General features: G+C 40.6%; 2 protein-coding genes and 1 long non-coding RNA gene across 9 annotated transcripts; all 3 read right to left on the bottom strand.

Annotated features, from left to right (window-relative positions):
* Window positions 1-54,467: 54,467 nt before the first annotated feature.
* On the bottom strand, window positions 54,468-58,969 carry LOC107202697. The gene is made up of 3 exons (XR_002001606.2): window positions 58,789-58,969; window positions 56,853-56,902; window positions 54,468-54,611 (listed from the first exon to the last, which is right to left on the bottom strand). It is a non-coding gene; the product is annotated as an uncharacterized LOC107202697 (long non-coding RNA).
* Window positions 58,970-68,028: 9,059 nt separating this feature from the next.
* Window positions 68,029-96,379, bottom strand: CENPC (centromere protein C). 5 transcript variants are annotated; one of them, XM_015625436.3, is made up of 20 exons: window positions 96,260-96,379; window positions 94,925-94,971; window positions 93,674-93,735; window positions 93,253-93,350; window positions 92,127-92,217; window positions 91,804-92,023; window positions 90,722-90,925; window positions 90,166-90,545; window positions 88,654-89,503; window positions 88,061-88,099; window positions 86,774-86,844; window positions 85,666-85,734; window positions 83,822-83,926; window positions 83,068-83,166; window positions 80,388-80,486; window positions 79,960-80,114; window positions 79,446-79,536; window positions 77,930-77,999; window positions 71,516-71,591; window positions 68,029-68,393 (listed from the first exon to the last, which is right to left on the bottom strand). In XM_015625436.3, exons 1-19 carry the CDS (start codon window positions 96,272-96,274, stop codon window positions 71,525-71,527), a joined length of 2,832 nt encoding a protein of 943 aa, XP_015480922.1. In that variant the 5' UTR covers window positions 96,275-96,379; the 3' UTR covers window positions 68,029-68,393; window positions 71,516-71,524. The 5 variants fall into 5 exon arrangements, 4 of the variants coding, with proteins under 4 accessions (XP_015480922.1, XP_015480923.1, XP_015480924.1 ...); XR_001521159.3 differs by lacking the exons at window positions 71,516-71,591; window positions 77,930-77,999 and adding an exon at window positions 77,669-77,866; XM_015625437.3 differs by lacking the exon at window positions 71,516-71,591.
* Window positions 96,380-99,432: 3,053 nt separating this feature from the next.
* On the bottom strand, window positions 99,433-127,590 carry UBA6 (ubiquitin like modifier activating enzyme 6). Of its 3 annotated transcripts, XR_004496919.1 has the most exons (35): window positions 127,484-127,590; window positions 127,074-127,196; window positions 124,802-124,864; window positions 123,815-123,909; window positions 122,956-122,984; window positions 122,071-122,165; window positions 121,468-121,579; window positions 120,292-120,372; window positions 119,611-119,733; window positions 117,736-117,859; window positions 116,376-116,479; window positions 115,885-115,947; window positions 115,342-115,418; window positions 114,632-114,698; window positions 114,077-114,220; window positions 113,343-113,410; window positions 112,999-113,077; window positions 112,728-112,808; window positions 112,282-112,359; window positions 110,844-111,025; window positions 110,382-110,487; window positions 109,565-109,654; window positions 109,375-109,455; window positions 108,683-108,811; window positions 107,805-107,856; window positions 107,634-107,697; window positions 106,651-106,720; window positions 105,943-106,014; window positions 105,346-105,463; window positions 104,178-104,371; window positions 103,274-103,403; window positions 102,933-103,060; window positions 102,063-102,150; window positions 101,594-101,688; window positions 99,433-100,328 (listed from the first exon to the last, which is right to left on the bottom strand). XR_004496919.1 is itself a non-coding variant. In XM_015625434.3 (34 exons), exons 3-34 carry the CDS (start codon window positions 124,840-124,842, stop codon window positions 100,193-100,195), a joined length of 3,066 nt encoding a protein of 1,021 aa, XP_015480920.1. In that variant the 5' UTR covers window positions 124,843-124,864; window positions 127,074-127,196; window positions 127,484-127,589; the 3' UTR covers window positions 99,433-100,192. The 3 variants fall into 3 exon arrangements, 2 of the variants coding, with proteins under 2 accessions (XP_015480920.1, XP_033369486.1); XM_015625434.3 differs by lacking the exon at window positions 103,274-103,403 and having other exon boundaries at window positions 127,484-127,589; XM_033513595.1 differs by lacking the exons at window positions 103,274-103,403; window positions 108,683-108,811 and having other exon boundaries at window positions 127,484-127,589.
* Between the last annotated feature and the right edge of the window lie 1,690 nt (window positions 127,591-129,280).

Genomic DNA, 129,280 nt, shown 5'->3' with positions numbered 1-129,280 from the left:
AAATACAGCTTCTTCCATGGGGGACCAGTGAGATGAACTGGGTCAGTGTCATGTCTGATGGATGCAAAGTCAGGTAAAGAAGTGAATGGATAGGAACTGGGATAGGGAGATCTTCCTGATGGGAAAACCACCATGACACCAACTCAGTCACCTCACAGACGGTTGTCCCTGATCTGAAAACCTTTCTGATGGGCTTTCTTCTCAAATTTGTTCATGCTGGGCATAACTCAAAGGACCTTGTGGTAAGTCACTCTCAGCTGGGGTCTCCACCTGCACAGTCATACAAACAGACTCACCTGTAGAGAGGAGGAACAGCTCATGGCAGAACTAAGGAAAGGGCCAAAATGGATGTGTGTGTTTTGAAACCTCATTAATCCAGGGCATTTTATGACAGTGTAATTAGCACTAGAGGCTAAGAGGAGTGGCAAAATACATTTATCTCAACAAAGGTGGATAAAACCTCTAATTCTCACCTGAATTATGGTTTTCAAAACCCTCTCTAAAGAGACAGATGTTATGCCAGGCCTTGCAATTATAGATTTCATTCTTCTTGAAAATAACAAATAGCTAATTAGTTATGGGTACCTCTTGCATAACAAACAATTTTATTGCAGGGAGAAGTTTTGATAACAAACAATTTCTTTGCTCTGAGGCTAACCCTTTGCCCCTCTGGGTGCATTTCCAAATGCACAGTGATCACAAATCACAGCTGTGGCAGGGGTAAAGTCAGTGCAAAGCTGTCATTTGTTGAGAATATATTGTATATGAGAACCAGGGAGCACCTGCAGAAACTGATGCAGAATTTGATTAAAACAGTAAACAAAGCAGGTCCCTAAAGGGATTAGACAAATTCACAGACAACATGTGAATCATGCACTCTGAGAATCATAGAGGAATGAGGTCTTACCAATATGCAGGGATACCACCTTAAATATGTCTCTTGAAGGATCTCTATTCTCCTCCCCCATAAACACACACATGCACAAAGTCATGGCTACCAGCAGCTAATGACAGATTTGTTAATTAACAGCATGAGGCAAAGCCAAGGTTGATGTTCTAATAAACAGGTCATTAACTTTGGTAATGACCAATTTGGGAAGATGATTGCTCTTACAAACTGTATTCCATGGCTTATGAAATGCAGCAGTGCAGGTCTGAAATACATCTGGCAGTCAAGACGTTTAACAGAGCAGTTGGTCTGAAGCACTAGCCATTCCCTGGGAAGTTATCATCTCCATTTTTCACCAGACACATCACATCACCAGGAATCAGACAAGATGTATTTCAAGCTACAGCAATTCAAATCCATACAGACGTAAAAATGAAATAAAAACCAGCTTTGAGACAACTGGCCATCTCTGCCAAGGTTGCTTGGAAAAGGTACTTGGGCTTTGTGACTGCTTTTGTCCTGCCTAGCTTTTTGAGTCTGCTATGCTGCCATTTAATTCAGACTTTTCACTCTATTTTTCTATGAGGCTAAAGGATCTGCCTGTCTAAGGGACTTGGCTACTCCAAGGAGAGAAGTCTTCGTCTGCAGCCTGTCACTGTCAGGAATTTGTTTCCTCCCTGCAGAGGAAGGCAGGGTAGTAATGTATGTAAGGACTGGGATGAATAGTCAAGTTACCTGCAACAGCCGCAGGGGAATGGGTTTGAAACATTAACCTGATTTCCCATGACACAAAAGAAAAGAAAGCACCTGCAGCTTCACCACACTGCAAAGCAAGGCCCAAAAGAGACCTATTTAGAATGTCTCAAGATCAGTGAACTACAGTGAACTACTTCTGTTTTGAAACAGAAGTAGGCTGAGATCATGTTGCAAAAAATTCCTCTGTTCACAGGACCTGGGCCATTTTTTAGTGTTATTAGAATGGGGATCAGGAGCAAAGGAAGCTGACAGTAATGTGTGTCATGAGCCAGAGGACCCATTAGTAGCACCTTGGGGCCTTTTGGGGGATAATTAAAGATCCTAAAGAACAGCCACTTAATATCACAGCACTTAGTATTTACTAGAGAGTTAGTAAGCAGATACCAGAGGAAAGAAATTACTCTTTCTATAGTTTACCATCAAATTATTAACAAAAATAACTTCAAAATTTTGGGTGATGAAGTTTGGTGAATAGGAATGTCAGTGTGAGTTAGACTCTTGCAAACAGGAGTAGGATGGAAATGGATGGTGTTAGGGGAGAAGAGTTCACAGAGAATCCTTACTTCAGAAAAGACAAAGCACTTGAAAACCTTTTAGGGAATTAGTCCTGACAGTGGCTGAAATTAGCCTGTGGATCTTGGGTCTAGACTTGTGACACAGAGATAAGCAATATATACACATGGCCTTAAAAATTCTGCAACTGGTAGTGCTGTCTATAGTAATGCTGTTAAAACATGACATTTAAAAGGCTAAAGAAAAGCAAATTTTTCCAAAAGAGATAAAACTGAGCTAAAAGGAAATCTGCTTGTGATACACAGAAGTGGCATTTGCTTGTGGCACGTGCTTTAGACTGAAAGTGAAACTGCTGTGCTTTACCAGTGAGAATATAGGTTGTGTATTTTTCTTTTGTCATATTGCCCTCTTGCACTTCAGTCTGGCTATGCAGTGCCTTTAAGGTGAAATCTATTTTGGAAGAGTTTATATAAGTAAAATTTAGCAGGACAGGAACAACCCCACCATCAAGCAGGGATCACTCAGTCTCCCTGATGGACAGCCATGTAATCATGAGCAATTCCAAGAGCTGTGCCACAATTCCTCCAGCTCTTGCAGCCTTGTACTGTAATTTGAGTGTACAAGGACTGTTTCCTGCTGAATATTCCTATGGAATGAAAATACAAATATAATCACTGATTCAGCCTTCTCACAGAAGCTCAGCATCATGAAAAGCTATACTATACTGTAGGCAGCTATATGGATTTGGACTGGAGGACCAAAAGTACCCAAGAAGATTTTTAGGATTGCTCTCATACCTGAAAAGAAGGACCCCAAAATGCTATATCATTTTAATTAATAAAATTCAAAATATGGACTTCTGACTTTCAAGGAAATCCAACTGATTTTGCATCAAATTTTTTACAAATACTTTGTTCCTTGAAGTACTTTAAATGGGCTTTAAATGGTATTTTCTCGTTCTGTAAATATAACATCACTCTGGAAGCAAAAGATATTGATAAATTGACATGCATAAAAATGACAACAGAAGTGTTTTTGTAAACAGACCCCTTCTGTAATTTGTGATACAAAAGAATGTGGGAACCGACACAGATGAAGACTAAAGGGACAGAGGCTGACAATATCCATCCATCGATACAGCACTGAAAAGTCATTTTGAGTGCAGATGGGAATTTAGCAACAGAAGACAAATGATCCCATAAGGCAGACAAGAGTGTTACTGAAAATAAAAGTTAGAGATGACAAAGCACCTGCTATCACCTGATGTAGCAATCAGAGCCAACACATTCCAATTGTCCATCCTAAAAAATGGGCTTTATCACTAAAGAAGGTCTCAATTCATTATTTCTTCATTGATGTTATGTCAAATATGTAGGTCACATCATCAGCCTGCTATCTAAGAGTGAGAAAAAACTAGAGAACTCGGTTAAGGACACAGAATGAATAAAATTTACAGGGGTGAGGGAATTATTTTTTAAAGTCACGATCAAGTAGAAATGAAATCCAGCAAGAAGAAAAAACTGAGGAAACACTCCCTCTTTTCATTGTTACATTTCTGACTATATAAATTGTCCTAATATTTCAAAGTGACTGGCATGTTTAGGTCTTTTCATCTTAGTGGGCTGAACTTGAGAGACTAATATATAGGCCAAGCCTTTCTACAGTGCCCCAAACTGAGGCTGAGATAGCTGAAGCTGGGCATATTCAGAATAAAATAAGAGATGCAGCATTTAAGAGAGAAGTGGCTCTCCCTTGGAGGACACCTGCTGAAGGAGATCGTAGCTTCAACTGCTTTTGAGTGGATGGTGGGGGTTTTTGACATACAGACCTTTCTATTCTTACAGCCTTTGATTTTGCTCCACAGGAATCCTTTCTTGTCATTGAACCAGGGAATGACTAACTGTAGAAGTTTAGCATTATCAAGGCCAGACTAGGACCAGAATTTTCTTACTCCATAAAAGGCAATGCTAGATGGAATAAGATGAATAGTCCAGTATCTTGTACGCCCCACAAAGCTCTGAGCAGTGGCTTATCTCTGTCCATATAGAAATTTATATCGATTTCACTGGGAAGAGATTTAAGACAACACCATTCCCCAGCTCTCATGACTCACGCAATATTTGTTGTCTTTCTTAAAACACTGGCTCCTGCACTCATGTGATCACAGAGGAATCTCAAATGCAATCAACACTATGGGCTATGCAGAAAAGCTTGAAAAATCAGTGCACTCAAAGGAAAGGGAAGTCAGCAGAAGGAGAAACACACATGATTTAAGGAGCTTTTAACCCTCAGATATCCTCTCTCCTTGTAATCACCATTCCTACAACTTACATAAAATAGTGTAGGTCAGTTTGGCTAGTCTGGGAAGGGAGACAGGTGAACAGAGGGACATTTGCATTGGTACCTGACACCTGGACTCCATCTGCAATACAAAGAAACCTGTAGCCAAATGAAACAGCAGGGAAAAAGGAGCAGGATTTACACTGCTTTATTTGGAGGAGTAACAAAAAGTGTACTCTAGTTTCCACCCAGACTTGAAAAAGGTACATTTGGCTCAGAAATTGAGTTGAGGCTCCCACTGGTAAGCTGTGCAATTCACTCAAAGATATTCTTAGCAAAGATAACAGGGAAGGAGCCAACACTATTAAACACAAGCAGGGAGTGCAGACAACAAACAAGAGCACGCCACAAGGTTGCATCCGTTCTTCGGAAACAGGATACTAGGAGAGTGATTTGCAGCTCTGACAGATGCACAATACAGCATTTGGCTCTGCGATTGTATCTGTGGTCATTGGAAGAAACAATTTGATTGCATCTGGGGGAATTGGGATTTTGAAAAAGGGAATTAATCTTCAAAGGATTCAATGACCTTTGCTAACTTCTGAAAAAGAAAAGAACTCATACGGATTTTTATATTCAATGTGCATTAGTTGCTCATTCTCTCTGAGGTGATTTGCTTTAATTTTTTTTTCAGTTTTATTTGCATAAAACACGGTCTGCATGAAAAGACAAGCCAGCAAGCTTTGTATATGTTCATACAATAAAGGATTTTTCTGTAATATTTTTGGTAGATGTGATGGTGTTTTTTTCACCATTCGCAGTCTGCCATCATCTTTGTTCCAGAGAAACAATTTATTTTCAAACATAGCTGCACAGAGTCCTCTCGGACACGACCTGTTTCCCAGCCTTCCACTGCTGTTAAAGCCAAATCACATTTATATTTAACAGCTTAATTTTCCAAATTGGTTTTATCGGTGACCCTGTTGGCCCGTGAAGGCAGCGCCGGGGGGAGCTGTGACCTGAGCTGTGTGCCCGGCTGCAACGCTGACCTGCTGCCTGACACAACAGGGCATCCCTCTGCCTCTTTCTCCTCTAAGCTTCTGCCGATTTAAGATGGTAATTCCCTCAGAACAGAAACTACCTTTTGCTGAAGGGCACACAATGGAACTGCTTTGTGCCCAACACAGAAACAAGATGGCCAACAGTGGAGGGAGCTTAAGGCACAGGTGAGCTAACAAGTCTGCAGGAGAAAGGCACAAGCTACCTGCAAAGGACAGGCTACAGCAAGTACCTTGTCTCTTCCATGGCTGGCATGACTCTCTCATCCTGACTACTCTCACAGTTTTTCTCATACAAGGAACCATAGCTCATTTTCTGCTCCTTGGCTGTCTGATATCCAGGTTATTTTGCCTTATTATCCTAAGAGTCACCAACTGCACTTTCCTTCCATTCCTGCAGCTTTCCATCCTGGCCTAGCTCCAGGTATGTTAAGAATATCTCAGGCTTGTGAATAGTTTTCTGGGGTTTTTTTTTATTTTTTTATTTAAGCCAGAGAAGAATAAAAAGTTGTGAGAGGAAAAAAAGAATAAATTGAAATTGTGAAAAGGGGCATCTTTAAAACATTATCCCATGACAAACAGGTTGAGATCTTTTTCTCTCATAACAGTGAAGAAAGTTCACATCTTCCTTGAAGAGGCTCAGGATTAAAATACAAATAACTTTTGAGATGGAGTTCAAAACAGTAGGGCAAGTGCTCCTTCATGAAGCAGCAATGGCTAGGACATTAGGACATGCAAAATACTAGGACAGTATCTGTGGTCCTGTGTATAGATATGGAGAGATGGACCCATCGATGAACCAGTCAGTGGCACACAGAAACCACTCCTGTGACACCAATAAGCATGTGCCCATGCTCAAAAGAGATATATCCAACACAGCAATTTAGAGAAGTGCTAATGAGGTCTCAATTTCCAGGTTATGCTTGGATGTCAGTCTTGAATTGACAAAAGCACTGCCATGGAAGGGAAATATTTTAATTTCATGTGTGCCAGAATCCTGTCAGTTTTCAGACATCTCTATTTCTCCTCTCACAAACCCTCTTAAAATTTATCCCCTGGGAATATTTCTCAACTGCATAGTGCCAACCAGGAACCAGGAAGAACAAACTGACTAAAAAACATGCAGACCTTTAAAGACAGGAGAAAATTATTCTTGCTTGAAAGGAGATTGTGGCACTAAAAAAAATAATGTGGCTTATCTGTGCAGAAGGAGTCAGTCTGCCAATCTTTTCTCACCCTGATCAGCGGCTAATTGCAGAAATGCTGACGATCTCTGTGGCAGTGAGCACTCAAAGATCAATAGTTGCCTCAGTCTGTCAAGCCAGTTATTCCATTGCAGACTGTGGAATTACTCCTGCCCTTATTCTTCTTTGCAGCTGTAGTTTCAGAGCTACTAGCACCCCTTTGGGGTGAGACAGGAGCAAAGGCTTCTGGCAGCAGGATGAGAATAAAAGAACAAAGGCCAGAGGCAAATTATAGGGACTTTGCCTGTACGCATGCACAGTAAAACATGACCCTACTATATTGTGTTCTCATCAAGATAGCTGTAAGCCCTAAACATCTGGGATATACAGGGCATAGGGAAGGACAGATAGGGGACACAGGGAGTGGGGCATTCAGGGAGTGTTTGAGAGAAGTCAGGATGGACAGACATGCCAGATGAGCTGGTGGGATGGCTACAGTAGGACAGAGTGCAACAGCAAGAATATGCCATGTGATGTATGACATATGACATGTAACATGCGATAGGGCTGTCTGAAGGAGGGATCTGTGAGCTGGGACTGCTTTTGTGGTTTTCACATAAAAGGGGGTTGGGCAAAACTAGAAGGGTTCACTTTGCTTTGAACTAAATAACCTGCCCAATATAATATACAATTAGAAAGAGTGCTAAAGTTGCAAATGCAGCTGGAATTTTTAATGCAAATAAGTATAACAAAAAGCAATTCTTTTTGGTGATTCCCCCCCCCTCCCCAGAAATAGAAACAAAAAGCAAAGGAAATTAATACAGAAAACTTCTGTTTTGTTTAAAAGAAAAATGGACATTTTGACATGTCTTTTTTCAAAGGCATTCAAAAAAATTTTTCTTCATTACAGAAGAATTCCAAAGCTGACCTGTTTGTCCTTCAGACTGTCCCATCTGCTGCTTTAATAGCTTTCTAATATATTCTCTACATAATCAATATTTACATTTCAGTAGCAACTAGCAGCTTCAACAGACACCACAGGCCCCATAGTGTTAAAGTGAAAGGGAGCTGTTCCTCTCTAGTCAGATAAGAAAGACAGATTGAGGAAAGGGAAACAGGTAATAGAAATTATTTACACAAGGTGATTCATCAGATCAGACACAAACTTGGGATTAAAGATGAAGCCCCTAGTTCTGATGGGGAGCTTTCAGGACTCTAAACACAGCTATCCAAGACCAAAGTTTCTCCCAAGGTCAAAGCTTCCTCCAAGTCCACTGACTTCTTGTTTATTTCTGATTCCAGCCTTAAACTCTTAATTCAGAATGGAAAAGTGGGTACTGTTTACATCACTATGCAGTTTTAGGAAGGTCACTAAATTTATCCCTGTCTTTGCCTTCATAGTTAGAAATTACACGCACACACAAAAAAAAATACAGGAATGTTGGGAGCCCTTAATCCACTGTTGACCTCCATGAGGGGAAACACATGAGACTGGCAGACTGATATGGACAGAATTGCAATGAACTTCAGACATTCACAGTACCAACAGCTGCAGATGGACTAAGGTCCATCTTCTTTCACAGTCAAGAAAACAAAACCAGCTACTTTTAGGATATAATTCATCTGAAATATTAAGGGAACTAACTTGAGGTGAGATCATCTGAGAATAAACAGCAGGATTGATTAGAAAAGCATTTGCTAGACTGATGTGTGGGTATGTACATGGGTATGTGGCTTCGCCTCAAAAACTTCTTTTTTTGATTGATTGCTATATGTGGATAATGCACAGCAATCTACAAGTCATCCTTAGGCCTCTGGGGGTCTCTGCCCTTGATGGGGTCATGTAAAGAGGTGCTGAGCTTTCCACCTCTGTTCTGTGTTGGCTGCTACTGTAATAAAGCCATTGAAGCCCTCTTGGGGTGCAGGAAAGCCAAAGAAAAGCATTTGTGCACTTTAGCAAGGTGGGAGATGGTTGAGGTCCAAGCCCAGTTGATCAATAGATTGAGCAAAGCCTGGATGCTTGATGGAAACACTGAACCAGTATTACTTCTGTCAAGATAAGTTATTAGTTGGTTCAATGGCAACAAAAACTTTAAGACATCATGAATCAATACCTTGGTAATTGTTACATTAATTACTGTCTGTCATCATCTTCTAAAGTCCTTTCTGGAGTTCATATTTTATGAAAGTTATCTATCTGCCTTGCTGGAAGCCTGTAGGCAATATTCTCCATTATTAAAGTCACAAATGAGGGAGCAACCCTCCCTTTGAATAAAAGCACTCTTATAGTTTCCAAGAGAACTTTGTTTTCCATGGGATTTTTTTTTTTTAAGTTTCACAATGTGGTGACCAAAAAGATGGGGTGGGAGATAAACTATCAGGGTTTGATATCTGTAGGTGAAGAAAAAAAGAGCCACTGCACATTTGTGAAAAAAGGTCAAGGACTCCCAGGAAATATATATTACAGAGAGGTCAGAGGGCAGGTTGGACTCTGGCCCAGAGGACCCTCTGCACTGCAACACCCCACCATAGCACTGAAAGGGAAGTGCAGACCAGCACTCAATATCATTATGTCCTAGTCAAGGTCAGATTACTATGAGGGTTTTGATTAATGCATAAAACGCAATCAAATTAGCTGAGTCGGCACGCGGCTCTGATGTTCGTTAAAGAAGCTGCCATGCTCATTAGATGGAAGCAAGCCACCTAAAAGGTCAAAGATAATTCTGAAAGCCCTCCTAAGACTCAGGGTGGCAAAGCAGGGTGAACCTGGCATGACAAAGAAAGAGACAGATGCCTCAGCACTCGAGCACTTCTGCTGGACTCTGTCACCACAGTCTTCAATATGCAGCACTCATCAGTGGCATTTATCTCACTGCCAGCCCTTAAAAAGGGATTCTGTCTTCACCAGGTGGAGACCTCAGCATCACTAATTTGCTCAAGAATACTTAGGCTACGACTGAGCTCAGAGCTAAACCCAGCTAACAAAATATAATTTGAGCAAATATAATTTGAAATGCTTGCAAAAGTAAAAAATCCTCATATTCTTGTTGTCCTCCACTTTAAAAGTAAAAACAAGCAGGTTATCAGCAGAGCCCCTTTGTTTTTAGCTTGACTACACATTACACTTAGGCACAGCTGTAATTATGGCCAGAGCAGATTAAGAAATTAGTCAAAACTGCTGTAAGTACTAAACTCACACAGACAGGTGGGAAATCATATTTTGCAGGATTTTCATTAAGCGTTGATCAGCAGACACCAGGCTTGGAATAATAAGCTGTAAGGAACAAATGGATATTGTAAGGTTTTTACTTGAACAAAGGCAAGAAAATTGCTAAATTAATGCTGACCTTTGTAAAATAATAAAGCCACAAAACCATAGAAAAAGACTATAGCAGTAATGTTTAATGACCACTGAGAACACTTCGCCCTGTTGTATTCAAGAGTAAGATATATTATGACAGTAAGGATGAAGGGATTTGCCAGCCAGGCTCTCCATATGGACCTGTGTTACCTGTGTCTGAAAATGCTGGGGTTTTAGCAAGCACCTGCCCTATTCTGACGCCAATGTCACCACTTTTGAGTATTTTGGTCAAAAGGGGCCAGGCACTCCAATGTCTTCTTAAATGTTTAAACGTCATGTGAAAAAATAAATTTGATGTAAATCCTAAAAAAAAGGGGAATAACCTAGGCAATGGGGAGACAGATGTGCAGGAATTCCGTACTTAAATCATATTTATCTGGTCTATCTGGTGACAGTTTATTATGTGAAAATTAAGTTATGCCAGTTCTGAGTTTATAGAGCCAAATGATACTGTTTGAGGGACACAAGAAGTCATTTTGAAGCAGTATATTGAAACACACTAATCTAAAAGACTAGAGCCAGTATACTCTGAAGTCACCTGTATTTCAAAACTAAGTTTTACGATGCCATTGAAATGCTTCCCTTTTCCTTTCATCTTACTCTCAATCCCCAGTGGAATACAATATGCACTCACATAAACTTCTCCAGCCATGATATGAAGTTGGGTTAAAACATTCCCACAAGCTCACTGCAGAGGCAGGAATGTGCTGCAATCCACAGGCTTAAACCCTAAAAGAAATTTGGCTGTGGCAAAATTAACACAAAGCTGAAACTTTCTCTGTCCTTAATAAAATCACTGAGCTCAAACTTTTCCCACTTTATCTATTTGAACAAAACATTAAACAAAGAAATGTAGGTTATTAAACAAGAAACTGTCCCTGCTCGTATTTCAGTTTGCAGTGGCTAAGGAGGATGGGTTTAATATTACAGCTTCCAGTGCTTCATACACATTTCTATTGCACCTCCACATGAACATTGCAGGGGGAGGGGGACCATGGGCCTCATTTTGCTATTAAAATGCTAATAATCTGGAAGTCTTTTTCTGATTCATCCAGTCCTCCTAAGATTGCTTTGCTTAAATTGGAAACATAGCCAAATAATGTCACCAGCTGAGCCATTCACAAAAAAAAATAGCTCTGTGGCTCTAGAAGCCTGTCGCTTTACACGGTGACAAGTCACATATCCCTTTTTCCAAAGCAGCCTTGTGTGCATGAACGTGCGTGACTGCAGGCATATATATATTTCATATAAATATATACATATGTATATATATTTCAGAAAAGAGACAGTATCAGGAAGAATAAGATTATAGTTTTGTGGGCAAAAATCAGAGTTCTTCCTACCCTTTGTTCACCATAGCAACTCTCTCTCTCTCTCACACACACATGGGCAGACCAAAAAGAAAAAGAAAAGCTCCCACACAATTTTCAAGCAAGCCTTCTCCAACAACAAAAGCAAAGCTTTTATCTTTTAGATGGGATAAAATGCCATTCTAGCAGTTATTGCATAGACATGCATGAACTTGTCAAAGCAAGTACACATTTTCATTCCCCTGCCTAGAAATTTAGCACAGCCTGATAGGAAATGCCTGGCTACTTCCAACACTAACATTTCTGTGTCTTATAACAGTTGTCCTGCTAACAGCTTCCTGCTTCCTAACTTCCTAGGACAGTGACAGCTTCCTACTTACTTAGCACAGCACTACATGTGCATTCATACGTATACAGAGAGATGTGTTACTTACCAATTCATGCTACAGTTTTCCAGCAACACTAAAGCTGAGGCAGAGGGTAACAGGAAAGGTTATTATGTTTTACTAACCATGACACATGTTTTGGCAGTACTTAAAGAGCCCACATGGTAGCATCAGGATCACACTTTGCAAGATGCTGTACAAACACACATAGGACATACGTATACATTTCCAGTCCTTCTTGAATACCCCAGAGCCCGAGGATATGAGCAATTCCTGCCAAGGTCACATGAAAAAAATCCGCTGGCATCATCAAGCCCAAATTAAGCAAAAAATGTCTGCGGTTTACAAACAGGTCACAGCAACACAGGGAGGTTAAAGGACCTGCTCCTGGACACGCAAAAAGTTGCTTTCAGAGAAGCTTGAACATAAATCTCCAAAGTCCCCCTTGACGTCTTATATGCGACCTATTTGCCCTCAGACAGGAGCATACATTGCTCTGTCTGCTACTTTTCTTTGTGTCTCTTTTTTCCTTTTTCTAGAGAGAGCACCTCCATTCTCTGAAATTTGCTACTAGTGTTATGTAAAAAAATAATGTAACATTCACCTTCAATCAAAGCTTGATATCAGAGACATTCTTTCGTAACAGCTACACCTGTAATATTTTGAGTACCTGCAGACAGCTATAGCTAGGCTATGAGTGAAGTTATAACACAACTTCTTCTGTAGAAGGGATCTGACTTGCCATAGCTTTAAACTGAAGCTCCACTGACTTTTGGATAACTGAGTGTGCCAGTCATCAAATAAAGTCATTAAGAAAAGTCACATCTAAATGGCCTTCCGGGACAAAAAAAAAAAAAAAAAATGGATGTAATTTGGTTTCCCCCTTGTGTCACCTCCTTCCAGCCTATTTTCAGTGTGTGCATCTGGTGGCCCAAGGAGATTTCAACAGTGAGGATGGAGAGAAAGCGAGGTGACACTGAGCACATCTCATCACTTTAAAAAAACCAGCTTTTTCTGCAACCAGGGAGGTTGAGGTTGTGGGAGAGACGTAGATCCCTACTTAATGAGCCTCTTGTCACCACAAGAAGAGCACTGACAGCTCACTGCTGTGCAGCAGGTTACAAGGGGGCTTTGTAGAGGCAGTACTGCTAAAGTACTTCCCTATTTTATCTCACCTACTGTGGGCATCTTTGAGCTGCTGATCTACCTGTTATTTCTCCCTCACACATTAAGTGTGCCAGCTTGCCAAGCAAGGCAAGTCGCTCTTACAGACTGGAGAATATTGCCTTCCTGCTGCTGTCCTAGCACTCAGTAGAGCCTGCATTTGCAGAGGAATGATTGATGACAATAGAAACACATTTTCTTTGGGTTTCAAGGTCACGAGACAAGTCTAGCTGGCATGCAAATAGCATTTCTATTTTGATGCACACACAGTGCTGGCCTCTGCAGCTGCAGCTCTGTGACCCTAAATTCCTAAACTGTGCATGCAGTGGGATCTCAAGCACATCTATCCAAATTGCATTTCCACACTGGGCTGCAGATAGACCCTCAGAGAGGGAATCAGCTGATGTTCCTCTCCACTAGCTGCACGCTGAATTTTTAGTTTTCTCTCCTAAAAGAGTGCTTAGAATTTTTATTCCCACACTCCCCCCTATCTTTGATTCAACATTAAATTGCCATGGATGTTACCTCTTGCACTTTTTGAAAATGCATCTCTGCTCATTAGAAGGCTGAAGGGGACTGGTAAATAAGAGACATTGCCACCACACCAGAAAAAGTGCTGCTGTACTCAATACCCTCATATGTGTCACTTGTTTGCACGTTGTCATTCATGCTCTTGCTTGTACAGCACAGTGATTGAGCATTTCCTCTAAGTAAATGTGTGCATACCCTCTTTACTGAGTCGTACACAGATGCACAAGGTCTCCTGGAAGACGTAAATTCATTTTCCTGTCTTTTTAGCAGAGTGGCTGATTTCAGTGTCATTAGCTGATCCACATTGAAACTTCCTTTCAGAGCAATTCATTGAGGCAAATGTCCAGGAAGGTGAAACTAATGTTACTCATTCCCATCTAGGCTGAACCAGTTCATTTACTCAAGTCAGACATATTAAGAGCAGTAGTCTACTTCATAGCCAAGATTTTCAGAAAGAGGTGGCCAAGGGGCACTCAGCAAAATCAGCATTGATTTTTCAGCTTGGAACACACCCAGATCTCATGAGGCCAGAATAAAATAAATACAGGAATCAGGCCTAAAAATTGTTAAAGGGAATAGTAATGTTAAAGGGAATACAGGTCGGTCAAAATTAGTTTGGGCAGGTGAGAGGAAATGGGTTAGTAAGGTATAAAAGGCTGAAATAATTAACCTCACTTAACATGGGTTTTTGAGGGCAAAAGACCCTGTCAAGTCAATGTAATACTAATTTTGGAAAAGTCCTAAGGTTGCTGCCACAAAGATTGCATCCTGCTCTGACTTCTGTGCTTGGGACCATGAGGAACTTCAATCATTAATGTTTGGAACCAGATGAACAGATTGAATGGATTTAAAAGTAATTGGTTGACAAGTCGTGATTTTGGGGAAAATCTCCAGCAGACAGGAAGATGCTGCTCATGGATATGCATACTCACTTGCAATTCTTAGATACCCAGAAGACAGGAGCAAAGTTTCAATGAGAAACTTCCTCCTGCTTTTGTCTCCAGCCAGGCTGGAGTGTCATCTTGTGCAACTAAACCTGTCAGCCTGAAACATCCAGCTTGCTTTCTCTGCCAAAGAGGTTATAGTAAACTTGAAAACAACTGGAACATCTCCAGACCACTGCTGTCCCAGCAGACCTCCCTCTGCTATTAATTTCTGACTATTCTTAATAATTTATCTCTCTGTCTTGGGTTTGATTAATACTAATTGACTATCAAAAATGCAGCCAAGTGCCCAGTGCTCTCTATGTCGTCCTTAACGGAAACAGGATGTATAAAAAAAAAATTATTTCAATGTGCTCCAGCCATGCCTCCACCTAAAACATCTATCTCTCACAGTCCTTTCTCCATGGGGTGGGCAGGGTCACTGTAGTCAGGATGCCAGGACCAGAGCATGGCAGATACTGGCAGCCATGCATACCTGCAAACTGAATTCATAGTGAGATGCAATGTTTGTGTGCCTTATTCTCGAGCCTCTCATTGCTCAGCACCCTCAGTGCTCCCACAGTGACTTGGCCTTTGCCACTGCTTAGTTATTTTCCACAGCTGCCATCAATAAACAGTGATGTAAGGTCTCTAAAGTGCCCTGAAGGTTCTGCTTTTGGTCAAATTCAACTGGGCACAGTTGAAATTGCCATATCTATGAAAAAGGCTATTTTTTTTGCTGCAAACAGCTGGAACAAGTACAATTGAATTTATATAAGGACTGGGTTTGTTTCTGAGCTGATGACTCATGTTCTTGTCTATTTCTGATTAAATATTATCCTTGTAAATGGCATACACATTTTTTTCGTATTTAATTGTCATGGCTGAAGGGATTTAATCTATGCACCAATTCAATAAAACATTATCATCGGCCAGCCACACGAAATGCAATCAGAGTGCCATTGCACGCATGGCTATGAGACATAGATGTGTACTCTTGCTTTCAGGGGAAGGCATTGAAGATGGGAGTTGTTTCACTCAAAGAGAAAAAAAGCAACCAAAAAAAAAAAATCAAACTGATGCTGCATTCACAGAGCCAGATGTCTTAAACACAAACAAAAGTCACAAGCAGTGAAGGAGCGATCCCAGTACACTGTGATATTTAATTGATGCAATTTTGATGTTCAAAAAATCAGCGGGCAATTCCCACATATACGTGTTCACCAACAGGAGGAAAAGCAGCTGGGGTGCTAATGGCATTATCCCAATCCTTCTGAAGGCAATGAAAGTTATTTTCAGGCCCATCTCTGGGAATTGCCTCATGTCAAAAAACAAAGGTTTGGAGGTGCTCAGGGCTGGATTTTTTGGCTGTTTAATTCACACCAGTTAGACCAGGTATCCAAAATAGCTCAGCTCAGGAGCTAATGTGATTCTGACAGATTTTTTTCAAGTGCCTCTCTATTGGTATGCAACATGCTAGGAGGTGCTGAAGATTTGGCAATGGTTTGTTGTTGAAGCCCATTAGGTTTAGAAGTTATGCCGTTATGATTCCTTGCAGGAAGGGCAGTTTCTTCAGCTATGGCATCTGTTCAAGTCCCTGAGCAGGTTTTGAGCTGACCAGGTGCTTGTACTCAGGAATCCCACTGCCCAGCTGACTGCCTGGGGGCACATCAGCATATCTGCAACATGGGCTATAAATAAGTTGCCCACAGCCCATAGGAAAACCTCCCACCACTCATTTATAGCGTATGTGGGAAACTGCAAGCTGATAGAAAGAAGACAGGCCATTGCCTCTGTATGAAAACAAGTGAGAGTACATTCCTCCCAAAAACATCTAGTGTCCAAATGAAATCAGATTGCTCAGACTCCCTTGTGGAGGGGCCCAGGATTTGCAATTGCAATGCATCAGGAGATAATGGTAAGTTAATATAGAACAATGGTAATGAACAATAAAGGATGCTTTATATAGTTTTATAATCATCATACGGCACCATTATTCCCAAATGCACATATAAATCTGCCAAAGGAGGCAGCTCTACAGCACAGACACTTTTATATGTATTAAAAAAATGGGATAAAAGTCATATCAATCCTTGGCAGAGCTAATTTAGCATCACACAACATTTTTCATAATACCAGTATCATTAAACTAGATGCCCACTGCACCATCAGCTGGTGGCAGTTTATTGCAGGCTGAAGACAATGGCACACTGTCCAGACAGGAGCTTTCCAGGCAAGAATAAAGTACTTCTAGATTGAAGTAGGGAACCCAGAATTTCCCTCTGTACCATGGAGCCTGTTGAAGAAAACTAATGGAGGTTCAGACATTACAGAGATTTTCAGTGTGATCTGCATAAAGTCGTCATAAATCCAGACAACTCTTAAGTAATGTACTATAAGCTGGGATGCAGCTCCAGTGACAAAAGGAGATGATACTGCAAATGGACTGGTTCCCACCTAGTGAAGTGCTTGTGATACAATCCAGCACAGATAGCAGGACACGTGCTTGGAGTAAGTCAAACCTGGAATGTTTTTCCCAGTCCAAGTCTTCAGAAATTATAGCACCATTGCTCAATATCCTTGAGCTGAGGGCTTGAGTTTCCCAAATTAGGCTGCAGAGAGGTGACTGAAAATTTATTTGCCTACTTCAGAAAAACTGGACTCTTAGGTTAATCGCAGAACCACAAAGGTCTGGGATATTTAGGCTTTTGCATGACTTAGTATTTTACATTTCTTTGTTTCACATACGCCACAGTATCATCTATATGGAAAGTACTGAATCAATTTTCCCTCATGCACATCTGAAGTGAAGGTGTGTATAGCATAAACGGAGTGTACTGACTCAAAGCGTGGCATCAAACTTGCAAATGTTGCTGTGGATTTTACCTTTCCAAGTTACACCCTTCCTGGCTGTCAGTGCAATCACAACCATTAATCAACTTCTGCAGGCTCCCAGCTGAACCCCCAGTTCCAGCTTTCCAGAGAGGTTCCTATTTATTTTTCAGGATTGTTTGCAAATATTGTTGTCTGTTGCTTAAACACACAGGTTTGTCTGACTAAATATTTTCACTCCTTGGTTTGTGACCTAAGAGAGAAATCTGAGGCTATTTTAAGCAATGCTTTAATAGTTGTATGTATTCAGTGAGCTGAGCAATCTTCAGAAGAGCGACAGAAATACAGAACTGGAAGAAACCAAGCCCAGCTTTAAAAATGGCAAACAAAAAACAAAGTCCCTGCTAGTATTGCTGCAGGCAATCCAAAAGGCATGTCTGAGCTGCTTCTAATCATATCAGCCCTACTCCCCAGCAGGAGGTGAGGGAGGAAGCGTGACACTAAACTGACAAACATACCTTTTATTTCACGTCAGTCAGACTACCATGCTGAGAGACGTGATTCAGTCTTTTCTTAGGAAAACTCACTCTGGCCTATTGGGAGCATCATTTTAGCAATCAATCAGTACAATCCCAATTAGACAGAAGTCAAAGCCCGCTACAAGCCCCTCAACAGGAATTGGATCCCACACTGCAGCCTGCAAACACACCTTCCTCTAACATCACTGTCCCTCCTGGCAATGTATCCTGCTCCAGAGCTGCCTACCCCTGTGTGCTGCTTTGCCAAGCAATGTGTCCCACAGCACAAGTGGGAAGGATGTGGCCTCAGTGTTGCCTGGAGTAAAAAAGAGACTATGGAGAAGGAGCACAGACCTGTGCACTCCCGACAGACTGCCTACGGTAAGTGGTTATACGCAATTGTGAATACATCAAAAATAATTTTAATTTAAAACAGAAACATTTGCAGCGGCTCAGCAAGTGAGGGCATGCATGAGCCAAATGGCCCAAGTCCAGATTAAGAGAGACTGCATGTTGCATGGAGATGTCTGAGCTTCCATGGCACCCTGCAGCTGGGAAGGACACTTTCCAGTAAGAGACACCTTGCTGTGACTTTTAATCACTGCGTACATGAACTGCTTCACTTGTACATGACAAAAGGGCTCTGTGTAAAGACAGACTAAGTTGACTGCTTGATCATTTAATTGCCCTTGTTTAATTATTACAGTTTAAATCACAGAGGTATTGATTTCTCAGAAAGACCCTCCAGACCTTTCACTGGGCTCTACCTCAAAGTGAACTAGAAGGTGTTGGGGAATGAAGTCTGCAATATAAATTATTGAAAGCAATGTATCATCCATGGACTACATTAAACAAGAATGTAGGTAGAACATGAATATAAGCCATAGCAATACCAGTGAAGAGGACAAGCTGTCAACCCTTGATATTCCTAGGAGTAAATTTCAGGGGGTTTCTTCAATGGCCCAATTCCAAATGTCAGAATCTCAATTTTTTGTTAAAAATAAAAATCTTAGGACTCTGGGAATGAAAAATGTAACAAGATGCCATCAAAATCCAAATGCATATAAAAAAAAAAGAAGAAGAATTAAAATAAGACATATAAGACCTCCAAAGACAAAGAAAATTATTCTGAAAAACAAAGATTGCTATGTCAAAGCTATGATTTTTCACTCCATTTCTGAGCTCTTGAGATCAGCAGGGTAAGAACATAATTGTAAAGGAAACCCAGTACCTTCCAAGTTCATCATTTGCTAAAGGAGCTAAAGTCCAAACAAATTTAGCAGAATGGATGAGAAGAGGCAAAATTTTGAGAACACAGCAGTGAAATGGTAATAAATCCTTTCTTTGTGTTATTTTGTAAAGATTCTTAGTACCATTAAAAATAACTTTATTTCACCAAAGGTCTCAGTGACAGAATTATTGCATGCCAACCTAAATTACAGCCTGTCAACAGAAGCAAAAGCCTTAAGACAGGAAAAGAACATTATTGCAACCTGTGGCAGCGGGAAGTAGCCAAGATGGTTTAATACGAAAACGTAGGTGGTACCCTGCACCCTTCTAGTAAAAATCAATGGGACTGAAGTTTAGTGATCTACCCAGAAAGCAGCATAAATGGCAACACTTACCAGCACTGTGGTTTCTAATAAATGCTGCTAACACCACGGATGGCAGGTCTTCAGCACACACAGTCCAGCAGAGCTTTGAAGCCCTTGTGAGGGATACAACAGGAATAGGATTGTGCAAGGCCATGGTGCAAGGCTTAAACGTTTCATTCACAGTTATGCAGTTTTTGAAAGTACTAACTCTCAGCAGAGAGCCAGTTCTCCTTAGGGCAAAGTAATATTTGAAAATGCTAAATTAATGACACCTGAGAGTTTAAAAATAGGGAGAAAGATTTTTGAAAACCAGGCAGTTTTGGGTTTGCAGTTGTTGGGTTTTCCTGTGCTTTCTTGTCTCCCCATTTTGAGACAAGAAGCTCCGAGTTTTTCTGCTTAATGTGGAAACAGTGTATATTGGAGCATATTTCCTTCAGCATAACTCATTCTCTGCATAACTCTGTAACATTTCAGCTCTTTGGATCTGCAGACCCACAACTGAGGAGTAAGCAGGGATATTTATGCAAGGTCATAGGCCCATATAATGGAAATGGATTTTATGGTTCCCCAGATTGCCACACATTTGTGGGGAAAATCACTTTTACCTTGATCTGAACTAACTCCCAGATGACTTCAAGCAGGAACTAAGAGACTCCTAAATGTTTTGTGGATTAGAGTTTTTCCCACCTCTATAAAACAGGTTCCTGTCAGTTTGGCAGGGTGGGAGGATCAAATACAAGTGGAACAGGGAACTGTATGATGCCTTGGAGCAAATCAGTCTCTGCTACATCTGTTACTACTAACCCTGATAGCCCAAGCTAGCCCAAAATTTTAACTCATGTCACAGGGAAAATTAATCAGCTTGAGTTTGATGTTGCACATGGAACAACCACAGTGCTCAGAAGCTGTAATAAGCTCAGTAATTAACCCTTACTTTTCTGTTCTGAGCTAGGTATGCAAGGCAAGCAAGTAGGCAGTGAAGACATAGTGTCCATGATGGGACAAGGATAGGACCAACAGGATAGACCTGTTGCCTAAAGAGAATCATCAGGGGAAGTAGAAAGAAGGAGACCTATTATGGAGTTAAGTCTCTCTCAAACTTTAAAATTTCAGTATATACTCCTCTTATTTAAATTCCTGCTGTAAACAATGCTTTCAGAGCATTTGGAGTAATTGTATCAAGACAGAAATTCCTCATAAGTAGAAACTGCTGTTGCAAAGGTTAAAAAATCAGGGGGGCTGGTTATACTGACATTTAAACCAGTGTGCATTTTGAAGTGATGTATTTTTCCATAGACATTTGAGTATGGACAGAGTGCAAAATACTCACAACATACCTGTCCACGAGCTGACACCTTTCAGCTCTCCTTGCTTCAGGCAGCAAGTTGTGAACAAGCTATTCAAAGAGCTCTGCCACTTGTCTTCCCGTACTTTTTTCCGGGTGTCTAAGCTTCTTCCATCATTACAGGTGGGAAATGATTGCATCCATGATAATTAGAATCCATTTGTTGTTATTATTACTATCAATTGCTATAATCAACACAAATCGGAAGCTTTCCTTCCTGGTGCTCCGCTGCAGCTTGGCTAAGGAAACGTGCAACACTCAGCACCTCATGCAGCAACTCAACAACAAACCCAGTCTGTTAGGGCCCCTGGCACAATATTCTACTGCTGACCTGCTCACAGACATGTAACAGGTACCTAGGGCTAAAGTTGAGCAGTGCTTAAAACACTGCTGTTGTTTTAGGTCTCTCCACACCAGACAATTTCAAGTGATCCATATATAATCAATGTAAAAAACTTGGAGATACGCAAGGAGCTACGCTTTTGGTTTCATCTTGGTGATATGAAAAGGAAGCCTGTGGCATAAAAGAAATGACCAAGGAAATTACGTTCAGGAAGAATAAAAGTTGTTTGAAGCAAAGATTTAGTTGTATTTGGAGAATGAAAAATAAACTGAAAAAGTTGGATTAGGAGAACCATGACAGATATATGCGTATACACAGATGTCAGGGGCTGGATACGTCTATTCTCATATTTATTTGCAATGGTTGTCTTCAATAGAAATAAAAGAATGCAGTCCAGTCCATGAAACTGGAACAGATTTTGCAGAAATTAGATGAAAAGGACTAGAAAACATAAATAGGTACTCATTTAAGATGACAAACCATCCAACAGATAAAGAAGATTCAATAAAATCATGCAAATAATTAACAGGAGAGTGAAACAATATAGATATGCATTTTATCTATATTCTAATATATAATATTGTATTCTATATCTGCATATTTATAGAGCTGAAATAGAGATAAATGAGAGCCAAACTTCACTAGGGTATTCTATGTATAAAGCTAGATCCTAAAAGATTCATAACTACTCTGTCCTTAGAAAATAAACAGCAATGTTAACAGAAATATTTGAGGCCTGCAACATTCCTCCTGCATCCTTCTCCTTTAGCTCCTGAAAACAAGGATTTCTTTTATGGGACTTCAGCCACAATAGTAATGAAATGACTAAGAATCAAGAAAGAGCCATTAGGAAAGCCATTTAAATTTTTTTAATTCAATCTTTTGGCACTTCACTGTCCCCACTCAAATTTCTTTCATCCATCCATAATTTTAAGACTTGTCCACATAATGTGTCTCACGTTTGGACCCTGACAGACTGAGGGACATGCCTGAAAGCAAAGCATCAGTGGTGCAGGTGGCCCTTTGTAGGTAGCGACAGCTGTGTCTTGACTGCTAATTTCAATTTTACAGCCTGCAACTAAATCCCAGAACAGTCCTGTTTTCTTTTCTCTTTAGTAAGAAGGAAAACCACACATGCTACCACTAGAAGCAAGCCAGGCAGTGCAGAGTGTGCAGCGGGTACCTGGCAGTGAGGCAACTGAGCTATCACACGGGAGACAACTTGCATGCTCTTTTGGAGTGAGTGAGGATTGTGCCAAGCCCTAATGTTCCATACAAAGGAAATGAAATCACTCAACATATTTTAGAGCTCAGGGAAAAATGTTGCTTCATTTTTCCTCAAATGAGGTGTTTAGCTCTGTTAACTGGACATTTTTAGATTTATTACCATGTGAAGTCCAAGGGAGCGACCAGTTTAACTCTCAATACAGACAAAACACTCTTTGGAAAGACAGAAAGAAGTGCAGACAGGAATTTTTAAAAATAAATTAACAACTCCAATAGACTTGAGCCAGTAAGGCACATTAGGAGAATGCAATTGTCTTGGTAGTTCAAAGGGAGACACTAGATTAGAAAACATCATTCCAGTTTAGAAACCTACATATAGTCATGTATAGAAAGGCTAATGTATGGAGAAAAGAATAATGCTACACTCCTGCATCTTCCCTGAGAGTAAGCAAAAGCATTTGGGGCCTGATGCAATTTGGAGTTCCACATGGTGTTTTCAAAGGTTGCTTGGGTTCTGTATTTAATAAGATTTAAATCCCCAAGAGCACTGCCATTCCTTAGCTGTGCTAGGATTGGTTATGTTCTGAATGCTTCAAGTTCAGAGTCCAATATCAATAACTCCTGCTGAGCAGCCCCTTACACCACCATGTCTATGAATTTCACTGTAATCATTGCCAGAGTAATATCTAATACCCAAAACTGTATCCTGCATGCCTCCTCATCCATTTGAAGGTCAAGGAAAGAAGAAAAAGAGAGTTTACTACAATCATAGAATCATTAGGGGTAAAAAATACCTCTAATATCGAGTCCAGCCACTAACTCAGCACTGCAGTGGTCATCACTAAACCAACCCCCAAAGTTCCACATCTGCATGTCTTTTAAATAACTCCAGAGATGGTGATTCCACGGCTTCCCTGGGTAGTCTGCTCCAATGCCTGACCAGCCTTTCCTTGAAGAAATTTTTCCTAATATCCAATCTAAACTTACACAGGTGGAACTTGAGGTAATGTCCTCTCATCTTGTTACTTTTTACCTGAGAGAAGATACTGACCCCTACCTGTCTACATCCTCTTTTCAGGTGGTTGTGGAAAGCATTAAGGACACTCCTTTTCTCCAACCCCAGTTCCCTCAGCCAATCCTCATAGGACTTTTGCCTGAAATGCTTCACCAGCTCTGTTGCTCTTCTCTGGACACACTCCAGCACCTCAATGTCTTTCTTGAAGTGAGCAGCCCAGAACTAAACACAGGGTTTGAGGTATAGCCTCACCAGTGTATACAGGGAGACAATCACTGCTCTGATCCTGCTGGCCACACCATTTTTGATACAAGCCAGGATACAATTGGCAATGGGACACTGCTGGCTCATGTTTAGATGGCAGTCGACTGCCACCTCCAAGTCCTTTTCCACCAGGCAGCTTTCCAGCCACTATTTCCTTAGCCTGTAGCAATGCCTGGGGTTGTTGTGACCCAAGTGCAGGATGCAGCACTTTGCCTTGCTGAACCTCATACAACTGGTCTCAGCCCATGGATCCAGCATGTCCAGATCCCTCTGCAGAGCCTTGCTACACTCCAGCAGATCAATACTCCCAACCAACCTGGTGTTGTCTGCAAACTGACTGAGAATGTGCTCAATCCCCTTGTCTCAATCACTGATAAAGATTTTAAGTAGGACTAACCCCCAAAATGAGCCTGGGGAACCCATCCATTCACCAACACCCTCTGGGCCCAGCCACCCAGCCAGTTTCTTCACCCAGTGAACAATGTACCTTTCCAAGCCATACCAGACAGCTTCTCCAGAAGAATGTTGGGGGAAACAGTACAGCAAAGGCTGTACTGAAGTGTAGATAGACAAAATTCATAGCTTTTCCTTCATCCACCAAGAGGGTAGCTTTGCCATAGAAGCAGATCAAGTTGGTCAAGCAGGACCTGCCTTTCCTAAATCCACCCTGGCTGGGCCTCATCCCCTGATTGTCCTATACATGCTGTGTGATGGCGCTCAAGATGATTTTCTCCATAATACCAATACATAATGTAATAGCTCTTAAATGAAGTTAAGTAAAGTGTCCCATAATACACCTTTACTATCCCCTATAGCATCAGCGATTGCTGTCAAGCCCCTCTGTTACCACAGTAACAATGGGATACATTAGGGGACTAATGCTGTATAAAAAAATGAAACAAGCTGTAGCTGAAGATTAGAATGTGGAGGGGCTGATTTAATGCTTAAGGGCACAAAAGAAGTTTCTGTACTGCTGGGCAGGCAAGACAGCACAAAGAACAATCTCAATCCCACTTACCCAGTGGATCTGGAAGCCAATTTCTGCCTTAAGAACCAATAATCAGCAGCAAAAGTCTCCAGTGCTTTGCAGCCCAGTGATACAAAACCCACAGCAGCTCTTGTGCTAATGCAGAGCATCAATGTGTTCTGTGCTTACTGGGCTAATATTTATTTGTGCATAAACAGATGCCAGGTCTGAAATGTTCATGGCGTGGCATATAATTCAAGAAGCAACAGGAATGACTCTGCTTTTATGAATGGCTGTAAAATCCTGCTGTCATGGGACTCGGGTCCCACACCTGAAGTGTGTGAAGCTTTGCACCCCCTGAAGTGTTTTGCAAAAGGCTCAGAGAGCAGATGCTGAGCTGCTAACCAACACAAAAAGCAAATAACACCAATCATGGGGAGGGGGCAAACAGGACTAATGAAACCTACGAATGTGCTTGATGGTTTCCACAGCCAGGGCATCCTTCTGAGTGACAAATAATTCATCTTTTCCCAGCTCCTACTGCCTAAAGATCAGTCTCTTGGTGGCTTTCAGTAAAACCTACATAAACCAAAGTATTTTGAAACAGGAAAGCAGATGTGATGGGGCCTGCCTCTGCCTGTGACAGGGACACAGGGGTTAATTATGATTGATGGCATATCACTCTTCATAAAGCACCCACTTGCCACATCAGGTGTTTTTACTGTCATTTATGGAGGGATGCTGGAGATGCCAGCAAGCAATGTCTGGGGTCAAGGAGAAAGGGACACCAGTATGAAACAGCCAATTAGGTTTCCCCTGCTTGCCAGGAGGAGGAAATAGAAATAAACATTAAGCAAAAATCACAGAGTGAAATTTTTTGTTGTGTTTTCATTCTGCCTGTGGTCTCACAGCACTGCTCTTATTGAGGAAGACCAAGATGAGGAGGTGGCTGCCAGGTTAAACTGTAGCTCATCATGGATGAAGCTGGGAGAGGTACAAAAGCCACGTGTCTCTTGCAGGCTGCTGGGGAACACACAACTACAACCACTGCTGTAAAAACATTTCAGACATCACTTTGCCACACAATTAACATTGCTTCTCCAGAGGCTGCATGCTACTCATCTGCTTCCTAATGCATCTTTGTAAGGGAAAATTCTAGGAAGTTCAAGTATATGGGAATTACTGTGAAAATACACTTGGGCCCTTGGGATTTTGGTCACTTCTATCCAGTAATGGATATGTGTGGCATATGCACACACATGCAGAGAAACATAGATTCCCTGTGTTCAAGTGTTGGCTTGTTTAAGGTGTAAGAAAGGCCTGGACTTAGTATTTCACAAAACAAAGAAAACAAGACTCAAGCTTCTCATGGTTAAAATATGCTCACTGCCACATGGTGTGCTTTATCTGTCTTCTTTTGCATATCAATTCCTTCTATAGAAGCTTTCATACAAGACACATCTAAGACACTGACATGAGCTAGTGCTGCTGTGCTGGAGCCTGCTAAATGTGATAATATGAGCAAGAAGTGAGGTGGAGAGCCAGGGAGGGAGGATGAGGCGCTGTTCGCTTAAACTATTCATGGCTGTATAGCACTTCTGAAGTGGGTATGACTTCATATATGACAGCTGTAGCCATCATCTTCTGTGAATAACAGAAATGGATCAATGTTAAATTAACTATTGTCCTGCACTTTATCTATTTTATTGGCTAGACCAACTTATTGTATTTTAATGAAAACTCAAGATAATAAAGCTCATAAATTCATGAATGGAATAAGATCTGCTGAGCCTCGTATTGAACGAGCTGCGTAATTTCATGTGTGGGATTATTTATCCTCCTGTTCAAGTAATCTTTTTTTCTTTCTGCTATTTAAACTAATAAGAGACATTTCAGGGAAGGAACACGGTAAAAAGGAGGAGTCCTAAATTTGTTTGCCTGGGGCTCTGAGCTCAGTTCCAGAAGCAGCTTTCAGACAGTCCAGAAAGCTTTTGCACACTATTTTGAAGTTTTTTGCCTGCCATTAAGGATAAACAAAATGCAGATGGAGAGCACCTTTCACTGTCTCCTACATGTCCTCAAATTGAATTAACCAGCTCGCCGTACCAAATTCCATGTTCATCAGTAAGTGTGTGCAGAGCTGCTAAGGAGACAGGTTTGAGAGTGTCAGATTTGTGCCTTTGCACATACCCTGGGTCCTCAGAGGAGGTAGATCCTCAGTGTTCACCCAGATGAGAGGGAGGTTCTGGGGAGTGCTTGATGCCTATGCTGCAGGGAAACAGGGTGGTGCTGGATGGGTCCTGTCCCAAAGTGTGGCTTGTCCAACTAACTTCAAGACTTTTTATCCTAAGCTCACAGCTCTGACATTTCTTCACAGAGAAACAATCAGTTTTGAAACAAGGGATCATTTTCAGCAGATCATCTGTGTGTGTGTGTGTGTGTGCACATGTGTGTGTGTAAAAATAAACAACTTCCACATTAGTTGCAGAGAAGTGAACAAATGAATTACCTGCTGTTTTCAGCCAGTCATGAATAATTCAAATTCCCTTGTGTCGGTGGATCTAATTAGTAATCATCCAAACTATTCTTAAATTATCTAGTTTGGAGTTACTTGCATAGCAACGACATTCATTTCCGATAGTATTATTAATCCATTTGCCAGTGTGAGATTGCCAGGGCAGAGGCAGTGGGAAGCCATACCATCAGTTAATGTTATTAATGTTTCTTTAACAATTAACCTATCCGGTGTTCAGGGACAAACAGCATATGTCATGTAGAGATATTTTTAAAGCTCTGTGGATATGAGCCATACGTCCTGCTGATTTGGCCACCTTGAAACGCAAGGAACTGTCATTAGCGAAGGCTTGACCCTGAATGTGCAAATTGCATAGGAGCCAAGAGAAAATATGAAATAATAGAGTTACCAAGATACCTTAGAAACAGCTGAGGTGTGACACACTCCAAAAAGTGACTTTGCAAATGCAAGGCTCATTGGAGCGCTTATCACTGTTTCCCACTTAAGTAATAAAGATTCGTAATTTGTTTTCCGTGTTGTTAATTTTAAGATTCCAAATTGCAACCCCATCTTTTAAGCCCACACAAAAGGTCCTTTCCTACTTCGCCTATCCTGTGAGTCTACAATCAATTCTTTTGAAAAGGAAAATGACAGTTTAGTGTACCTCAAAAGATGGCACAGCTGAGAGGGGTCAGGAAGCTGTATATTTTTATTTAGTATAATTCAGTATATGATGAGTGCATCAAGAGCTTTCCCTGTCCACCAGGTATTCATAGTAAAACACCTGCTCCAGGATTGATCAGTAACTGTACAAGGTCAGGATGAGACCTTTGTTCAAGACAAATAATACCACAACTATTGCTGTGGGATTTTCATACCTTCATACTTAGAAACATGTGGCCCTGGTGCTTCTTAGAGGTGGGATTCTGGGTTAGAGGAAGCTTAAATCACATGAAAACATGTTCCCAAAATTGATTATTTTTAAAAGGCCCTTTAAATTTACTGATCCAACATCTCCTTTTAATATCCTACTGGAGAGGCAGTGCCAGCTTGCAAAAAGGTAACGGTTTGTTCCACACAAGCAGCGTATGGGTCCCTGGGTATCTGATTGTCTCAACCCAATTCCCTGGATAAACCAATTAAATAGCAGGAGGGCTGTGCTCAGCTCCCAGCCCTACTGCTGTCCAGAGTGCAGCATGGGCACCTAAAGAAGCCACTCTGATACATTGCTGCCACAGCTGCAAATAGAAGCAACTCTCTCCTACCCATTCAATACTTTCTATGTAATGTTAAAGGCACTTAGCTCATTTACAAAATCTTGCTTTCTCAGTCGCTTTGGAGGGAAAATTATATTTGCAAGCTTACTACAAAAAAAAACTTTTAAACCCACTAAAACCTAGTATTCAAAAGGCAAAGGAGAATTTAATTTCTACCAGCCCAGGAAAATCCAAGAGGCCTGTCTTTATTTAGAATTGTTTTCTGATTAGCACAATATGTTGTGCTAGAGCTGGCCATGCGGGAAAGTTCTGGATTATAAAATAGTATGGGAGAGAGCACAACACATTCTTTATTAAATAAAAAAGTAAACACACTGATGCCACCAAAGGAAAAGAATGAAGCTGTAAACATATTTCCCAGACTTCAGCTAACAGCAGGAGTTTACAGTTTTTCTGCAGTGGCCAAGTATAATAAAATTGATCTGTTGACTATACAGATCCATAAAATAGTTTACATAGAGTTATATTATTGCCAGTTGGATCAGAAGCAAAATTATTCTGAAGGAAAGTGGCCTTACAGCATCCTTTTTCCATTACACGTCATGACAACTGCACGGTAAATGAGGTCCAGGTTTCCTCAGAATTTGGCACTTGGGGTCATTCTGCATTTAAACAGTGATCAAGGACCAAGTATAGGAAGATGGGTGAGCTGAAAAGGACTGAAAAATCTTTAGACATTTTTCTCCTCACAGTAAATGTAGATTGTAGCCCTTCTGTGGGCATTGCATTTGTCCTGGCAGAGGAAACTGGTTTGTAGAGCACTTTGTTTTGAAGACAAGTGGGATTTTTATTTATTTATTTTTTTGACAGGAGGGGCAATGGGAGATGCTCTCTCCTAACCCCGGGCAGACAAAAGGGCAGAGCATTGCAGGTGGAAACAGCTAAATCCACCATCAGGACCAGTGTTCAAAGCTAGCAGTGGTATTTAGCCTCCAAGTCTTTGTCCTCAGTCTGAACCAAATATTATCTTCAGAACTGAGTCCCTCAGACAAACCCCACCAGATCAGGCTTCCAGCATTGTTACTTCTTGTCATCAATTCACATCTACTATTTGGGACAAATTAATTAAATCCCAAAGAGAAATCTTTAAAAAGTCTCAGTTAAAATCTCATTAGCATCCGAACTTTGATGATATAGGGTTCATAATCTTGATCCAGGAATCAAGATCTGTGGATTGAAATCCAACTGAGAGGGAAATCAAGGAGCCTTTCTTATAAAATCTGGGTAAAAGGGATGTTGGGCACAAAAAAGGAGGGCTGCCTTCTCTCAGGACTACAAATTCACCCCTACAATGGATCCTATCTCCATTGCACAGGTAAGGTTAAAAGACCTACAGAAGGCAAATGCAAGACAAGAAACTCAACCCAAAGCTCCAAAGTGGCTGGCTAATGCCCTAACCACTGGAGCAGCCAACACATTACCGCACACCTCTTTTCCCCAGCATTAGTCTCAGTGTGACTAAAGAAAATCAGTGTATAAAATATGCAAAAACGTAATTCATTATTTCACAACGCAGTGTACACAAAATCCTCCCCAACGCACCAGCATTTAGTTTGAAATATGCCAAGGTTAATAGCCATAATGTAAAATCGTTATCTGCAGCAGAGTATTAATTAGAGGCCTCATGCACAATGCATTAACAATTTGCATGCAAAGAGCATTGCAGTGCTTCTCCACAGGAGGCTGGGAGCACGTTATAGCCCTCAGAGAGCTGAAAGACTTCAGGGAAAGCCTCACCCTGAGCTCTCTTGAAGCCCAAAGTAGGGCTCTAGACCAGTGCCAGACACTTCTCTCCTGCCCTTTGCAGTTTTTCTGGTCATCACTGTATTTCTGGCCAGACAAAATTAATTCATTTGCACTCCTCTTGGTGCAGGGGAGCCCTGCAGGCACCAGGGGTGTATCTCAGCATGGGCCACCACAGGCAGCTCTCTTCCAAATTGTGCCAGACACCTCCCTGATATGAAACTGTTTTGGCCTGCAAGTGCTGTATATTTTTTGGAAGACTATTATTTTGATGCAGAACAGGTCTGATCTGTTTAATGCTACTATTAACAGTCAGCCAGTCCTAAAGCCCCTCAGGCCAGTAATTCAGCAGAAGCCACTTCCACAAGCTTGAGAGAAAGACTAAACCCAAAATTTCTGCCATTTCTGTGAATTTTATAACTTTGGAGGGGCTCACTCTCCTGTGCACAACACTTGAATAGTCAGCCTTGCAGGACAGCTCTAGGAATAACCATCAAAACTCTCACCAGGGACATGAAGCTTGTTCAGCTGCAGCAACGGAGCACATTCCTGTTTGCAAATATTCACAGAGAGTGATTGGGTCTCCATCCTTCTCTTTCCCTTCTCTTCTCTTCTTCTTCTTCTCTTCTTTCCCTTCTCTTTCCCCTACTGTTTTACTGATATTTTATATATATATATATATATATATAATTATTTTTTTTCTCATCTGTATCTTTCCCTCTGTTTTTCTGTAGAGGTTACTGGTTTGGATTTTGGAGGCTATTTTTCTTCAAAACTCAACATAAAGATAAATATTTCCAAACATCTGTTTTCCACATCCAAACAGCAAATATGGTTCTACACAACCACAACACACAATTAAATGTATCAAGCAGTGTGCATAGATTTTTACAAAGTCTTGGTGAGATAACAAAGCAACAGGTAAAGATGCTTGACAGGACTTTGAGAGCTGCCATGCACACTGGTTCCCCCCAAGGCAAGCTGATCTTGATTCAAATGGCTGATACAGACTCCTGTGCAGAAGAACACACACACCTACAGAAGACCTTTGACCCCATGGGCTTTCCATCAGACTGGCAAAGAAACCTGGGAAAGGTGCTCCTTCAGGAGAAAAAACCCTTCCTTATTTTTCATCCTGGAGAAGAAATTAAGATTCCTTTTCTCAGACAGCTTTCATCTGAAACGAAGAAGGTGCCGTCCTAGCAATTTGCACATATTTTTTGCTATCTTCCAGCTAAAATACTACAGCTGGGACAGACTCATGATTTGGCTGTGGCATATCTGAGTCTTTTATTAGTGTGTTATGCCATCATGCCAGTAGTTAAGATATCAGTCTTTTTACAAAGACTGTTATCTTGCCACTGAACTCCAGATACGGCTGTGTGACATGCGTATTTCTGGGTATCGTCCATGACACGAAATTCCTCTAGAAAATTCCTGTTCTAATCAAGCCTGGATTTGATACAATGAGGACAAAGCCATTTTCTTCTGACATTTTTAGGCTAACTTATGAGAGAGTTCACTCATGCATGTGCCAGGGTGTTTGTAAATAGGGCTGGCAAAGTTCAGTGACTCTACGGTTTCCACCATGCCATGAGCGAGCTGTCCACAAGTTTTAAGATGGATCTTGATAGCCACATAAACAGGATTGTGCAACAGGGTTGTCAGGGGGGAAAAATCATGACTGCCCCTCAGCCCTATTCCCCAAGTAGATCAAGTTTTTATCAGAGCACTAGGAAGATACCATCAAATGTCAGGTGCATTCTGCTCCTGGCAGGTGCTAAAAGATATTTAATCATATTCTTTCCCCGGCTTTTATTCTTCACTAAAGCTCCCTCTTGGGTTCATTTTGAAGCTCCTTTTCCTCCCCAGCCAAAACCTGTGAGAAAGCAAGTATTGGTGAGGCTTTGGCCAGGACTCAGGTGACTGTGAGATGACTCTAGCCTGGGAGGACGGATGAGAAAGCAGGAAAAATAAATCTCTGCATGTAGATGCTGTCTAGCTCCTCACCTGCTAATCAATGCCTTTTCAGGGACCATTTTGGCTTTTTAAAGATTTGGGTTATTTTTCTTTAAATAATAAGCATACTGTTGTTCTGTGTTTCAAATTACTCCCATTCACTTTTCTTTCATATTCTTTTCTCTTTTTTTCCAGCTTATTTAGCACAGGGAAAGCATTTGACATGCAGCAAAGCCATCAGTCAATGGCTTCACATCCTTGAACCCCATGAAAAGGAAAGTGGTGACTCAATGACAAAATCCACTCAGTGACAAAACCCTGGCCCTGTCCCTCTTTAGGCCATGACTGCCTGCTGTACCCTTTTTCACCTTGCATTAGTCAGCATTCTCAGACTTCAAAGTGGTATCTTTGATCCTCTCAACCTTTTCCTGCCATGTACTTCCGTCACCATTCAAAAACGAGGCACAAGATGAAAGGTGTGGAGATGAAAGAGCAGGAGAGAGAGCTTGGTCCCTGACCAAAGGTGGGATGCAGTGGAGAAACCAGACCACAGCCATTGGTACAGGCAGGAGCAGAAAACACAACATGCTCTCAGCAAGAAGCCGCTTTGTTGCGAGCAGGTAAGGAAGGGATGCAAGCAGCAAAGTTCTGCCAGCTGATGCTGTCCTGCTCTGACACAGGGAGCAAATCTGCAGGAGGAACAAAGCACCACAACACCCTCACAGCCACAAAGACAAATCCTAAAAACTGCATACCATTGGCCCTCAATGAAGTCTACAAGTGTCACACTATTCCCACAAACTAAAGGCTTTTGCAAGCACTCACACCATTTCTAGAGGAAAATTCCTTCCAAAATTCCCAAAACAGTAACAGGAAAGTTCAAAAAAATGCAATCAGAAGTTCCTAGAGCACATAATACTTTTTTAGACAAAAGCTGCCAGTAACAGGAGCCTCAAATGAAGTTTCACATCTAAATAACAGGCCTTCCCTTCCTTTCAACAGCACGAGTCACTGCTGGGAGCTCTGCATAATTTTGTGAAATCAGGCACAATGATGAATTGCCTGAATATACGCATTTTTATACTAAGAATCTATTCACTATGCCAAATTCTGCTCTCATTTCTACCAGGGTTACTTGAAATAATGAAGTCACCTCTTTTATCTGGGTAAGTTCAGGGCTGCCTGGCAGATCTTTTTGAATAACAGATATTCAAGTATTTTTCAGCATCTCTTATTTCAGAAACAAGATTTTTCTTTAGAATTTAAACATCTGGAATATAGTTTCTTTTTTTTTTTTTAAAAATACCTGGGATTTTCTTGCAAATTATGTTTGTAGTGTTAGGCTTTTGTCTGCACAAAACTATTTTGATAATTCCTTTTGGTCCCAGAAGTATTTTGATGACAACAATATTTTGAGATAATCATCTGAATTATGTTATCAGCAAAAAAAAAGCTTTTTCAAAATCTTGCAACTTCCTGACAAATTTGGGCAAACTTGGGCAAACTACTTAACTATTTGAAATGCTGCAGCTTGCTTTAAAATACTTTCCCTCTCCAGTCTGTGCTTAGATGTCTTATTACACTCCTGACCTAAGACCACAGCAAAGACAAAACTTCAGAATTTCCCTTGCTTTCCTGGCAAATCCTGAAGGACAGAACAATTGGATTCAATATTGTGACCCCAATGGCTACTTGATTCTATGAATATCTGTGCCACCAAAACCCACTGCAAAGGCATTCCAGATTTACATACTTATTTTGCAGGGGAAGGGTGGAGAGTATTACTTTGGGTGCTTTTTTTTATCTCTATGTATGGATTCTTGCATTAAACATATGAAAAATACCCCAGAACACTCAGAAAAGGTCTGTGAAGCTGAGGAGTTGGGGGAAGAGCCTTTCTGGAAGGAGCTGATCCACAAGAGCAATCCTCTACACTCTGTCCAAGCTTTGTAAAACTAGCTGGGTCAGTGATAATTATCATCAGGGTAAATTATATTCCCTGTCATGTCATATCACAATTAACCAAGCAACCATAATCATCATCTATCTTGCAAAGCCTGTGAGTAGGCAATTTGCTCTCTGCTGTTGAGAGGTAAGATAGATGCCCACACAGCTGGGAGAAACATCCGATTTCCTGGCTACACACAATCCATTTCAAAGGCAATAAATGCCCATCAGTGTGCTATTCTGCTCTCTGCCATAACCCTTCTCTTCCTACAACCTGACTATCACAGGCACTCTGCCTTTCTCCCAGCAGCTGCTTCGTTTATCCACTTGTCCATCATTTCTCCAAGTGTGGGCATGCAGCAGGAGATGCAGAATGCCTGTCTGCACTTGGAGAAATTGAGAACCAGCAGATAAATGTATCCCTTGCACTTGTGCCCATCGGGATTAATCAGCAAAAGCGAGAGATGGCAAAGCAGAAGAGTCTGTGGTGAATAAAAGACACCCTTAGGGATAGAGGGTGCCTCCCTGCTTCAGTGCACCTCCACTTACACCTCCACGAGTTCAAAGTCTCTAAACACACCAGATTTCCTTCAGTGTATTCCTCTACCTCTCTCTACCTTGGCTGCCATCTGGCTTCCAGAAATCAGAGCTGCTGACATCAAAATGTTTATAACCAACCTACAGCACAACTCCCACCAACAGCCAGTCAGCCGAGAGCCATCCTTCCGCTGGTCATAAACAGCCTCAATGAGAGCAAAAATAAAATCTCACAAATGCTAAATTTTAGAAATACTTCTGATCATTACTCACTGGCCTCATAAATCTCTCACACATTAGACAGTCAGACTAAGAGGACACAGAAATTTTGCTCTTATTGCCATAAATATTTCTCATGTTCTTTCTATGGTTATAATAATACAAATTTATTGTTGCTTTAGTTTACTCCCATATTCTGTGTAATTAATCTCGATGTGTTGCCATGTACATCAAGAGACAGTACATTTTGTGCCTGCCCATTTGTATTTTTTTCAACAGCAAGTCCCATCTGAGTTAATATATTGTTTTATATTATATATAACCACTGACCATAACTCAGAACACAACACATTTTCATTTTGTTGCCCCATTATTTCTGCAGCAAGTCGATACGATATGAGGTGAAGCGTGCCTTGCTCAGCACTTATTGATCTGTCTGTTTGCCCATTGCTTACATCAAAACACCACTTGTCAGCTCTGCTCTGTTATGATTATCTTATCACACAGGAAGTGACAGCCTCAAAGACTAAATGCTAGGCAACATCCAAGGTCAGGTGACGCCAAAAACCAGCCCAAATTATTTTAAGCAAGGCAAAGATCAGCATCTAGTGCTTCAGGATCAAGCCTCCTTTTTATGCAGGGCACCTCTTTATTGCAATAAGGAAAAGCAGCTACTCTAGCTAGGGGAACACATCAACCAGCTCTTGCAGCACTGAGGCTCAATGTAGGCATGGTGGTACAGTCACAGTATTCCAAAATGAGAGGAACCCCATGGACCACAAATGACAAGACAAGCTGTCTTGATTTTTTGGTTGAAGAAGTAATTTGGAATTTACCCAAAGCTTGTCCATCTTCCTATAAGGAATGCTGACCTCATGGGAGATTCCATGAGTGGAGTAGAAATGTTGCACATTGGTTTGAACTTTTTACTTCCTCAGCAAGTGCTTTTCACACTAGAAAAGCACAACTCTGCTTCTTGAGGACACATAGACTGTTGTGTGTCAATGTAGCATATCAATAACACTTTGGACCAGGACTGAATGCCCAACTTGTCACCTCTCTGCATATTCAATGAACCCAAATAGTGGATGATGTTCCATCTTGCCTTGGCATCATGTGATGACATGTGAGCAACAAAAATCACTGCCTCCCCTTTCCTGCATGTTTCTCTCTCCCCTGCAGACTTTGGCTCTCAAGAGCCTTGAAATATACATTTGGCAAGGCAACTCTGCTCTTTCTTAACATGCAGCAGGGCAGTGTCTGAATAAATGAATATGATTAGTGAATCCTCGCTTAAAGGATCGATCACCTTATCTATGTAAAAAAGAGCTGTGAGAGACAGATGCCAGCTGCCAATGTGCTGATGCATTTTGGAGTTCGTCAGCAGGGGGGGAAAGTAGGGCTGTGAGTGACAGCAGAGCTTCTTGAGGATTTGGGTCATGTTGTTTTAAAATTCCAGACAGGAAAGATTAAAATTTACAGCTAGATTACTGATTGATTGAAATAATGTACCCTCCAATCTGGAAAATGACAAAGGCCCAGTAGCGACCTCCACTGCACAGTTGTCCTTCTGCATAAGGGTCACAGTTTTAAGCAAAGAGATTTCCTGTACTTGGGCTTCTGCAAAGGGGTGGGCCTCTGCAGAGAGAGACATTTAGTACAAGGTGGTTCAGAGGAAAGAGGACCTGAAGTATCCCCTGACACAGAGGCAATCTAGGGCTCTGTGCAATGGCAGTGTGCAGAAAAGATGAAAACCCCTACACAGAATGTGATCATTACCAAATTATCATCTGCTTCAATCCCATGTTTTGGAGGCACTAGGCAAGATCAAGAGATGCTGCCAACCACCATAAGCACCCAAGAACCACAACTCAGGGGTTGCAAACCCATGCACACTTTACTAAACACCTTCTCTTTTCTTGCCATCCCTTCACTGTGGAAAAACACATAAAGGACTTTCTGGAATGACAGCCAGGGTTGGCATGCAATGGCAGGGAACACAAGGAGAGCTCATTCACCATGGGATGCTCCATGCATTATGCCAGAGAGCAATGTGGAGCACATTAATTCTGCTTCTCTCAGTGCAAGGCTGCAAAACAGGTTTAGAGTAACTCATTTACACTGTACAATGCTAGCACACAGGAACTCAACAGTTCACATTAATACAGACCCAAATTATTTATTGTAACATGCTTTTAAAGAGGAACTGAAGTGCATTTCCATGCATTTTATATTACTGGTGTGGGTTTTTAAATAATCCAGTTACATTACAGCTAAATCTGATGAAGAAACAGCTGACTAGAGTTGACTTGTGCTCCCTGATTTACAAGTGTTTAATTTCACTTTCATGTGCTAGATTTCTAATTGTAACCTATCCTATTCAAGTTGCAGCCTGCCTGCCACTCACTGCTGGTTACAGAGCAAGGGGGACTCACATCCCTTCCTTCACCTCTCTGTGGCCTGATCCTGCCCTTACAGCAAAGCCCACTTTTGGCCTATCCAACACTGTGCTTTTCCCTTTGATGCACACACTTTTCCTGCCATGTCTCTCCCTTAAACCTCCCAGGTTCAGCTTTTGAGTTTCTCATTTTTGCAAGTCCTTGTTCTCTATCAGATAGTCTTTGACTTCAAGGCTCTCAAAAGCGGCCAGCAGCAATTCCCTACTGCAGTTTGCAGAAAATATGGGCAGCATCCTTTAAACACACTTCTCCACCAGAAAAATGAGGGGCTGCTGGCACTATGCTACTTGCATAGCCTGGTGTTTCCATCCCCTGGAACAATGGAAGGGAAAGGTGCTAATGATACAATGTCCATTTTGCAGCTGCAATGTACTTACAGAAGGAGGTAATCTAATTGGTACCATATTACTTTAACAGCAAAATCAGTGACAGGAACATGCACACTGAAGTGCTAGGTCATTTGGGAAGAGTTCATATGAGCTGTGGTGGCTGGGCTCATTGCTGTGAGCTCTGAGAAAATTAGATAGAGGTGAGCTACGAAAGAGGAAAGCCTGAACTAAACTGAAGCCTGTGTGAATCCCAGAAAAGCCCAATAAATTTTCTCTCTTATTCTTCATCTATTGGGATGTTTTTTTTCAAAGCTTTCAGCGCAGGATCTCTGAGCTAAACACTTCACTTTTTGAAGTCCTGGGGAAGCTGGTGTACAGTCTGGGGAGCCTCCACTAAAACTGATCTTGCATGTAAATCAGTACAAGGCATGCCAGGGTGCACCAGCTACTGTGGATCTGCGGGTGTCCTTTGGGTCTTTAGCCCTTGGCATCATCTGTGCAATGGGAGCACATCCAGCCAGGGCTCTGATGGCACTGAAATGGTCAGAAACCACAGCCTGGCTGACAGAGTGCAGCTGAGCCTTCATTTAAATACTCACAAGGGGAGAAAAAAAAGGGGAAGGGGGGGTGGAATTTCTTCTATTCAGTTCATTCCTTCTATTATTCTTCTTTGCACATGCTGCGTTTGTTTTTGTCATTAGGTTTCCAGTGTCCCTAATAAGATATTAATGAGATGCTAATTCAACATGCAAATTACAGGAGACTGGCATGGCAAGATTGCTATATTTAGAGCCAGAGCAGGATTTTAATGGCTGTCTTCACCCATCTTGTGCCTTTTGTCAATTGCTTTCTTACTCCAGTGAGCAGTGTCGCATCCCTGAAGTGTCTAGGTGACCTTGGAGGTTAGGAAAAAGACAAAAAATCTGGACTATATTTCCATAGTGGTAATGAGAAAACCTCACTATGTTTCAAAGACACTGTCAAAAGCAAGCCCTCTTCTTTGGGAAAAAATAAAATAAAATAAAGACCTCGGAGCCTTGCCCATTCAGGAGCAATAGCAAGGGGAAAGGAGAAACGAGATGCTCATTGCCACATTGCAGAGTTCAGGAGTGATGCCTGCATCCAGGTCTGACTCCATCACACAGCCTGGTCTGGAGGAGTGGAACAGAGGAGAGGGTTCTTTATATCCTGTGGTCCAGCACATGCAGTGTACTCCATCCCATGGCCTAAGGCACAGGCAGGGGCTCTGCTCCTCCATCCATAGACACAGTAGGGCTGTGAGGTGGCTACCTTAAGCTCACAGCAAGCACACTAGTAGTCTGCAATCCTAAAATGAATGTTGCTGGAAATGTCCCCTTTAGAAAGCAAGCAAGCTGAGTTCTGAGGTATTGAAGGGTGCTAAATACTCAGGATGACACCATCCATTCCTATCACCTTTGCATTCCCATGACATGCTCCTTTCGCTGTCAGTGTGAAAGAGCACCTTCCCACACTGAACTCGAGGGCCAACTCTGCAAGTCACACCAGAACTCAAGGCTACTATTTTGTCACCTAGAAATTGAGCATAAGGCTAAAGTCTTCTATTTACAAAAGTTGTAGCACCACAGGCTACAAGAAGAGATTTTTAAACACAGTAACTTTAAAGGTGCCTAAGCCTGAAAGAAGGCCTAGGTAGTAAAAACAAAATACGCTTTCTTGCCAGAAGCTGTAATCAAGTACCTCACTTCACAGGTTGACATGAGAAGCTTGTCTCTTCAAAAGTTCGATAAACTGCAGTGGGACATGGCTAAAGTCAGTTTTCAGACTGCTGGGACACCCTATCCTGAAGCAAATTAATTCTGTTCCTGACCATACCAAGGACCAAGTCCTTCAAACTACCAACTCTGGAATACTTCTAAGAATAAGGTGATTTTTAAATTATTCTTGTTATTACTGAAAAGTGTCAGCAGCAAGCTCACTATCACATTTACTGTCACCATGTTATCATGTGCACATCAGATGCCCCCAGCTTCAATGACAAGCGTACACCCAATCCCTGCCAACAGTCAGTCCCACTCAGAGAAAGGCTTCTGTGTGCTTCTCAAAAGCCTAAAACATCTTTTTCCAGTCTATACGGACGGACACATGTAAAGGGACACCAAAAGGGACTGGCTTACAAAGTTACTGAGTCCCCAGAACAGCACTCTCAGGTTGTAGAAACCAGTCATAGCCCCTGAACCACGTGTCTGCTTGGGCAGGCATTGCCACATTCTGTATTTGCAGCTTCGTGTACCAGGCTTCCAGCCCACAAACAGCATTTTTAGTGTTACTCTATTTTCAGATATTACCCTGAATTTCTGGCTGGACCTTTGCTTGCAGACAGACAGCCTCCTGGCTCTGTTGCTTCTTACAGGTTTTGATCATTTGCATCAGCTGAGAAACTGGCTCCTATTTTATGGATTTCTTTTTTCCCCTCTGAATCACAGTCTCTGGACTAAAATGGTACCAAAATCTCTGCAGACTTCTCCCTCCCCCAGTGGTTTCAGCTGTTTTTATTGCTCTGAGGCACCAGACAGTTTTGTTAATAACAGTAAATCCTTTTAGCCTCTGGTTAGTGCAGGTTGTGCTGTGATTGACAAGGTAATAAAAGTGTTAATGAGAGAAACTGGCACAGCCAGAGATCAATAGTTGCCAATAAGAAAAACAATTCTGATACTTAATTTTGTAGAATTCCCCCAAAGCGGTTGAAAATACATCACAATCGGTCTATTTTATTGTTTAATAGATGTTCTCTCCCTGGTGGTCTCAGATAGAGATCAAATTAACTGGAGATTGGGTGAAATGGCAAAGAAGAGAGGATTCTTGTTCTCCCAAGTTTGCAGGACTGTTGGGACATGGAGCTCTAGGGCAAAGCACATTTCACATTTCTGAAATAAATGTGTTCGGGGCTACCTTTCCCATCCAGATGATTTCCCAAATCACTCCTTTCTGCACATTTTTCCTGCAGTACAAATACAGGGGGGTGGAAATAGCACACAATGACAGCTGCACTGCCAATGGTCACGTTGAGGTTACAGCCAGAAGATCAACCATAATCAAAATGCTGACTCAGTGGTGCTGTCCCAAAGGACAAAAATACAGGTAAGCTGAAGGAGTCAGGGAAGATGCCCTTTAGAAAAGAAAAAAAATTAAGATTAGTGCCAGCCTGTGTTTTTGAGAGCTAATCAGTGTGGTAAAAGCAGATGAAGTGCATACAGCTTGTACCACAGATTATCAGTTTCTTGCTAATAGGCTCCTATACACAGTGCACCCTGTGTGGCCCTAAACACCCTCTAACACCCTAAATCCACTCTCACAAATCTGTCTGGTGCCAGATGCATATAAAAGCCTAATCTCATTTCAAGGGCAGCTGTTAAATTTAGGAGAATCTGTGCTGGCAGTAAGAAGCACTGCCAAGCTGGAAATGCAGTGAGGGGAGGAAAACAATTTCAAGAGGGGCATAGAAAGGCTGTGAGTCAAATGGAAGAGAAACTGCTCTGCATTTGTGAAAGTATGGAAAAGAGGAGAAGGACCAGTCTTTAACTATCCAAAAATGACCATGAATTCATTATCCAGAGGCTGATTGGATTACAGATGGTAAGGCTCTTTGGGCAGCTTAACGACAACAGCTTCTGCAGTCTCACTGGCTGTGCACAGGCAGTACCAGCAAAGTCAAAAATGAAAGGAGGTCTCTTCACGTGGGCTGTGAAACCCCTTCTCAGGCAGGACAAAGAAATCACCACTCCACTTCTGACAGCAATTATTTGTTTTATATATATGTGTGTATATATATATATATATATATATATATATATATATATATACACATTTTTTATGTATATACATTTTTATTTGGCCAAAATTTCCATTTCTACCCCTGTACTATGAGGGGTTCAAGGCATTTTGCTGAACGGGGAGCAGTAGAGGACACTGGTACAGAGCTGACTTTGGATTCTAAGTCCACCAGTCAAAAAAATCAGTGGCAAAACTTCACTTATCTTTTGACAAACAGCAGAGCCTTGGCAAAGTTGAAGGTTTTTAGAAATAACTTCACCTTTTTGTTTTTAATATGTAGGAATGATACGTAGGCTCTGACGTAGACTCTTCTAGTATTACATCCCACAGGTGTCTTGTGGGCTTTAGGGCAGGCACGGGGAGGCTGGCAAATGCAGATGCTCTCACTTGACACTGGGAAACTTCTGCACAGTGATAAACCCAGCTACACAGGTATGCAGACAGCAGCATAACAGAGAAGTGCTTTTTCTGAAAGTTTTGGTGTGAGCTCAAAGGTGTTGTGAGCCATACTCTCACCTGGCAGGAAAGGAACCGTGACTGAATTTTCCAGCATGGGCCCTTAAGTTTTTGACTAAAACTACATGGATCCAATCTGCAGGTCTAGTTGGGCATGCAAGGTCTCCAAATTCAGTCTCTGACAAGGCAACTAGGGATTTTTGTGGAGAAAATACAACTAAAGGAGAGCCAAACCATGGGTAGGTAGATCCAAATCTGCTCTTCCTTGCTCCTCCCATCCCATAGCATAATTAAACAAATATTCCTGCTTGTAGAGGGGAATAATTGGAATCAAAGAGCATGAAGAGAGAGATCAGCATGAAAGGATACCCAGATGAAACCAAGGGGTTTGGCTTATCCCTTTGGCTTTATCCCCATTTTCTCATCCTGTCTGTTTTAATGTGGCACTAAAACCTTATTGTCTGACTGCATTATTATTAATGACAACTGGTATCCCAGAGGTCAGGGTGGCACTGCAGCTTGCCATTCACTTTAATTATTGATGCACATCACCAGCTTCAGAAATAAGAAGAGATAAGTTGAGGATTATTGAATCCCATCTTAGGCTGTGTGTTATCGTACACTCTACATCCTGATCGGTTCCTATCAGCTTTTCTCAGCTCACTGAAGGAAGGGAGGGGAAAAATCAAGAAGGTTTTCCCTTTATGTTTTCATTCTGCCCACATCTTTACAAATTTGGCCAAAACAAATTCTGACCATCACATTAAAGGTTACATCTGCCTAGTGACTTGGCTCATGACCACTATATTTAGGTATTTAGCTCTTTAGATATCCAAATATGAAAGTATTTAGCTCTTTAGCAAGACAAATATTTAGATATGTCCACAGTAGTTGTTGCTGTACTTCAGGACTACCACTGAGACAGGTACAGGTACATGGTTTAGTCTCGTTTAGTGGGAACAGATCAGACTAAAGAGAACTTAAAGATGTAGATAAAATTCAACATTCTCTGTTAAAACACACTATTCACTGTCATTTTACTCAGATTCAACACTGAACTAAGCAAGGTGAATAAAAGCAGGGGAGCGAATGGGTTTTTCAGACAACAAAAAAAAGTAATAATATCTCAAGTGCATGAAGTATTTTCCCAGCAGAGTCTTTCCAACCCAAAGAGCCATCTCTTACATGGCATATTCAAAGAGAGAGAATTGATGGGTGAAAAAATAATTAACAGATTCTCTGCATCAGCCAAGAGTCTATTCCACATATTGGGCATCCCACAAAAAAAATAATAATGTATAATTCATGGAAATGTATGCAAAAGCCAAACGAGAGGAGCTATCCATATGCACTAAATACCCATGCTAGTTTTGAAAGGCAGCTCAGAAGGAATAGTAGCCTTTTATCTATGCTATCATTTACAAGCCAGGTAACTGAGCTCTCAAGTTCTAGCAGACTGCACGCTCCCAAACGTAACTCACTGTGTTTGTCTAAAACAAAATTAGGAGAAAGGGGGTTAGGAAAAAGCTTCCTGTAGGGAACACTGCTCACACCAGTGCATGGATTTTCCCCATTTTTATGCAAGGCACAGGTAATCTGGTTAGCTTTTCCTTGTATACCTTCAATTATGACCAAGAGGCAGGTAGGCCTGCCACATGAGTTAAAGAAAAGGTCTTTGGCAACCCCCTTTCTGAACTGAAGCAATGAAATACATATATTTTATACATATATACACCAGCTCAGTTCTGCTCCCTTTCAATGCATGATGACTACCTCTCACAGATGCAATGACAAGAGGTGCCTGTGGCAATCGCACGGTCCCCTTCTCCTTCTGAGAACTGGCAGAATGAAGGAGAAGAAAAGCCCAGAAGCCTTTTTTAGCCTCCTTATTTTTCTTTGTCACATCATTAAGGGTTCAATGAATCTCCAATTAAATTTCCCTGACTGCTGTCACCATTTTGATTGATAGGTGTCCTTGGATCAACCTCAGCAGGGCATGTTGTAGCACCGAACTCCCCCTCTCCACTCACCATCCATTATCAGCCCCTTGTCATCATTACCTTCACATGTCAGTTCATTTACCACAGAAACGGTGTCACCAACCAATAGGGGAAATAGAAAAACATTTGTTACAAATAGGAAAAAACGTTAATAAATCAGGTTGGGCTTCAGCCTGAAATTCATGGAGAAACAGTTTATCTCCAGTGTGCTTGTTCACCAGTTGCCCTTATATAAAACTCTAAAAACACACACGCGCACAAATACAGAAGGAACAAACAAACAGGGTAGAGCCTGTTTAAAGGTGTTTGTAAAAGTGCAGATAAAGCTAAAACAGGTTTTACAGCTTTGGACTTCATTTTGAACCCCCAAAATATCTGGATCCTTGAGTTAACTTCAAAACCCTGACACACTAACAATATTTAAGCTACAGAGGCTGAGTCCTCGTTACTGACATTCCTGGAGATTTTCTACCAAAATAGTTTTTAATCAGAAAGTAAAAACTTTGTCAAAATCAAAGCCATTTCTACAAAAGGGTCATTTGTGATGAACTCCCAATTGCAAAAAAACCGAAAAAACAAAAAAACAAAAAACCCAAAACAATCAGGAAGAAAGAAACAGGATATTTTAGGCTTATAGAAATTTATTTTTTTTTCCATTTCATCTGTTTAGATACCTTATGATAAAAAAGGTATTAAAAATGAAATGTGCAAACTACAATATAAAATTTTAAATTTGTGAAAAAAGTATTTAAATTTAGTTTAAATTTAAATCTGATTCAAAAGTTACATTGAATTTTCTTCTGACTTTTGCAGCTTTGGGTCAGAATTTGGCTGTTTGGGAACTCCTCTGAAACCCAGAATATCTGCATGGGATGGCAGCACCATTCTGTGTTTGGCACCAATGCCAGGAGCCATGCACACAGATTTCAGGTTACATATGAACTGTCCCACTGACCTAGCTAGGACAATAGCCAGGTTTTTGTTCCCTGTTTGTTCAGCATCTTGTGGAGTATGAATCTGTTTATGACAGACGTGCCTGTCCCTGCTGTGATTTATCACATAAAATGGTCTTTATGCATTTCACACCAAGGACTGAATCCCCAAGGACTGACATAGAACTACTGCTGCAATCCCTCTTCTTTTTTCCTCTGATCACCATGAAAGGATGGAAACACTCCTAGATGCCTGGCAATTGACAACTCAGCAGGGAAGGCCTGCCCTTCAAAAACAAGTAAGTAAAACCAGAACAGCCTTACTAAGTTATTTGTAAATGAAACCTAACTGCAAGTGTGCTGCAACACACCATCATCCCCATTGCAACAACAGCTCCTGGTATGGGAGGCAGCCAGCACACCTTGCCCCGAAACCCTTAGGGCTCAGTGAAATGCCTCTCATTTGCATGAGTTTCATCATTTGCTAGAGGTTTATCCACCACAGTAAGAGACACATGTGTGCTTGCAACACACTGGACTGTTTTACCCAAGATACAGTTCAGTCCCTACCTGTAGTTCCCATGAGCTCCATCTATTCCCAGGAAGACAGCCAACCTCACAACAGGGGAAGACCAGCTTTTCCCTTAGGGAATGTTTGGAATACCATCTCAGCAATTAAAAAGCTTCACTGCTATTGAAATTAAGAGGATTAATGCTTTTAAACCCCAGGGATCCCTGGTTCATCAATTCACCAGCACACACTTTTTCCTATCTGGTTTAACTAATTTTAGCTGGATCAGCTAAGGATCCAGGAGCAGCAGGACAGTGAGTTCACATGGGGCAAGAGCTGCTTGGTGAGCAGAGGCTGCAGGTTTGCAAAGGCTACTCCAGAGCACCACAGCACCTTGCAATTTGCCCTGATTTATCATGCAATTAGCAGTGAGTGTGTCTCAGTGCACCACAAGAGACTGGCAGAGCTCAGTGTTTAAAGCTGACTTTGTACTCAGGCACCTAAATATCTGCCCTGGTTTTCTTCACTGATTTCAATAAGAATTTTGTCTGAAAATTAAGGTAACTCCTACAGATTCCCAGTGCAGAAAATCTCAAAGACCAAAACACTATGAACCATAATTTTAAATGGATGACTTTCATGTAACCTCATCAGACTGAATGCTACAGACATAGAGAAGAAACTTAGTTTACTGTAAAGCCACAGTACAAATGCTTGCTGTGGAATGGAGATGCATAGACAGACCAGAAATGAGGAATTCCTGTGGGAAATCAAGTCATATGGTGGCTATAAAAACCAGATGCACATGGAGACATGGAGAAGGTTTTAAACACATATGCATGGACCATGATAAACACTAGGCACACGAGGGCTGGGTGGAGCACATGTGGCTGCTCCCCATACCCAGACCATTTCACCAGGTGGGAGAAGATGGGGGTGAACATAACCTTGCAAAGGTTAATGTGGTTTCAGTTGCCCAATTTTGTCTGTACTTGCTTTTGTTCAGCTGAAATCCTCTGTTTGTGACGAAACTCTCAACTCCTGGGTCCCTCACAAGATGCATCAGCAAAATGACAGTCACCCACTGCATTTCTATTGAATATTTGTTCCAGTGGTTGCCTCTTGCTTGGTGTAAAAAGGGAGATGGGGCATGATAATTAACTTGGGGCTTTTTTGGATGGGTATTCTGAAGTCTCCGAGTGTGTCCCAGCTCCCATAGCCTATTGAATGTGCCCTCAAGGCAGCTTTCCTTCCTTTTGCCATTCACAGCAGCATCTCTGTTTTAATTCTTCTGTGCATTATTGAAAGCCTCTAACCTAGCAAGTAATTTTGTAGGGTAGAATCACTCCTCTTTGACTGAAAAAATCTTCTTCTAGCTCTTACAGGAAGATGGGCAAAACAAAAGCACAGAGAAAGGAAAAAATTAAGTTAATCTTGGAGGAGAGTGTCCAGAGGTGAACTAGAGCCTTTCATCAACAGGAATGGGATGTAATGCTGCTCTTGCTATCATAGGAGAAAATTCTGCTGCCATAATGTGTCTTTTTCCAGTACTTGTACATTTCTTCCTCTCTTTGCTAGCGAACTGAGAAGATTAAGATACAGAAATGCCAAGCTGCTAAAAGAGCCAGAGCAGACATCAGAGAAATAAAAATGAAATAAAACCCAACTGCACATACCTTTTAGTGATACTGTTTGTAGGAGATGTCTGAATTGCAGTCATAAAACCAGGAAAAAGCACTGAAGGGATGGGAGAGCTCTCCCCAGCACTGCAGGCCGTGAGCAAACCCTAGGCTATCCTTGGGCACTGGGCGCTGCACACATTTTCCTCTTGCTTTTGCTCAAGACACCAGCTTGACCACATGAAGAAGAGTTTACTTAAAAATAAAGCAAGCACTAATTCAGCCTTTTAAAAAAAAATAATTAAAAATAAACTATGATTCACAGTCTTAAGACCAAATTTGTCAAGAAAGATTGGCAAGATTTTCCCTCCTGTAAAGCCAGGCTGCTGCCTCAGGTGAGCTGGCCCCGGGCCTCCACACTCCAACAGCTGCTCCTGGGCCCCAGGGCCACCTGACTGAAACAAGGCCTGAAGGAGAAGCTCACTGGAGGACATTTTTAGCCAACACCACATGGAAAAGCAGCGTGTTTGCACTGCCCTCACACCTCCATGCCTGTGGCTCTGTGTCGATGACAGGCGCCGGCCTGTGGAGTTCCCTCGGCAGTGCCTCGGGGGAAAAATGCATTCAAGAAAGGGCAAAAAGCAACAGTGAAGAGTGAAGGGGGGAAATGTGGAAAACAGCGCTGAAAGCACTGAAAGGAGGGCAAAAAGAGGAAAGGGATAAGGTGATCTCCCTGCAGCCGGTGGAGCAGAAGCCCCATGCCTGAGCTGAGGGGTATTTCCTGCAGCTGTGACTTATTTAAATTAATCATCATTAAATTATCATTTTTGAGAGATGGAGAACAATTAAAATATTATTTCTGATGACTAAGCAAACCTAAGTGCCATGAAAATTACCTGTTCAGCACCATCACTATCAAAAACGAAGTTCACTTTGGATGTGCAATATGTCTGATGAGCATGGTGAAAAAAAATGAAGTGTTAATTTAGGCAAGTGAATAAAATAAGAATTTTCTGACTATCTATCAGCTGTTTAACAGGGTATCTGCTATCAAATTAAGAAGTGCAAAGGGCTGCAAATCCAGAGAGAGGAGGTCTTACCAAGTTCAGCATAGTTCAGCTTTCTTGGACCTCACTCAGCTCAGCGCAGTTCAAATCACAAAGAGAAACCATCAGAACTACTAAAAAAAGAACTGATTGCAAAGGTCTTCTGAAATTATTTCCCAGTGTTACCCTGAAAGGAGATTTTATATTTTTTCCTCACACACACACCAAACTAAAGCTCAGCCAGGAAGATTTTTAAGGGTCTAAAAGTTACAAAAAGTGAACAGGGATCTTCTTAGCCAACTATGCCTGCAGCTGGGCTGGAAACTTTCAGTCTGAGTCCTACCACACATTTCAGACAGCACAGAGCTTTGCTATGAAGACTTAAGGCAAAAGGATACACACCACATCTTGATGAGCTGCTTCCAGAGTTAATTCCCTCATTGTTAAAATCTGACTTTTGTTTTGTAGCCATCAACTTTCAGACTTCAGATCTCAATGCAGCCTTGTGCGTTCGACTGAAGAGCTCTTTAGCTAAAGAAAATATGGATATATTCAGCTTTTGATCAAATCACTTTCTGGTTTCTTCTTTGTCAAACAGAATGGGCAGAGCTTCTGGAAGGCTCCTGCATCTTTCATTGTGAAGGGCAATCATGGAAAATGCAAAGTGTTATTCCAGAAGCATCTTCATAGGGGCTTGATGTAGACCTTACCCTCTTAACTTTACCTTTTTTTAAAGACTGTCATTCAGCCGTACCTTCTTTGAGGACATATAATCACACTAAAAATAGAAGATGGTCACTCCCCCATATTGGCACAAAAGGCCAGCTATTTCCCAGCTCTGCATCTCAGAGAATTCAGGGAACCTCACACACTGATCACAAGGAGGTTAACACTGACCAAACAATTAAAAATATCCAAATACATAATAAAGAGACTTTTACTGACTTTAAAGTATTGCTTCAAGTAGCATCTGGTTGTTTGGGTTTTGTTTTTTTCCCTTAACCTAGTTTGCCAGTATTTTCTTTTCAATAATAACTAAAATTAAGTGTTCCCCCCAGCTGTTTGTATGAAAGAAGGCACAGATAGGAACAGTTTGATGTCCATTTCACTGCAATAGTGAGTAAAAATGCCGATAAAAGAAAATGATGCATAATTATTATCACCATTAACACCATCTGTCATCACCCAAATGTGCTGATGTGTATACTGCTTATATTTTTTCATATACATATATATACACACACACAAACCTGGATATAACCACCCCCAGGGAGCAGATTCTTCAGGACAGAGCATCTCTCTTTGCTCTGCTACAGCAGCATCACAGTCCCAGCTCTCTTGGAGCTGCTGGCTCCTCTTTTAACATCCCAAGCAGCACTCAGGGGAGCAACAGATGCAAAGCAACCCATGGCTCCCAGCCCCTCCAGTCATCTGAGGAGGCAGAAGATCCATAAGGTCTCATCCACCAGACTCAGACTTCCCTTTGTAAGCACAAAAGTAATGATTCAAATACATAATATCCAGCTCCTGAAGGGGAAGACTTCTTGTTTTATTCTTCTTCCATGAGGTCCCACAGCTGTGCCTTTGAACTAGCCTTTTTTTCACCCATTGTTGAAGAGTCATGACATTTTCTTTATTTAGCACTTGAGGTTTTGTTTAAAAATATGAACTACCTAATCTGTAACTCTTAACCAGCAATGCGAGCCATCTGCGCATATTTATAAAGTGCACTGGCTGGAGATACATTAATGCTGGAATATAGCACACATACATATTCCTGCTTGGGATATATTTTTTAAATGCTCTTTTTCTCCAGAGGAGGCAAATGACTAATTGCTTCTGTTGTTTGGGTGCTTGAAGTGGAAAATGGGCATTTCTGCTGTTCTGCCTCCATTTCCAGGTGTTGAGTCCACACATGTACAATAAACATAAAGTAATCCACAAATGTTCAGACCTTGGCAAAAACTCCCTCTTTGCCCTCTTGCCCCTAGGCTAGGACTAATTGCTGCCTGCATGTGTATGTCAAACTGTCCCAAATGTTTTATGATTTACTCTTGCAAATGAAAATCGATCTGAAAACATGTGAATGAATCCAAGGTTGATCACACTTCTGCTACTGACTCCAACTTTCCTGCTGCACACCTTCAAAAATAGGGGTACTGCCCATGTTTTATCCTCATCAAAAAACAAATTTAGGTTCCTAAAGTGTCATCTGTTTGGAATTTAAATGACCAAATCATGATGCTGAAAAAACATCATATTATGCTAAATTGCCAGAAAGTTTCCAGGTGCTCCAGTCCTACTCTGCATACTGGAAAAATCAAGGCCAAGCCACTGGATTTCTGCTCACATACAATCCTAATAACAACCTCAAACCAGGAGTACCTCACCCATTCCCCTGGGCTTGGTGCAAGGCCTCCTGTATCCTGGGAATTCATGCCAAAAGCAGTGGGAGCTGTTGCTGAGAGAGAGAGATGTGGTCACAGTTCTCATCTTCATGTGGTGAATATGGACCCCTTCACTGAGCAATCCCAACGCCAGCTGTGCTTGAAGAAACTAAAGATGCATCTGTCCAGGCAGGTAAACAAAAGAATTTTGTGTTCCTCCTTCTATTCCATAAATAAAAGCATGCATTGAAAATTAATGCATGGTTGGACTGACCCTTTCCAGCTCATTGGCTGCAGAAAAGTATTTTGAAAATTACTTTAATGCATATTTACTCAGTGGACCAGAATGATTCACTTCAGCACATGAATATGCCTTATTAAAAACCTGCTTACACACAAGTTACTCAAACCAGCCCTTTTTTTCAACTCTCCAAGGAATGTATGAAATACCATGTTCATTACATATAAGTCTGGGAAACCATTATTTCATCTGTCTTCTCCAAGAGAAAAGGGTGTGCCTTAAAAAGAGCAGAATAAAAATGATTGCAATGAGTGCTTCAGATGCTGTGAACTGGCTGGAGAAAGTCTGTCTGTAACTGAAGCTGAGTGATGAGCCAGCTTGGGTAGCAAGTTTTTAACGGGGCCTGTTGTGATAGGACAAGGGGGAATTGCTTTAAACTGAGGGAGGGTAGATTCAGACTAGATACAAAGAAGAAATATTTTACTATGAGGACGGTTAAACACTGGAGCAGGTCTCCCAGACATATAATAAGTGCCCCATGCCCGAGTCAGGCTGGATGGGGTTTTGAGCAACCTGATCTAGTTAAAGATGGCCCTTCTCATTGCAGGAAAGTTGGGCCTTCCAAATTAAAGCATTCTATGAATCTATATCTCTTCCCACACTCTCACACTCCATATAAAGCCTCCTGCAGAGGGTGCAGCCCCCCAGGGTGCAGAGACACTTTTGCAAAATGTTTCAAAAAGGCTCATTTTTCAGTGAGATAAGAAAACCTTTCCATTATCTTCATCCTCTGTGACAGGTCATCCCACCAGCTACGTGAGCCTGCATCGCTCAATGTGTCGAGGCCAAGCAGCACCCGAGCAGCCTCACAGAAAAGTGCCTTAATTGCTGGTAATGCAATAGGTCCACTTAGCACCAGCAAAGCAATTCAAAAATGGAATCAAACATTTTCTGGACACACATTTAGGGAGCAGCCAGCTGTGTTGGCATGTTGCTCCATTACTTAACCACTGGGTCATATATCTGTGACTGCAGATGGCTTTTACATCCCCACCTCTTAAGCAGCATCTGATACCATGACCAACGCTGGCCCAAAGGGAAGGATGCAGTCATTCTGACCAGAAAGGCTTTTTCCTTTAAATTAAACACCATCTCAGGCAAGGCATTAGAAGGTTTTTCTGTGGCCCCATTAGACCCAGTGGAAAGAGCCCTCCTTAGCTCCAGCATGAGAAGCACTACCCATGTGAAATTCAGCAGCAGCTCTGCCTTGCAAAGTCCAGGGTTGGACAAATAAAATTACCTTTCCCCATCAATCTCTCACCAGCACCCCAGGACACCCACATTGCTTCTCATGGAGAACTTCTAGTGATGTTTCTTGAAGATATTTTTGCTTCAACTCCCCTTCATCACAGTTTTTTTTCTTCCAGGCATCCCTAAGGAATCCATAGCCTCCAGGGGCAGCTGCAAAAACATCACCATGCCAGTATTTGCAGTGTAAATCTGCTGGGCTAAATGCTGACACAGCTACAGCTGCTTAGCTGTTGGCTGCACAGGGAAGGCAACACAGAAGATCAGAAAAAAGTACCTTGGTCTACCTGAGAAAATGTACCAGCAAAGTGACAGCACAAAATATGAAAACATAATGGTCTTACGAACAGACCCATGGGGCATCAATTTACCAAGTACCAATGCAAAAGTATTCACACTATGGATCCTGCTGCAGGCCAGACACTCTGTGGCACAGAGAATAAATGGTGTAGACCACAAACTCGTGGTTCCTGGCTCATTGTGCTTACACAGGCTTTGACAAATGCCTTGGTGAACAGCTGTGGCCTCTCACTCCCATCCTCAACCACAAGCTAAGTGTCCAAATGCTCCAACTTTATCAGAACTACTTACTTGGTTGAATATTTTGATGCTTATGATTATATAGTGAAGGACTGTTTTGTTCAAGGAGAACAATGATGGGTGAAAATTGCATAAAGCTCCTCAGAATGTATTTCCTTATTTGCATGCTTCTCATGCAAGGGAAGCCACATATGGTAGCAAATATTTTACAAAATCTATTCCACTTGTAGAATAATCCTCCAAATTATTCCATGTTAAGGACCCATGGTGTATAAAATAAGATGTGGGCAGTACCATATGAGACACTTCAGGTTAACCAAAACAGTTTGACTCAAAATTAAACTTCTCACTCCATGTTTGAGAACAGGCTTTTCATATTGTTGAAAGCAATTGCTCCCAGAATTAAAAACTGGGACATTTCTTTTTATTTCCCAATTTCACCATGTTTCCATATACTACTTGAAAAAAAATCTGTCCTTTCATTCACACAAAACTGCTTCCAGGACACACTTGGAAACAGAGCATCAGCCCAAACTGCACTCTTATAGCAAACACAGCCCTCACTCCAACACAGGTGACACATGCATGAGGAGAGTTCTGCTTTCTTCCCATATAAATATTTAACTGGCTCAGACCCAATTTGCCTGAAGCATCAAGCCTTCTCATTGATTGCTCTGCTAACTTCTTGTTAGTGCTGAAGATCATCTCCGTGTCCTGAAAAAGAATGTTGGCATAACCTTGAAAATGAAGAACTATTTACCGGGGAGAAAGAGGAGTGAGTCGTCAATGTTGAGAAGAAAATTAGTTTGAAATCTTCAGTCTAAAACAGGATGGAAATGGGGAAGTTCCTGGGGTTTTTAGAGCTCCCAACCAAACAATTTTATTCTTCTGGTTTTTTGAAGCTATGAAGTGGGCCACCTCCCACTTCACTAAAAGGTCCACAAAAAAAGGGAGAGGTTTAAGAGGGTGCAATTTGGTTTCAAAGTAAGAAACAGACCAGTGGTTAGCTTTCGAAGATAACTATCGCTGGATGCTACACAAACCTGTCCCTTAAATAATGCCATGTACTGAGAATGCTGTCCTTTGCATGTGCCTTTCAGTGCTGTGCCTATGGGATTACACATTGTACCATTGCTTGCTGAGATTTCACAAAAACATGAACAGGATATGTTGTCCCAAACCTGGAAAAATACAAGCGCAGAGAAATTTCCAGAGTCAGGTCTAGTTTAGGATGTTTGTCTAAAAACAAGTAATTTTAGCTCAGCGCTGTGTGCTAATCCTTCCCCATGATCCAAGTCAGAGCTGTGATAGTATTTCCACTTAAACATGGACATAGATACTTTCAGCATGAATCCAAGGACTCAGAGGGGCAAGGTAGGATGGACACAGCTCCAAACTGCTGCTGAAAACAGGAATTGGCTCCTCACTGCATTTATCTCCATCCTTAAACAGGTGTTTTTCTCCAAGGCATCAACCTTTTTCATCTCATAACCTTGTGGAGATAAAGCTTGGCACTTGGTATATTTCTTTGTTTTTTAAATCTGGCAAAATTCATCATGATTTGCAAGAGCTGTTGAGAAAAGATAGGGAGACATCTTGTCCCAAAGATCATATTTATGATCGTTTGGCTCAAAATAACACATTGCTTTTCTCAGCACATGCTGTGTGCAGGTAGCAAACTCTAAAACAAACAATTTAATTTCTAAAATAAAAAAAAAAAACCTCTTCTGTGATAAGATTAGGAAGCAGGCAAGAAAGCAAGTCTTCTGGGAGGAAGAAAACCACAGCTGTGAAACAACCCTTAGGGGCTTTAGAAGAAAGGCTTGATCTTAGGTGATACATGTGGTCCTGCCTGAAGAGATGGTGCTGGATGACTTATCTGGGGCTCATATAAAAATCCCTGGTAACCAGTATCCTCAGTGCCAGCAAACATGTGTTGGAGCCAGGGTTCAATTGAGAGCTCAGATAAAGAGCATGTTTTCCTCTGGGGAATTTGGGTGGCATAAATCTGTACACTTAACAGGTTTGAGTCTCAAGGGTAGGCATGCTCCCATTGCAAGCGCTTTTCTTACGGCTAGATAAAAGCCTCCCATAAATAAAGCTTTGAAATCTTCCAGGAGAAGTTAGCTATACAAATTTGGGCACATGAAGCTCAGTGTAAGCAATAATTCCACATATTTTTATTAGAAAGTAGATATATAGGAGCAGCAATGCCTGATAAATCAACATATCTGCCTCCTTACTGGCTTTTATGATGGGCATTAGCAGTAGTGACTGTCGCAGAGATCATAACAGCTTTATTTCCACCATCTCTGTAAGACAAAATCAAATATAAGCAGTTTATATTATTTTTTAAGTATAAACTCATTTCACTTGCTTTGAAGTGGTGACAAAATCATTCCTGGTAAACATCAAATTAGGGGGGAGGAAGGAAGTGGGGAGGGAGGGAAGGAAGGGGAAAGGAGAGGGGAGGGAAGGAGGGGGAGGGAAGGGGAGGGGAAGGGGGAGGAAGGACTGACTCATTTGGGTTTTTTAGGTAGGATTTTCTTGGAGCCTTGGAAATAGCTGGCACGATTTTTTCAGTGCACAGCCATCACAGTGTCTCCCTGACAATTTGGGAGGTTTGGGGTTGTTGATGGCTGCACAGGGACTGCTGACCTCTCCTGTAGGGTTCTGGCATGAGTTTTGCTGTTGCAATGTGGATATGACCAGCAAAAAAATGTTTAATTCTTTTCAGTTGTCTCCTTGAAGAAACCAGCTTCCATATAATTTGATTATGCATTTAATATAAACATATAAATTAATTAGATAATTGGTAAATAGGGCTTCGGCAACAAAATTATTTTAATACAGGGTTGGAGAAGCTAGACTGTCTTAAAAAATATTTCTCTTTCTAGCGTAGGATTTAAAAGACAATTACAGGAGTTTTCCACCTAAACCTAGATCTATAAAAGTCCAGGCACTCAGCTCTGACTGGGAACTCTCTGGAGCTCTTTACAAGCTTCAGGAAGAAGAGGCTGTTTGGTTGGTATCAAAGTAATGTGGCCTTGAGCCCTTCATTATCTGTTCACCCAATATATACCATGCAGTGAACAGCTTGGTGAGTTGAATGCCAAATGGTTGCTTTATTTTGCAGCTGCAAATTTGCTTTTTGAATTCCCATCGTAAGCAAGACTGGAAGCAGTGTCATGTAAGACAGTAGCACTACACAAGGTGAAAGGTAATTTTATCCAGTGTTTCATCTTCCATGGCCACACTCATCATAATCCCACCCCTTTCAGACTCTTGCCTTCCATAAAATGACCCATTCCTACCCTGGAGAATCATCAGACACATAATTGCAGTGTTCCTCCTTTGTGGTTAGTCCTGCAAAATAGTGCTTGGTCCATATGTTGTGCTGACACTATGGAAATGATGCTACGGAGTAATTACAGGAGGGGACACTCGGAGCGGGGAGCTTCGCGCGCGCTGCTCTCCCACGAGGTGCACAGTTGCGAAGCAACCTGACACATCTGCCAGGGCTGTCTAAGAAACTATTAGCCAGTTGCTACCTCCTGTGCTCAAGAGCTGCAGGCAATTTCACAGTAATAGTTTCTCGGCTTCCTTCACGCAGGCGACCGTGGTGCCGAGATACTGACTTAAGTATGTACCACGGAATGGCATCCTTAATAGAGGCTTTACAGGAACAAAATGTATATGGGTAATCCACAAAGGCTGGTTGCAAGTGACAGCTTCGTTATTGCTCTGAGGATGCATGGCAGGCACCGGAGCAGCCATGGGAATGGACAGCTTTGATTTGCAGGAATGATTCTACAGCCCACCTACATGGGCTCAGGGGTAAAATCAGAAGCACCTGTGCAGGGAGCCCCTAGAAGTGCAGTATTATTGTATGTGTTGGGTTTGTGTGGCCAGGCAGGGCAGGGTGCAGTAGGAGGGTGTGCTACAAGGGTGGCTTCTGTGAGAAGCTGCCAGAAGCTTCCCCCATGTCTGATAGAGTGTCCCAGCTGGCTCCAAGACAGAACCACTGTCCATCAGTGGTGACAGTAGCACCTCAGGAATGACAGATTGAAGAAGGGGCAAAGATTACCTCAAGAGCAATTGCAACCAGAGAGTGGAGCAAAAACATGCAAGAAGAACAGCCCTGCAGATACTCAGGTCAGTGCAGAAACGGGGGAAGGAAGTGTCCCAGGCACCAGAGCTGAGATTCCCCTGCAGCCCATGGTGTGCAGCTCTGTCCCTGAAGCCCATGGGTGAGAAGTGACCCCATGAAGAACTCCATGCCTAAGCAGATAGATGCCCAAAGGAGACTGTGACCCTGCGGGAAGCTCATGCTAGAGCAGGCTCCTGGCAGGACCTCTGGCCGTGTGGAGAGAGGAGCCTGTGTATGAGCAGGTTTTCTGGCAGGACTTGTCACCCCACAGGGAACCCACATTGGAGCAGTCTGTGTCTGAGGGACTGCACCCCATGGAGGGTACATACACTGAAGCAGTTTGTGAAAAACTCGAGTCCATGGGAAAGACTCATGCTGTCAAAAGATCACAAAAGACTGTCACCTGTAGGAGGGAACCCATTCTGGAGCAGAAGAGTGGGAGGACTCCTCCCCCTGCAAAGGAAGGAGCAGCAGAGTGAATATGATGAACTGACCACAACCCCATCTCTCTGCACAGTTGGAAGTAGAAAACTTGGGAGTAATGTTAAGCCCAGGAAGGATGAAAGATGGGGAAAGGTTTTTCAAGATTTAGTTTTTATTTTCATTACCCCACTCTGATTTCATTGGCAATGTTAAATTTTTCTCCAAATTACATCTGTTTTGCTTGCGATGGTAATTGCTGAGTGGATCTCTCACTGTCCTCATCTCAACTAATCAGGCTTTTCATGTATTTCTTCTCCCCTGTCTAGCTGAGGAGAGGAATGATAGAATGGCTTTCATGGGCACCTGAATTCCAACCGTAGAGAAGCAGAGGTGAGTTTTTGGGAGCCTGGAGCTCTGGCTTGCAGAAAGGACCACAAGCCAAGTTCTTCCACAAACACAAAAAAAGGGAGACTTCTATGCAACAAAGCTGGGCTGAGTATGGAAGTCCCCAAATGTGGTCTGACATCAAAGTGAATAATTTGCCTTTTTGGTTTTTTAGTAAGAGGGAAAATGAATGTGAAACAAAGGCAGTTCAGGTATATCCATGTACAGATCTAGGTTTAAGGTTCATTGCAGGTGAAGGAGGTAGAAGACCATGCTGGCATATGTTGGGAAGTTGATTTAAAACATCTGAAAGCTTAAATGACACTTAGTGCCTTCAGAAAACTACCTGAATCCTCAGGGCAAGGTCTAAATTTTGACAGGATGTATATCCAGTACCCAGAGACTTCTCCTGATGTACAGCTTCCCTTTCACAGTATTCCCTGCCCAAATGGAGGCAAAAAAAAAAAAAAACCCAAAAAAAATCCACTAAAGGACTGAGCCCCAGAGGGGATGCATTAGTTGGCATTATTTTCTCAGTCGTCGAGTCTCAGCGATTCAGAACAAGTAGCGATGCCTCTCCCTACGGCTTTAATGACGTTTGCTGTCAGACACATGAGCCACGGGAAAGGACAGGGCTGTAACTTTATTTTAAGCCGGATAGGCTGCAGCTAAATCTCCTGAATCCCTTTCAGCTTTGGAAATGGTTTTCCCCTATCTCTGCCTTCTACCTGGTGCCTCCACATTGTTTGTGCTAAAAGGGGAATGATACTTTTAATCTCGAAAATGCCTTTGGAGCTTTGGAGTGGATCATTTTAAAGTCAACAGTGTTTAAAGCACATTAATGAGGGTATTCACCATAAAACAGTTTTATTTCTGTGTGTAACTGATAAACATGAATATGAGAGAATATAAGGGAAAAGAGGTGGGGAAACAGTCCTGCTTGGAAAAGCAAACAAATCACGGATCCGTAGTAAAAAGGATATCAAATTATTATAACACTAAAGCTGGCTGTGAATCTTCTGGTGGAACATAATTTTCTTTTTTTTTTTTTCTCTCTCTTTGGGTTTAAGTTCACGGCCCAGCACTTTGCCTGGTGTTTGGAAAATTATAGTCAGACTACATTGTGAGAATAGCATTATCTTATAAGTTTTTTAAAACAAAAATGGTAGCTGATACTCATCATGCTGGCTTATTCCTGTGCAGATACAAGGTAGTAAAAAACATGAGGGCAGTAGCAACTGCTGCCTCCTGGCAGGTAGCAAAATTAAAGAAAAAGTTTTAAGACAATTTAAAAATTAAGAAAAAAGCAGGTCAGGTTGGTTCTAAGGCCACAGATGTCCCTTTTTCACAGCTCTCCAGACCAACGTAAGGTTTTGTTGAGATAGCCACAAAGAGGTGAACTGGGTGAAGGTGCCATCTATGTATCTTTACACAGAAAAGGCAAAATTTGCAATCAACCTCACACAAAAAAAATATACAAAAAAATTTATACCAAATAGACCTTGAGGGCATCAGGAACAAGATATACTTACCAAATAATCCCAGCAGCACGATGTTCTGGTGTCAATGAACCCAACACTCATTTTGCTGTTGACTGCAATATGATCCTGAGCTCTCTCATTATCGTTTTAACCACACTTTGGTGGGGTTGGCTTTGGAGAAGCACTGAAATGTTACAGTGAGATAAAGAGTAAATTCTTGTCTGTATCCCCTGCAAAAAAAAAAAAAAAAAAACAACAAAAAAACCCACAAAAAACAAAACAAAAAACCCCCAAAAGTTAAAGGAATTATTTTGAAAAAGAATAAATATTCTACGTCACCTCTCTAAACTAAAAGGAAAAACAGTTTAAATTCGGGGGGTTTGTATATTTATTAAAGCCATTTTATATGGGGAGGAAAAAAAAACACACAAAGAAAAAGAATCTGTTTCTCTCAGACAAATTCCCATTTTTGATTAAATCTGTTTCCCACGTGCAAGAGGATGAAATATATCAAGTCTAAGAAATAAATGTGTGAGCAACTTTTAAGAGTAATCAGGATTTACAATGACCTTTTATTCTAGGCAAGCAATGGCAAGTGCTATGATGGATACAGAGAAAAGATTACTGAGAAACAAGGAAATTTGCATCCAGGACCAGCAGGAGCAAAAAGGGCACTGAATTGTGCTCGCTTTACACAGAGGGTTACAGTGCCATGTTATTGCAGACAAATGAAGGGCTTGCATTAAAAATGCATAATTTAATCAGGAGAAAAACTACTAATCAGATTGAAATATGCAGACCTGATATTGGTTTTTTAATATTAGTGTTATTAAATTCTGCTATAGTTTCTCACAGAATCACCCAAATGTAAATTAATATAAGGAGAAACGGTTAACAAAATTACAGGCCCAGATCAAACATTCCTGCTCATTCGTAAGCATCCCGCTGACTTGTGATATTGGGGATGGCATAAAAGGCTTAGTATAAAATACTACATGCACTGATCTAATAGTACTTTTCCCAGTCAGAGCAGCTTGAAGTGCACCCTGATGCTGTTGTTGGCTTGAGTTGAATGGCAACTGAGGATAGATGCCAGCATCCCTGCCTGGGCCAAACACAGAACTGCCACCCCCATGTGCCATAGCCTGAGCATGGCCAGAGGGCTGCCAGCTCCACCCAAAATCAGCCTGTGCTGTAAGGAGCAGGAACTTATTCCCTGGACATAATCAACCTCTAGAATTAATACATGCACCAAGAAAACAGTGCTGAACATTCCTCTGATTTAACATATTAAGAAGCATTAAAAGTATCCCCCATTTGTGCATCACAGATGATGCAAGAGTCACTGCCTGGGCTCAGCATCTGTCAGACTCATACTTAGCCAAGGCTCTTCCTCCACTGCTGCTAAAGTAAGTTTCTAAACTGCCCATTTTACATCTGGGCAGGAAGGTACTGTCACTTGCCAAGGGAAATGGCACTTTGGAATTAAAGCTAAGAAAATGCACCAAGCCCCTTTTCTCTTGTGAACATTTCTAATGTGGCAAACCTCAGCAGAGAGATGTGCTTGTCTTGAAACTCCACCGAGAAACTGTGGGCTCACATTTTTGTCTTACACTTCTGCTTTACAGTGTTTCAGTTACAGAAAGGCAGTCACCTGTAATACCATTCCTCAGAAAATGAAGTATTATTAGTATTAACTTGGTTTATAAGGGTGGCTCCACTGTTTCAACGGGTGTACAAACCCTTGGAAAATTACACTTCTAATTATTTTCCCCTTATCAGTTAGAATATAAACACTGTAGAATAGAGACTCTAGGGTTTTTGTTTGCACAGCACTTTGTATCATAAGGTCCTAATCTTTCAGGTACATCTGAACACAAAGTGGCTCACCAAGCAACTTCCCATCATTTACCTGCTGTCCTGGTTAATCAGGGAGGCCCCAGCTGACAGCAGGTGAACAAAGGAGACACCCAACTGCAAGAAGGGCAAGAAGGAGGATTCTGGGAACTACAGGTGTGTCAGTCTGATCTCAATGCTGGGGAGGTTTACAAACATCACCTTGAGTGCCATCATGCAGCACAGACAGGACAATCAGGAGATCAGGCCCAGTCAGCACAGGGTTATGAGAGGCAGGTCCTTGCTTGGCCAACATGATCTCCTTTGGTGACCAGCTGACCTGACTAGTGGATGAGGGAAAAGCTGTGGATGTTGTCTACCTGGACTTCAAGTAAAATCTTGGACACTGTTTCCCACAGCAATCTCCTGGCTGGTCATGGCTTGGATAGGTGCACTGTTTGCTAGGTCTATGACCATCAATGATCTTGGAGGTCTTTTCCAAACTGATACAAAGATTCTGTAATTCTATTCTAAAACCGGCACTGAGCATTTAACATTGATTCCCAGTGACACTTTATTTGACATCCACCTATGAGAGAAAGAGAAGATGCACAGCAGGAAAACAAGGGAAATTAAACAGCATGTGTGACCAGTAATATACAAAACTGCTCATTTTGAAAAAAAAGCTGTAGACTCTTTTAGACTGAAAGCTGATGTGTCAGTCTCACTTCCTACTTATTTTTCAATTTATGTGATACACTGTATAAGTGTTTCTGACACTACTTGCACCGGGGGATAAATAAAGCTAAGCTAGATTCCCTTTTCTTCCTTTTTTTCCCCATTTTTGCCAGCTGCTGCCTCCCCCTGATGTCAGGTTCTGCACAAACATAACACCATAGCACGGCACACACACGGCCATCAGCAGCATCAGATAATGGCCAGGAAGCTGCTGCTGCTCTTGATTCCCTGCTGTGTTACATCAGTGCTAATGAGGAGTAAATAATAGTAATAAATCAGCTTTCTGCAGTTGACAGTAAGGTGTTCAATATTCGCTGAAGCCACTGGCAACTCAGAGGCGGTTTCCAGAGGCCCCTGCCTAGCAAACAGTGCAATACTGCAAACACCATTTATTCTGGAAGAGCCAGCTACCATATTCTGTGGTATAAACTTCAAAGCAGCCCATCCTGCCACATTAGGAAATCCTTTGCAGACAGCAGATGAATGAAGTTGGAGGAGACACCTCATGGGTTACACAGCCTGTCTCATGCAGCATTCACCTGGGCTTGACCTCCCCTCTCTAACCACAGAAAGGCTGCAGCAGAGCCCTTCTGCCTCATAGGTTGGGTCAGGGGCTTGCAGATGCTGATAAATCTTGTGGGGGGCCATGGGTGTGCCCTAGCTCAAAGGGCTGCATTAAGCCATTCCACCACGTGATTAGAACTGGCTCAGGCAACCCTCTGAGCTGCAATCCCACCTTAGTTTTGCTTCCTACCATAGCAGCATATTCATAGCAGTGTATCTTTCAAAAGGAGAAGCCAAATTCCCTCTAAAATCAGGTTTCCTACAACCCCCAGAGAAATCTCACAGGTTTAGGATCAGCAGCCAAAGCACAGTGTGGCAAATGAGTAGTGTGGCATCCAGAGGGGCTCACACATATGTGCCACCCACATGACACCCCTGCCAGGCAGCAAGATCCTAAACCATCTTCCAAGCTCATGCCACAAGCAGTGCCTTTGTCTTACTGTAAACATTTCTGGCTTTAACCAACATATTAGGCAGCATTATTCTTCATTTACTTGAGACAGAAAATGTGGAGTAGCTCCCAGGAACAATATCCCAGATGGCTTCTTCTGTCTGTGACACGGAGCTGGCACCACCAGCCTCATATTTAAGGACTTTTGCTGTTCTTGACCTCTTAAAAACTTTGTAAAAGACCAGTGTTATTACTTAGGACTGAGATATGACCTGAGGAGTCAGGAGGCAAAGGCACTCAGGCAGAATGATGTCAGGGTCAGGACAGGACCCTGTGCCTCAGCTGGAATGGGATGTCATCGGCTCTGTCAGTTGTAAATACAAAATTTAGGAAGCTCCCCAGTAAAACATAGTAGCTTCAAGATGTACTATTTCCTGAAACTCTTGAAAGCCCCAAGCACTGGCATTACTCACTGTTTCCATTGCCTCTCGATGTGCAGCATTATTTCATGGAGATTGCTACATAGTTAACAGCTAGGAATTGGAAATGTTGAAGGAACATGTATCAGCAAATAAGGATTCCAGTTCTGTACCTTTCTGAAGGTTTTGGGAACAAAATGCTGGGAGGAAGACAGCAACTGAATTCCATTTCATTAGAGGGAGAACCATTTCTAAAAGGAAATAATCATGGCGATACCACTGTTCAGCAACAGGTCTGGAAAGAAAAAAAATTGGGGTTTTCCCTGAAAGCCTTGCAGCAGCCTTGTCCTGAGCTTCATTGGCCTCTAGTGGAAAACAGAAGCTATGTCTTGTGATCACAAAACTTCATTTACAGAGCAAAGACAAATACACCACTGCCCACACAGAGCTTGAATACATACCTGGTGAAGGAATGCAAGGCATGTGATGAAAAAGGATTACTATTCTGCATCAGGTACATACAGAGTCTTGGTTTTGCTGTCATTCAGGGAAGAGATTGAGTTAAGTATTATTTTTTCCTACAGATGTTCCCATTCTAGTGAGCTTCTAAGCTGTCAGCCATAAAAGAAATAAAATTTCACCTGCAGAGGCACTAAGTTTGTTACATTTGGGGTAGAAGCTTGATATGTGCTTCACTGTATGTGCTCCACTGGAAGTTAACTCTTGCAGCATTCAGACCACAGCTGTTTGGCTGTAAAGAACAATCTAAACCAGGATTTCAACTGCTGTCTTCTGTAAACACAGGCTCTCAAAATGAAAACATATGCCTGTATGCAGCAGGCAGTGACTGCAACAGCAGTCCTGCCTAGGTATAAATTTATTGACTCAAAACTCATAGCTCCAGTTTCCATGGATATAAACAAGATCACACCTCTCCCCAACTCATTAAAAATACAAACAATAATCAAAAAAGCAATATGCAGGACCACAGGAATAAACCTCTGAGAAGGTGAGTAAATGGAGGGGAGAAGGCTCAGCGCAGAGCTACTCAGTAACAGACATTATTTTGGGCAGAGCAGAACCCTCAAAATCAGGGCCAGCTGAAAAAGCAAACAGTGCCCCCAGCAGAACTGTGCAGATACCTGTGCAGGGGTGCTGGTGCTGGAGGGTGCCATCCTCCTCTGGCTGAGTGCAATCGCTCTGCATCCCTCCAATTCCATAAGCTTGGCTCGGTTTCCTCCCTCCTCCAACGCTTGCCTTCTGGAGCCCAGGGCAACGCAGCAAGATTTGCTCCCTTTTTTTTGAGACTTTGGCAGTCTGGAGATGGTGGAAGGCAGATGGAACCTCCACTCTCCATGTGGAGCAGGCTGCTTGGCTGGCCTTCAGCAGAGGCACGGTCCTGCTGCCAGCTCCCAGGATGTGTCTTCGACTCTCTGCAGATGCTTGGCCCTTGGGAGCCACAGAACACAGGAAAAAGGAAAAGAGCAACAGGCATTCTCAAACATAAGAAAAAAAACTTCTTCAAAACTTACTTTCAGTGTATTTTGACTGGGTTTTGTGTCCACTTGCCCCTGCATTCATTTTAGCAGTTTCTGTGCTTGCCAAGGTTAGAGAGTTGCTATTAGAAGTTTCTTTGGAGGCTGAACTGACAAAAAAAGTGCAAACAAACTCCATGCCAAAACAACACAGCATTCATTCATTAATTCAGGACAAGGTGGCAAGGTGATGCGAACTACATAAAAATCTGTAAAAAATACCCATTTTTGAAAGCCACATGCAATCTTCTGACTCATTTGTTTTGGTCAATATGGTTGCATTCCCTTCAAGGAGAGAAGAGAAAGGACTAACATCCAAAAGGCACCACTTCAATACTTCTTGTGAGTTCTGAAGCATTCATACCCACTAACTTTTGTGCCTGTGAGGGAGAAATGCAACCAGCAGCAGGGAAACTACCAGGCTACCTTCTCTTTAAGTATCCTTGGCTCAGTGATGGTCCAAGTGCCTTTTTTTCTGCAACATTAAGCAGAGTAACCTAAAGTAGCCTGATTTTAATGACATAAATGTAAAATAATCAAGCACAGGACTTCACAATCATGAATCCTCAGGGCTGGCTGAACTCCCATCTGTAAATCCTTCTGGTTAGTTCTATTTACTTCCTTCATGAGGAAAGAAAAAACAAGAAAAAGAAAAAATATTAAATACAATCAGCCTGAGCTGGAAATGGGCTTCTCTCTGTCTCTTGCACAGACTGGCATCTCAGAGCAGTAGAAAGCAGACAAGGGCAGCAGGAGTGCTGTGTGGCAGAGCTTCACCAGGCTGGGGCAGTGCCTGAAGCAAAGTAAGGCTATTGTGGCACCGGAAAGCTCTCCTCAGTGTGAAGAGAGGCAGCCAGGAGAACTGTCTGCACCTCAATCACTTTCATCTCAATTCCTTAGGCCACAAAATATTTGGCACTGACTTGATATATAGTCTTTCAGTTAAGTATGCACATGGATAACACTCAGCTGAAAACAGAAGAAAAAAATCCAAATCAAAATCACACTATCCTTAACAGACAAGCTAAACCTGCTTATTGGCAAAGGAATGAAATTTTTTTTTTAGTAACAGCTGAATCCCATGAGAAAGCAGTCACAGATGTGCACCAGCAGACCACATACCACCGTGACCAAGAGGCTTCCTACAGGAGAGAAACTGTTTAACTCAAGATACTGAAAATACACAAGAGACTCAAATGGTAAAACCAACATTGAGCTGCCAAAGACATGTAATAAACGTGATTTTTAATCTCTTCCACCACCACTGAACAACATGAAGCTTCCATGGCTGCTCCCCAATACAAGCATGTGCCTTTATGCCCACCAAGTGTCACTCACAAGTAAACACACGAGCTCGGAACTGGCTTGGCAATCCCCAAGCAGTGACTCTGTGGCTTGTGGCACATGCCATGCCCAAAACTGGGCTACTGTATAAACACCAGCACCTTTGCTTGGTATGACCCACAGGATATCCTACCTCCTCCTGCTGTGCAGTGGCAAAGGACGGATGACTGGGGTCACTTTTAAGACCTGCACTTTGCTTTCTGTTCTCTAAGATTAAAAGATTTAAGTTGAATTTTTTCACATGCAAAAAAAATCCAGCCTCATCTTCTAATGTGTCCCCATGAACTGTGCACCTCCCCTGTTTATCACTCCTTAAAGCTCCTCAAACTGTGACCTTCCAGGGATACAACAAACTGCAAACAATACATCCATGAAACAGAAAAAAAAAAGGTCCTTGCTTCCAAAAAGTTAAAATTGGGTCACTGTGCAGGTTTTACTGGAACTGCCCTCCTTCTATGAAGATATGGTTGAGTCTAACTGGCATAGGAAGGGCAAATGTTCTGATTCTTCCAGGTTAGGACAGGTAAAAAACAATCTTCTTGACTATCAAAATGCAGCACATGATCTATATGGTTATTGCTGCTTCTGTTTGATGCATTGGTTTGAGCCAATTAACAAGAAACTGAGACTGCTCTGAATGAGAGTATCTCCTAAACACTGCAAAGATAAGCAGTAACCATTCCTCTTTCCTCATGTCAGACCACAAGCAAAAGAGCCCTGTCTGAGCGAGTCAGGGCAAGGAGAGACTCCAGGCCCAGGTCCTGCCTGGAGGGATCCTACAGTGACCTATACAGCTGCTGAGCAGAACAGGGCTCAGGCTGCTCCAGGTCTGGGCTCTGGAAAACACCAGCACCACCCTCCCCTTCCCGACCTGCACAGCCCAGGGACACAGGCACTGTGGATGGGTATGGGCTCACCCAGGTGCCCAGAAGCAGCCCCAGGAGGCTGAACTGTAGAGCCAGGTTCTCTGCTCCTTCAGTGAATGATAAATACTTACTGGAACTGAGACAGGGCTTCAAGAACCATGAGAGCTGCAGCTGGAAATGTTGATCCTCCAGCAAGGCTCTTGCCAGCAAAATGCTCACCACGGCTCCTGGGGCATAGCTGATGGGAATGAACGTTATAAACAGAGCTTCCATAACCTTCCAGGAGTGGAACACCTCTCTTGCACCCTTCTCTGCAAAGCTTATACAACAATATACTAACATTCATAGCATAGTATGCTGCTATTCAAGAGTATTTTTCCTCACCCTTTCACTACCAAAAATTGATTTGGTTCCAGAATTATTTTTAATGCTCATCCAGACTCCTGAGTTTTAAATGCTGGACAACCTACAATACTCACCTTTTCATAGAAAACAGTGACTTCAGATAAGGCAAAGATGCTTTAGGAAAAAACAACCAACCACCACTACCAAAAAGAAACCCAACAACAGCCACCCAGCACTATGCATAGGACTCTTCAGTTCAATTTGGATATTAAATAATTCCTGGGGAGACCTACTTTTACTACCCACTGTAAGGAGTTTTGAGAAAATGAGCTCGTTGCTGTGGAATTAATAATAGATCTATGCAGACTGATATTCCCAGGAGATAAAGAGAAAGGGAAAAACATTAAAAACTGATGCTCCTGGCAAATGAAAAACCAATGGATCGTATTTTCCTTGAAGGGACGGGAGGTGTTTCTATTTTATTTGACTAGGCAAGATCTGTTCTCAGCATGTACCATCTCCAGCTAAATGGAAACACCTTGAAAATTTTGTAGAAAATGTGGAGTAGTGTGTAAGTCATCACATACCAAATATGAAGAGCCCTGAATGATCACATGCTGCAGCAGAATGTAGCTCTGATTATGATTTACTTGAAAACCAAAAGAATTCTGCACCATTCCAACCAGAAGTTTCTGTGTAAGTTTGGCAGGAACACCAGGGGTTCAAACTGCAATTCAAACTGCAACCAAAGCCACTATCAACTAGGAACATTGGTTTTCAAATCTCACCTCCATTTGCATCTGAGGTTCAACAAGGCCAAGAGCTCAGGGGTGTCCTTCTCACTCTCTACAACCACCTGGAAGGAGACTGTAGCCAGGTGAGTGTTGGTCTCTTCTCCCAAGTAACAGGATGAGAACAAATGACCTCAAGTTACACCAGGGGTGGTTTACATTGGATATCAGGAAAAGTTTCTTCACTGAAAGGGTGGTCAGCCACTGAAACAGGCTGCCCAGGGAAGCGGCATCACTTCCTGGAAGTATTTGAAAGATATGGCACTTAGGGACATGGCTTAGTGATGGACTTGGAAGGACTGGGTTAACAGTTGAGCTGGATTGTCTTAAAGGTTCTTTCTAACTTTATAATTCTATGACTCTATCCTTCAAAAACTATTTTGCTTTCAAACTCCCTTTGAATATTTCAACAACTCCAAAGAAACAGTGAAACATTTCAGTTCATGACATCTTTGAAGCCACTCAAGATAACTCAGGTATTTATTAATAAGTATTTACAGGTCAAACTCATGTAATTACTTGCATTTTTAAAACCACATGGAATGCTAGAAAATTGATTCTAAAATTATTTTTAAACAAATAAATCAAAACTGATTTGCATTACTTAATATTTATTGATACAAAAGAAAAGATAACTCATAACAAACTATGTATGTAGCATTTACACTGAAGAAAGATCTTTAAGATCAATGAAACAACATGCCCCTAAAACTGGGGTGTCAGATGAAAATGTTCAATATTCTTTAGAACTCCTCTGCATTAGATGATCTTCAATTTGCAGGTAAAGTTATGGGGAAGAGGCGTCCAACAACGTATTTCTTGTTTCTCTAAATTATAAAAAAAACCAGCAATTAGTTCAAATTAACACAGTTAAAAATAGGCCTTTCTGTGCCATAATACTGGGGAGTTACTAGACAGTAAAGTGGAACAACTGCAAATTGTACTCACAGCAGCAAGGACATCCGAGCATTCACCTACTCCAGTGGCAAATCAATAAAAACATTAGTATCATTTCAATTATGCTCAAAAGAGCACATTAGCCTAATTTAATTTAACTAATAGTGGTCTCTGACAAATGTGCTCATCTGTGCAAAATCTGGAGCTGTCAAAGCCACACCTGGTTGTGGCACTGACACTTGCTCTCTGGGTATTTTCTTAAGCTATTTCAAATATGAAATATATCTTATGAAGGACTAAGAGGCCTCAGAAGTTAATGTGCATATAAGTTTCATGTTATTTTTATAATGATCTTGCGTGTATTTTAATTCCCTTTAACTTGGGTTTACACAAATGGTTCACAATCTCTGGTCCGCAGTTCCAAAGGTCACAAAAAGCTGCTGACAGTAGGGAAAATAATCAGGGACTAAAATGCTTGCTGAGAGAATAATATCTGATGCAATTCTCCACATAAAGTGACAGCTGAGGACTGCTACTCCAGAGTTACATGGGAAAAGCAGACATTTGATAGCCTGGACTAAACAAGATGCTAAATTTTGAAAAAGTTTAAAGTCCATGCAGAGAATAAAGATTGATGTTAGGACTTGCAAGAGAAACTAGTAAGCCACTATCCAAATACAGTAAAATGTTTTGGGGTGTACATGCAAAAAATTGTTAGCTAATTCGCCCAAACTGAGCAGTGGGCTTGTCATCAAACCCAGATATGTGTCTGCTGTGGACGGGCTCCTCAGAGCCAAGAGCAGAAAGGCGAGGTTAAAGCTGGCACTTGTGACCCTACTTAATGTGCACATGCTGTCCTTCTGTGGAGAAAGGGATGGCAGTGGCTGTTCGGCAGTGGCTGGCGCTCAGGCACACCCCACACTCTTGGTGGCAATACTGGTGGGTAGCTGTGTGACACAGAAAAGACTGCTCTCCACACAAAGGGTACAGAAACAAGGGCCTTCCCAAAAAAAGTGTGAACTAAACTTATAAAAGAGCAACTTCCATAGCACAGGTTGCAACTTCACAGGATGTCTAAGGTCAGAGATCCAAATGACTCTGGAAGTCATTCAATCCAACACTTCTGCTCAAGCATGAGCATCAAGAGCCAGCTGCCCTGGATTTAGATAAGCTCTTTCCCCTCATACAAGATTCTGTTACCTGATCTCTCCTGTACCTCTTCTATACCTCTCTGCAGTAACCACAGCAGTAAGAATGAGGATGCTGAGTGTGTACACCAACACTCTGATGTGCTTTGCAAATACACACTCCCACCCATGGCACAAAGAATGGTAAAAGGGAGATGACGGGATCTGAACTTTATGGACAGAACTGTTCCACATGGAAGGGTATGTCACATGTGCTTGGCCAGGTCTCAGCTCCGTCTCCAAGGGAAATGTATGAACCCAATGCTGAGGGGCCACCCAACCTTCACAGCTCTTTTAGTCTAGACTACTTAGACATGGCAGAAACACTAAAAACCAGGAAGATTACTTTCTCCTGGAATTTACCAGGACAGTCAAGCAGCAACAGGGTGTGAGAGGGCACACGAGAGATCCACACCCACACGTGCAGCAGTGGGCACACCTCTGTGCCAAAACCAGCTGGTGCCAGGCAGCATTCCCACAGGCAAGAGGAATGAAGATGTAAGAGCAGGTGAATGCCTGGACTAGCCTTGCCAATACAAAATCAGGGTATGGCATTGTGCCTAAGTGATGGCAGACACACATCAAGATTGTGCCAAGGCAAAGGAAGTCACCAGCACGCTGAATTAGTGCTCCAAAAGGAGCAAAAAGCACAATGTTACAGTGCTCCAGGGTAAGTCTGGCCACAGGGAATGGTGCTGGGATGGATTCTCCCAGCACTGCAGAGCCAGACTCAACAGATGGATGAGGTCCAAGGGCAACCAAGTGGGCCTGAAGCAGTCTCAATTCTGCTTCTGCAGCCAGGAAAGCGGCAGATGATGACAATAACAAACACCTTGCCAGTGATATCCTAAGCCAACCTTCTTGGGATTAAAACTACACAAAAGTCTTCCAAAGAACACAGGCCAAAAAATGCTTTGCATCACTTCTGAGGGTGAAAATTGGGAGCTATGCCAGGCCCTGTACAAAACTTGCAGGAGAGGTAGCAAAGGAACCTTCAGGCACAAGAACACCTCTGAAATAATTCAAACACCTGGAACTGAGCTAAAAAATGATTCATTCAATCTTGCAAGTGGCAAAAAGACAGAAAAGAAACCTTTGGTAAGGAAAATACATCCAAATAGGGCAGGAAATTAGTTTAGGCAGCAAGACAAAAAATGAAGGAGCAGATTGAAACTTGATGGAACAGCTGAGATGGAATAGCAGCAGGTGAACACTTCATCCTGCAGCCTGTTCCAGGAGAAGGAAGAAAACAAAGATAAAAAAGTGCACCTTGGACAGATACTTCAAGAAGGCAACTGCCAACTCACATATAAAGACACAGTACATGACAGTAGCAGAATGTTCACATGGAATTTCATGAAGGAAAGGAAATTACTATCAACATTTCAATAAATACTTAAGGAGACCACTCCACTGTAATTTCTGCAATAATTCAAGTTCTCTATATGAGAGGGAAAAAAAAGGAAACACAAATTTTTAGCCCATGCTAAGTCAAATAAATTAAGAGAGGTTTTGTACTTCATTACCATCACAGTTCAACAGAAATGAGCAAGTAGGGATGCAGGAAATCTGGAGCTTGCACCTCATCAGAGATAGCTTTGCTAACTTAAAAGGTTCTTCAGAAGAAAATTTAAAATCTTTTCAGTAAAAACAATACTACTGTTGTAGGTTCCTCCTCTTTTTTTTCCCACCAAAACCCACAAATACATCATGCAGCATGAGTGCAGGACTGTGGGCTGACGCTGGCTAGATGTCAGGTGCCCACCACAGCCATTCTATTACTGTCCTCGCTCAGCTGGACAGGCGAGAGAAAATATGAGGAACCATCTTCTGGGTTGAGATGAGGGCAGGGAGAGATCACTCACCCATTACTGTCACAGGCTGCAGGGAATCTCAGCTCCAGTGCCTGGAGAACCTCGTTCCTGCTCCTTCTGCACTGACCTGGGTGTGGGCAGAACTGTTTCTCTCACATATCCTCATTCCTCTCTTTTCCAGCAATAATTACTTCTGCACACACATTTTGCCATTCTTAAATGTTACCACAGAATAGTTACCACCAACTCTGGTGGGCTCAGCCTTGGCCAGTGGCAGGTTGGCACTGGACCTGTCTGGCACTGGCTCTGTCAGACACAGGGGAGCTGCTACTGGCTTCCCACAGAAGCCATCCCAGTAACCACCCCCCATCACTATCAAAACCTGGCAATACAAACCCAATACAAGCAGAAGCCATTTCATGACAAAGCAATGATTCTGTGAACTTCAGTGGGGTGAGTAACTGAAAAAAATGAAGCTATTTGAAATTCTGATAGTTCACTCAGTATAATTTATTTGAAAGGTTAAACAGGATGCTAACGTGGACTCAGTATGCCACAAAATGAAGAGGGAAATAAAGCAAACATTTAAAGTTAGTTTGTCTTTAAAACACAATGGGGCTTTTTCATTGTCTAAAATACTGTTCAAGTCTGGGAGCAGTGTTCTAATTTATAGCTGCAGCAACCTCTCTGCTTTACCTGTGAATTACCTTAAGAGTGCATAGTAAAGTTTAGTTGCTCATCAGGCAACTGTCTGCTTCTACTAAGAAAATCAGCCATAATAAAAGGCAGACAGCATTTGCTGGATGCAAAAAGGCCTCTGCAATTATCACTTAATTGTCCTTCATGGGCCAGTACTGGGAGTCTCATACTTTCCCCTTAAGGTTGCTCCCTTCTTCAGCACTTTTCTTAACTGTCTACTTAATTAGTCTTCCTTCCTGGGCTTAATTGTGAATTTGTTTTGATTAATTAGCCTCAGAGCTCACTTGGCACTAACTGAAATATAGGAGAAGCACTCAGTTTCTTCAGTGTATAGGCTACTGCATCCTAGGGGAGCCCCCTCTTTGTCAGCAATAAAATTTCAAGTTCAGATAGTGTTTGAAAAAAACCCTTTTTTGTAATTAACTTTCAATTCTTGTAATTATCCCCACTCTACTACAACACAAAAGTGTTGCTAACATAAAGAAAGGGTAAAATTCATTAAATTGAGGCCTCTTCTTCGGTGGCTTATACATCATGCTCATTAGCTGAACTCTGTAGTTTTAGATAAGATGACATAATGCTCTTAAATGCAAGTGATCAGAACACTACTAGAATCCCAAACCAGGAGTTTGGTTACCAGCAGAGACAACTGTGTCCTTGTGGCACCAACACCAGAAAACCTTCCCCATATCAATCTTCTCAAAGTTATTGAGCTTCATTGAAAATGCTTTGCATGACCTAGACCAGTCAGTCTGTAACACCTTTGAGCACTAAAATAGAGCTCTTAATTATGTTTACACCTCTCATATCACTCCTTTCCCCTCCCTCTTTACGGCACGTTGACTCCAGAAGACACCCTCACACAACAGCCAATAAAGACACCATTACCATGCATTTGCCATCCTGATCAATTCTCATTTCAGATATTGTTACTGAAAACACAGGAGAAGGCATCTTTAAACACCATCACAATGAAAATATATAATAAGCTAAATGAAATAATATGTGTTAGCAGCTATCATACCCATTTAATAAACTTCCTAAATATTTGTCAAGAGTACTGGAATTCTTCCGTTTTCAAATTTCAAAGTCCTTACCTATCAAAAAAACCTTATCCTAGACATTAATATTTTTTCTGTGAACACTTTCAGACTTGCATCTCAACAGTCAGGCTGACAAAGCAAACACTTTGTTTCTTCCAGCTCCTTGTTTCAATCACTATTGTTCTTGTGCTCCAAACAGGACTACAGGAGTGCAAATTACCTGTGATTTTACAACCTTCTGTGTTGTACCTTTACTTGGGCACAGAAACTTAAATGAAGCAGATCAGAACAGGAGCTTTGTGAGTGGGCTTAAAAACACAGAGCAACTCTGCAGGCAAACCTTTTAACATATTCATTTCCTAATAATCTGCAGCCTACTGTTCTGACTGATCATCAACCATGTTTTCATCTTAGAACTGGGGACTCACTTTGGTTGTCAAATCCTAACTAAATCTCATCTATGCAACCCAAAATGTTTGCCTTTGAGATCTCTTCTGACTATATTTGTGAACATGTGTGAAGTAACAGGATTCTGCCACGGAAATGTATCAGCTTGGAAAAAACTAAGATATTCAATTACAACAGCTGTCAATACCATTAAAGAGGCATGGTCCATGCTCTTCAGTTAGATCTATCACCTGCAAGCAATCACCTCTTAAAGCAAATCCTGTATTACAAAAGATATCATGCAGGGTCTATATAGTAGTGAACATACAAGAAATACTCATGTTGAAATGCCTTTTCAGCTGTTATGAAATGAGGAAATAGTTATTTTGGTTTATTGCATTCCCCAAACGTTAATTTTAAATCATCTGCAGATAACCAATTTAGTTGTGCACTTGAAAAATAGAAGAAGCTGTATATGTACCTCAACAGTTTGTTTTATTGGTCTTGTTTATTTTGTCTGTAATTACTCAGCTCACAGTCTCCTATTTTATGTTTACAGAGTTGTACAAATAAGGATGTGCATACACATCTGACTGTTCTGCAATCATTCTTCTGCTAATTTAAGCTTCAAAAAGCTTTGTTTAGTACAACAGGAACAGCTTTTTAACCAAATGAAACTACAAAAAGATAGATTTGCAAAACCTACTAACCTATAATTTTTTTGAAGGGAGCCAAAGCTTTCAAAACTCTAACTTTTTGTTGTGGCATTACTTCTCAGTTAAGCTTCTTAAAACAAGCTCCTGGATGTTACCATAGTACCTGCTATAGAACACATGAACCTATTATAAACATGGAGCTGAAATATATGGCTGAGCTTTTGTTTCCAGCTCTCTCAATTACTGTTGATAAAAAGCAATTAATATTTATTATAATAAATAATATTAATAATAGTTAATAATTCAATAATTCATTTATTGTTTTATTATTTAATAAACATACTGAAACAGGGATACTGACTAGGATATCAGTATGTATCCTCTAGGAACAGTAAGTGTATCTCTCAGACAACAGAAAAAGCCATATGTCTTTCAAGACAAAGATCCCAACTTCACAAAGGGTAACACTGGCTAACCAACTTCAGCCTAGCTCCACTAACACCTGGCTAAACCACAGTAGCCAGTGGAAGTGAGATTACTCAGCAGAGCAGAAAACAGGCTGGCAAAAAGAAACACATATGCAGGAAGAACACTAACATTGCACATTTCAGAAAAGGCTTATTTCTTTTCAATATCCTATTTGGCCTGCTGTATACAAAAATGTAGAAAGCAGGAACCAAAACAAGACCAGGCAGAGGTGAAACATCAGCTGCTGCTTCTGACTATCAATTGATTATTGATTGACACACTGCACAACTCAGCAGCCACAGGAGTCCTGGCACTCAGAACATTCTCCTCTACCTCCTCACACTATCTTTAGGCTAATGACAGCAGCAAATTTCTAACAAGGGCCAAGTTGAAGAAAAAAATTTGAAATTCAATCCAGACCAACAGTGAACAATCCAGGTCCTGCTGTGCACTAATGTTTTAAAGAACAATTTTGTGCAAGTGGCTGCAACAAGTAAAACATCCACGTAACTGAATGAACTTAGCTACGTTCAGTAGTTAAGGCCTACTGTGAATAGCAACTGACTTACATCTTGCAGGAGAATTCAACTAAATTTATCTCCACCTGTAACACACTGTTCTTCCTGCATTCCAAAAACCAGACCCTAATGAGCGGAGGCCAGCAGAGGACTAAGAGCTATACTTGGAGCCCCATCTACTGACAAATACTAGAATTGCTGCTAAACCAGAGCAATAGTCCAGGAAACATCCCTTGGCAAACTTGAGACTGCTTCTTAAGTAAACCACAAACATATTCAGATGTATTCCAGCTACAAAACGTACACAAGACATTTTTCTCAAGAAACCAACCAGTCAGGGACAAACAAAACCATCCAGTCTAAAAAGTGACATACTTTACCAAATCTGCCCTGTTCTCTTGGCACTCCCAGCCACAGAATCATGAAAACACAAACCGGCATGCTAACCTGAAACCTGTATTTGAACTTCTGCACTTTCCAGCCTGTGTCAGGAAAAGGTCTGCACACATTAATTCTGCTTAAGAAAGCATTCTGAAGGACTTATTTCTCTTGACCCAAAAGAAAACCCACTCATAATCTTGCTGCTAAATTGCAGTGGGCAAAGACACATCAGTGCCTGATATGACATGAGTCATGTCATCACTTGTCATCCCATCCCACCAAATGAAAACACATCTCTGCCAAGCAGCAGCCGACTGAGCTCTACCACACCATCCACCCACACTCTCCTTTAGGACCAGGAGCTCTGCAGTCCATCCACATAAGTTACCTACACTAATCCCTTAAGTATCCATCCTTCTGCCACCCAATCTGCAGACAGGTAACACAAAAAAAGAATTTGCAGGGTATTTTTGTTCAGAACTCCCTGGCCATTAACACAACTGAAAATTTTTCTTGTTCTGATTTTCAACTGGAACCAATTTGCTGCTGGGATCAGAGACATCACATCCATGGCCTGACCACTAGGAGACCTGCTTATGTTAGAAGCAGTGTCTTTGGTTTAATCCTAGCCCTGTACTTTTTCCAAGTGGCAAAGTTCCAGATCTCTGCAGGCCTGAGGAGTTGAAAGACTTAAAAACTAAACGTTTTAGTGGGTGGGATCCCCTCAAGCAGTGAGACAGCATGTGTGCCCATCTGGTAGCTGGTATGGCTCCAGCTCAGGAAGGACATTATTTGAATCTTACTGACCTTGAAGAGACAAACCCAAGCCCAAAATTTAGAAAAGCTGCCAACATCAAATTTTTATCTAATAACTAAATGACTTTTTTCCTTTTTAACTCTTAAACTGCTTACAAAAAGTTGAGGCTGGAAAAAAAATTACTTTCTGTGTAGTCTGAACTCTGACAGAAAATAGTTTGTTTCAAGACAGAACTAAATGGCAATAGGCATGTTCCTGTTTCATCTTCCCAGAGCTACGCGTGCGTGACTTAGCCATGAATGAAAAGACAGCACACAACTTCTACCAAGTATTTCCACTGTCAGTCTATATATGCACTAACCATAGGAACTACTGCTTGAAAGAGAAAGTATTAGCTCAAATTCCCCAGTCCAAAGGATCTTTCACAGAGGCATGGTAATCTTGGTGTCCAAGCCCTTTCACAGACACAGGAAGTTAGCTGACAGCTAAAAGCCAATTCCTCTTTCCTACTTTAATGAATACTCTAGATTTTGCATAAAGATCATGGCCAAGATTGGTTACAAGGTTAGTGTTCCATCCTCAAGTCCTTAGAAGTTCACAATTCCAATTCAATTTTCCTTATCTCTTTCTCTTCAAGGATAGCAATGACCAGAGAGAGAAAGCAGCATACAAGAATAGCTGTAGTTTATCCTTATCTTCAGCCAGAAGGAACCTTGAAGAGTTTGGGAGACAAATGCTATGTATACCATCTGCTGTCTAGACTTGGCTTCTGGAGTATACAGTATAATTACAGCTTTCCCAAAGGTCCTCATTATTATCCAGGAACACAGCAAGCAAATCAAAAGGAGATATTAAAGTAATACATTTGGCAATGACCTATCACTGTTACACAAAATAAAGCTATCAACAATGTTCAGAGCTAATCAGGCCATAGCTTCCACACAAAAGACACAACTGATAAGCTCCTACTTAAGAGCTCCTATTTTCCTATTCAGATTGGAGGCACTAATCATCCAGCTGCCAGACAAGGAAGGGGTGCCTGTCGTTAACATATGAGAAGGCAGCTGGACCCCAGCACAGCAGCCTTGCAGCAGCCCATCTCCTAGACAACAATTACTGGAATGCAAACAGCAGGTTTGTCATTTAAACAGAGATTATTCTAAGCAGGTTGTACCAGGCAGTCGTTAAGACTATCTATCAGACGTTAGCTGAAGATGCCAACGTTTTTTCAAGTGCTAAGCATCTTTAGGGAGATTAAGCATATTGATACAATTTGGAACAACAAATATACCCACACATTTCATACTTTTATCTTTCTGTCACTGGATGGCACAAGAACAGTAACTGATGCAGAGCAAGGCCCTTCACTTTGCAATTTCAGTTTGACAGCAAATTACCAATGTTCTTCTGGGTTTTTTTCCTCAACTCTTCTTACGTTGATTCAGCTGCTCTGTATTCAGTTGTAATGTTAGGGTGGGCCGACTCAAACATTTCTGTACAGAACATTAAAAAAATTGACAACATTTAAGCAAACTTCTTTGCAGAAAGTTCTTCACCTGTCTTTGAGTTGTGTGAAGAGAAGAACACTTTCTTCATTCAGAAGATTACGTATGTTATATCCATTTCCTACAAATAAAAACAGAGGAAGTTTTCCTTAGGAGCCACTGGCAATTTTTGAAGTCCTGTCTTGTCTTCAGCCAAGTATAGTTTTATTTTATATATTTTAACAGAAGGAATATTAGCTTTTAGTCTAGGATGCCACTCTTACAGGCAGGTTAGTGCATTTCAAAGAGATGACAAGGAATACAGCTAGTGTCATCTACTTTGATTTTCACTTAGAAGATTTTTACTAAGAAAAATGTAACAGGCACGAGCTCTCAGCTCTCAAAACACACAATAAAACTTTAAGGTGACCGAATTTACTTTAATTTATTCCTTTAGAAATTTTCAATAAAAGCTGCACATGGAAACTTATCTGCAGATCTTCACTTGAGATTTGCATACTAGCATGACCACAAAATAGAATTATCTCATAGGTCCTGAGCACTGGGAATGAGCCATGAATCCTCACACTCACATACAGCCACACGATGAATTACAGGGATCACCTGCCACAAACACTGCATTGCCCATCCAGCCATACTGAGACTGGCCATCAGGAAGCAGGGAAGAATGAAGTGTAGATCCTTATAGTCATACAGAACTTTCAGCATTTTATATAATCTGCTTTCCCAAAAAGCAAATGACAAAACTGTCTCTGCAGACCCACTAGACTTTTAAGATTGAAACGCCAAAAGGCAGCTTTAAAGCACCAAGCATTAATTGAGCAATGATTGTTCAATCAGGACACTGTGCTGAAAAGTTTACAGGAAAAAAAAGGGCTAATTCCTCATTTTCTAAATATAAGCTTTTCCACAAGAAAGCTGTACAAAAGCTCTCTACAGCTTCATGAACAGCCTGCTTTAACACTACTATGAAATCTCTGGACCAGTGCTTTAATCCACTGATGAACACCCTCCTATATGGAATTCATGCCACTTTCATATCAGAAGGACAAAATCATGTCTTTAAATTCTCCCAAAAAAATATGAATTTACAACCTATTCAACAAGGTAGTTTGAACCTTCTATATATAAGTACAAAACACAAAATGGTGCTTTGGTGCTATGGTGAACTGATCCAAACAGATTTTCATAATTTAACACAGGAAAAAAGCAGCAAGCATATGGTGACAGAAACAATTATATTAATTACTAGTAACATTAGGCTGTCTGTGATGTTTCCTTAACATTACAGCTAGCAACAGAACCAGAATAACAAGAGAAATTTACTCTTAGAACTTGGTAGTGTCATCAAAACTTTGAGGCCAACTTACATAAACAAGCTGTATGTGTACCCCTGCATTCAACCATTAGATCATCAACGCATGTCCAGTGTTGTGTCACATTCCATTCTTCATCACCCTGTACTGTCCCATTCTCTATTCAACCATTCTGTCTGGTTTTGGTTCTTAGCATGCCAATTTAGTCTCCTGCACCTCCCAATGAATGGGTTTCAGACACGTGCACTCACCTGCTGGAACATAGAAGCAGTCTCCTGCAGTCAGGTAATACGATGCCTTATGTAATGTTACAATAACTTTGCCATGGATAATATAGAAAGCCTTAATGAAAGCCAAAGGGTTTTAAGGTTAGCAACATTTAAGAAAGGTATTTAAGATAACACTTGCATACACATAACAAAGACAAACCCCCAAATTGACCAGCAGAGCTGCAATCCCTTTTCCCCATACTGATGAAAAATAAGATGCACAACTCAAAAGGGGGATGGGGATCCTGTTTTATTTTTATGGTATTTCTATCTTGCCTGCAAGATCTAGCAAGTAGGAGCACATGGACATACAGATTTAATACAAAGCGAAGCAGGACAATGTGCATGTAAAGTGCCTTCAGCAAACAATTCATTATTGTTTGTTTATTTTAGGGGGTGGGGGAATTTCTCAACTTCATATGTTACTTCCAACAGTCCCAAGAGATCTTCTGTTCACAAAATCCATTTTATAAAAAGTTTTAAAAAGCATACTTACGATTGTATCCATGTGGACAAACTGGTGCCCTTTTTCTTTATATGGTTTCAGAATCAATCTACCAGTTGCAAAAAGAGATGTATTCAAATTTTTGTATATTTCTACTGCTTCATCTTTGAAGAAGTAAGTGTGACTGCTTGCAGTGTTTATACAATCTACAAAAAATGTCCAGGAGATGAACATTAGTGCTACCACATAATTATTCTCGTTACATGCTCAGTGCCATACATATTGTTTCAGTGCAACACCTCCAAAAGCTAGACTGAATATTTAGCTGAAAAATCAGAACATTTCTTGTGTCTCCCTCAGAACTTTCTCCAGAAGAGCAATGATATTTCAAAACTTCATCTTTTTATGCCCAATGTGGCATGAACATTTTTTTTCTTATAAGTCTACATAATTCAGGAAGTCACATCCATTCAACTCACCTACACACACTTCCTTATTTGTTACTGGGTCCAGTACAATGGCTGGCTTAGATGCATCAGCTAGGCTGTGGTCCAAACTTGCAGGTATCTCTCTTCTATCTGAGGATACAAGGAAACCAAAACAAAACCAGAAAAGTAATCAATATAGATTTTAAAAAGTTAATCATTTAACCACAACTTTTCCACAATTCTAATGCCACACATTAAGTACTTAAATTTTCTTTAATAAGTGACTAAATAGACTCTTTCTTCAAATAAAGAAAATCATCCATAACAGTTCTTTGAAAATGTCTTTTTCATGGAAATAATATCTGTATGTAATAGATGAACACACTAAATCCTAAGGAATTTCCCAGGGAAATGCCAACTATTTATCCTATGCTATTAACAACAGTATTTACTCAAAACTAAACTCTATGTTTTGAGAAAAGTGTTTTTCTAGCAACAGATGCTGAGAGAATATGAAATATACGATGAAGTGTGAAGAACAAGTGTTTTTGTTCAACCTATTGTTGATAGGCATCAGGAGACTTCAGGGAGAAAACATTCAAAAGATAAGCACATGTCCAATTTTCCTTTTCTCAAGAAATACCATTACAGGACATCTCACTGTAAGCTGTAAATCTGAGAACTATTGCTATAATAAAAAGGATTTTTCTAGAGGAAGAAATAGCCTAAGAATTTATGACAATGCTATGCTTTTCAAACAGAAAAGAGATGCTTTAGAATGTTCACAGCAGAATAAATATCCCAAAGCTCTCTTGCAGAATTCTCTTAAACAGACAATTTTAGCTCTACAGTGCACAGGAAATTTCTTTAAACGTAGACAGAAGCAGCATGCTAAAGGGAAGCTATAGCACTTTGTAGGCAGTCATGGCAGCTTAAATACTCTTACAGCAAGACAATCAGAGGGAGGAAGATACTGTGTTTGAACAGCTTTGCTCCAACATAACCATCTCTCTATAAAAAGAAGCAGCAACAGGTGTTAACAGGTGTTAACTCTATAGCTATAAAAACAAAATTTTTATCGTATCAGTAACATTTAAGAATTTGTGCTAGAAATTTTACTTGGCTGACAGGCCTTACACACATCACTAAGACTTAAGGATGTGAGTGAGAGACTATCTCTGAGGATAAATGTCTGGCACAGAGGAAATCAATCACTTCTGGAAGACAGTTCAAAGGCACTTGAAGCATCCAATAGTTCTTGTACGACTTTATGAACAGTCACTACCAGTTCAGGTTCTCATGGGCTGCAAATGATTTATATTACAATATAAACTGTATTCAGATCAAATATTGATCTAGACCAGGGTCCTGTCTCCCATCACTGGCCCAAAGCAGGTATTCCTTCCATTCTCCAAAATGCCATAAAAATATACTGACACTTCAGTGGAATACTTTCTACCTCTAACCAGAATCTCACACACTTTATTTAGAGCCATTAAGTCTCCTGTTAAGTCTCCTGTTAATATATCTGGTTCTTGTCATGAAACTATATAAATATTTTTATGCACAATATTCTGGTCAGGAAGCACACAGTGAGAATGACCACCTTATTTTGCTGAATAGCTCAGCTCTCACTGTCTTCCTTCCACACCTTCTAGTTCTTGTGTTTAAAAAAACAAGCAGAAAACCCTAACAAGACCATTTACTTCTATTTCCTTTCTCCATGTCACACCATTTCAGAGGTCTTTTTTAACCTTTTCCTTAGAGGCCTCCATAGTATTCTCTTCAAGGCTGCGGAAGTCCTTCTAGGCTTTAGATGAGCTTTCCCTAAACCTTCTCTAGTCCTACCACTTTCTTTTTGAGGTAAGGAATGAAATTTACATGAAGCACATGTAAAATCAGAAATTGGCACCAACAGTAATTGTTTTCTTCCTTATTTCTCTGATGATTATGTCAGTCCTGATTAGTTTAGTGCTAGAACCATATGGCATTTTCCATGTTTGTTAGCACTTGTTTTATTAGTTCTGTAGCTTCACAGAGAAACGTTTCAGTTTCAAACAAAAGCTCTAGACAGTCCCCAAAAAGAAAGGCTCTTTAGCATTAAAACATCTTCCAGAGAGCACAGCAAAAATAATTTGGCTTTTGGACTTTGACTGTCTTTTCTGAGAACTACTTACATATTTATTATTTACTGGCCAGAGAGTTTGTGTTTAAACATAGATTTATTGTCCACTTTTAACCATTTTATGCACTGTTCTTAAAGCTCTCTCTTCACCTACCATGCTGTGGTTTTGTATTTAAACTATAACAGCTTGAAACCCTACTAACACTCTCCACTGTGTTATTAGATGTGTCATTACAGGTATCAGCAAAATGCCTACAAGTTTTTATACCTTAAATGTGCACACTAGCATCTGACCTGAACACAAAGTAAGTACAGTGTAGTTTCTTCAGACCATGCTTTAAAGGCACAATAGCACTTCTGGGTATGTCCAGCATTTCTTTCTTTCATATGCTGAGTAGTGAACAATTTTACAAGAAGAATGTACAGCATTGCTATAGATCCAGTAGGAGCAGGTTCTTCCTCATCAGATTGTATTAATAAATTGTTATAAAATTGTTTTCACCCAGAGAGAGAATTGAGTGTTTACAGCAAGAAAATCTTAGAGTAGTAGAGCATTTGATTAAAGAGACTTCAAAGTATCTGAAGGAAAAAAAGACTGTGTCCTACTTGTGTTATCTCTTTTCTGCTTGGGAAAATCCTTCCTCCTTTTACTCTTCCTGAGAGGTTTTGTTTCTGGATGCACTAGCCCACTAATCACAAGCCCTCCTGAAACAAAAGGAAGTTAAGCAAAGTTCACTAACTCATACTAAATTTAAAAGAATGCAAACTTGCACAACCAATCAGCATTTCAATTGAGAATACATTTCCTTGATGCTGAATTTTTCAGATCCCTTTAGAAAGCCAGAACAAACAAAAAAGCTTTTCAACATTAAGTACTTTGGAGTGCAATGCAACTTGAGATATTTATAATAAAAAATTCCTGAGAACAAGATCTATTTTCTCACTTAGGTTATTTAACACTGAGACTATAAAATGTTATAGTATCTGCTCTGGAAAACAATCCTCCCACAAAAAGAAATACTTCAACGAATGATCCAGTAGATTGCCTTTTTCCACTCATACACAATCTCTGACTTAAAAAACCCATGAGTACAGAGAAATTGTTCTGTTCTTCCCTCAAAAATGAAGGTAAAAGTACTTAACATGCTCTGCTGATATTATTTTCAGCTGACACAGGGGTGTCAGAACAGAAGAAAACTACATGCAAAGATGACTAAGTAACTGGAGACCACAAATAGTCTTTTTTTAACAAGTTACCCATTAGTAAGCATCTCAAAGCCTGCACAGCACAAGATCAACTCACAGATTTGTCTCTTCTGCTCTATTGAAAGGAAGCAAATAGATATTTTGCAACTAATACCTGACGACTTCATAGTGTAGTTTATGCGCTCGCCTCTCCAATATTCCAGAGGTCTCAGCCGTATCCTTTTTGTCCGACGAACATTAGGAGTGTTGGAAGGCATTACTGATTTGAAGGATGAAGTCATTCACATTAAGTAGGAAAGCAAAGTTCAGACACAGAAAACATTAAATATTCCTTCCTCTTGTTCTGTACCACAAGAGGGTCAGCACTTTCTAGCTGATATATTTATCACATTGCTATCACGGTAAGAAAATAGGAATCAAGTATTGCCAAATGCCTTCTTCTGCATACATCAGTATTTTACCCTCCTTTTTCTTAAACAATCACCACCTTTACTTAGCATAAGATTCTATTCTATATATCTTCGTGAACCACTCATACACAGACTTTAGGAGCTCAAGTCCTAGGACAGCAAGCATGCTACACCCGTGAAGACAAAGTTCTCAACAAAGACTAAGAACCCTGCCTGAATCTGAGTGACTTCATTAGCAACCATGAAAAGGCACTGCCTTAGTTATGGCAAGGGGAAGGTAACAGAGACTGCACAAGTACATCCTTCTCTTCCAGATTCAGATGTCCTGTTTCCAGAATCCAGAAAAGCAGAACTTTCGCAACAAGAAACTCACACATTTCCATGATTTCTCAAATATTTATCTTCAGATGTACTAATCACACAGTCTCAACTTTTAAGTTGTGTAAGCTGCCATATATGACTACAGTATGATATTTTAGTGTTTGTAAGAATGAGATCTGAAGGGGCTTTTACTCTGAGCAAATTAAATGAGACTATTTAAATGTTAAAAATAGTAAATACGAAACAACTAAAGTGTTGTGCATAAAATAATACTGAAGCCAATAAAAAACACCCACAATGTAAAGCAGATAAACATGGGACTACAACTGATTGCATGTTCATTGTTCCATCCTATCCAGACTCAGACCACCACAGAAGTCAGGTTATTTGCACCCTCAGTTTTACTGCATAAAATCAATTCAAACTCTTACTGTTCTCACTGAACAGAAAGAGTTATCCTGACTCTTTTTTTAGAATTTATTTTAGGATTATATTCAGTGCACGTGTGCGGCTGCAGTGCCAGCTGAAGACTGAGCTCTGGGTGGGAGCCTCAGGCAAGAGGTCATGAACCAATGCTGACCCTTTGAACAACAAAGGGCACAGGGACCTGTGGCACAGCCACCAGACACTGGGGGACACAGCAGGAGCCAAGGACTCAGCTGGAAGGACTAGTAGGACCCCAGACTGCCAAGGACATGGAACGTGTGAGGGTACAAAAGCCCAGATAGTAATTTATTCTAGTTTAAGCAGTTATTCCATTGCTACAACATAAAATTACTTAAAGGAACCAGAGGTCTTAAAGTCTTCTATGGGAAACCCAGGGTCCAGCCAGCAAGGAAACTTTGTCTGGCTGTGTAGGGAGTCAAATGGGGCACCTGTCAGGGCACTGGACCCAACCACCATAAAGGGGTTTCAGTCTCAGGCCTTAAAAGTCTGTGGTAGTGGGTGCATGAATGCCCGAGTGGCTCCAGGATGGTCAGATCTGCAAGTTTCCTTAACACAATATCATGAAAAGCAGAATTGTGGCAGTTAGAAAGACAACTGCTGAATACAGAAATAAAAAAAAGAAACACCAGAAGTTTTAAAAAATAACTTAAAAATTAAGAGAAGGGCTATACCTGAAGAAATAACAAACCCTATTTGTAAATACTTATTAACAGATGAACCCATTTCAAGGTGTTTGCCTGTGTCTCCTTCAGCAACGTTTACATCGAGTTGAAAATGCATTTGCATTTACACACATTATGATATTTTAAAATAATCTTACCTATTTTATGCCTTGCTATTTCGTCTGACAACAGATGTTTTAATTTGTAATTCAAATCTTCAGAATTATCTGAAAATATATTCAAAAACCCCACCCCATTTATTATTCCTGACTTTTATTCAATATGCCAACTAGAAATAACCAAAAGTAACACAAACAGAAGTCCCAAGGATAGTGCTTCCACTAATACTTTTTACTTAAATAAACATATATGAAATCCAGTGTAGATAAACAGTATCTGTAATTAGTTTTAAACAGAGTAAACTTAAAAATTACTTGAAAACTATATATTCAAGTAAATACTCCTCATACCTATCCCTCTTGATAAAATGAACATTGACAATATAAACTATACACATAATTTTATTGCTCAAAGTGCAAGGTCATTCAGATTTATATCACTCAAACAAATTTAGAACAAATTTTTTACCAGAACACGCACAAAACTCGATATCTGAAGAAAGCACTGCATGAACTAATAACATTCACCTGGCTTTGAAACACAAAGTAAAAGATTTTGCATCTCCAGTGCTCATGTTCATTATGAATACATCTGCAACTAGTGTAGTGAAACTTAAAACTGAAACCAAACAAATAATAATAGCCCTCCCCACATAAAAACCCCCAAACACAAAACCAAACTGAACAACTAACAAAAAAAAAAAACCCCTAACACAACAAAGGAAACAAGAAAACCACAAAAAACACAAACACAAAAAACCCAAAACAAACAAACAAACAATCCCCTCGCCCCACCAAAAATAAACACCAAACCAAAGAATTGTTTGGCGCACAGGTTTGCCTGAAGTGACTGCATACAGAACCATCACATGGCAACACATCAAACTGGAAGTATTTTGGAAGGAATAATTTTATCTTGGTAGGCATGATGCCCAACCATGGAGGGCTGTGGTCTCCCAAAGCTAACAACATAAAGCTGGCATGCTGTACTACACAGTTGGGCAGAAATGTAACCACTGCCAATAAAACCTGCATTTCTTGTTCTGGACAATCTGAATACGACAGAAATTACTGAACTGTCAGTTACAGTTTAGAAGTTCAAGAAGCTTATATAAGAAATGCAAGGAAATACCAATTTAAATATTACCTGAAGATGCATCCTGTTCAGGAGATTTTGTGCTGGAAGCAAATTTATCACTATCTTCTATAACAGGCCCACTGCAATGGAAAAAAAATACAGCTGCTTGAACATGTTAAGTGTCAAAGGAACATTACAGCACTACCAAGAACAGCTATTTTTTTTCAGATCATATGGGCTGGATTTTATTTTGCTTTAAAACAAGTCTATACCAATTAGACACTGAAGCAAATGACTACTCCTTAGAAATCACAGGTCAGAAGTTCACGAACTACTCCTCTACTCAGTCATCATGCAGGCAATGAGTCTTCACACGTCCTCTCTAAAGAGGTTTCCTAAACTTTTACTTTTTTCTCCATTCCAGAACAGAATCCTCACCTCTGTAGTATTACCTTAGAAACAATTTTCAATACATCATAATTATGGAAGTGCTTTAAAGAGCTGCTTTGGATACTCTAAGGAAAGGAGAGTAAAACAGCTTTTAATATGCAGTCTGTCATGAAATCTGCCCCATAAAATGGCAACAATTTACACATATAGCTCCAACAGAAATTCTCTAGCAATCAAGCCACTTGCAACAGAACTTCTCCTATAGCCTTAGCAACAGTACCCTTGACCCTCCTTCTTTCCCCTCTGAGGCTATGCTTCACTGCTTTTACTGTGCCAGTGAAGTTCAGCTGTTATCCACCTCAACTCCAAAATATGCATTTCAATTACCTAGGTTAGCAAACCAACACTACAAATTTGTCAAAGTCAGTCTGCAATAGGTTCCCTTAGAATTAAAACCCCCAACATTTTCCATAGAATAACTGCATAAGAATTTAATAAATTCACAGACTGCCACTTCTGTTTGCTTTGTTATTAAGTTCCCACCTCATAAAAGGGGAAGATACATGCCTATATATGTGCACAAAGAATTTGGATTGCAGATACGATTTCTATGCCCCACTTGACATCAATTTTATTAGTGCAACTGTTGTTAGTTCCAGGAGCACTGGTCCTTCTGTTCAAAAATTACACACTAATGTGGAAGCAAGCCTCAAAGGAAAGAAATCCCCAAAGGCAAGAAGCTTATTATGGCCCCTTATTCAAGACAGGAAGAATAACTATATTACTTTATTAACTGTATTAGCACAGTATTTAAATCCCTCAAGCACAAATCGGAATTCTGTTCTACTCAGTGTTTCACTAGTAGGGCACAGAACTAGTAGCTGCACCAGCTGCCCAGTTTCAGGGGGTCTCAGTGGGGCAGAAGTAGGCTTAAATTAACATTTTTCAGACAACTCAGGAAATTACCTTTCACAACTCACAACCTTCCCAGCTACAAAGGAACCCCTAGAAAAGAAAAAATTATTCTTATTACATTTGGTGTTAAGTAAACTTAATGAAAGGTACCTGTAGGTCAATAATTTTACATCCTGAACAAAACTATAGAAAAGACATTAAAAAAAATGAAAAAGCAATGGAAAGACCAATGATTATAAACCACATTTTAGACCACCTGAACTTACTTAGTCTTTAGATTGACAAAAATAAACATAGCTGAAGAATTAAATGCTGTATTTTCTAAATTTAGTTTTAAAAAGGAACAAACTTGACAGTGAAGTTATTCCGTGGGTGTTGGAGTTGTGCTAAACTAGATCTGCTATGCAAGCCTCACAAAAAAACTTAACTAGAACAAGTTTTCTCATGTAGGAGACACTAAATATGGCACCCAGCCCTGAGGAAAAGAACGTTGATTAAACTGATTGGTTTCTCTATTTACTATTCAACCAGCCTCAAACTATCATATACTTCAACTGGGCAATTGCTGCTTAAAAGTTGACAAGATGTGTTTAATTATCTACCAAGTTACACATCACATTTCTAAGGAATCGCAAAAAGCTTACTGTGGTCCATACTGTCTGTTACGTTTTCTTTTGTTACTTTTTATTTTCACATCTGATAACTTCTGTTTTTTCCTTGACATGTCCTGTACAGAAGTGCTGTCAGAATCTGTTTGAGACTCAGTGCCTTCAGAGCTTGAGGAAAGAGCATTATTGGTTCTACTTGGAATCTTTTTGGGTATCTTCCCTGAAGACTTGGCAGACGTACGCTTCTTTTCAGGATTCCTCACACTCTCCATGGGATGCTGGAGTGCTTTTAGAGGAGTTCTGTTATTTGCATCACCAGGTGACTCTGGTGTGTGTAACACATTTCTAGGCTTTTTGGACTTGGTCAACTTCTGAATCGCAGGAGTCTCTAATTTCTGATGCAATGGTGTGGTGCACATTTCATTCAGTCCTACAGGTTCTCTTTCAAGCTCGTCTTCACCAGGTTCATTGTCAGAACTCTCCTCTCTTTGTAACTGAGGCTTTTTATTACTACTTTGCTGGTCAGATAATTTAAGCCACTTCCCTGGACTTACTGTCCCTCTCTTAGCTACTTTGACTTTTGGAAGTCTCTGCTTAGCAGTTTGTTTCTTCTTAACTAAATGCTGAGAAGCTTTAGAAGCCAACTGCATATCCTTGGAAGACTGGAGAGACTTTTTCAGTGGCACAGACTGCTCTTCCTGATGCCCAGATGAGGGCATAGGCAAATCCTCACTTGGAAGCATCTTTGTTTTACACTGCTTTTCATCAGATGGTTCTGTTTCCAATCCAGACCATGACAACATCTGCTCTTCAGCTTCTGGTTCCCAGAATGTGCTCTTTTCCTGGTTTGGAGAATCTCGTCTAAGTGCATCCTTTTTAGTCTTTCCTGTCAATACACAAAATATTTGGACATTAATACCTTTTCCCATTGAACCTGAAGATATATGTTGACATCTGAATGCACAAAAACTAATCAAAGAATCAAAATGGGGAAGAAAAAGAAAGAAAGAAAAAAAAAAAAAAGTGGCATCATAAAACCAGTTTTATCACCACTGGCTAAAAGAAGGTTTCCACTATAGTCTACAAAAACCTTTTTGGTGTACTTCCAGTATTTCCTGATAAAAATACAAAGGGGCAGAAATGTTACATTCAGTCTGCTTTGCAGTTTTCAGTGTTTCATGCTACAAAACCCTTCACAAATAATTCCTAAAACTCAAACCCCTTTCTGTTCAAAGCACATAACCACCTTTCTATGGAGAGAGGAACAAGTCTGTTGGGTACCTACCTTTTACAACTGAAGGCAACACTGCTAACTTAATTTTTAATGTTCTAACAGGGAAGGCAAAAAGTGTGGCAAAAAAAGTGAAGACACTGTCTCACTGCCTCTCTGTCTCACCAAAATCTAACTGTGCAACTGAAATACCAAAAAGGAATCCACTGATGTCTATCATCTACTTAATTATAATTTCCTTATAAACCACCAGAAATTAATCCAGTAATTTCCTTCCACCTGGAAGGAAAAGTCTGAAGAGCTGTTAAATAACTTACCAATATGAATACTCTTTTGGCTTTGAGATGTAAGGACATTTTCTTCACTATCAGGGATTGGATCTGACTCTGATGCTTCTTTGAAGTTAAAAGCTCCAACATCCAGATGATCCAGTTTCTGTTTAGTAAGTGCTTTAACCTGTACTTTTCTGTTCTTGACTTTCTTATTCTGTGTCTTCTCCTTTCCAGAGGGCTGAGGCTTAGAAATGGGAGTTGCAGAGCCACCATTTTTTGATTTTTTGCTCTTAGTGGGTATCGAAATCCAAGAAGGAGAAGATGCACCATCTGATTCATCAATTGAAAATTCACATTCATTTTCTATTTCTATATTTTGATGTTTCACAGGATGAGGTGATGGTGGTGATACTGAGGTTGAATATCTAAAGAATGGAGGGGAAAAAAAATTCATATCATTCAGGGCTGGGGGGAAATTGACTTTCAATCTTCCAAATCTAGTGGTAACTTCCCAACACTTAGAAACAGTACAGAACATTCCTCAGAAGAATTATTATAAAGTTCATCCGTCGTACATTCCATATTAAGCCTCCAAACAAACCTCTTTCCAAGCGTTCTTGTGGCTACAGCTGCTAAGACAGCTGCAGAGAAAGACGTCTCTGCCCGGGCAGATGATGCAGTAACACATTTTGCTCCTTGCACAGGAACAGCCTGCTCATGTCTCCCAGGCTGAGGTCCTTCCAATTTTTCAACTTCTCCATGGCTCTTTGCAGCAGCTGGCGTACTCCAGTTATCAAAATGCAATCTACAAATGAGAAACAGCATTCAAACGTGTTGCTGTAAATCCTGAGTGCACAATAAAGTATTGTGAGGATGAACAGATGCTCCTGCTAACAGCATCTCACTTCTTATGAATGAACTTCCCTTTGGAAACTTTCTGCAACACAGGTTAGCAGTAATGCTTTCCAGTATAGTAGCAAGTGTCCACATGCAACATGCAGTCAGCATATGACTCTTAATCAAAGTAAAGGCTGCTCAGCAAGACAAATTCCTAATTTTAGGAGACTGTGCTTGAGAAATTGTCAGGTTTCATAGACTGTAGGTGCACTGTCTTTCCAATTTCAGTCCATCAATGGGAGTCAATGGGATCAGTGTCAGTCCACCTTTATGATCTACACCAGAGATTCTACCCTTTAGGAAAGCAGAACTGTGGCCAAGACACTGGCCATTGTTGCAGCTCAGCTTCAAATATTCCAATGAGGTGATAATAATCACAACTGAAACTGTTTTACTTTGTATAAAATATTTGCATATTCAGAGCAAGAAGAACAATAACTGCTCATTTCTGCTTTAACAGATTCTTGTTAACTTTTAAAGTCATCACTGTCAATTGGATTCACTGAAGAAGTCTGGATGATCTGAGAAGCTGAAACTTTGGTGCACTTTCCTGGAAAAGAGTTTAAATCTATTCTGACAGGCGTCTTTCACTTGGGTACTGCACATATCACCAGAATAAGAAATAAAAAAGAATTCTGCCCTTTCTAAACACAAATATGGAAACTTTCTAAAAAGCCTTGAATTATTTTTTATGAGTTCACAATCTAAACTCAATTTACCCTGAGGTGAGGAGTGGGGGGTGCACACATGGAATATGACACAACAACTATGTTCAGCTCTACTTACTTAACTACAGGAGAACCTTCTGCTTCCTCCACAGGAAGAGGTGTTCCAACAGACCCACGATTATTCCCAGAGTCCAAAGGCACTGCTGGATGCTGGCACGGTGCTTCAACATCTTTTAGTGTATTTTTTTTTTTACTTTTAGACATAGGAGTCTCTGTTTTTTCAGAAGCAGCCACATAATGGTGTGTTGCAGGCTTCAGGTGTGATTCACATGACTGTGCTGCCATATATACAGAACAGGTTTAATTCTTTTACTTAAAACCTTACAAAATCCCAGTAAATAGTTATTTTAAAAACCTTAATTCAGTAATAGTGTGACCAACCTTTGCTGCTCACTGGTTTTAGCAGCAATGCGGGTGAGGGGTCTGCAGACTCACGGGCTCTTTTCACAGAGCTGGCTGACCTTGCCTTGGACTGTCATAGTTGGTAACAAATAATGAAATGAAATAAAATATTTGATAAAGCAATGGTATTTTAACAGGAATATACACTTCTACAGAACATGACAATGTCTTTCCCTTAATTCGTACTCATTTGAATCACAGTTCTATTTTACCTAAATACTTCAACTTTCTATTGTGTAAAACTTCCTAAAAACAACTGTAAATTTCAAACAACAGATCAAACAGTGTGTACAGTAAAAATCTATATGCAGCTTTAAGACATCCTAGTCTCAAGGTAAACTATTTATTACTGTCATTAGAATTTATTAATTTAAAGTATTTAATTACTCTTTATTAAGACAGGCTGAGGCTTAGCAAGAATTGTTTTGAGATTATATTCTATTCTAACATCAGACTAACGTAAACAAACACCATTATAAGGTTGCCTGTTCTAAACCCCACCATTAATAGAATCCTACTTAAAAAAAAATAAAATCAAGATACCACAACTAAATATACAAACTAGATTATTGGCATCATCCTCTCAAGCAGCACAATAACAAGGCCTTCAACTTGTTTCCAATCTTCAACAAAGTTACAGATATTTGAAGTTATTGTACAGATAACTATCAGGATTTAACCAGCTGCTTTTCTACATGAATCACCTTTAAATTTTACTGTCCATCTCATAGCTAAGAACTGTGTCCACATATGCAGCAAAGTGACCACAACCAGCTCCAATGGAGTCCAAGGCAGCCATAGCCACCACCAGTAATAAGGCAGCATGGTGCAGCCTGCAACCATGAGAAATTTAACTATCCTGGACAAAATGCTGAAGAATCTTTCATTAGTTAAAAACCCAATGAAAAAAGCTATTAAATAATTCTACTGATAGAATATTCACTATTAGAGCACAACAAACTAAGAACAAAACATTTTCAACAACTGTTACAAATTGTTAAATTATATCCTACATACTTTTACAGGTGCTCATACAGAAATAATGCTAGAGAATTAAACTTGTACCCACATGAACCTGTACCCAGTGCTACACTATGACACTGACAGAACTTATCCTTTGTCTCTGTACTGAAGTCTCCTTCTCATTTTTCAAAATAAAGGTTGAGCAATTTGGAGAGTTTACTGTAAGGTCACTGCTGCCACCTATGAAGGAAAAAAAACAGTAAATGTGGGAATCTTGGAATTGTCCAGGTTTCATTAATTTTAACAAGTTCTAAGGCTTATTAAGGTCATGTAAATCCAAACAAGAAAGGAATCAGCTGCTTGACAAAGATCTTATAAGACAGGTAAGACACAGTCTTGAAAAGCTGAAAGAGGCTGTTCTTAAAAACCCTGAGAAATACTATTTTTATCCCTTTCATCCATATTTCTGACTTCTATCTTCTTACCGCTAAATATAACACAAGAAAGAAAATACTTTTTTTCTTTTATCAGGAAATCAAGCAGAACACCAAATAAGAGCTTACTTTCAAAGCAATCCTGTATGACTTTCAGTATGTTTTGACCTGGCTGTAGATCAATCTTATTTCTAGAAAAAAGAGGGAAAAAATATTTTCAATCAAAAATTCCAAATATTCTTACCCTTAATATTAAAGTAGCAAAGTTTAACTTCTTAATATTTTAGGTAATTACTTCCCCGAGTTCCAACTTTAATACATTTTCACCTACCAGTTCACTGCATAGATCTCTACAAAGAAATTTGTCTAAGTGAGAATTCCAGGAGAAAAAAAGCCTCATTGCCACAATGATACAGTAAGATATAGAGATATAGTAAGTGATATAATAAGAATGAATAATTCCCTCTACATAAAAGAAAACATGCAACTACTGCAACAGCCATGAGGTAAATGAGCTTTAGGCTGACTAGAGTCTCACCTGAAATAAAAATTTTTTTTATAAATCACACCTTGAGCTATGTTGCCTGCACAGTGATGCTGTCACAGCACACCTAGAAATGAAATGTGCTACTGCACATCTAACCCTCCATACAGGGAGTCACCCTGTAAAACAAGCCATTTCTATGCTTATACAAAAGTTTCAGCAGCAAGGATTGGCTTGAGGTATCCAATCCATAAACAAGTGAACACCTCAGCTGGTTGGATTACTATTTCAAACCAGCACAAATGAAAAGGGCAGAAATTAGTAATTCACCAGTCAGTGTTGATCACAAGCAAAACAACACTAGCAAAGCCATGGAATATTACTCTCATAATGATCCCTACATACCCTTAAAAATAGCTAATTGCATACATTTGGTAAGCTCATGAAACTCATGTCCAGAAATGGATTTCAGCAACAAAACCTTCACAGACCCCGAACACATATGTAAAGAACATCACAGCACTGCAAATGCTCAAACTCATCTCTAACACTTATCAGCAAGGTCTAAATATGATGGAATTTCATGTGGGCTTCATTTCTCTACTCCTTGAAAGGCAACATTTTTGCACAGGTTACTGCTTCCCCACGCAGGCAGCCCAGTTAGGGGTACCTTAGGTACAGCTACACCACAATCTGTTGCCTCAGCAAAGGAAAACCTTGGAGCCTTGTTGCCCCAACAGAGCTTGCTCCTCTCACCACTAAGAAACACAAGAAATTTGGGAAACATCACATGAACATTTTAATAAGGTAGTCATGTAGTTTTGACAATTAGCTCTCAGACAAAAATCAAGGTAAGTTTTCCAGAATCCAAGAATAGGTGTTTAAATGCAAATTACCTTCCTCCATGGCAGAATCTTGCTCTGTACTTGTTCTTTAAATGATTCTGTGAAGAAACAACAAACAATTTTTACTAAGCATGATGACACTTGACAGAAAAACAAGATACCCCCGAGGACTCATGAGACATCTTAAAGTAGTGGGAGAGTGGGAGTTATTGCAGCATTGTTTTTCTTAGAATGCCACAGTGCCTCTTCATCCACTTGAAACCCAAGTATTACTAAAGCCAAACAGCACACAGGACTCCACCCATTTACTCCGACTAGAGCAGCAATAATTCAAGCAGCAGCACATTCTCTGTGTAATCAGGTAAAGCTGCTGACCAGGGAGCCAGCAAGGGTTGTAGATCATAAAATGGGAAGAAAGGGCAAGAAAAATTCAACAGTAAAGCAGAATGCAGTTCTTCACAAATATGACAGGAAAGCATCTTTAAAAATGTAAATGTTTACCTGAAAAACAACTATAACCTCTTCCTGATTCATGTAAATTTAAAGAGTATATTCAGTGTGGAAATTATGTAATCCTAAAACAAGACAATTCAGCACGTTTTTCTGAAGTTTGCCATACTGACTGAACTTTGCATTTCTTTGTGATTCCCCTTTGGATATTACTTCTGGTAGCAAAAACAGCCAAACTCTATATGGATTGATTTCACCGCAAATTTTCAACATCGGTTTAAAAGGAAATTACTGGTAACATGGGAAAACTGACCAAATGCCACCACTTAAGAAATTATTCAGAACCACATTCTGCAGTCAACCCGGCACTCGAGCTTAAACCCCCTTCCCCTCGCAGCAGACTGCAGCATAATGCACTGGCAACTGACCCTGCGCAATAAAGAAATTAAAAATTCCTGTCACGGACCTAAAACAGCCTTTAACAGTTTATTTATTATCGTGTTCGTGTCGCCTTACACATGAAGAATTTTAAAACTTATGCACGATTCTAGCGTGCCTGCACAAGTGTCCTGCTCTTGATGCGTTCACCCGGCCGTGGAAGTCGGCTGTCCAGAGGCAGCCTGAGGGGAACGGGGTCTGGCAGACACTTTGTGCGCTGAGGGAAGTGGGCTCCCGACAGACCAGCCCTCAGAGCACAAATGTCTGTGCCAGCAGCCCGGGTACCGGAGTGAGCGCGGAACCCCAATTCCAACGTCGCTTTCCTCAGGGGGAAGTGGAAGACCGGCCCGCCCCTCCCCTCAGGAGCGCGCTGAGGGCCGCGCCTCTGAGCTACGGACGGGCCCGGCCGCCGCCCACAACAAACCAGACAGACAGACAGACACACACACACGCAGACAGACGAAGACACACGGACCGACCGCCCCCGCCCTCTCTTACCAAGGCCTCCGCCATCCCGGACCGGGGCCGGCGCGCGCCCCCCGCGCCGTCTTCAAAACCTCGCGCTCCTTTCCCGGCGGGAGCGCGCGCACGGCTGGCCAGTGGCAGCGGCCCGGCCACGCCCCCCCGGCCTTGTCCCATTGGTCGGCGGCCGGCGCGCGCCAGGCAGGGCAGATATTTAGGCGCGCGCGGCTACTGCGCCTGCGTAGAAGCAATGACCGCCCCCGCCCTGTTCCTGCCCGCCTTTCTCTGAGGGGACGGGCGGGGGACACTTTCCGTGCTTCTGTTTCCCCTGTGGGAAACGCCAGTTCAAATCCTCGGGCTCCAAACGTTATGAAACATCCCTTGTTCACCACGGGGCGTTGCAAATTTTTCTTTAAAATTCTACTGAAGAACTCAACAACGAGCAAAACACAACAGCTTGAGAACTTCAGGCCGAGGGACCTTAAAGTGCAGGCAAAACACTGCTACAAAATACAGTTTTAAGTGATGCTTTTTATCACACACTTGTGCCCGGAAGACCTTCTTCCTATTCTTTCTGACCACTAAAGGGAAGGCTCATTATATTTTAAAAATACGTCATAACGTGAGAGGTTCGCACTTTCTCTCCCTGAAAATAGTACAGTTCACTTTGCGAAGAGGGTGGCAGCTCAGTATGTATCAGATCAGAGTTGCAGCTTTTCCCCTATGAAATTGAAACTTGTATACTGCTGGGAGAAGTGGTAACACGTCTTCCCTGTCTCTCACCCGTGCCGTACAAAAGGATACACTTCAGTAACACCGTTCTGCTGCTAGCCACGCTGGAACTTAGGGCAGCTTTAAGCTCGAGCCTCAATATGGGTAAGCACCTGCACCAGCTACTTCATAAACCACAATGTACCTTTACTAAAATAAATATTCAAAAGGTCCCTTGTCAAATTTATCAACCTTTGCACAAAGGTTTAGATTGCTGCACTGTGGTGCACGTTTGCTTTCTGTAATTGCACAGGGATTGACACACTTTCAAGTTAATTTCAGCTTTTGGCTGAAATTCAGTTCCCTTCTTAAGGCAACTGGCCTACATCCACATTGTTTCAAACACCAGGAAAAATTATGAACCTGAAGATCACGAACTTACCTAAAATCTAGTATTTGATGACAAGTCTGACAGATGTATGAGCTCTCTGCCTAGCTCAGATTCATATTACTTCAGGGTGTGACAAGCCATGAAGAAGTGACAGCCCAACTGGTGCCAGAGTTGTTCTTCCTATATACCACTATCCTTGAATAGCTTTATCTTTTTAATAAGCAGTCACATATTTCACCATACATAGGAAAAGGGTGGGAAAACAATATGGAAGCATCTACTTTTTGTCGTATAGATAATAAAAGCTTAAATCCATCTGATTCATCAAAGCAGTCTTGCTAGCAGTATTGAGACCCTTGCACAGAATCTTCTCTACTCCTAACATTAAAGAAACACGTTGACTAACCAGAAAAAAAGTTGATCCGGCTGCTTAATGCTTTGCATGCACAAATTAATTAACTGCATCTATTACAAACTATAAAAATTCAGAGAGATCTGGTGTAAATATGAGCAAACACTTCAAGAAAGCATTTGAGTGAGAAGTATCTTCATGACTAATATAAAACTTCATTCCTGCAAATCAACTTCTCTCTCAAAGAATAACATTTTGAAAGAAAGCTATTTGAAGTGCCCTAGTGGAAAGACAGTTCTTCATTGTTGCAGGAAGACAGCAAGCTTTAGCTTCTTCACAGGAGTTGTGCATTAAACAGTCCTAGACAAACACAAGCCTCTAGCTTGGTAGCACTGTGACAACATTGGAGATTTGAAAGATCAGCACCCCAAAATTCACTTGCCCAGTTTGACAGTGATCATGCTGAGCACCTGCAAAGACTTCTGATAAAAAGCAGGAACAGATTGAGAAACAGGCTCTATCAAACACAAATTCACACTGAATCAGTGCATTCCACAATCTTTCATATAAACACCTTCACTCTCCATATCAGCAATTCAAAAACATTTAAAGCATGAAGAACAGTTTTAACAAGCCACTTGACATGCCAACTTCTACAGAAAGTTCTCTTGAAGTTACCAGTTGTGAGATTTCCTAGATTAATTTATATCCAAAAAATTTAAAGGTGTGCTAATAATAGAGCCATTGTGCATTTTTAGTTTTTCCATAACCAACTTTTTAACTGAGTAAAACCCATCTACAGAGCATTCATCCATCCAACAGACACACACAATAATAGCAGCATAAAGATACAGCCATTTCTGTAAATTCTGGCTGTGATCCCTGCCAGCCTTGACCTGGACTTTTTACAAGGTTCTCAAAGGTGCACTTATTATTGTTAGTAAAAGCCATTGCATGAACTATATCTGACAGTTTACTTTAAACCCTGAGGACAGTCATATGGCATTCTAGAATAGTACTGAGACTTCACTGTTTTTAAATGCTGCTTATTTCAAAAGCACAAGAATGACGTTAACACCACACTAACACAACAGAGTATACTTACTCAGTTTTGTTTCCCAGCCTCCAACTGTGAGAGGTGACAATGCTTTCAATTTGACCTAAACCTTTAAGTGATCCTTAGCACTAATTGTGACATCATTAAGTTAAATGTGAAGACATCCCTAAAGCTTAATAAATTATGATTGAGGATAAACAGATAAGTTGTTAATAGCTTTTGCAACAGCTACAGGACATAATGTTCAAAAACAATCTCTAAAGCTGAAACACATGAGAAGGTATTTCAGTATTTAAGTTTTTATTCTAACCTTGCCTTGCTTTAATATGATGAGGAGAAAAAGAAGAACTACTACCTCAAGCATCCAGTGTTTAAATGAGTTAAATGATGATGTTTCTGTAACACACCTCTGCCTCAGCACAACAGCAAAACTAGTCCATAATGATTTCCAACTAAGCAGAAATGTTATAATTAGATATTCCTATAACTGGCCAATAAGGGCAAAAATCTCGCTGTTCAGTGCAGTTCCGACTTGTTCTGAGGACAGGTGTACAGCACAATAATTAGGGAAATGGTACCAAAAGGAACAGCTGAGTTTGCTATGACAAACATCCAGAGGTGTTTGTCTTTTCCTCCCTTTAATGTCACCAAGTGCCACAGTGATTTTAATTTGGTGAGGGCAGAAAGGCTCAACCACATTTTCTCTTTGTTGAAGACCAAGTTTTATTGTTGAAAGTGCTAATTCGGCTCTCCGATAAGTTTTCACTTTCCTCATACTACAGTATTCCACAAAGAACAGTCTTAGTGCAGATAATCAACAATTCCAGCTCTCTGGACTTCAGAGGAGTTTGATTTTACAATCACCTCCTCCCTATGTTTCCATGTTGACACTGACACAAGATAGCTGCGCTGACCGCGGCACCACTAACCAGCCACACAAGAAAGCAGTTCCTCTGCTTTTAAGTGGGAGTTTAAGCCTTTAAGATGGACAAAATCTCACATGTAGATGGCAAGAATGAAATTCTTGTTTGAGAATGAAGTAACATATGAAATTAATTTGAGATGTTCTTAGAACACCAAGTGTATCATAAAACGGTGCTTTTCCTATTTTTTGCACTCTTCCCTAAGCAAAGGCAAATTGCTTAATTTGCACACAGGGACAATTTCTTAGGTTCACCATTCTTCTTGCTTTCCTCAATACACATCTTGCCTTTAAGGTAAGGACTGTACTGGACGTTCCATCTCATGGAGTGACCAATCCTCCTTTGAGTAAACAGGCTTGAAGAATACAGGAGCAGAAGAAACAGATCCAGTTTGTCTTCAGTGCAAAGCCACTGATTTTCACCATTTAATTAAGGCTTCACCAAAAAGAAATACATAGTACCATCTTTAATAGCTGAAAATTAGCACATTCCTTTCAGAACAAATGGTCCATGAGTGACTTCTGTGTCTCTACCATCAATTGTCTTCCTGAACAAAGTAGTATCTCACTGGTGGCCCTGGCAAGTCTTCCTCTCCATCAGTCTCTGGAGCAAATGATACTGTCAAATCCACATACTTCTTATCAGCTGATGGTTTCACAAGCTTTTGCATCCTATAAAGAAATTAAGAACAGTTCATAAATGTACCAGGAGGATTGGCAGTGGGAACTCAGGCCCAGACTAGGAGGAATTTCACTGCCAGCAATATGTACTGGCCCAGCATACTACAGACCAAATTAAAATGGAGAATAACCTCTAAATTGCACATAAGCTGTTCCTCCACCTGAGCTTCAGCAAATCGTATTCCATTTTCCTGATAGATACAGCCATTAAAGTCTCAGACCAATAAAAATCCTGATATTCACAAGAAGGCAGTTTCACACCATGACTTTGACTTCATTACATACCCCACTCATTCAAAATTACTTATACAGCTGTACGAGAAAGCATATAAGCAACGTTTTTGGAGACAGCCTGTAAATTCTCATCTTGGTATGCTAGGCATTCTACAGCTTAGTGGCTCTTCTCTCCCCACGAGTTTGAAGTAGCTTGCTGATAGTTCTTTGCCTGATACCTACTGGCAGGCCTTCAAAACAGTACTGATCAGTGCATTCACTTGCTTCAGCAAAGCCTATGAGCACTGACTGGCACACACTTCACAGGAGCTGTAAGGAACAGATTTTGAGCTAAAGTAGTTCACAGGTGTAAGGCAGAACTAAACCTGGGTGAGATCTGGATGTTATTTTGCAAAGGCCTGCAGTCAAAACCTAATGCCCTGCCTTCACATCCTGCCAAACTGCCAGGATGAAATACCTCAATTTCCTGTCTGTAAGCAGCACTGCAAAGCCTTTGTGAATGTCATCATTTTTAGAAAGGCTAAAGTGATGTAGAATCTCAAGCAATTACTATAATTGAACAGAGTTCCAGAAATCTTAAACTGCACAGACTTCCAGAAATCTTAAACTGCAAGCAACACATTATTCCTTCAGAGCTAAGTTGCTATGTATCAGCATTAGTTTTAAGCCAGTTTCAAAAGGTTCTAGTAATCTCATTCTGCTTGAACCATAGTACATTCTTTCCCCTCAAAAATTACTGTCAGACTTCTTTAGCTTTCTCTTTCTAGTATTCAACAGTTAAAGCAGCATTTTGCAAGTCTCTTTTCCTCATCACAGAAGTAAATTCACTTTCTCTTTTTCTTTTTTTTTTTTATTTTTTTACAAAAAGTAAGAAATTATCTTTTTTCTTTCCAAAGTATTAATGGCTAGAAACTACACTGGGAGAAAATACTGCTGTCAGACACATGTCCTTTTGATACAAGTAATGAACATAATTTGCATGTGCACTTGCATCCCTAAATCCACTTTTCAGTTATACTTACGTCAACTTTAATCTTTTAATATGGCCTGGCATCACAGGAACGTAGAGCATTTTGACTCCTTGTACAACCATAGTTGGTTCAATTCCATATTTTTCCTGGAATTCACAAATTAAAACTTGTTAAAAGACTAGAACAGCTGCCCAAACCAGCAGATACTACTGCTGCTAATACTACAGATAATTATTCAAATCCATAGGATCCACACCAGAAAATCTGCTAATGCATGTGGATGCTGATAAAGTTTTATTAAGATACATTTGAGCCAACTGAAATAACAAGGAATTTGAAAACAGGCTTGGATGCCTTTATTTAGAGACATTCCTATTGACATTAGTTATTACTAAAACTATTATAGTTTGAACAGTAGCTTGATGGAAATAAAAAAGAAAACAAAACACAATCCAACAATCCAAAACAAGAAACTCCTTTCCTCTTGTCTTGTATTAACCCAGGACAGTAGATAACTTACTCTGACAGCATTTATGAAGTCCAAGAGAGTAAAATCCTCTTTCCCATAAATTGTCCACCTGTCCCAGATGGTAAATGATATCCCATTTCTGTTTTAAAAAGTGAAAGGTTGTTAATTTAGAATGTGAACTCAGTCATTCCCTTTAAAAGTGTATTGAAGAACTGCTATGTCTTCTTGGCGATGTGCTGTTCAATCTTGAGCAAAAATCTCTTCCCTCTCTGCTGCCATTTCTCCAGCCCTCTGACCTTGCTAAGCACAAGACACAGTAAGACCTCTAAGTAAATGTGGTATCTGACAACAAAGTTACTGAGTTTTCAGACCTACTGAAAAATAGCTCTGGTACTGAACAAGATGCAAAAGGATGTCCGGGATGTTTCTATAGAACAATGCCACACATCTACCTTCTCTAGATTTTTGAAGTCTCACAAGTAACAGCTTCCACCGAAAATCAAACTAAGCCTTTAAACCCACTATTTTTCAAATTAGGACAGAAAAATATGGACTGCATTTTCCAAACAGGAAATTCTTGGACAATGCATTATGGGACAATCTTGGCAGTATTACTACACCTCTAGCAGTACACAGAAAGTGGACAGCAGAGTTTGATAGCAAGCATGAAACAATCCATCATCTTCCAAATTTAAACAACATAAAAATATTCTTGAATATCTAAAATGCTTAACTGGAGTATGGCCACAAGCCATGGTTCCATCATAGCTCTGCTATGTGAGCACATAAGGGCTTAATATGAACATCTGGATTTAGTAACTATTCAAACTTCACACTTGTTGGAATCATTCAGCAAGTTCTAAACATCTATTAGTAGGTTTACAAATACTGTCCTTGCCCTTCTGCCATTGTCCTTCCTACCTGATTTCTGTTCTTCTTACTTCAGCAGTTTCTGTAAAGACCATTATGGGAATGGCTAGGTTCAGAAAACAGTTCTTGTATGCATCAACTGGGTAGCCACCCACAACTTTGATGAGTTCCAGTGCAACCTGCAGTAAATTAGAATTTACTTATTAGGTTTTAGTGTTATCAATTCTAGTGTAAAGAGGCCAGCAGCTACAAGAAAGCTGTTAACAAGGTCAGCCTTTGTCAAACAGGCAGAGTAAATAACATGGAAATGCAACCCACCATGCCACAGAAATTAATTCTGTTGCAGCTAAGGGAAATACTTAAAGCATTCAAAATTGCTCTTAATATAGTACCTTCCAAAGTTGTTTGGTTCATGAAATCTCCACAAAGCATGAGGTTCTGTTGAGATGCATGAACATGATCTACAGAACAGATCTTTTTCACTTTTGGCAGCGCCATTCTGATGGAAATCAGTATTAATGGCTGAAAACAAACCAAAATGCTGAATTCCAACCCATCTTTCTGTGCTGCAAATCAAAAATAAAAGCACCAAAGCCTAACCATGTTAAGGAAACGTCCCTTTTTGACCATTCAGCAGCCACTCCAGTAGCCACACTCATACCACCAAAGACTTTCACTACTGGGACTGAATCTCCTTCACCACGGGCAGCCTCTCAATCACTGCCTTGCTACTCCTCCCACTCTCACAGCCAGACAAGGTTTCCTTGCTGGCTGGACCCTGGGTTTCCCTTAGCAAAGTCTCAGACTTCTGGTTTCTTTAAGTAATTTTATCATGGTGTAGCAAGAGAATAACAACTGAAGCTGATGCCTTGGAGAAGGGGCCCTGAACTACCTGGGCTTTTGTACCCTCACAGTCTGTATGCTCGACAGGTCTTCCAGTTGAGTCCTCTGCTTCTGCTGTATCCCTGGTGTCCAGTCACCGACCGTGCCACAGGTCCCTGTGCCCTTTGTTGTGCAAAGGGTCAGCCTCAGTTCATGACGTCTTGCCTGAGGCTCCCACCCAGAGCTCAATCTTCAGCTGGCACTGCAGCTCCACACTGAGCTACCTGCTCTACATGTATTCCTCAACAACCACATCTCAAACCAAGCATGATCTTTGCTATTGGTACAAAAGAAATAAATCCATTTCTTTAAATGAGCCTCTGTCATGGTAGCAGTAATCAATACCCAGACAACAGCAGCTTTAGGCAAGAAACAACAAGAGAAAGAAATATGCATTTTAAAAATCAATCTCACCAGCCCTGATACTGCAGCAGTAGCTGTTGCAATGGCAGGAATAATCTTTCCAGCAATGCGCTTTGTTTTGAACCGATCTGCTGGTTCGATGTTGTACATCTTGGCTCGCAGGTTTGATGCTGCTGTTACAAAATCAATGTGCCCATTACTATCATCATCTTTCTCAAAGGAGATGGGCTTCATTTGCAAGTCAGCTGTTCATAAGAAAAAAAAAAAGAGCAAAGGTTATTACTGGAAAACTGAAGATGTCCTAAACATAATTTAAAGGAACTAGAACCTTAACAAATTTAAAATGTAACATCCTGGAGCTTGGTGCCTTACTTGTTTTCCTAACCTAGGAAAGGCCCCTCTCAATAACACTTGCTAAAAGTGAATAATGAAATAAACATCAACAGAGCTCTGTAATTTTACTTTCCTTGCACCATCAAGAATAAATTTTGAACATTCCTATGGATTTTTCTCATACGCCTCTCTCACTAAAGCTCCATCCTATGAGAATTCCCTTTTAAAGCTTAGTTTATCTGCAAGAATTTCAAAATATGGACTCAGTAGCATTTGAGTCAGAGTTTTGGCTTGACACCCCATGGTATGAATTAGGGATAAGCTCATATCTTCCTTCTGGATTCATGGGCTAAAAATGTTGTTGTTTCCCAGTGACCTCTTTGTGTGGCCAGGCACAAAAATGGGATGTGAGCATCCTCATTTTAAATCTAGAAGATGCTGAGGAAGACTCTTAACAGTCTTAACCAGAATTTAATCTGGTAAAGTCTCTTAAAAATTTAGGATCATTTCAGGCTGAGAGCTCTAAGTAGTGACTCTCAGTCTTCTCATGCCCAAATCAACAGCAGTCCATCTGGGATCCAGCCAGCACCCTTCCCCTCTAAGAGTTCTACTCCTCGCTGCTGCCTGCTTGCTGTCATCAGTGTTGTAATTACAAGCAAGCATAACAGAAAGCCCTAAAACTTCCAGGAATCTCAGAAATAAAGAACCACAGAGTAATGTCAAACAACAGGATGAGTATCTCTGCATGGCACTTCAGAAAGCTTTAGGAATCAGCTCTATTTCTTGCAGAATTCCAGAACTGCTTCATCCAAAGACCTGAATGTCACTAATGGCAAATGCAAATGCAGGATATTACTAAACTATGAAGCTGGTTTGCACTACTCACTTTCCAGAGCTTCATTGGATAGTATAGACTTCTCCAGCTGGAAAATAGCATTTCTTTCATCCTCACTGCTGACAGGAATATGATCTGGTTTTCTTGCTGTTTCATCAGTCTGTACAACCTGCAAGTGTGAGCAGTGCTTGAGTAATAAAATACATGAACTTCATACAGCACAAGTGTCAAGTGTACTGTATTTCCTGTCTTCCTTGCAGGCTTTCCTGCAAGCACATAAAATCGCCTAAAAAACATACAAAAATACTTCTAAGAAAAACAAACAAAAACATCCCAGACAAAACTGTGAGGATGGTTGAACACTGGCACAGGTAGCAGAGAGAGAGGCTGTGGACTCTGTTCTCAGAGATATTCACAACCCAAATGTGACACAGTCCTTGATGACCTGCCCTAGCTGCCCCAGCTTAAGCAAGAGGATTGAACTAGGTGGTCTTCAGGGGTTCCCTCTAACCTTAACACACTCTTATTTCCCCAAACCACATTATAATTTGTGTTTATTTTTCACTAGCATCAATGCAATAGTTGGATATGTGGGACACTGCTTGTGGAATTTTTTTTTTTTTTCTTTGAATTAAATGTCACACTTACTTTGTTTGAAGGTCTAAACTCTGGTACCTTCACAGATGAAATAATCCCCAAAATGGTTTCCTCTGACAAGTCCTGTTATGGTTTTGAAGAAAAACAATTTAAATTCACATCAATTCAAAAAGGCCTTCACAAAAAGATTGCAAATACAATAGGATTTCAAAGGATACTAGACACAAAACGTCTCACAGATATTCAGTGACGTTTCAGCCAAACATTATCATTAAAAAACACTATCACATAAAAAAAGTGACAATTCATTTGCCACAGCAAATAAATGTGAAGTCTCAAGCACTCAAAAACTGAACAGAAGTGCAAACCTGACTTAGAGGAAGGTCCAATTACAAAACAAGAAAATACAAAGGATAACTAATGCAAAGGCTGTAAGCAGTAAAAAATAAAACCCCCATAGCATACATAAGGTTTTAATTTTTAAAAAAAGCCTTAAAGAGATCATCTTTCAGTTCAGAAGTTATATCGTATCAAAATAATCATTCCCAAGTTCAGTGCTTACTGAAAATATCCAGCACACTACTTATTTCTTCTCCAGGTTAGGGATTTAAATAAAGAAAGTAAGTGCAAGCAGCTGCCAAACAGCCAGTGCTGAAAGATAGAGTACTGTAAGAATCACTTTAAAAACTGACAGCTGGACATCAAGCCAAAACTGAACACCAAGTGAAGTTAAGGGAACATTGTTACAGTCTGAATTACCTTTTCTGTGAAAGGAACACAGTACACTGTTGCAAAGAGTTTTGCTGTGCTCACAATGAAGCCATAGTGCCTAAAGAAAAAATAATTATTTTTGGTTGTTTTTTCTACTTTAGTTGCCCAAAGGATTGCAATCATGTTTCAAGATCTTCAACAAACATACTGAGAAACAGTTTCCATCTTTCAGCGTACACAGTACAATATAGCACATTTTGAGTGACTCAGAGGTTGTCTCCAAAACTTTGCACATTTTGATGAATGGAGAGTTATTTAACGAAAACCTTATCTCCTTAAACTTTGCAGTCAAAAAAACAATTACAAATGCTCACATTGCATCAATATGATAAAAAGCTTAATCTCAGAATTATTTTGATAGTTACCATAACATCATTTTTCACTTAAGCTAAAAACGATGATCCACTTTCTCAAAGCAGTTGTAGATATACAGCAGATAAAAGCTTTTTAATCCATCAAGCAACTGAATTTTTAAAACTATCTGTAATACCCAAGCCATCTAGATCAGACCCAAATTGTGATGAACAAGAAAAGTAGTTCCTTTGCTAGGTCATTTGGCACATCCTGCATTTTATGATGTGGACAGTGGGGGCAGAGAGGTGTGACAGCAAAAACTCAGTAATTCTGCAGCCATGTAAGACATTAAATGGGCTGTTCTAAGACAATTCACATTGGATGTTGTCAGAACAGCACCCTCCAATTCCATGTCAGTGAAAGTTAAATTATCTGCAGTGAAAGTATTTGACAGCTCACCAAATCTGCCACTGGATAAGACTATGCACTAACACCTATCAATTCCAGTCCAACTCCCTGGGCTATAAAACCACTCTGCCTTGCACTTCCTGCTGTAAGGTTGTTGTATTTGTTAGTATATATATATGTGTTGCTAGTTGTTGTATGTTTGTTAGTATAAATGTTGTTATATGTTTACAGGATGCTATACCATGCATCTGGGACAGTACCATACTTACAAAGGATCATTAAATTCAAACTTCACTGGGAAAGGAGGCCTCTTTGGTGATTGCCAAAACAAACCTGGTAGGAAAACAGACTTAAGATGAAATCCTAAGAAACTAGGAGCAGCAACAACATGACATATTGCCATGAATTTTCAACAGGCATAAAGGGGCATTTATACTTACTTCCATCTTTTAATCGTGTATCAAGGGGAAATGAATGAAGAAGCTGAAGAGCCTAGAGGAAAAGCCAGAGAGGCTTTAGTGATTTGTCACATAGATTGACATGACCACACTAAATCAAGCCCGTCCAGCTGAAGTAATTTAAAGAATTAAGAAAATCATGAAACACCTTTGTCAAGATGGACACCTTAAAGACAAGTACTACTAGACAGAGCGTTTGCCTATTTCATTCACAGAACAGAGATGCCAATGTTGCCTCATCTGTACAAAACTCAAGTAAGGCATTTACTCCAAGAAGTAAAGCATTCTCCCCCACTTTACTGTCACTTTAGAATTCTTGCATATAGATTCACAACTTGGAATACAATATTTTCTCAATGTGACAACTACCACCAGGGATTCTGTATGCACAGGAACATTAATCCACAACATCCCAATCCCATCTTTCCTACAAAATTACACATATACTTTAAGTGATACTGTGGACCAGACTGTCAGAATGACTGGCTCTTATTTCAAAAAAATCTTTGAGAAAATCAGGGTTACAAAGGTGAGCTCAGTAACAGGATTTTAGTGTGGGAAACAAAACCCCAGTGCCTAAGAAAAGACATCTGATAATCCTGACACTTTGGAAAACTCTGGAAAAATGACAAGAAAACTGCATGGAGACTACTAAAAAGAGTACTAAGAGTGAGTCAATAAACCAGACCTAGAAGTGCTACAATAGAAAGGGATGCAGCACTTTTAGGTTTCAAATATAGTTTATTATTTATGAAGAGATGGAAGTGAGTGCAAATACTTGGCCATCTCGTTACTAGGGCCACCAAGTTTTCTAAAATCCTCATCAGTCTAGTGCTACCTCATCTATTGGTCTTACCTACCTTATGGCTAAAATACTTTTCAAATTTCACTCTTGCTAGTTCTACACATTGAGTCCAACTTCGGGGTCTTCTACTGAGAGTTTTAATAACATGAAAACAGCCTTCTAAACTCTCTCCTGATTTTATTCTCTAGATAAAGAAACATGAAAATGTTAATACAGACAAGATTCCTTCTAATCCAGTCAAACAGTAAATATGTTTTTAGTAATCCATAGCAAAAGAAAACAGAGGTTCACTTCAGGAAATATTATCCTTTATATGCTCCTCTCCACTGGGGTTTTTCCCCCATTTACTTTCACACCAGCCCTTTGGACCACAGGTCATTACAGACTGACAATAAAAAGATAGTAAACAATTTAAATCTAATTTATTACTACTTGAACTCACTTCAAACTCAGTCTTACTTTCATTTTCCCTGGCTAGTTAAGCATCAGTGTGACACACAATAACAGTGTCTCAGACTTTCTAGTATTTCTTTATCATGTACACAGTTCATGAACTGGAGAAGATTTTAATTATGAAACACACCAGAAAGAGCATTCATATGATCAGCTAATGACTTGGCCAAGTAAGTCTTTGGGTTTTCTGAAAAAAGTCAGAAACTAACCCTAATCTCACTGGCCCTAAATAGAAACAAAATCCATAAAGCAGTAGTTTAAACCCTCTATATTACCCTGGCAACATTCCCTTACCTGTAAAACTTCTTCTGCCGACAGATAGGTTTGCCAGAACTTGTTAAACAATGAAGGCTTGTGAGAAAATGAACTTTCAAACTGTAAAATAAGATCAACAAATGTGACATTATGCAAGAAGTATATCAGATGCCCACCCTTCCAAACACACATGGAGTTGTGCTGAATGCCAGAAAAGTTAATCCATTACCTTATCTCTTGCCCACTGTATCGTATGCTCAATAGCGGCTGGGAAAGACTTCAAGGTGCAAAAAGGTATTTCTTCCTCTGGTGGATCCCGCTGTAATTAAGGAGGGTTGCATGTCAATGCAGGCTTATTCAGGTTAATTGCTAATAATAGCACCAAGAACTTGTAAGCTAAATAAGTTAAAACTCTGCTCTTATAAAATACAAAGTGGCTTTTTATGCTTAAAAAACTGTTTCATGAACACTAGCTAGCATTGTCAATTCTTTATGAGAAACAGTCTAAACTCAGCACTGGAAAGCAAAACTGAACTGTGAAATATAAACAACAGGTGAAATTGCCAGCCAGCTTTTCCAAGATGTGCAGCTGGCATTCATGTATGCTTTCAACACGAAACATGCCCTGTCACTCAAGGCCAGAATGACTTGTTTATGGATCCTAACAAGAAAACTGGGATGCTTAAAATCCTGTCTCTGTGTCCACATGACACTATTTCATGGTGTTCTCAACCAGGGAATTTCTCCACAAGAACCTTAAACAGAGGGATACTGCAAGTATTGTCTATCAGCAATAGAGTCTGAAGGTTCATTTTCCCCTTTCCCATTCAAACAGAACTGTTATGTATCCTTGTAAAGAACTACTCAAATTTTATTTCCTGTAAGTTTTTCCTTCAGAAACAAAGAAAGTAATTATTTCCTAGCAGTACTGTTCTTCAGCAGCTCAAATAGGCCACTTATTTAGAAAGACACATAAAAATGACCAAAGAATCAGAGGGCATCATGGGACAAGCAAAGAAGATGAGCAATGGTCTTGAAAGACTTACATGACTATTGTAGGACTCTGTCAGATGGGGCACAATAACTTCTGTGTGTCCTTTTGTTCCCATAGTTCCAGAGTCTATAAGAGGACGCAGGTTTGCTACACAACGACTGACATGGAAAAACACAGACTATCAGAGTACAGAACAACCTCTACATTCTTGTCTTGCAAACGTTACTGGAGTACAACCAGAGTTGTCTCTAGGCACTTGCAGAAGAGTGGAAAGGTTACACCAAACTCAGGAAAAAAAAAGATTAAATAAGAACTATTCAGGTTACATCAGGATACCATACACCTCAGCATGTGTGGATTATAAGCATTAGAAATTATATGTAAATGTCAATATTTCTACTTTCAAATTTAAATACATATTTTTATGCTTAAATAATTCAACCTTAAAACTGCCAGAGTATTCTCACCCTCATCAGAAGTTAACAGTTGCCCTTGCTTCCCTTCCACCCCCTACCTATCAATGTATCTCCTAGCTTCAACGTTGTCCAAAGCCGTCACAATCACATCTTGCTTGGTGTAGAATTCATCACTGTAAGTGTTCTCAGTGGCTGGACAAACTTTATTAATATCTGAATCAATCTTTATGTAAGGATTGATGTTCATAGTTGCTTCTGCTGCAGTGTAGCTCTTGGGTTTCTGAAAGCATAAATGCAGAGATCAGCAATATGCAGATAAAGAACATCAGGGACACAAATATCAACTTCATTTACTGATCAGACAAAATTCACTGACAGAAATGTTAGCATGCAAAACATACAATAAATGACATTTTTAAATCATATACCTCCCTCACTGATAAACATCTTATTAATTTCATTTTATTTTTTGCTTTACTTATTGTTTCAGAGACCATGCTGTGGAAGTGCTTAAATGGTTTATCAAGTAACTGAAACTGATGCCATGTGCTGCCTCATAAGAATTTCTTCAAAAGAACGGAGAGTGCATGACTGTCTGAGGATAAACCCATTAGTAACTCTGACTATGTCTATGCAGCACAGACATCAAGCACCTGTGAATAACCACATTACTGCAAGGTAATCCACACAAAATCAATGTCAGAAGCTCAACTGAAATAGAGTTCTTGACCTACCCAACACTTCTAGCCATATCACAATTATCTAGGGATCACCACTCAAGCCTGTGGCTTCTAAAAGCTTGCAGGGTTCACTTTCCATATACCTATTCATACAAAGTGCAATCTGTTCCCAGATCTGTTACACATAAACAGGATGCAGAAAATTCAATGTTGGGTTTTGGGCAGGGGAAACCTTCTTCCACAGTGCTGCCAAGATCTAAGCCACCTTTTTTATTTTGTGCTGTGTTTGTAAGTACAGGAATGTTGTCTCTGCTTCTAAGGCATTAACAGCCTCTGTATTATGCATTTATTGAATGTACATGTTGGACTTTTTCAAAACTATTTATCAGCTTAGTGAAAACTGAATTAGGTCACAAGACACCAACTTTGGTCAAGTTCCAGCAGCAGCAGCACTACTGAGCTCCATCAAGAACATTTCTGCCAGCACTGTCTATTTTCTGTTGTTTTATTTTCCCCAAATTTCAATGGCATAGTAGGCAATTTCTGACATAGTAACCTACAGCAGGCTCTTACACAATACAGTACTCATCCAACTATCAAATTCGAGAGATTTCTATTAGTCAAAAAAAAACACTACAAATTAAGATTAGACAATCCAATTTTACTCAACTGGTACTAATGATGAGTTGGATGCTATTGGAGTTCTAAGCACTGTTGAAAAAAGACCCTAGATTTAATTACAGCCTTTAAGTCTCTTCTGGACAGAAGTACAGACACTCACAAGTTCAGGTCTCTGTGGGAACACAGGACAGGGAAACACAATAGTCCAGAAAATTTACTGAATAAGAAAGCCTACCTGTATGTGGTGAGGTCGAAAAAGAAACTGCCTGTTCAGGTTGGATTTCTCTATCAAATCTGGATCTGTAATTGTAACCTAAGTCAGAAGGGGCAAAAGAAACAGCTGAAGTTACAATTTAAGTGTAACACTGAGCAATGATCTTGATGAAACTTCTATAAACACTTGCCAAAACAAAATACTGTTATATTGCCATCCACTGTGGCCAAAGCACTGCTTATACAGACTGACTAATTTTTTTTTAAAAAAATCAAAATACAGCAAGACTGCTCCACGTGTATTCTGCTTCTAACTGCACACCCTTCTACACCAAGGCCATGGTATCCTCTGTGCAGAGATCAACCTGAAATAAGACTTAGGCTTTTAACAGTTTTAGTAGTTTTAATTATTTAATTCTTCCCTGTCACATTACCTCTAATGAGAAGTAAGGTTAACAAGTGACTTACCAATCCTTTGTCTTGCCCAGTACCAACACCAAGAAGTGCAAAGTTTTTCAGCATTTCACAGCCTATCGCTCCACATCCAACCTAAAGAACATTAGATTTGTACAATCAGAAATGTAAGTGGAAACCACAAAGACAAGTCCCACTGCAGTTCTGGACCATTTATTCTGCAGTGGCACATATCAGAGCTGCCCTCATGTACTTTGAGGGCAGTGGGCATTAACTGTACCAACAAAGCATTTGCAAACAGTTTAGCAGTGTCAGTCATACTCACCAAGAAAACATTCAAATCATGGAGCTTCTGGCACAGAGAGTCTCCAATACAAGCCCTCAAGGCATCGTATCTATCTCCCCTATGCAGGCACAGAAGACAAAAACAGGAGACTTCAAGCTGCTATTTATCATGGTAGTACCATTGATGCCAAACTGCATTTGACATGAATTAAGAAAGTCAGTCTATAATTCCTGTTCATCCCATGCTGAAATAGGACACAGAGTCTTAACCCCAAACCTGTCCCTCCAGCAAAAAGCACTGAATTAACTTTAAAAGACTTCTGTGCTTGCTTGAGACTCAGATGTGAACAGTACATAAAACCAACAGCTTGTAGTTATATTTACCGTGGGAGAAACTCCTCAGAGCCCACCTTCTCTAGAGGTGTTACAATGTCTAGCACATCTATATATAGCTGTAAAAAGAATGAAAAAAAGAAAAAAATCCAATAAAAACCTGAGAAAAATATTCATGCTATTTTAATTTAAAAACTAACTACTTTGTATGAAACACAGAGTCTAGAAACTTAGAAACAAAAGTTTTTACTGTCAGTGGAAGACTACACAGCACCTACAGTTCACACCACAATTTCAGTGGAGACGAAAAAGCACTTGGACACAGAGCAGAAAAAACACTCACTCAAGCAGGTAAGCTGCAAGTTTTTGACTTCTAATGTCACTCCTCCATAGGTATCTCTGAAGACTGTGACATTTTTTAATCCAACTGTACTCTGACATTTATTTGGAGAGTCTGAAAGCCCTGCCCTTATGTACAGTAGCTTAAGCTGGTATCTGCACTGTATCACACCTTTGCATCCACACACTGACAAGCCAATGCTCTTTTTGCTAGTGTGGAAAAACAATGTGCTTTTGGAACCCCAAATACAAAAATTTTAACTACAACTGGCTGTACTTCCATTATACACATAAAAACACTACTTTCTCTAAATACAGTCTCAATTTTTTTATTTTATTTCCATGTTATAGAAGTTGTTAAGGTTAGTCTGATCATACAGCATTTACACACAGCCATCCATTCGTAAGATGTCAAAATAACCATCCAGAAACCAAGACAGCCTTACCCACTGCTGTAAAGGAGAAAATTTTCCTGTTACTGCTTTCAGGACTTCCTGGCTGGCAACACCACCCACCGCTGCAGCCAAAGGAGGTAGAAATCCCTGAGCAGTCCTAGACAGCCATTTCACCACATCTCCGTTCACCTGAGGCTGAAAAGTAAGACACAGGGACAGGTTTACCCCCTCAGTGAACAAGTCAGTGTTTGACAGTTTCACAGACTATTATTCTTCAGTGAAAGACAGATTATTTCACTCTGACTAGCAAAAAAAGTTTCCAGCCAAAACAGATCCACCATATACCCGGTATCTGTCACATGCATTTGTCTAAAAACTGGATTCACATCACCACAGGATCAGCCTTCATGTTAGGTAAACATTCAGTTGAACCCATGCTGAAATCCCATTCATTCTGTTTCCTCACCTGGCCTTCAGCCAGCCAGCTGATCCATCTAAAGATGGATTCAAAGGCCAGAACAAGGACCAACAACTAAAGCATGACCTTTAGGCAAGTAAATGAGCACATAAAAAAGAGACTCATAATGACAATAATCCCTTACTCACTTTGTTTTCCAGTGTTTCACTTATAGTCATGGCTATTTTCAGCATTTCCTCAGCATCTTGGAGGCATCTAGACACCAGGGTAGAAACAATAATGATGACTTAAACATGCCAGAGTTCTTCTAGAAACACAATCAATGGAAGAAAAAAAGCAATGGATACAGTAGGAAGTTTGGAATCTCGCATTATTCTTAACATTGAGCATTCAAGATGTACTCCTAAATGTTAGGGGTAGCTCAAGAAAGAAGTCTCAGTGGAAAAGCCCATGTGCAAGTACAGTCTTAATATTTACACATTTTAGGTAATTTTGTCTCATTTAACTCAAAATTACACACATCAAGAACTACAGCTGAATGAAAAACACTGAAAATTAAATCCAAATCATTAGGACTTTTTTTTTTTAATCCATGAACTACAAGATAATTCAGGATCACTGAAACAATTTTTCTGTATCAATCCACAATGTGAAAAAACCAAAACAGACAAGGCCTTCTCCAAAAGTATCTTCTGTCTACCTGGGCCCAGAAAGTTCCATTGCTATCTATATTGGGAAAGCCTCATTACACACATCAGGGTAACATTTTCCATCTTTCTATATGGGCTATCAGGTACCAGACAGGGAAGGTACCATGCTCCACTGTCAGCCAGTAACTATACAAAAAGAAGAGATCTGCCTGATTCAAGGCTTGACAAACACAGAACAGCTGCTTTACCCAATTTTCGGTCCACGACCAAAGTTCTCCTGGAAGTGGTTCAAGGCAAGCATGGCAACATGGATCTGCAAAGGTGCCTGTTAAGACAACACATCAGCTGATCAGTTACAAACTAGGCAGAAATGAAGTATACAAAAACAACTACCTGAACTCTCCTGTTACCATTTCATTTCTTGTCTCTTAAGTACAATGCTCAAAATAAGTTTCAAAATAAAATTAAAAAGTGAATTTGAAATATCTTTTATTAATATTTTTTTAAAGTATTGCTCAGTAATGCAACACCTTCACACACATTGAGCACCCACTTCAACTAAGTCCAACTGAAGAGCCCCCAAAAGAATTTAGAGCTGAAATTGGTAAGTGTGGTAGTCTTCTTTTAACTAGATATTATAATGCATTGCATTTTGCCAAACAGCAGTAACAAAGCCCAGCATTAAGGGCAAAAAGTAGAAATTATATTATTCTAAACATAAAGCTATAGATTATAATCCATGTATGTTTACTATTAGAGCATTTATGCCTAAATCCCCACATGCTAATTACCTCAGGCTTGCTAAAATCTGCAACAAGGCATAATGGATTTGTTATCTGCTTCTCCAGCCGTTCCTGGAAAAACAGAATTCATGACAACAACACACTACTTGAGAACACAACAGCCACTGCTACCTGACAAAACAATACTCTTCCTATAGATATTAAGAAATAAATACCCTTTCTGACAAGCACAGTCATTGCTCTCTTCGTTATTCATAACACAATAGATGCTAAAAGTAATTATGCAGTAATTACTGCAAGTTCTATCAAAAATGGCCAGAGAGACGCTTCACATCCTAGTGGGAAGACTCATCTTTAAACAGGTGTGACTTTTGGGGCCATCCTGTGCAGAGCCAGGAGCTGGAGAACATGATCCTTGTGGGCCCCTTCCAAACAAAGGACATTCTATAATTGTAGAAAATATGTACATATGCTGAACTCTGCTTCCAGTGCTCAGAGATTATTGCTGGAGGACCCAGCTCTGTCAAGCACACACTTACAAAATAATACATCTTGGGCGTCTTCACTTGCACAGCTATACCTCCGTGCAGGTAAGGCTCCATCTCTGATGTATCACCAATGCTGAAGGAATAAGGTGACACCACTGAAAAAAGAAGAGAATAAACACTGACAGATAATTCAAAGTGTCATTGGATGCTACAGTTCTGTATACAATGAAGTGGGGGTTTGCCAGTGCTTTCTGCGCTGCAATTTTGCAGCAGGCAACCTTGTTTTGAAAGCATAAGCACAGCTGATCCTCCTAACAGGATTAACCCAGAAACTGGCAGAGGTTTTCTGGTTATAAAGTAATACAAAGTATTGCTTTCACATGATCTGTTATGAAATGAGCTTTAAGTGGCAGCAGATTTAACAAGAATTCTGATGACCACAGCTCTGTAACAAAAATGAAATCATGTTTAATTTTCTTTAGACTGTGCACAGCAGTGACCAGTATTAACTGCTCTGAGTAGGATTTTAGCCCTGACATGAGAACTACAGGCAAGCAAAAAAGGCAGCCTGGAGCATTTTGTCACATCTTCCCCCTCATACACGGGAAGCATCATTCAGTCAAGGCAAAAAGACAGAAAAATTGTTAATTCATGGGAAACTTAAACCAAAAGCTAAGCCATGAATAGGAGGAAGGAACAGACTGCAGCATCAGTTCTAGCAAAATGCAAGGGCACAAAGGAAACAGATTCAAGCACATGTTTCAAGGGTGCTGTTTTTTGTCTCAGACCACAAACCAGTTTAAAAAAAAAACAAAACCCACCCACATGCTCTCTCCTCTGCTCTAAACAAACAGACATTCAGATCTGGGAATTAGAAAATTCCCCAGCATCCAAAAGGAACCAAGTAGACTCCCTTGAGACATGCATGAAGTAGAACAATGCAGGGTAGATGTAAATCATGAAAAAAATTTCAAAAGCATTCTTAGAACATTGTCAATGCATCCCTGTACACTTGTCACCCAAAAAAGCTACAAGGCAAACAGTGACACACCGAGTGGCATCCAAAACCCATGACAGAAGCACAGGCATTATGGAACCCTCCAAGTACCAAACCAGTTTCATCAGCAGATGAACAATGGTCAGCTCAGAACCTGCCAACTACATTCCACATTTTAAGCTGAGGAATTCCACTGGCTCCTTAAGCAGCAAGACAAGTTCAGGTAGACTTTACTAAATGGAAATGCCATCAAAACAACACCAGGAAGACCTTTGTACCAAAAAGCAATTTTTTTGTGCAAGCTCACTGAAGGCCTGCACAACCCATCACTCCTCTCACTATGGTAATTAACACTGCAGTGGCTAAATCAGGCCAGAGAATAAGTACCTTGCAAATGAGTCAGCAGCAGTTTACCTGTTATTTGGTGTGTGGATCCATTCAAGCACGACATTCCATTAACTTCTCGAAAGGTTAAGAACTGTCCTGTTTCAAGCCTGTGTGGATGATTTTCAAGGCAAGTGACAATACCAGGATTTGACTGAAATAAAAAATGGCAGTCAGCAAGGAGGAAAGCGTCCTGTGCAAAAGGATCACGTTGTATTGCAGGTACATAGCTTTTTGTCTACTGAAACTGCAGGCTCTAATACTTTTAGCATCTCATTTCTGTCACAGTAAGAGTTACCTATGACAACTTTTTCAGTCCTATGATTTTCAATTTAACTGTATTTCTACAACACAAACTTTTATTTTCACTGTTTCCAGTTCTCGGTATGTTGGCAAACTACATTTGCTAGTTCTCAGCAGTCAAATCCATTGTTATGTTCTGAAATAGTAGATTTATCTCCTTTTTCTATAGTCCCTATATGCAAAGAAATTTTCAGACGCATTAAAAAATAAAGTCTTGTGAATGGTCCTTATTACTCTATGCTTCCTTTCTAAACTCATTCTTGAAAGCTTGGAAACTTAAAAAGCCAGACAGCACACAGGAGAGACACAGCTTCAGCAGGTCACAGGCAAGTTTACACTTGTAGGAATTCCAAACACCTCATCCTGTTACAGATGTGAAGCCAACCTGCCATCCACATAGAGACCTCACTGCAGTCTGAACACAGCTCATCAAGACCTTGTGCTATACCTCAGGCTGTAATCTGGTGCATTTGCAAGCAAGCCTGGCTTGCAAAGTCTCCTCTTATCCCTTTCTGAGTCCCCAGTATAAGAAAGATTTCATTTAAGTAGCATAGAATTTAATTACAGTCAACCACATTCTCTGTGGGCAATGAACAACAAAGGGCTTGACTGGAGAAAATTCTGCTCTGATTTAGGGACACAGTGCCACCTTGACCCTGTCTACAGGACAAGAACAACCACTTGATGGCACTGAGTTTTAATTCTCATCAGTTTTACACTTCAGAGTGGAAGAAGATACAACTAAAGTATCAGATTATTAAACACAGGACATATATACAAATATATATTCATTCCTTGACTTGGCAGGTAATCAGCACAATCCACGAAACTCAGCTATGTGCTCCTTATGTAATTAATGAGAACAACCACCAAGTCATCCATTCCCTTTTAAAGGCACCGAGGACAAGGCTACCCAAATCATCAAATCGTAAGCTTTAATCCAGACCAAACCCAACTTGCTGTACATAACCCCTCCTAGATCAGTTATTATTATATCTAGACTAGAAATATGACAAAAGTGTTGCTGCTGGATGAGTGAGCTTACTGTCTGGACTTCCAGAACTGAAAAAAGAACCCAAAGTAATTTCCCTTTATAAAATGATACAAGATTAAATGGACAGCCTAACATTCTGCACTGGAAGTACTAGCAATAATATCCCCTTCTCATTGCCTCTGCTTTGGTAGGTTAAAACAAACCTTTAAATTTCTTTACAAAATATTTTCCCAATCCCCTTGATTATTCCAGTAGCCCACCTGTAAGTGCTGCAGTTTCTTATAAAAAGGGCTCTTTTCACAACTATTTTCACATTTCCTTAGAACTTACCCTATTCCAACACCAAAGTTACATACTCTTCTTTCTACATCTCCTCATTTATTTCTCTGCCCAATTAAAAGAAATCAGTATTGTGTGCTAAATAGTAAATAACAACCAGGAGGCAACGGTAAGAACAAAGTAACTAAAGTAACTGCTTCTCCCATAGGCCAGTTGTAAATTGCTTAGTGGGCTGCTCAAATGAAGCACCCTGACACTCTCCTTTTTAAAGAGCCAATAATGAGTCCTTTTAAAACAGTTAAAGCAACACAATGACTTTCATCCCTTACTTGTGTTATATTTGAAATGAAGATCTCCTTTGGCTCCTCTCCTGTTGTATCCAGCACTTCAAATTCATCACCAAAGTCACAAAACAAACGTGAACATACTCCATACACATCTGCACTGATGAACTACAAGAGAAAGTAAAAACCATGAGTATCCCTAGAACAGCAGAAGCCAAAGAACAGGATACCTCACACTGGACCTTGTTGAAGGCTGGCAGGTTTAATTCTAGAGTGGAAATCTGTAGTGTACTCAGGCCACTGACTACACAGCACGCCACTGACAACAGACCTTGAGCCCACAGGAGCATTTCTGAGCCCATTCACAACACAGAAGTAACATCACTACATAGTGAAATGCTGCCATTTCTACTTCTCTTACATTCAGCCCCAGCATGTCCTTCAGTCTCAGCACACTCTTCCAGAACCATTTTGAGTTGAGTGAAAACTATTTCTTTAACACAATTGCTTTTTAATTAAAGGACCAAACTATGTTTTACCTGTGCTGGTATCCAGATAATACTAGTTGCAGCACTGTATTCCCAAAACTTCTGCTGCTACATCAACATGCCATCTACATTGAATTATGTACCACATAACCAGAATTCTCCATTTTTGGAAAGAACACCCTGGAGGTTCAGAATGCCCACTGTACGAATTATTCATGTGTTGCATTTTTATTATTACCTTAATAGGTGGCTGCTGAGCATGACAGAAGTCATTAATCTTCTTCTGCAACAACAGACTTACTTCAGTCAATATGACACACTGTGAACAAGAACAGAAATACTTCTAAGACACTGAAAGCAATCAGTATCTTCAGGCTATGGGAAAACCTAGTACCTAGAGTAAGTTAGTTAGGTGTCCTGACTCCTATGCCTCCACACTTAAGAGAGAGCAGCCTTGAGGAGATTTTCTTATTAAAGCAGATTGGTTACCACCCCACAAGTTCTGGAAACAAAATGACTACAGCAGGAACAGCAAATTTTCAGGTCTTTGTTTGTTTGGTTGTTGTTTGTTTTTTTAAACTGCAGCTGTGAAACTCAAAACCCTATTAGAATATTTACCAAAACAGTTATGGATAGTCTCAGCAAAAATCTCAGCAGATTTTGAATTTTAGGATTAAAGCTAGCAAACACAAATAATACTCGTCAGTGCATGCTAAGAAGTCTGCACAGGCTTTCAGTATTTATGGTCATAAAATTGCAGACACAGAATTTCTACATGCGTTCCTTTAACGCCTAGGACAGTATTGGGTTCCAAGGCACATGCACTGCAACCCATTCAGATACACATGGCCTGCTGTAGCTGGGGCACTCAGGAACTTGGTGTGCTTACACGTAAGCCACACAGTAAAGGTTCCCCACTCAGACTGAGCCATGCACATAGGCAGGAGACAGCTGACTGAAGAACTGCAAGTGCCCTCACTCCACCACAGAGGCACTTACATTTCATTACATACATACATGAATGATCTAATTATATAGCCAGAGCTTCTACTGCCTGGAATGCAGCACACAGGATATATGTAGAACATCTGTGCTATGTAGCTGCAAAAAGAGGTCACAGTTTTACCTTCAAAGAAAAAAATTTGTACAGTGACCCCACTTAGTTATTTACTGTCATAGCAAATTCCATACTAAGTGTGCTAAGAAAGTGGTGGGAACACAAACCCAGTGTTTCAGTCTTGAAAAAACGAGCACAACACTTCATCAGTCCAAATACAAGACCTACTGTTTTCTTTACACCATCTCAAAATATACTTCTAAGTTCTTCATTCTGTTTACTTACATAAAGAATTCAAGTTGTATGCTCTGAGCCAAGTACACAAATACACATAAAACTGCTTTAAGAGTAACATACCTGGTAGTGCTTTAAGAAAGACAGATCTGTGGTTTCATCTAGTGGCACAGTTGATGCTGCTACATGGACGTACGGATTGAGTTCTGCAATACGAGGAAGTGTGGCCTCAGCCCTGAAAGAAAAGCAATTATCAGTTTTTAACATATCTACAAAATCATATTTTCAATACAGAATTTCATACTACACATGCCCTACAAGAGACCCTCACGATGTCTCCTGGCAACAACCAACAACTCATTTATTTGCACTTCAGTTCCTAGCAGGTTTGAGGAAAACTGCTGTGTCCAATATCCCACAGGACTCATGGATGGTCTGCTGTCATGGCTTTGTCCAGTCTTGTACAGGTGGCTGAGAAAGCCCAAGGAAGAAATGCATGCTGGCGCCCACTATTAAATTTGCTTTACAAGCAGTGACACCTGTGACTCAGAAGCTCAGTCCCAGTCTAGACTTCCTCTAATACCTACCTGGGCACAGTACTCACAGATAGAAAGGGTTTAACAAGTATTTCATATGTACTGACAGCTCCTGGACAACAAACTGCTATTTTTGATGCTGATGAGCCTGTCAAGCTCAGTCCTCTCTCACTGCAAAGACTCTACTAACCTGTTCCTTTGACTGGTAACATCATCTTCATGGATGAAGAAGTTGATCCCCAAATCCCATTTTGTGCAGTGCTTGGTGTCATGAACTGTAAGAGCCTAAGAAAGTTTGTCAAAAAACATTTGCTGGAAGAAATATACAAGGTCACAGCACCCGAAAGCATGGAATAAGGCCCACAAAAAATGTTGGAGGGCTAACACTGCAGAAGAGTTAGCTATAGCACATACTAGAACAAGCACTTCCAACTTCTTTCCCAACAAAACTCTTACTGTTTGAGAGAGCAAAGAACATCTGCAACATGCACTTCATTGAGCATTTTCCTCACAGTTTACAGTGGTAACATTTAAATATCAAGGATGAGTTTTGCCAGACTGTGATATAGGGGCAATTGTGATCTGAAAATAAATGGACTCATTTCATTTTTTTCTATTGCAAAGAAGAGTTTTAAAAGGCTTCTTGCTAAAAAAAATTAATCCCAGCAGCACAAAAGCAGCTGTTGGATTTAAACACCCAACCATTCTAATGTCTACACAAAAGGATTCTAATGGATGACAAAATAAGACAACATATTTTAAATAGTTTGGCTTTTGAGTTTGGACCACTCGATTTAGGAGGAGCCACTTTGTACAAAAGGATTCAGTATCTAATCAGCAGCTGGCTAAAATATTTTATGAGCTATTTCAGAGTGCAATGGACATTAACGTGAGATTCTGATTGTACCACTAGAACATACAGATTACTGAAAGCTTTCACCGCAAGGTTCTCAAATGTTTTGCAACCCTTCTACTGAAAAACAGATTCAGAAGCTTGAGATTAATTCACTTGTAGTGTTTTCCCTTTTTCTCATGCTTACCCAAGAATACCCAACAACAGAACTGTTTTACATACCTTTACCCCAGCCAGAATGATGTTTTTGGCTGAAAAAAAACAAAAGCAAAGCAAAAACAGAGAGGGATTATTGCAGGTTACTTGCAAATTTGTAACTGGATAATTATTCAGGTGGACAATAACAGTATTTCATTGTTAAGAACTTCACAGCTTAAGGGTTTTTTTCTCTTTTACATTTAAGCATTCTACAGCACCCCGAAAGCAAAATAACATAAGCAAAATTAGAAAGACTCTGCATTTGTCATTTGTCAGCTGTTCATCCCACAATTGTGATTACAGAGACAGTAATGACAATAAACTGCAAAACCCCATGACTCTGTTCTGGCATCTGGTGCAGAGAACCACTAGAGCCAACTGAAGGAATAACACCCCAGGCACGAACCAGCCAAAACAAGCCTTGCTCATGAGGAGTAAGGGAAATTGTTAAGGAGTCTCTTGTATCAGGGCAGTTATGCATTTTCACCAAATAGTTCTGTTCTCCTACACAGCCTCCCATTTCATACAAGGGAAGAATCTGGGCAATAGCTATTCCTATAATATGTTCACTGATGCTGGTGCCTAAAGGCGAAACCTGGATGACCTGCCCTAACTCTTCACCCAGGACACAAGATTTGGGTAAAGCAATCTGGCTCATGCAAGCACATTTTAAAGTAAAATTTGAAACGTTTTTAGTATAATGAGAACTTAAATTCAGAATCTTTCCTGCATCTGCAATGTTACTAATAGGCATGATACACACATAAATTCAGTCAGAGAGTTCAAACATGGTTATTATATTTAAATTCAAGGTTCACAAGTATTCTGGGACAGTACATTTACACACACTCGTGTCTTCTTAAACAAATGTTACCTAACTTACCAATCTCCACACCAAGGCCACCTATACCACTCAGGAACACATGAGACTGAGCCATCTTCTGCATCGCTGTGTCTCCAAGAACATACCTCTGGCGACTACAGCAAAGACAAATTCAGATCAAAACAAGATACAAACGAAGCCTAGAGCATATTAAAGCAAGTCAAGAATTCCCAGTCATTAAGAAACATTTTAAAAATTCAAATGCTTATCAATCAAACATAAGATTTGCACTCACAATGCATACAGCGAAATGCATTTAGTACAGACCTTGTCAGTGCCAGGTTTAGAGAAGATAAATAAATTTATAATTTTAAATCAGTGCAAAACTTCTCCAGGATAAACAAAGTTTTTTGGAATTAACTACTGAAGACACAAGCATGCAGAAGTAGCTCTTTGTTATCAGAAATCTTCAAAACAGACACATAACTTATGTAGTCAGATCCTGCAATCTGGAAGGGTTCTAACTTCCGACTGTATAATTAAACTTATACCATTCTAAGCATCACCTTTTCCACCAAGGAGAACAACTTACATGAGGCTACTGCCAAAAAGTAAAGTGACACAACACCAGAAGTATTGCACTGAATTAAAAAGAAGCCTTATTTGTTCTGCATACAAGCATTTTTAAAATTATTTTCTATTTTTCGATATACAAAGAAACTTTTCATCCCACCATGATTTTACAGGAATACCATCTGTTCCAGTAGAGACTTTCTGAACTATTACCATGCCAAGGGATCTCAAGACACTCCCAGGCAAGAAATTAAAACAAAACTAAACCAAAAGGAACTTTTTTTTTTTTTTTAATCTATAAAAAAACCCTCAAAATCCAACAACTTGAAGTCTGGAGGGTAACAGAGATATGGATGAGGAGGACCAAGAAGCACAGCAAAGGCTGAGGGATGAATTAAATTATAACATTACTGCATGTAAATATAAGTGTTCCTGAAAATTCAGGAGCTATGCTTAAAAATCAGACAATCTTACCTGTACAAAGCATCGTCAATTTCCATAGAGTCTGCTGCCATGATTCAATGTGATTTGTTTACACTAGAAGGGTTACAAAAATAAATGAGCTGGTTATGCCAGTTGCAATTTCATAGCTGGCACCCCCTTCTTGGCCCACTCAGTTCTTCATTAAAGGAATTGAAAAATAAAAAAGTGATGCTACACAGGAATCACTTTGAACATTAAGAAGCCTTTGGAACATCATATCACTTGGGTAAGGAAAACACACACCAGCCAGACGATAAGAACCCCCAAATCTTCAATAAATGTTTTCAAAATACAAATAGATATTAATTTCCCCACTGAGAAAATGCAACACTTACCTCTTATATTTGCCACAGTTAGATTTAGTGAAAGAGCAACTTAATTTTATATGAAGAGCTCCAAGCTGAACAACTTGCATCTACCTGATCAGTGTTTTTTTTTTGAAAAGAAGACAGATCACTGAATGGCTAGAAATAGGCATTTATGCTGCACTATTTCTATGTTACTTGAGAACCATTAAGAAACAAGTGTTTCAGCTAACTGAAGAAACCAACACCCAAAGATCTGAATTACTGCAACATTTAACTAAGACATGCAGTTAGACAGTTTGATAGGATTGGCAGAAAAGACATAATATATGCTATTAAGGCCTTTGGCTATTACCAAGGATGTTTTCATTGTTAAGTTGGTGATAACAAAGCACCAGGATCAGGAACAAGCTGCCCCTGGGCACCTTGTTTGTTATGCACACTGGGAACTGGTGCTTCCTGAACCTGGCAGGTGACTGCCACCAGCATGACCCCGTGTGTACTTTTGCAGTAGTGATAGGAACTGATGTTCTGGGTCACATATCTTATTTCAGCTTTCTACAAATTGCCTTGGAAACTACACATACCCAACAACCCTCTCTCCTAACACTGAAAAAAAAAGTAAGACATAGTAAGGACTTCTTTTTTTGAGAGCACAGATATACCCTAAAACACCTTTCTAGCCTGCCCAAAATCAAATTCCTACTCACTGTTCAGGTGACTTGGGCATATATTTTAAGACTTCTGAGGTATGGCCCCCTGCAGTCTGTCACAACATGGAGACTGCAACATTCTGACCCAAAATCCATCCTTTTGGTTTTCAGAATGTGCTGAAATAGCACAGCAAGGGACAGAGTTACATTGGACACAGGCCACAGATCTCATCTACAAAGCTCTTCCTCAGTGTGGATATTAACTCCTACACTTTAGCTAGCACTCAAGGCAGCTCCATTACAGTCCACACCACCAGCCACTTCAGTACAGCTCCCATGCTCTTGACATCACATGTTGAAGACAGGCAATGACCATTTCACTAGAGCCAGATCTCAAGCCAGAGCGCAACACACATCTTACAGTCACAGGCTTCAGTGCCTGCTTAATGAGGGCCTTCATTTCAGCCACTGCCTGAGACACAAGGCTGGAAGTCCCCCTCAAAGCAAGCCAGCATCATCTCATAACAGACCAGAGCTGTTCTGCTCCTCCATTATCATCCTCCACAAACAGCACTGGCATTCTGGGACTACACAAAGTAACAGCATTGTGGTACTAAGATGAGAAAGGTGATTCACCCCTGCATAATAATACTCAGCTTCCACCGCTGTGATTGCTGACAGCCATCCCAATCTCTATGCCCTCCCAAAACAGTCTTTTGTAAACAACTAGGATGTGATATCAACTGGCAAGAGAAACTCAGCCACCTGTTTTACACAGACTCACTTGACAGTGCCTCTTCCAATATACTTTTTAATTCCTCATTCTCCTCCTGCAGTCACAGTTACAGCACTGAGATGCTGCCAGTGCACTCACCAGGTAGAGCAAAATACCTCCTTCCACAAGGAGGATTTAATGACATTATGGTCAAGTGACTGTAGGACAAAATTGGTTAATGTATTTCCACATCCAAGTTATTTCTCATTTTTGTTCCACCGGTATTGAATCTGTTTCAAAGAAATACATGCACAAAAGTCATTCTAATATTATGTCCCAGCTCCTACCAGAGGCTCAACGTTTATACACTTGTCTGTTTCCTTTTAAAAGCCAACACTACCAGTTTCAATGGCAGCCTTGTATTTAACTGCTTAAGTAATGTGCTTCATTTTTTAAAGCCTCAGCTGTTTGCATGACATAACCCAGGGACAAACGGGGAAGGGACATGTTACCAAGAAGGACTAAGATGCTCTGAAGAGCAGCAGAGGGACAGGAGCTGTAGCGGTGTGCTGGTTTCACGGTGTTCTTACCTGCGAGTCAGGCTGAAGCAGTGTTAACTACTCGCTGTTCAGCACGCTGGGATGGCACAGAGGCCTGGACTCATACCACCTACCCGGAGCTTCCAGCGGCTGATCCCAGTCGATGCAGACTCCCTGTTCAGTCGGCGGGGAGAAAGAGAGAGAGGAGCCTCGAACCCAGTTCCTGCCCAGCCGGGCTAATGCGGGAACACCGACACCTCGGATCTGTAGCGGTGCCCCGACAGAGCCCACGGGCTGCCTCGGCAGCACCCCGACCCCAGCAGAGCCTGTGGGCTTCAGCCCCACTCGCCGCTCTCGGGGCGCTCCCGCGGCGCTGGGCACCGCCGCCCGCCCGCCCGCCCGGGCCACCCCGGGCTCGCCGTGCCCCGCCCGCCTCCGCGGCCGCCGCCCGCTCTCCTCACCCCGCGGCGGCCCTGGCGTAGCGATCCAGGCCCGAGCGCAGCCAGCGGCGGAGGGGGAAGAGGCAGGAAAGGGGTGGGAAGCGGTAGCGCCGGTGCCGCGGCGCTTCCCCGCCTGCGCCGACATGAGGGGCCGGGCCAGGCCGGTGCCGCCCTGAGGAGGCGGGTCCGCCTCGCTTCGGCAGCTGCGCAGCGACTGCCCGGCCGGGGCCGTGTAAGTCAGTGAAATCCCCGCCATGTTCTGCCCCAGAAGTAACACATGGTGCTGTTAAAAATAGTAAAACTAATAAATCCTCTTTCGGCTCAAGCATGAGCAGTTTCGACGATGGAGAGCGCTTCCGGGCCCTGCTCCTGCGTTATCTGCCTCTGTGTCTCGCAGGAGAGCACCAGCCGGATGTCTCCTACCTACCGACAGAACTTCATTCAAAGGGTCTAGGGAGCCAACTGCGAAATATTAGATAGTAGCCAAGGCCGTAGAGATTTGGCAGAGAGTTATCAAAACCGAAGTCCAGCCCATGCCGGGGTGGTATATAGGCTTGTGGAAACCTTTTCTTTTGTTTTGGTGGTGATAAAGCAGGACAGGCTGAGCCACGGCAGCCACTGCGCTATCTCCACCACCAACTCCACACCACCAATTATCTCTTCCTATCAATATTTTCTCACCCATTTCCCAAACTCTTGATTATGATCCCAGCACAGCCCACCTTCCCATCATACCCAGTTTAATCTCCCTTCGTCTTGATCCCTGCCTTCTCTTTTGTTACCCCGATCACTTGAGTAGGTGAGACAAATTTAAACCATTCTTGATGCCATTAGCACGACTTTTGTAGAATGGGAGGGATTCAAGCACTCAAAAGTGTCCTTGCGTACAATAAATATAGAATAGTCACCTTGTATTTTAAAATATTTATAACTTAAACCTAAACAGACCAACCAACTACCTGCATCCTACAGTGCACAAGGAGAAAAAAAAAGAAAAAAAGAAAAAAAAAAAGGCAAGCTTTTTGTCTATCTTGATTGGGGTTTGGAGAACTTGTAAGGGCACTAATACCCAAGTTTTGTGCTTTTTGTGAGCATCCAGCACATTATTTTGCCATTTCTTTTAACAGAGTTTTAGCAATCCTCAAGATTTACACCTCTGTCCAACAGCGCACACAGCCTTTGTACTTAATTAGTAACACAAATTGAAAGCAGCTGGACAACACCGTGCTCGTTCAAACTTGGACTATGCCTTGGCAGGATCAGGGTGAAGGCTCTGGTCTGCTGCACTGCTGTTTACACAGGCAGAGAGAATTGGAGAAGATGTGGGCAAATTTCGGAAAACCACTAGAGGCCAGTAGAAGCCTGGAATGCCGAATTCAGGGCTGGGTAATCGGAGAAAGCCGTTGGGGATGTCGACTGCAACCCTTACCAGTAATGGGATTTATGCTAAGGCTGGTATTTGCTTTGTAGCTTTTTCACATAATACATAAAAATCAGGACATGGAAGAATTACTTTAATTATTTTAACACAGCAATTTCAAAGTGTAGTGCATGTATCTAATGAACGGATTTAACAGGACTCCCAGTGATGGGGGGAGTGAGATAGAGATGAATGAGAGTTTAAAGACACCAAAAAAAGTCAGCTTCAGTTTTTTCACTTGCATTATTTTTAGTCTTGCTGGTGTTTTTTATCTTTATATTTGTGGTTTCTTTCCTTAAAAATTAACCTTTTTTTTTTTTTCAAGGTTAACCTTGAAACGTTCTTATTTTCAAGAACTTCCCAATTAAATGGATAATAATAATTATAAATTGTAATTA

Source organism: Parus major, chromosome 4 (assembly GCF_001522545.3).
Source record: "Parus major isolate Abel chromosome 4, Parus_major1.1, whole genome shotgun sequence".
NCBI lineage: Eukaryota > Metazoa > Chordata > Aves > Passeriformes > Paridae > Parus > Parus major.
Note: the sequence above shows the minus strand (reverse complement) of the source record. Positions and strands in the feature narration are given on the sequence as shown.

Coding starts and splice junctions, on each gene's coding strand:
- CENPC (XM_015625436.3), bottom strand. Junction 83,167..83,821: donor CTACACTATGAAGTCGTCAG/GTATTAGTTGCA, acceptor CTTTTGTTTCAG/GAGGGCTTGTGATTAGTGGG. Junction 71,592..77,929: donor TTCACACAACTCAAAGACAG/GTGAAGAACTTT, acceptor GCCCACACCCAG/GTCAGTGCAGAAGGAGCAGG.
- UBA6 (XM_015625434.3), bottom strand. CDS start 124,842: ATGGCAGCAGACTCTATGGAAATTGACGATGCTTTGTACAG. Junction 122,166..122,955: donor TCATTCTGGCTGGGGTAAAG/GTATGTAAAACA, acceptor AAACTTTCTTAG/GCTCTTACAGTTCATGACAC. Junction 105,464..105,942: donor AGTTTAGACCTTCAAACAAA/GTAAGTGTGACA, acceptor TCACACTTGCAG/GTTGTACAGACTGATGAAAC.